Genomic DNA, 121896 nt, shown 5'->3' with positions numbered 1-121896 from the left:
TCTATCAGGTCTTCAGTGATTTTTAACATTCTCACATTCTCTATTTCTTCTGGCTTCGGTATCAGACTGTGTCTGACCCTATGCAAATTCACGTAGGCTTCGTTGAGCTTAGCTAGTTTGGAGCACATCTTCGTAGGAGGATGAGTCGACAATGGATGGTTAGACTGGAAACAACTCCGGTTCTTAAAGTCAAAGCGCGGACGTGAAGGAAAACATCCCCACGGTTTTCGAGTCGCAACGTTCAATGAGTGTCATGAGAGGGATAGTAAGAAATGAAAGAGCATCAATCCAACATTCTTATAGCTAAACAAAAGACAAAGGCATTTTTTCAAAACACAACATTTTTTATTCAAAAATCACTTAACACTAAACAACAACTCTAACATTTTTAACAATAATCCAACAATATAACATCAAACAATTTTTTCAAAACACAACATTTTTTATTCAAAAATCACTTAACACTAAACAACAACAACTCTAACATTTTTTAACAATAATCCAACACTAAAAGTTTCTCCACTAGGTAAAGAGGGATAACAGTCTTCCATGGTTTCTAGTAATCTAGGATGACTTCTCTCAAACTGTTGATTTCTATGGTATTATCGAATTCTGCATACAGGATGACGTTCACCGTTTCATCAGGGTCTCGGACTTTAAACTGAATTTCCACACGAATCTGGCCGGATTTTATAGGGTGGAAATGTCCCTCGTCGCTGCCTTGGTCTGGAGTGAAATCGAAAGCCCACAAAGCGTAGCCTCCTGAATAATCCTCGTACGTAATACCGTGACTGGTATTGGTTCCTAACTGTCCGGTGGCTTCGTACAGGGACATGTACGATCTCAAGTAATTCTTCTTGGTAAAGTCAGGTTCGAAAGGTCGGGTACACAAGGTCTTGCCATCGCGACTGACTTCGATTTTGGACACGCCAAAGTGTTGAAAGTAGAAAGGATTTTTTTCGGCAGCTCCGTTGAAGGCAGTATTCTCGACGATACCAACGATCAAACGTTTGGGTAACTGTCCTTGGAACAGATGATCTTCCATCATGGATCGCTGTCCCTTGGGAATGGTGAAGGTTTTCACTTCCACGCGTCGTATGGGATACTTGGCGGTCGTTCTGCTCAACGTATGACTGATGTCGTTTCCCACTTTAGGTAACACTTCCACAAGGCGTACGTAGAGTCTGGCTTCTAGGATTTTGGTTTTGTAACCGTCACTATCAGCCATCAAATGGAAAGCGGCACTGCTACGATTCAGTCTCAGGCGGACATCCACCCCGTTCAGCAAATACTTTTCTTGCAACCACATGTCCAAATGCAAACGATCCATCAGTTCTAAACTTGTGTCGGCTCCCGTGATTCTCTTTCTTCGTTCTACAAATCCATCATTGTTGTCTTTCTTTTCATCAGTTTCCAATATTTCAAACTTGGTAGGTTCGTCAGCTTCCCATACCACACAGGCATTGAGATGAGTGTTCTTGGCATCTATTCCGTACGTCAAGAGATTTTCCAGGTAGGCACGATAAGGGTAAGTATCCATGCTGCTACTGACCAGTTTGTTATTCAAGTACAAGTCCACTCCACTGAACAAGGAATGCATGAAATTGTTGACGGGAGCTACTGCTTCATCGTCTATAGCACCTCCAGTCTTATCTAGAATTTTGACTTTCAGGTACAAGTAACTGCTATTCAGATCGATGTAATCTTCGGGCTGTCCTTTGATTTCAAACTCGATGGGAGCGGAATCAGTCAGTGAGGAGACGGGGTGAAATTCCACCCACTGGGATTCTTGCATCGTCATCATGGTGGGGGGCATGGCAAACAGATCCAGTTCCGTCTTGGAACAAGCGCAAGATTCTCGGTGCATCATTTTTTTTGGCCTCTTTTCTCAATAATCGAAAACGTCTAAGTCTCGAACGGTTCTTCTTTTCTTGGCCTTTCTCGCTTGAAGTCTGGTGAAAGGGTGTTTTCTTCGTCGTCTCTTTCTGCCTTGTCCTTGCTGAATGCCTGACTCGGTAGCGTGCAGGGCATTTATAGGTGTTTCTCGTTGGCCTAAAATGTCTTTGCCCGTTTGCAGCAAGACATTTTTGCCTGCCCTCATGAAGGCTTCTTTAGGGTTTTGTTTGTCGATGATGACATTTTGGAGAAATTCTTTGCCTTGCGTAAGTGCCGCATCTTTCAAGGCGTGCAATCCGCGTGTCACCATCGGTTTCAACACCGGAGCCACCGAACGAAAGGCCGATTTTAACATATCTCCTAAGCCGTGTCCTCGCTGTCGAGCAACACCTCGGTACACTGGATACATGACTTACTTACGAGTCGTGAGAGAACCGTTTTCGAAAATGGAGTTTCACCGTGACTTTTCCTTTGGTGAATGGAATATTTTGTCCCAAATCTCCTTTTATAGCAATGTTGACCGTGTCCAAATACGACTTACTGACAGGCAAATAGTGAGGATGTACAAATTCGCGGTGGACGTGGTAAGTGTTTCCACCTTCCTCGTCAGTGTTCGTGGCAGAATCCACTTTGAAAGGAATGACACGCAGTAACGGTACGGAGGTGTGTCCCACCACGTTGTACTCCACCACATCGGAGTACACGAACATCAAATTCAGTCTTTGGTTCAGTTCTACCGGGGCACGAAATAACTTGCTAAAAGACTCGTTGTCGTAAACGATGGGTAATTCGTTTTTCTTGAGCATGGTCTTTCTCATGTCCATGTCTCCGCCCAACATGTCAAACAATTCAGGACAAAATAAAATGGACATGATTTTACTTCGTTCAAATTTCATCAAGAAGCGACGAGCTGCTTTGTGGTACTCCATGGTGACACTTTTGTTGACATGCTCCAAAGCTTTCAGAAACACGACATTAAACCTGGAGGCTATGGTGCTGACCAAATGTTGACCACTGAAATAATAGCCTGGGGGAATGAACAAGTGATAGGTGGTGTACTTTTGATTTTGTGTACGGGTTTTCTTGGCATATTTGACATTGCTATCCATCCACTGTTGCATTTGCTCGTCATGAACTTCCACATCAAAAAAATTTTGATTGGGAAGGACATTGAGGACTTGGGTCGGGTGAATCATTTCTACTAAAGCCACTTCCCAATGGGCTTCGTGATCTAACTGGATGGCCTGAGGTAATTTGGCCGTGTAACAGCACAACGTGTTCTTGGGAAACACCTCCATGGAACTGTCACTGGGTAAAGTTAAGTAAAATTGGCTTTGGTGACTCATAATTCCAGAGTTCTGTGGCTGTCCGAGGGGTTAGTGGACGTCAGAGGCGTGTCTCCGTCTAAAATGGGGTTCTGATTGTGGTTGAAGTGGTGACTGGCACTGACACTGGATACAAGGTTCCCGGGGTTCCCGTTCGAGGAGAATTTCAGGGAGGGATTGGGAAGCAGGTAACCGATGCAACTGCTCAATAAAATGGTCCACAATTGTTTGTCTCCTTGTTGCAAACTCAAATTGGCAATGGCTGCCCCGATGACACAATACACCACGAAGATTTGGCAGAAAAAGACGATTTGCGTTTTAGGCACACGTTCTCCACACCACACCCACAAGGGTTGTTTTTGTAAATCTTGCATAGAAGAACTAGGTGAAGAAGGAGTGGTCGACGTAGCTGCGTCTGCTGTGTGAAAGGGCATGATGGTCACTTCTTTTTATAGTCGATGACTTGCGAAGCGTCGATCCAAGAATCAAAACTGGGTGGATATCATTTCCAACGTACTTTGACTTCTTTGACACGTCGTTTGCCCACTTTACGGGTTCTGCGTTCGAGAATGCTTTCGATGTCGTACACGTCGTCTTCTTTTTTGGTGACACGTTGTAACTCGGGCAAATAAAACGTTCCTTTGAGCACTTCTCCGTTCATGTCTTCCAATTTATAGACGGCAGGATGACGGCCATGCACTCGTCCAGTGACGCGAAACAATTCGGTCGTCCAGTTAGGTAAGTAACCTTTGTCGAAAGTGCGTTTGGTTTTGCCAATGCGCACCCAATCTCCTACGGCCAACATTCCACTTTTCTCGGGGACAGCCCTCGTCGGGGACGTACCAAACAGACGCTCAAACACCAACACTTCGTTGTCGGGAGTCACGTCTTGCGGGGCACGTCCGATGCTTCGATGGTAAGATTGGTTGTACGCTTGCACCAGGTGCGGTAAGATGTCGATGTACTTCAGAGTGTGGTGATGCGTAAAATATTTCCACATGCGTTCTTTCAAAGTGCGTTGAAAACGTTCCACGATGCTGGCTTTGGTTTCGGGATTCTCGGTGGTAAAAAAATGAATGTCACGTTTCTTTAATTCTTTTTGGAAAGCTTGGTTCAGAAATTCGGTGCCTTTGTCCGTTTGCCATCGAAGAGGGTGACGACCGCTTTGTTTCAACACCCGTTGCAGGGCTCGCACTAACTCGCTGCTCGATTTGGAAGTCAAGGGCACGACCCAGGCAAATTTGGAAAAGACGTCGATGACACAAAACAAATATTTGTAGCCACGATTGTAGCTGGCCAAATGAGAGACATCGGCTAAATCGGCTTGCCATTGATGATCGATGCCTTCCACTCGGGTGCGACTTCTGGCAAACTTGCGTCGAATGGGTTTGTGTAAAGTATAGGTAGCTTGTTCTTGTAACCATCGTTGCACTTGAGGTAAACGGAGACTTTTCAGTCGCGTTTTGGCAGCACGATACAATTTTTGAACTCCTGCGTAACCTGCAGGATGGGAGGGATCGTAGTAAATGCTGGCTAAGACTTCTTCCATTTTTTTGTGTTGGTTGGTGTGTTAATAAGACACCCACTCTTGGAGGATGCTACTCTTTTTCTCTTGGGGTATTTTCTTGGATTGCAATGCTTTGCGTGTGCGGCCAGCAATAGGTGTCGAAGAGGAGAAGGATGTCTGAGCGGAGGATATCGGTTCTTGTTTCACTTCTGTCTTCACTTCTGTCTTCACTTTCTTTTTCTCTTGTGAGGAAGAAGGGGTGGCCATGATCTTTTTAATCCATCCAATTCTGGAGGTAGGTGGTGTTGTTAACTTGCGTACTTTTTCTGGTGGAGTTTGAAACCCTTCCTCTTCTTCTCCTTTTTCTGTCTTGGTCACGGGTACTGGTAGTACTGGTACTGGTACTGGTACTGGTGCTGGACTTTTCATCAAGGTCTTAAAATCTTTCAGAGTGGGTAGAGCTGTTTCGTCTAAAGCTTTCTGGCGAAAGAGTTGCAATCGTTGCAAGAGTTGACCGTACTTTTGCGATTTTTCTGTTTCGGACAAATCTTGGCGATCCATCAAGGACTGCAATTCGTGTTGTAACTGAGACATCTCGCTCAAATTGGGATTGGGAGGTAAATGCGGGGTGTGTTGTTCTTGCCACCGATGGTATTCCATCCATCGTTTGTAAGGCACTAAAGCTAGTTTTCGTCCTTCCATGGGGTTGTCAGGGGTCGATTCTGAGATCTTGGAACTTCCGTGGCCTTTTTATCTTGCTCCCACCAGTCCTCCCAACATGGTTCCCAAGACTCCTTTCAGTATGGGGCCTAACAAGAGAGGTAAAATACCTTCACGTTGCACTAACATCTTCTTTTTTTGACGAATGGGAATTTTCTTTTGAACCATTTGGCGAAGAACGTGGCGATGTTTGCCTAAGCATTGTTTCTGGTGTTTGGACAAAGGGATCGTGCCTTTCAAAACGTTCAAACAACATTCGCACACGGTATCGATGACCTCTTTGGAGGCTGTTTGAATGAGTTTTTTTCGTAGGGGTGGAGAAGCTTTGGACAGGACAGATAACATGTCCCCATGTTTGGCTAAACGTGGTGGCAGTCCTTTCCTTTTCTTTCCTTGGGGTTTTCTGGAGGGTGACATCTTTGAGTCTTCAGGAGCACCAAAAAACACTGATACCCGACTTGGTCACAGGCCTTTTTTATACTGGAACGCGTCGCCACTGATTGTCTTGACGTCGTATTAGTTTGAGGACAGGCATGACACGTCGTGCAGGGGTACGTAACGGACTAAATCGAGCCAGTTCTTGCTTGGACAAATCCAGTAAACTTTGTAACATGCCCGATCTTTCTTGAACTTTGATTTTGGGAGAAGGTACTTTGTGAGCAGCAGCCACTGCCACTAAATTGGAAGGTCCTGCCACTGGGGAAGTTCTTTTGGGGGTCATCAACGGAGAAGTTCTTGGTGTGATCAACGTCTCCAAGTACTCTTCAGTTCTGGGTGTCATTAACGGAGAAGTGGACAAACGTGAAGCTGCCGGAGACGCAGTCACCGCCGTGGCAGGTCGTGGTTTGCGAGTGTAAGGTTGCGTCCTGGCCGAAGTGCCTCTCTTGCGACTAGTTTTCTGTGGACTTTTCTTTTTCTGGGGGCTTCTTTTCTTTTTCCGGGGTGGTGGTGGTGTCTGGTCAGAGGAGGGTCCTGCCACTGGAGAAGTTCTCCTTGGGGACCTGGTCTTTTTCTTCTTGGGGCTTCGTTCGACTTTTGTCTTGGGTATAACTTTCTGTGCATTAGGATCCCATCTTAAGAGTGAGCGAATGATGACCCCTCCTAGAGTACCGATCCCTCCAGGTTTCAAAATGATTTGTTTTTTGGTTTGAGTGTCGATGCGGGGATCGGCCAGTTGGACCAAAGCGACTTTGTTTCGATCGAAAAAGCGTTTGGTTTGATGAGGAATCTGAATGATTCCTTGGAGTAATTGACGTGCCGTCACCGTGAACCATCGTAAGACTTCTTTGAGACTAGCTTCTAAGACACGAGCTCGTGTTTGTGGATCTTTTTGTCGACTGATGCCATACAAGGCACGAATCAATTTGACGGGAAGATGCGACTGAAGGGACGTCATGTTCGCACTGAGAGTGAGACAGACGAGAAAGGGTCTGAGGTTTTTAAAGATTTTTTTATGGGGAGTGAAATGAAGTCGAGGACGGAGACGTGTACAGGACAGGCCCTCCGTCTTGGCACCAGTGGTGAAACAAGTGGGTACGAAATCGCAAATCCTCGGGAGTCGTAGGTTTCAAATCGACGAGTAAATAGGCGTGTGGCGTTTGAGTGGCATCGTCGTACGCCTGAGTCAGCCAAGGCGTTCCTAACTGTTTGGCTAAGACTTGCACTTGCGATTTATCTCGAGGGCTTTTAAACAAGACCACGTAATGCGCATTGAGACTGATGGTGCGATGGGCTTTACTTTGTTGAAACAAATTTTGAGTGATGTAAACGACACTGGCATTACGGTGATGCCCTTTGCGCGTGAACCACAGTTTAATTTCTTCTTCGTCTTCTCCTAACATGTCGTCGATAATGACCAAATGGGTTAGACGGGAGTCAGAGACGATGCCGTCGTCTTCTTTAGGAATGCCTTCCACAAACACGATGGAATCGCCTTGACTTTCTCGCAAGAGGCTGTACGCCGATTGCCACTCTTTGTAACACCACACGATTCGTTGAGGGGGTCGATCGATCAAATGATGTTTATGTTCGATCAAACGTTTGACGAATTCGGTTTTGCCTGAACCGCTAGGTCCAGCAATGAGCATGTTAAAGGGATGGCGAAGATACAAAGCCTCCCAACTGGCACGATCTAAGTGTTCGTCGATGACTTTGACAGTAGAGGAAGAGGGAGCAGAGACAGCAGAGGTAGCAATAGTGTGAGAAATGTCACTTGTGACACGAAAAACAAACAAGACAAGAGTTTATATACTTTTTCAGAACACGTTTATTGAATGTTTCAAACATGAATACGAAAGACAAAAATGCATAAAAGCCAAAGGCTTAAGTACAAGAATAAAAGGCACATGATAACCATGAACGTGGAATAAACACAAATGTCTGTACAACATGTTTTGGGTAAAGTTCTAACCAGTTCTATAGTAGGGGTAAGGTCACACAAGTGTCCTCCCGAAAGGGTCTTTCAGGCCTGTCCACGACAGTCCTGTCCTGGGTGACGGGTTCTTCTGGCACCGTCACTAACACAGGTTGAAAAGTAACTTTTTTCCTTGAATAACTCTCGTGCACACTGGGCCACCTCTTGTGTCCAAGCCTCAAAACCCTGGTCTCGGTGATGTCCAACATTTGACTCCTAACCAATCTGGTTTCTTCTTCGTCAACGACATGGTAAGTTACTTCAATGAACAATGAACTATCGATCTTGCCTAGGGTTCCTTTTTATATACAGACCAATACCGACGTGACCGTAAGGTAAGGTGAAGTGATTGGGAAGTCGCACTCGCTTCTGGTATACAATTTGATAGACTTTTTCCAAGGGTCGACTGACGATGTGGTGAGTGGGTAAACGTACAATCTTGTTCGGTTGATAGGTGGTCACTTTAAAGTTTCCATCCTCTCCCGATTGCAAGGCTTCTTTCAATACCCCAAAGTTGACCACTCGACTGGTACGATGATTCAGAGTCAGTCCTTTCACTTTGCACGTCGTGTGCACTTCTCCTTGTTTGTCCCGGTATTCGTAGCCGTAATTTTTGGGACCACCACTGACGAAACTTAGAATCTTGTCGTCGGGATGCTCGGCTGTCCAGGCTCCTAAACGGTCTCCTTCGATGTCAGGGTGCTGTTGAATCGGGTGATGGATGTAAATGCAACTGTCCGTGTCAAAGTACAGGACGCGTTCTTCCAACAGTTCTAAAGCTTCGTACAATTTTAAGCGAGCATGAGCTGTCACGTAAGCCGCAATGATGACATTTCCAAAAGGGTCGTCTTGTACAAAGTCCAGATCTTCTTCGTAATTGACCAAGATCAAATCCTCTCGAACGACGTCCACGTGTTTCATGTATTTGGTTTTGTCGTGAATCATCTGGAAGTAGCGGGAAGGTTCTGTCAAATATTCCGTCTTGGGTAAACACGGTCGTTGTGCCATTTTACTCCACAAGCAATTTAACATCACTTTGACAAACGATCGCCTGCCTTCGTTTTTTTCGATGTGGTCTAAAGAGATGCCTTCTTGTGCGTAGTATTTCTCTTTGAATTGTATTTGGTCTTCGGGAGTGTGACACCAGGAAGGATAGCCGCTGGCTTCTTGTTTCAGTTTCAAAAAGCATCCACGTTGTCGGCGAAAATGCCTTTCTGAGTAGGGTCACCCTTGTGGTACTGTTGTGTCTTGGGAAAGTGGCAAATTTCGTACACTTCTAACAGTTGGTATCCCATGTCCAGAGCTTTGAACAATTCCACGCTGACCCAGGTTCCCGTCAAGGCACGTTCTTCCTGGCTGTGATGGCAAGGTTGGTCCTGGTTGCACGTCTCGGCACAAGTACGGCACAAGGGAAACATCAGTTTGCCTTGACAATGGTGAGGTAAGACGGGATGGTATAGGTTCGTGGGAGGCAAAACTTTACACTTGATCAAGCCTTCGTATTGTCGAATGTTTTTCAGGTCGATGTGTTCCGTGAACAATTGCGGGTGCCCTGCAGGAAAGCGACAATATTTCCACACGTAGGGATACAGCGAACACACGTCCAAGTATTTGATTTCTTCTCCTTTCTCTTCGTCGGCTTGGTACAGCAAACAGGTGGCATTGGTCCTTCCTCCGTACAAACTATCCCTCGGGTTCAGCAGGTCCATGAACTGGTAACTTTCCACGAGGCGTTTAAACTCGGGATCGGTTTTCAAACGGTGATCGTACTCGTCTTCCCACATTTCCACCACTTGGTATCCTTCCTGTTCTAACTTTAGGCGTCGCTGACAAGTGTCCTGGTACAAGTCTTCCATGGTTCGTTGCAAAAACTGATTTTTAGTGTCACGGTCAGGGTAACAGACGGGACATCCGTGAAATAAGCAACCGTTAAACTCGTACACGATCTTGGGGTTTTCTAAGTCCCAGCCATCTACCGAATACGTTCCGATGGTCTTTTCGCCTCCTCCGTTGCGGGCATGCTGAATCCATTTGTCTTCCTTGTCGCACAAGTAATGTAACCAAGGTAGGGCTTTGACCGAGTATTGACGCTTGACATAGTGGGTCGTTTGAGGACTGATGACAGCCACGGTGTTTTCAGGCATGAATCGTTGGCGGTACACTAAGGAACACGCTTTGGCAATGGTGCAAGCTTCTTTCAAAGGATCGACCCCTCCGTGTTCCATGAACAGTTCTCGAAATTTTCCACAGCAACGTCGTAAAATGTCCACGTCGGAACGACAATACTTTAACATTTCTTCCTGAAAGTCGAAGGGGTCAGAGGCATGAGCCTGGTACCAAGCGTAGAAAGCTTCTCGTTGTTCGGTACGCATGTTGTCCGGGTCGTAATAGTGAGCCTCAGGTAAATGGGGTAGAACGGCATGTTGATTGGCTTCCGTATTGAAAAAATTTGGAAAGTACCCTTTAGCCATTTCTGTCATTCCAAACGTTTTAGGCATTTGACTCAAAGGCATGGCCAAGTAACTCATCGAATCTTTAAACTGTTATTGTCCCACTTGCATGAAAATGATTTTGGCTCCGTTCAAAGTCACTTTAGGACGCTCGGTGCCTTGTTCCGCATAGTACCTCAAAAGAAACTGTCCATCGTATCCGGAGAAATTGTGAGCCATCACCGTGGCATGACGATGACAATCTCCGTAACGTTCGATGTCCTCTTGGCTCCACGTCTTGTCGATGGGGTCTAAGACCCATTGGGCCAAATCGTCTAACGTGTTTGGTCCCCGAAAGATTTTTTCACGTCCTCCAGGAATCTTGCTGCAGTGAGGGCAATGACTGAAGATAGGTTCTTGAATGCACTTCTCGCACGCTCGATGAGCCACGCAGAAATTAGGGATGTGAATGCCAGTCTCTTGCATGCATTCGAAATCGAAAAAGATGAAATTGCCTTTCTTCTTGTGACCGTCCTCTTTCTCTGGTGGGGGTTGGTATTTTTGCACGTAACATTCGTGTTCCAAGTCCACGATGTGGTGACAAATGTGACATTTTTTCTTTCCTCGACATACGTGTGCCTTGGCAGCATTGGTACATATGACTTGTTCACACGTAGGGCACAATCTCAGGAGTTGACAAGCACATTTCTTCTGTGAACCTTGCGTTTTCAGATGTTGTTGGTAACAGGTAGGGCTGACAAACGTGCGCAGACAAGTTGAACAAGGCACTGGTTCTTCGCTCAGACAGGGTGGAGAGGCCAAACATCCTGGGCATTTCAATCCACAATGCTTGTGTTGCTCTCGATTGTTATAACCATAATCACATTTCTCACAATAATAACTGTATCCCAGGAATCCGGTGATACTGGTAATGGTATCGAAATGGTCATCGTGATAATAAAGGTGAATGTATTTTCCGTCCTTAAAATCCTGCCCTCGAAACAACAGAGACCCGCGCATTTCTTGAGGGTGCACTTTCAAGGTGTAGCGTGGAGCTAGGGCATCTTGCAATTTTTGCATCTCAGGAATGCCACAGGGTGTGTCTTTGGACAGGCCAGCTTGTTGCAACAGGAGTTCTGCTTCGTTTCGTTGTTTGGCTCGATCGGATCGTTGAATAGTGTTCCAGGTTCTTTTCCATTCTGTCGTGTCGTTCTTGTTGGCATAGGTTCGTCCCACCACGATGGCACGGGCTAAACACATCTGGTCATGAGGATTGTGAATTTGGACAAGACTACGCTTAATGCTGCGAAGCTCGTTCACCAATAACATCTTTTTGCATCCTGTCCCTTGAGGAAGAGAGACGTGGGCCATTTTCAGTGTGGCTTTACCATCGGTGATGTCAAACTGGTCATTAGATTGTTGTACGTGTTGAATCTTGTCCATGATTTTGGAAGGGGTTAGTTCTGCAGGTCTGCTAAACTCGATCCAAACAGGGGATTTCAAACCGTCGTGATCTATGGATAGTGTCAAGCGATCGTCTTCTTTGGGTTGACATTGTCGCTTGAGTGCGGTGAGCAAAGAATCCCACATCTCGGTGATGAACCCTTCTGCTTTCTCCAAGGGTACGTCGGCCTTGAAATCTTTAAACTTCACCGTGTAGGTGTAAGCCGTGGTTCTAAATTTTCTAGAGGAGCGCTTTTCCGTCTCTCGAATGGAATAGTATTTTTCAGGGTTGACTAAGGGTGACGAACTTGGTTTAGAGGTTTCAAATTCTGGTTCACTCATGTCCTCTTCAAAATCACTGGCATGAATTTGTGCCAAGATTTCAGCCCTGGTACGAGGCGATAGATCACGTTTCTGCCTCTTACTTTCTTCTTCTTCTTCTTTCTTCTCGAATGAATGGGATCGTTTCATCTTGAGTGCAAAACGTCAAATGACTCAAGTTTAAACACCATAGACTAATTTATAGTTTTGGCAAACCAGCGTATATAAAAAGGGTGTGTGTCTTGTCCTTTCACTATTCATTTCACTCTCAAGCCGAGCACAACGATGGAAGAAACTACCCAGATGGAACGTTTCGTCAGAGCTTTGCGAGGGGTCATTAGAAAATTCTCTTCAGACCAACCGACGGACTACTCTCCTTCCTTTCGAGATAAAAGTCAAGATACTTGCTGTATCTGTCAGAAGAAAGGGCATTGGTCTTCAGAGTGTCCAGACCGTCAAAAAAGAAAAAAAACAGGGGCTAAAAAAGACAAAAGTCAAGATACCTGTTATTATTGTAAAGAAAAAGGACATTGGTCTCCAGATTGCCCAAAAAAGAAACAAGAGGAGTCAGAAGAAAAGAAGGATTCTTCAGAAGAAGAGAGGGATTCTTCAGAGGAAAAAGAGGAAGAAAGAAGACAATTCTATTTAAAAGAGGCAAAGAAACAGGAGAAGAAAAGAAGAAGGGAAGAAAATGAGGAAAAAACGGTGAAGAAATTCAAAAAACAGAGAGACTAAATAATGAGAAAGAAGAAGTGTACGAACTTTTTAAAGTGTTCTGTGGTGAATTGTGAATTGGATTGTAAAAAATGGATAAAAGAATACATGAATGATATAAGGTAAGTGTCTTTGAGTTTTGATTTTAAAATAAGAAGCTAAACTCAAGCACTCATACACAGACACGTACTATAAGGGTAAAATGGGTGGGGTTTATTTTTGAGTTATTGGCAAATTGAAATTGTATTTCTTTTCGAGAAATGTGGGTGGCCCTGAAAAGGGCCTTTTTTCTTTATGGTGTAGGAGGGAGTTTAACCAATCAACTTTAACTGCCTTAAGCCTTTGCCACGGCCAAGGCCTACTTCTGATGATTGGGTTGAAATCACTAAGGGTGGTAGGACAAGCTTAGTCACAGGGTTGGCGTGTTTAGCTCGGGAAGGTCGTATTCTCTTCGGTCGTGATAAAGAAGTCTGATACATTTGTTTCAGACTTCTTAACTCCGCTAAAATGTCCAACAGTACCGTAGCCATTTGATTTTCACCCTCTTGTTTCTTTGCTGCTACTTCTTCTTGCTGTTGTTGCTGTTGTTTTTTTTCTTACCTCTTCTTGTTGCTGTTGCTGTTGCTGTAGGAGAAAAGCTTGTTCCGCTTCCTTTTGTCGTTGCATAAATTTCTCCAATTCTTCTTTCTGTCTCTGTCTAAAATTCTCCACTTGCGGTAATGAAGAAGGTAACGAAGGTTCCGGAACAAATTCTTGCGAGGTAAGAAAATCCACAAAATCCCAATGTACCTCTTCTGAAAGTAAGTCCGGGTTCCCTTGGGCAGTCTCCCCTGCTGGTGCACCCCAATGGATCGTTTTCTGAGTTTCCGTCATGTTGAATCACTGTCGCATAGATTGACTGCTCACAAGCGCTAACGAATCTATATAGACCACGTGACGTCACAGACTGCTCTCTTCGGATTGGATGCGAGCTGACTGAATTTTGTAACGCGTGTTCGGATTGGTGAATGAATTCAATCCGTTTCAATCCTTCCTGTACCTATAAATAAGCGCAGTTCACTGCATTGGTTCACCTATTCTCGTCGCTTCAAGATGTGGACCACAGTTGAGTCATCCACCCTTGTGTCTTCCATGATGTTTAGGACGGACATGCTCATGTATGTTAGGTCCAAGTGGACTGTTGTTGATAGGACAGATACTAGTCAATGGATGAGGAGAGTTTACATAGAAAGACAAGGATGTCTCAAGAGGGTACTTGTGTATGGACCGGCAGTTAGAAGGAGTTTAAGAAGAAGAAGAAGATGTGACAGATGCCATCTATGTTAATATTAATATTAACATAAACCCAAAGGCCCTTTTCAGGGCCAGCCATATTTCTCGAAAAGAGATAGCCTTTCCATTGCCTACCCCTTTTTTTAAAAAAAATTTAAAAAAAAAAAAAATCCCATATTCAATTCCCCTTTGTCCCTAAACAACCCCCAAACTCTATTCCCATGTTAAATTCCCCTTGTACGTATATCGGCCCACAATTTTTTCCCATGTTAATTCCCCTTGTACGTATATTAACCCACGATTTTTCGCCATGTTAAATTTCCATTGTACGTATATTCACCCAGGGGTCTCCGTAATGCTAATTTCCATTGTACGTATAGTGCCCCACCTTCCTACTCAGGTGTCAGGATAAGTCGCTCCATGGTGGTCGGAGAAGTCGCCCCATTTCGCCTGGAGAAGTCGCCCCAAGGATCATATATAGTAATTTTGAGATGTCGCCATATGCTTGTTAAGCCTTTATTTGTTGTTGTTATTCTTCAACTTAATAACTTATTAAATCTATAAAATTTTCAGTTTTTCAACTTTTCCATGTGTAGAATAATTTCTGTTTTGTAAATATGTTTGCAATTTATTCAAAGGATTTTGTAATTGACATTCATCTGAAATAATGCGTCTGTATCTTTTGGACTGGCTATATGGTATACAGTTTTTATATGGGATGACATGAAGAATATTCCATATATTGGTGGATATTAGTTTTCTTGATATGAATATTTATAGAGATAGTCTTATCAATATTTTTATTACATTTACATCTAAAAATGAAGCATGCGTACTAGATGCAATATAAGTAAACTGAATCGTCGGGTGAAAATGATTTAGGCGATCAATAATTTTTTACAGTTCTTCAGTTGAATGCTTCCAGATCATACATATGTCATCTAAAAATCTGAACCAAAGAGATGGGTTAAACTTTTCGTTTTGAAGAAAATCCTTTTCTAATTTACCCATGAAAAGGGAAGAGTATGAAGGAGCCATATTAATACCCACTGACGTAACCATTATTTGTATGTAATTTGTATTAATAAATTGAAAATAATTATTTTCCAAGATATGTTTTATTATTTTACAAATATCTTCACTAAATAGTATGTTATCTGCATGCGGAATGTTGGTATATAGTGATGTTACATTTAATGATACCAGGATTATTTTAATGAAAGTAGTTGTATCTTTAATGTATGAAGGAAGTGATTTCAGTAAAGGTTGTAAAACACTATCAATAAATATGGATAGGTTTTCAGTACATGAATTACAACCTGATATAATGGGTCGTCCTGGAAAATTTAAAGGTCAATTATGGTCAGGAATTTTATGAGTTTTGGGTAATATGTAGAATTGAGATGTATTTATGTTAAGAGGGAAAGTATCAAATTCCTCATATACGGAATTATTATTTTTAGCAATGTCATTAATGCATGTTGATTTTTTTAAATTTAATTTCTATTGACGGGTCTTCGATAATATGTTTGTAGCAATTTTCATCATTTAATTGACGTTTAACTTCTTTAACATAATCTTTTTGATTAATAATAATAATAGTGTTTGATTTGTCATCCTTTTTAATCACTATACTGTCGTCATTCATTAGATAATATAAAGACCTAATTTCGTCCTTAGAAATATTACTATGATATTGCTTTTTATGATTACTAGTTAATATCTCTTTTGTGATCGCGTATATATATATAAATCTAAATATGAATCACGTAAAAGATGATTTAATTCTGTTATAAAAATGTTATCTGGGGTGACAAGTTTTAGGGTGACTTCTCCAACCAATTGGGGCGACTTCTCCAACTACTCTGGGGCTGCTTCTCCAGATACGTTGGGGTGAGTTCTCATAGGGCGAGTTCTCCATGGGGCGAGCTCTCCGCATACCGACATGAATATCAATTACCTATCCAAAGCTTTATCGTTTCCAGAATGAACCGTCCTTTGTTCATTCTACTACCTGAAGTATATTTGCAAGTAACAGTTTTTAATTATACTTATTTTCTTGGTCATTTATTCCATGCATATTTCTTTTCGTGTGCCGTGTACGCTTACAGAATTGTCTTACGACCGGGTTTATATTCCGGTACGGTATTAACTTTATATACAGATGAGATTGTAAACCAGTCTGAAACTGTCACACAAATATGGCGTTAAAAACGACGATGGTTACTCTGCGCTGAGTATTTTGGTTATTCACCAAAATGGTACATTAATTATTCAAGACTTATACACATGCAAACGCTTCATTCATAATGGAAAATTTCTCATTTCAATTTAGCCTTACTGATCGGCTGTGTTAATGCACACCTTTTCTTTTCTGCACTATACTATAGGTATCGGAGTAATATTGAAAGTAGCGACAAGCATTCGTTATGTAAACATTTTGAAGGCACTGCTGTATTGTAATTCATTTATTAGATTTTAAAAAATAATAATAAAGAATATAAACTTTGTAGTGCATATAATCGGATGCCAGCTTGAAATTGCCTATTCCAATCAATGATCTTTTAGCGTATTTATACTGGGAACTGACAATCGATTGTATTTACGTCTACGAGAACTGATATATTGTTTTGCTTCCATTTGGTTCCAGTCTTCATATTATTGGCAGACTCTGCATTATTATTTGTCCATTGGCGTCCACATTTGTTGGCCTCGCAGGAAAGTTAACATGATCATTCAGAATTGGTAACATTCGTTTTTCGAAGTATGTCTAGAAACCCAATGCATTTTCCGAAATGGCACTTGTTGCATGTTTTATTCTTGCTTCTATAACATAAGAATTATCAGTCTGTGAAATTCATTTGTCAATGAAAAGGACGTTTACAAATGACTGTCTGTCTTGAATGTTGAAACCGATATTATTTTTTAAATAATCAGTGACATTTTTCTTCAAGTGAAATGTACAAACAATGTGTCACTCCAGGGAATGATCACTTTAAACTTTTACATATCGCAGTTCATCATTTGAGTCGACAATCAAGTTTTATATTTCTTCATCTGTGAGATGCCAGGCATTTGTGAGAAGAAAGTATTCTAAGTTTCAAAATCAGATTTGCCATATAGAAAAGATGGGCCGAAAAAAATAGGAGACTCTCTGTTGGGGGTATCTAATCTAGGTATATCAAATTGTATTAGATTTGACATAAATAGAAAAAGAAATCATTCAAGTTGGCAATTAAAAGAATTGAGTATGTTGAAAAAAATGTAATGTAGATACACATGAAGAATAAATGAGAAGATGGATAACATTTTCTTGTAATATTTGCAGCCAGTCTTTTTTTGGAGTTTAAATATAAAACAATATAAGATGGATAAAATATGTTTCTTTTAATGCCTAGATTGAAAACAACATTTCAACATTAGTTGTAGGGAACTTATTACCGACATTATAAAAAACAAACACTTGAGTGATTACATGTATGATCTAGAACACGTACAGACACAGCATGATACATTAACCCTTTACCTCATGCAAGCGCCTTTGGACGTCTCTACTCCATTCACATAGAAGCACCTTTGGACGTTTCTTCTCCATTCGCATGGAAGCGCCTTTTGACGTTTCTGCTCCATCCGCATGGAAGCGCATTTTGACATCTGCTGTAAACATTGGCCAATTTTAGCAGGTTTTCGTAGCACCACCTTCAGAGAAAACCCCCTATTAGATACTTCATTCTTTGCTGTGAATGACCATTGCATCAGATCATGTGGTCGCTGTTTATGCTCTGGAAGAAACCTGCCATTTAAAGTAACAGGGTTTTATTCTCCTTTCTCCAAAATGGAGGTTGCCGATTTCATTCAATACTTTTCATGATTAGAATCACAACTATGAAAGCTTCAATAACTTAGGTAATGGCTCTGATATTGATGTAGGTAGCAATTAGTTTTTATAAATTATCAAATTCAGATGACTTAGTGTTATAGACGCAGACTAAGAACTTGTAAATTTCGAGTATGAGAAATGGCAGCTACAGTTGGTCACTCGGATTCACTGACTTGACAGTGAACAAGTTCTCTCAAGATTTTAAAGCACATAAAAATTCGTCCGTGAAAAATAATTACACAGCTATAATGATCAGACTTTACTCTTAAATTTTTCCATACATAATAAATGTGTACCAAGTATGTAAAATGGTTAAAATTGTTGTTAAACATAACATACACTACATTGCTTAACAGTAACCAGGCAGGCCTATGTGGATGGAGTCGAATAGGTAACGTGTTATATTTATAGCGCCCTGTACTGGGTAACTTAGCTACATGTGTATCGGAGGGCTAAAAAGCCATACACTCTGTGATGTAAAGGGTTAATACTTTAAAATACCTAATATATCATTTAATTCTATGCAAATTACGAATCTTCTGACAATCAATTTGCTGAGCTGTATGAATACCATTATGAAAGAGAGAGAGAACTTGTATTATCGAGGTAATGGAATTCATCACCCAAAATGTTATGACATTCGGTACATTTTCTTACTTTTATTTATATTATTACATTACATTGACTATTTTCAATATAGGTACTGGTATGCAATCGGCAATTAATAACTTTGACTTGGTCAAATTTTCTTATCAAAGACTGAATTATAAGATGGAAAGATAAAATGTTAATTTAAATACACCATTTTGCAATTAGTAATATACATTAATCAATCTGATAATAAAACTAATGATAAAATGCAATTTATATTGAAAAATATCGACTTTACCAAGTTTAACTGAATTTAATAAATGTACAGTTAATTATTTTTTACAATTGATAACATTACAAAAACAGGACATATATATGTTTGAATATGTTATTTATTATTTATTTTCTAACTGCTTCTTTCATATTTACTTTTCATATTTGATGGCATATTAAGAAAGCAGTGCGTTTATTTTAAATGGCAAAAATTTATACATTTTTTAAGAAATTTTAAATTTTATATAGATACTGTTTCATGTTAAACTCGTAACATAAGGTTTGCATATTCAGATGAAAGGTTGTACTGACAGCTTAAAGAAATTGCAGGGATAATATAATAATAATGATAAAAATTAAAGATTGTAAAATAGTAACTTAACAATATATAAGCAATCCAAAAGAAGACATACCTCACATAAAAGAGCCAGACTCACAAGCTTTCTTATAGTCACTGCAAAGAAACTTTCTTGCTCTTTCCTTTTACCATTCTGATAATATCCAAGATAACCAAATGAACACAAAATTGAGAATTTTAACACAGTGAATATATATATATATATATATATATATATATATATATATATATATATATATATATTCGAAACTTCTGATTCTTTTCATCTCGAGTCCAATTATTTACATTAAAAATCACTAACATTTTTTTTTTGGGGGGTATTCCCTGTTTGATCTTTTCAGACCAGTTAGGATGCCTGCCCTCCCCTTTTTTATGGTTATACAATTTTGCGATGTCTTTTTTTAAGATTTGTTATTGTTACCCAAAGGTGTTATAGTTTTTAAATTTAAAGTTGGAAGGGGTGTTTTTTCTTTATTAGGAATTTTTGTTGTTGTTATTATTGTAATTTTTGTTTATTTTTTCCATAATTTTTTCATTTTATTACAAATCCAGAAGTGTAGGTGATCTCTTGTCTGTCATAGACTGTCTCTTCTAGGTCTTCATCGTAATGTAGGTGGTAGTAGTTTTTTCTATTTTGTTCTTCCTCTTTCCATTTCTTTTTCTTCTCTCCACTGTCTTCATTCTCCGATCTCTCCATAAATTTGCCTTGTTTTTGTTTTATCTTTGGGTTCCATTTCCCTTTCTTTTCTCTCTCTGTTGTTATTTTTGTTGTTGTTGCTGTAGTTCTTGACCTTTCATTTGTTTAGTGTTTTGTTGTTCTCTTCCTTGATTTTCTTGTTGCTGTTGTTGTAAATGGTGGTGTTGTTAATTCCCATTTTGCTCTAATGACTTGGCTTTAGTTTTTTGAGTTGTTCTTTTTGCTTTTGTTGTTGCTGTTATTGTACTTTTTCCTTTCTTTAGTTTGATAGCTGTATTGGTTTCTCTTTTTCCTCTGTTTGTCTCTTTTGGGTGGGAAAAAATCATCGTTTTTTTGACAGAAGTTTGTTCTTCTTTCTCTGAAGTCATTGGGCATTTTATCTTCATGTGTCCTGTCATTCCGCAAATCCTGCATTTTCGATGGTATATGCATCCCTTATACCAGGATTTTACTGGAAACCCCGGTAAGAAGAAGACTGGCTTCATATTCTTCAGTTCTGCTTTTTCTATTTCCAGAATCCTTATCCCTTTTTTAATTGGATTATAGGGATATGTGTCAATTCAGGCATTTGTGACTTAGTTGGAACTGTTTTCAAACTTTTCAGTAGTTGCCTGCAGGGGTATTTGTAACGGCAAGTCTGATGGGTGTAGTTCTTCAGTCTTTTTTTTTGTTTTGATTTTCCATAATAATTCTAATATTATTGATGGTTCTTTTATCACTGCTTTTTCTCCTCCAATATACATTTCTCCATACAAAATTATCAGCTGGTTTCCCAATGGTCTTAAATTATAGTCTGTTGTTTCCTTTATATTTAGCCCATCAGTTAATTTAGTAAAGTCTTTGTCTGCCCATTTAATAGCGTTCATTACTGATACCAATGTAGGTCTTCTTTCCTAGGAAATTCCTGATAGATCTATTTCTTGGGTGCTCTCTTTATAAATGCATTCCAGGAATGAGCCTTCTATGGTTTCAGCTCTTCTTGTTTTGAAATATTTCTCTAAATCTAAAAGCTCTCTGCATCTTGCACATGCAGCACGATTGTTTCAGTTCAGTTTTAGTCTTGTAGTTTTGTAGTTATATTTTTTCTTTTATGTTTATTCATTAGAGAAAGTTTGTAACAAATGCTATTGTTCATATATCAATTCAAGTCTATAACAAACCATATTGTTCATACCTCTATTCAGAGTCTATTATATTCATTGACCGTTATGTATCAAAGTATGTCATTAAACGATAATTGTGTTTGGTCATACATGACACTGCCTACTCAGCTTACTGGATTCTGTGTGCAGTTAAAGTGGACATCAAACACATGCAACAGGTGTGATTGCTGAATTTCATAAAAGCACATTCTTTTAGTTTTAGCTGGTTATGTAGTTGAAAAGTTTTAGCCATTAGTCTTAAAATAGAAATCAGCTAACTACTTTTGATAAAAATTTTGAAAAATGAACACTTAAATGGAGTCTCTTAAATGGAGACAGAAATACAGTGATAAATATGTTAAGTTCCATAGCAATGCAATTCCATGTTATTATTTGCTAAGGTAGATTAGTAAATACCATTCACAAATGCCAACTTAAATCTTTTGTTTTGTTCTACGTATTTTATTGCCAATAAGATCATGTGTGTATACAAAGCAAAAAGACAGGATATAAGTTTGTCAATTTAAAAGTTTTACTCCTTTTTAATCATAGATAATTAATAGGCACGAGGTCTGGAAAACGTCAAGACAGCTTACATACATACGTATAATTAAGCAAGAGGGATAAAAGAATTATTAATCAGATGGATAGTGAATCATGTGGTCTTTAATGTAAAATTTTAAATCACAGTTGATTGATCAAAGAGTGAACATGTGTCTGAATCTTTTTCTGTTAAATTACTGCATTTCTTTTGTAGTAAATTTTGTAGCAAAATTACTGCATTTCTTTTGTAGCAAATTTTTGTGTGTTTAGGATGCAGTATAAAGTTCACTGCTAAATAAAAGTGTATCAGAATCAGTATTACTGATAATCTGCGATAAAATTCATTTCTTGTTCATTAATTAGTCTGCATTAAAAAACATGATGGCCATTTTCTGTTGGAAATCCATATGAGCAAGATTGATTACCAAATGCAAAATAACTTTGAGCAGAAGTTTTGTTCTTGTCAACTTGTCTTACAGTTCTTTTTTCTACATAAGTTGTTTCCTCTGTATAAAGGCTTCAGACAGCTAGATTTTGAGCTGTTATAAAATGGGGTATAGGTACAAGAAGAAAAGATGATAGCCTGACAAGAGGAAACACTAAAAGATGTAAGAAAGAAAAGATTAAGACAGGGTTCGTAGGGGACCTTGAAAAGCCTTCAAAATTGATTTTGTCCCTCAAGGCCTTGAAAACACCTTGAAAATTCAAAATATTGTCTGGGTACCTTGAAAAGCCTTGACTTGCTTGAAATTGAAAGGAGTTAATAAATAGTTTTTGTTTTACAGATTTAAATAGAAAGAAAGAAAAAAAGATCTCTTGCTAACTTTGTGCCAGCAGGGAAATTTCTGCAACTGGTCACTGCGCAGTTGTACATTTTGGACTAACAATTGCACGAAGCCCAAATGTGGCTGAGGTTTAAATTTGAATAATTTGTGTGCTTCAAAATGGCTGTCTGTCGATTCCAGCCTCGGTGGCTAGAGGAAGAAAAATATAAAGTTTAGAGTACGAGATCTTTCTCAGAGAACTTTGCAAAATGACAATTGTGCCAGAAGGAAATTCATTTGCATGCAATGGGAGAGTGCTCTACGGTCACATGCAGCTGGAAAAAAAACCAATCAATCTCTCATAAAGGCAAAACAAGAAGCCTTCAACATGAACATTTTTGATGAAAGAAGTATATGAACAGAGAGATTCAAGTTTTAAAATAGTAACTGTATATAGTCTTAATTATGAAATTAGTTCGTTCTGATTCTATAATTTGATTGAGTGGATATAGGACAGACAGTAAATGCAATGAAATGAATAAATCTAAAAATATCGACTACAGCTAAGCTGAGAGAAATATTAATATATCTAATATAAAGTAGTTGAAAATATCCATGCACTGTTTTTAAATAAGTGATAATACAAAAAAACAAATCTTTGTTACTTTTTTTGTTTTATGGGGGTGGGTGAAGAAGAAAGGCAGGTACTCAAAAAGACATTGAGACAGTGACAGCTTTTGCTGATTATGTATTGAAAGCAGAGATCCATAGGAAAATTTCCTTTGTCATGACATCAAATAGTTTGAGGGAAAGTGTTACGGACAAAATTGCTGAACTTGGAGCTCTTGTAAAACAGTGTGATGACAAGCTACAGGAACTGAAAAATTCACTCTAAAATATTTTGAACTTTGTAAATAGTTTAGTGTAGACAGAGTAAAATGAACATAGTTCAGTGACTGTACATTATTCTAGTGCCCAGATGTAGGATGTTGAGTATTAATGGGAATGATTTAAAAGTACATAATCTTGACTTCATGTTTTTTTAAAGAAATAAATTTGCAAGAAATGTTCGTTGTATGAAGTAATAGTAAGTATTGTGTTTACATATAGTTCATTTATGTATCCTTTAAAATTAATGTAAGAATGCACCTTGAAAAACATGATTTTGAACTTTGATAAACCTTGAAAATTTTGAAAGAAATATGCTACTAACCCTGTAAAGAAGTGTGGAGCAGAAGAAATTATGAAACGGAGTAATGTAAGAGTATAAATATATAACAGGTTTATATATAAATCTTATAAAACTAGTTCCATTAATTTATTTCATTCCTGGAATTTCTCTTACAGTATCTTCATCTCCATTATGGCCCATTATTGTCCATTACTGCCCATTTCTATACATTACTTTGTTTAGGGAGACCAGCATGGAGCATAAGAAGCCCATGTTAAGCAATTTATTTAAAGCATGAATTGTAATTTTATATCTGGGGTAATAGGCATTTACCAGAATGTCTATAATACAAGTCACACCGGACATGTAGGCATTCAGCACCGACTCTTTCAGTAATGGGTGTCATTTTCTAGAATCTGATTCTATATAACTTTAGTGGCAAGTATTCACTTCATTTGGATTTATATGAATCCATATTCCTTTGGAAGGTCATTATTTTGGCATTCCTGGCATCCACCTCATTCCAGCTAACTGAAATGTAGGTCACCAGAACTTGAAAACATCTCTCTTTGCTTGTGGCTTAATTTGATTCTGTTTGGAATAAGAAATTGATTGAAGCAGTAAGTTGAACACATCAAGTTAATAATTTTGATTTTATAAGTGTCAGAATTCCAGTTGATCTACTTTTGCAGGGTAACAATCCATCTCAGTTGGAGAAAGAGATTGGATCTGTACAGCTGCCAGCAAATGAACATTACTTTGGATTAGTGAATGTAAGACTTACTCTGTCCTTGTCTCTTCATTCTCCATCTTTATGTGCATCACTTTTTCCTCTGTCTGAATCCCAGCTTCATCTAATCTCATTTTTCTTAGTTGGAATGATTAATCATAATAGGGTCCTATATGACTATGACACTACAGTGGCATGGTATAGCAAGATCTTTAGTTTGGTTTACCGTCTTAAGCATGCATGTATACCATACACATTTAAAGAAACTGATAGCCAGACTCAGCTTCTTCATTTGGAACAGTTTGTACACTGCCTGCAAACTTAATCCACAATCAGGATTTTTACACTGCCTGCAAACTTAATCCACAATCAGGATTTGTACACTGCCTGCAAACTTAATCCATAGTCAGGATTACAAAGAATTAAATTTTGCTGTTTATATCAGATGTGTTATATAGTCTATCATGGCAGTGTTGAAGTACATATTTGCCAAAAGGTCCTGGCTGTTGGTTGCATTTAGCATATGGTCATTCACATCGATGCATTAATAATAAACTTTAAATGTGTATGATGATTTTGCAGAGGTTGCTCAAATCATGTTCTACTGCGAATACTGTATTTGTCCAATATGATACATGTAACATTTATATACAGGCTTAACTGTAATAAAATAATAAAAGTTCTTTTTGTTCACTGTTCTTTATGATCGCTGTTTAATTGTTCGTAACTGAATTGTATCTGATTGCCTTGTAATTCTGTTTCAGTTTGGAAACACTTGCTACTGTAATTCAGTCCTTCAGGCACTGTATTTCTGTAGACCATTCCGAGAAAAGGTGTTACAATACAAACAACAACAGAAGAATCAAAAAAAAGAAACACTGCTTACATGTCTAGCAGATCTTTTCTACAGTATCGCTACACAGAAGAAGAAAGTTGGAACATTGGCACCCAAAAGATTTGTTACAAGGCTACGGAAAGAATATGGTGAGCTTTGATATGTAGTAAAGCATAGACTTGACTGATAAAGCAGTAATACCACAAAGTGCTGTTTTAAGTAGCCTTGTTTCATACTTTTATAAAAATAGAATTTTACCATAGATTAAACTTTTAGCATATTGGTCATAGACCAGAAAAGTAGGCCTATAGTCTGATGTTCATAATATTTCTGTTACCACAAGTTTGTTATGGCAAGAAACTTTATACACATGTTCATTCCAATGCCCTGTTTGTCCAGAATAATAAATAAATATGATGCGCATTCAGTATATGATATGGTGATCATCTTGGAAATCTTAATGCAACATTTTTACAATTGATGGACATTTCAGCTTCGGGTTTTCACTGAAAGACTTGTGATTTCCAATGGCAGTAAGTGAAAATGGTGCTGACCTAACATTCAGTATGGTCACTAAAGTGGTGATAATGCAAACTGTACATCCTCCTAAATAGATGGTCATATTGTTTTGGTTTTCACTGAAGTACTTACAATGTCTGGTTGGTATTAAATGAAAACGGTGCCTTGGGACATCCAATATGGCTACCACAGTTACAATTCCCATCTTGAAAATCTTATTATAGCTCCTTCAAAATGGATGGTCATTTTGACATGAGGTTTTCACTGAGATGTCTTATAATGTGTAGTTGATCCTAAGTTAAAATGTTCCAGTCTGACGAATATGGCAGCCATCTTCAATATTTTGTTATCACAACTTTTCCATAATGGATAGTCATATTGGCATAGAACTTTCACTGTAAGTCGTTTTATGATATACAATTTGTTTTAAATGATAATGTCATTTTTTTTAAGCATCCAGTATGGTTGTCGTATTCGCAGTCTGAATAATTGTTCTAATTCCATTTCTCCTAGTTGGATGCTCATATTGATATGGGGTTTTCAACAGTAGACCTCTTACGATGTTTAGTTTGATAATAGATCCAAATGTTGCCAATCTGACATACAAAATTTGGCCATCTTGAAAAATTTGCTATCGTTATTAATTCTGAATGGATTATCATATGGCCGTGTTATTTTCACTGAAATACAAGTATTGAGGTCTTGTTGGTCCGAAATGACTTGGTGCTGATCTGACATCCAATCTTATGGCCATGGTGTTGATCTTGTAAATCTTGTTGGTCCTAAATGACTTGGAGCTGATCTGACATCCAATCTTATGACCATGGGGTTGATCTTGTAAATCTTGTTGGTCCTAAATGACTTTGGTGCTAATCTGACATCCAATCTTATGACCATGGGGTTGATCTTGTAAATCTTGTTGGTCCTAAATGACTTGGTGCTGATCTGACATCCAATCTCATGGCCATTGTGTTGATCTTGTAAATCTTGTTGGTCCTAAATGACTTTGGTGCTAATCTGACATCCAATCTTATGACCATGGGGTTGATCTTGTAAATATTGTTGGTCCTAAATGACTTGGTGCTGATCTGACATCCAATCTCATGGCCATTGTGTTGATCTTGTAAATCTTGTTGGTCCTAAATGACTTTGGTGCTAATCTGACATCCAATCTTATGACCATGGGGTTGATCTTGTAAATCTTGTTGGTCCTAAATGACTTGGTGCTGATCTGACATCCAATCTCATGGCCATTGTGTTGATCTTGTAAATCTTGTTGGTCCTAAATGACTTGTTGCTAATCTGACATCCAATCTCATGACCATGGGGTTGATCTTGTAAATCTTGTTGGTCCTAAATGACTTGGTGCTGATCTGACATCCAATCTCATGGCCATTGTGTTGATCTTGTAAATCTTGTTGGTGTTAATCTGACATCCAATCTCATGACCATGGGGTTGATATTGTAAATCTTGTTGGTCCTAAATGACTTGGTGCTGATCTGACGTCCAGTCTCATGGCCATTGTGTTGATCTTGTAAATCTTGGTGGTCCTAAATGACCTGGTGCTAATCTGACATCCAATTTCATGGCCATGGTGTTGATCTTGTAAATCTTGTTTTCTCTGCTTCATCTGAATTAGTAATCGTAGCAACATGATGCTTTCACTGAAATACTTAAGTCAAAATAATGCCACACAAACTTCCAGTATGGCTGCCTTTGTAGTCAGCATGGAGATTTTGTTATAGCTTCTTCTGATGAACAGATAGTCATGTCAGCATGGAGTTTTCAACAACAAAAAATTTGTATTATACCAGGTTGGTCCTAAATAAAGGTGATGCTGGTTAGTGTTGGCCGTCTTGAAATTTTCTTGAAAGGATGGTCACAGTGACATGGAGTTTTGTCTAAAACATTTTCACTATATATGATTGGTTCTAAATGGAAGTGTTTCCAATGTGACCTCCCAAAATGAAAATAAAACTTGTAACTGCTATGGATGGTCCTTTAGACATTATTTTTATGAAAATCTTTCTTATTTCATATATCTGTTCATATATTAAAATGATTTAAACTACCATTTAGCCACTTGATCTTATTACTGGAAATCTTTGGAAGGCTTCTGGTGAACAGGTGGTTATATAAACATGGGGTTTTTCACTAAAATAGTATTGCAGTTTGTTGCTAGTTCTTAATGAAAATTGTGTCTATTTCACTGCCAGCATGTCACAAAAATGACCATTTAAAAACCTTAATGTCGTTACTCTTACATGATAGGTGGAGTTGGCATGGGGTTTTGACTAAAACATTTCTTGCAGTATTTCATTGGTTTTAGATGAAAATGGTTCAGGCCAGACCATCAACATAACTATACTTTTATGAAGGAGTTTGAAAACCAGACCTAATTGAACTAAACACATAGTTTACTAAACACTATATCATCATTTGCTACAACCTGTTTTGTAGAAAATTTAATTACATCGATGCAATCTTGCAAAAGATGTTTTCTAAATTGACATGTAAATTTAACTAGTTTACTTTTTATATAGATAACTGAACTCAAGTCTACATCACAAGTAAAAATAATTCCTGTAGATTTTTTAAATTGCATAACTGGAGTAAATATTGAATGTCTTCACTCCACACAAACACCATCCAAAAGTGTAACATCCCATGTATCACCCTTGTGTGACAGACATTGGTGAGTTGGAAAATCGAGACAACTTGGATTGTTTGGCCAGCCTATGTATTGCCACTTTGTAAACAACTGATTTCACTCTTGTTGGCATTGCACAGGTAGTTTCAGGTGAAATTAAATAGTTTTTGGAAGTGAACAGGTAAATAATCGAATCTTGATGGGTTGTGTACATTAGGGTTAAAGCCCATGGTTAATCAGCCATTGACAATACAGGATGTTCATCATTTTAGTAAATAATAATTGAATAATAGCTCAAGCTTTACTCCCTGTATCATTAGCAATTCGCCATGAGGTCAGTCCATTCACTTTTATTGAAAGAGAATCTCATTTTCATTAATGCATATGACGAACATTTCTTTTGCAGAATTATTTGACAACTATATGCAACAGGATGCACATGAATTCCTCAACTACCTTCTGAATCGAGTTGCAGAATTATTGCAAGGTAAGCTGTCTTGTTCATATTCATAAAGCAAATCCATATTTATCTCAACTAGTAATCAACCCATTAACCAAATCCATATTTATCTCATCTAGTAACACTGGACAACAAATTTTTACAAAAGTCATGTTACTGAAATAAAATTAGTCAATTCTTATCAATTTTTATGTGCTGAACACGAATATGACAGTCAAATTGCAAAATTGGCTCTAGTTTTTTTGTAATCTGCAAGAAATTAATGTTTACATAACGAAATGCATTCCAATAGTAAAAGGTCAACTGTAATAGCCTACCTATAAAAAATCAAGTCATTGACTACATCTTAGATTTCTTCACCTGTCTCTTGTACAGCTGTTCGGGAGCATCTCTGAGGAGTGTCCAGCAGTAGTCAGCCAGCATTGTAGTGGACCATTTTCCCTGGTATCTTTGTTCCATTGTTGCGATATCTTGATGAAAACGTTCGCCGTGTTCATCACTAACAATACCACAGTTGCTAGGAAAGAAATCCAAATGGGAATGAAGGAAGTGAATCTTTAGAGACATATTGCAGCCAAGTTTCTTATACTTCATCAACATGTCTTCTACTAGTTCCTTATAGTTTTCTGCCCTAACATTTCCGAGGAAGTTTGTAGAAACTAGGCGAAAAGCATTCCATGCTTGTTTCGCGTCACCTTCCAGCAAGTTGTTGAACCGGTCATCTTTGAAAAGCTCTCGAATCTGAGGACCCACAAAAACTCCCTCTTTAATCTTTGCTTCGCTGAGTCGAGGGAATTTTTCATGCAGGTATCGGAATGCTGGCAAAGTCCGGTCAATGGCTTTCACGAAGTTCTTCATCAAACCTAGTTTGATGTGAAGGGGTGGTAGCAAGATTTTCTGAGCCTCAACCAGAGCTGGGTGTTGGATATTCTTCTCTCCAATGGCTACATTCTGCCTGTGAGTCCATTCCTTCCTCATGTAGTGCATTTCCCTTGCTCGGCTATCCCACTCGCATAAGAAACACATGTATTTTGTATATCCTTGCTGCAGTCCCATTAAAAGGGCAACTACCTTCAAATCACCACAGAGGTGCCAGCTGTACTTGTTATACTCAATGGAATTCAGTAGCTGCCTTAAGTTATCGTATGTCTCTTTCATGTGGACAGCATACGCTACTGGAATAGATGGAAGAATGTTTCCATTGTGCAAAAGCACAGCCTTGATACTCAGTTTCGAAGAGTCCACAAATAGTCTCCATTCTTGTGGGTCATGAGTGATTTTTAAAGCATTCATGAGGCCCTCAATATCGGAACAGAATATCAGATTACTTTCCTTTCTGAAGAAAGGCTCCAATTGCTGGTGGCGCTTTCGATATGCAGTAATTGTGACATCTTCTTCTAGAAGATTCCATTGTTGGAGTCTTGATCCTAGCAATTCTGCCTTGTTCTTTGATAAGTCCAAATCACGAATCAGGTCATTTAGTTCTTCCTGTGTTATTCTGTGTGGGGTTGATGATGCACCACAGTGAAAATCTGGATCACTGCATGCTGATGGACCAGGAGAAGAACAGGTCGACTCACCTTTGTCTTCGTCAGATGAATCAAGAGAATATTCTGCTGGAGGTTCTGGAATAGGAAGTCCCTCACCATGTGGAACTGGTCTCAATGCAGACGGAATGTTTGGGTAGACTATTCTCGACTTCTTTCGCTTCGTTATTCCGCCGGAAAGAGGAGGAACCAAGCAGAAGTAACAGTCATTTAGGTGGTTGCTTGGCTCTCTCCACACCATTGGGACTGCAAACGGCATTGATGACCTTTTGCAATTCAACCACTGTGAAAGCTGTGTTGTACATGTAGCACAGCATATATGCGGAGCCCAAGGCTTGTCTTGGTCACCAACCTTGCATCCGAAGTAAAGATGATATGCCTTCTTCACTTGAGAATTGATACTTTTCTTCTGGTTGGCAAATGTCACTTCCCCACAAATATAGCAAACATTGTCCGCGGTATTAACACACTTTCGAGGCATTACTGTTCTTTATTGTACGTAAATGGATAAAATAATAAGTTTTATGTAACAGTAGCTTGAACTGTCTCGCACAACGTCTAAAATATTTCAAATGCTGAACCTATCTGATTGGGCTTTATATAGTACACTGCTTACGTCAGCTTCAGCAGCCGCCTGGCATTAGTATAATAGGCCTACACATGTATAGTACACTGCTGACGTCAACTTACTTCAGCAGCCGCATGGCATTAGTATTGCATTGCATCAGAAAATGATGCAATCAACTGTGGATGATGTGAGCATGATGGTATTATGCAATGTTACATCATTATTCCGGATGTTGCTGCAGTCCTACTGGAGAAATTTACACAGTGAAACATAGAAAATGAGGTATATGAATATCTTCAAAACAAGAGCCAATACAAATTTTTCACGGTTATATTCGTGTTCGGCACACCAAAATACTACAGATTAGGGCCTTTTCAAGTCAGTAATGATTTCACTGTTGACCAGTGTAATCAACCTCATAAAGCAAATCCATATTTATCTCAACTAGTAATAACCTAATAAACCAAATCCATATTTATCTCAACTAGTAATCAACCTCATTAACCAAATCCATATTTGTCTCAACTAGTAATCAACCTCATAAAGCAAATCCATATTTATCTCAACTAGTAATCAACCTCATAAACCAAATCTATATTAATCTCAGCTAGTAATCAACCTCATAAACCAAATCCATATTTATCTCAACTGGTAATCAACCTCATAAACCAAATCTGTATTTTATCTCAACTAGTAATCAACCTCATAAAGCAAATCCATATTTATCTCAACTGGTAATCAACCTCATTAACCAAATCCATATTTGTTTCAACTAGTAATCAACCTCATAAACCAAATCCATATTTATCTCAACTAGTAATCAACCTCATTAACCAAATCCATATTTATCTCAAGTAGTAATCAACCTCATTAACCAAATCCGTTGTTGTTGTCTCAACTAGTAATCAACCTCATAAACCAAATCTATATTTATATCAACTAGTAATCAGCCATAAGAGCTTGTGGGATGGTTTGTCGTCAGTCCATCCTTAGCATAAGTATGTTATTGATACATCTCCCAACTAGATTGCAGTGAAACTGTATGTGCACACACACACACACACATTGATCTAGTTGGTCATAAATGACATTGGTGCCAACCTGATGTATAATATGATCTTGAAAATTGTGTCGCTTCTTTTTCTGAATGAATGGTCATATCACCACAGGGTTTTCGCTGACAGATTAATTATGTCTAGTTGGTCTTAAATGAAAATGGTGCCAATCTGAGACCCAACATGGCCACCATAGGAGCCATCTTAAAAATGTGTTATTGGCACTCCTCCTGAATATAGTCATATTGATGGTTCTTTTCATTTATGCCATTTGCAAATCCAATATGGCTGCCACAGTGGCCATTTTGAGAATCTTGTTTTTACTACACTTCAATAAATGGTGATATCAAGATAGGGTTTTTACTAAAATACTTTATGCTGCTTAGTTGGTCCAAATGAAAATGGTGTTACTCAGACAACCAATATTGCCATCACAGTAGTCATCTAAAAAAAATTTTATGACTACTAAATGAATTGTCATATCAGAAAGGTTTTCACTAAAAGACATTTATGATGTCTAATTGGTCATAAATGAAAATGGTGCCAATCAGACCTCCTAGATGACTGGTTATCTTAACACTGTGCTATCTCCAGAAGACTTCTAATGATGTCTAGTTGGTCCTTAATTTAAATGGTGCCAATTTGACATCCAGTATGGCCACTCTGATGGCCATCTTGAAAATCCCACTGCTGGTCCTCCTACATAGGATGTCATCTTGACATTGTATTTTCATCAGAAGAATTCTTACAGTGTCTGTTTGGTTCCAGTTGAAAATGATGCAAGCTGACTATCAATTAGGCCACTAAGTGGTTAGAGCATACGCCTTGGATTTGGGAGGCCACATCTTTGAACCCCGTTTGAATTATACCAAAGACTTACAAAAATGGTAATTGCAGCTGCTTTGCTTAGCACCCACAAAAACAAAGACATCCTTTATGCAGTGCTCAAAGAAAATATTTTTTAGGCACATGACCAGGGCTGGTGACTTAAATACCACAAACTCTGACTGAAATTCCACAAGCTTAGACTCCACTTTCCACATGCCCAAAATTTCCCCTTTTTCAGTGTTGTCACACAACGTTGCAATAGCTACAGGTCGAATATAAATTCAATAGGGTTCAGAGGGGTTTGAAGGTAATGCAAGTGTCATTAGTGTTCATCACTACATTCAAACTTCTCAGCTGGATTCGCTGAGTGAATCCTAGTCAGAACCAAGTTGACGTTTTTTTTGCTGGCATGCTTCACAAAGTAAAACAACATCAGCCATGAGTTCTGAAATTTATATTTATTGGGCCTTGCTGATACTTCAAAGAAACATTGCCGCTGTTCACAAACTTGTCAAAATATAATACATATGGCTTAAACATTCCTATTGAAGGCAATGATATGTAATAACTTTTTGTTCTTGTGCATCTAGCATCTCTTTGATTTGCCTAAAATGGGTTGTTCCACTTCCTGAACCTCCCTATGCAAATTAGCACAGTGGGCTCACCTGATGCAGCCTTCAAACACATCTACACAGCTATTGACATCCAGTTAAAATGTGCAATGGTGGTTTATACCTAACCTCTTTGCCATTTGATTGCAGCTAATTAAACTGACCAAGGGATAGTTTTACATTTGCTCCGGTCATGGTCGTTTTCGATTTATAAATGCTACATGTAATGGGCATATACTGAAAGTGGTGTTTTTTTTTCTTCTTCTATTTTTTGAAGAATACTGAAATTGTGTGTTCTTGAAACACAACCATGTCATGGGAATTTGGGAGTAAAAAATCGTATTTTTCATATGACACGACATGCTTCAATTTGATTAAAATCAGTTCTCAGTTTCACATTGGACAGTGGTGATCTGATTGAGATTATGCCATGTTATGGCAGGTGTGTCAACATTTTGAAAATGCATTTACACATTTCATCAGCTTTTTCAAAGTTTCCTCTGGCAAATTATAATTTTTTCGACAAACCTGATGGGCAACTTACTTAGAATACAGGACAGGCTTGATCTAAAATTAGAGGGAACCCATGCACAGTGCTGTCAGATTTGTAAGCACTGCATTATGGCTTCCATAATGGCCATCATGAAAATCATACTGCCACTTCTCTTGAGTGGATGGTGATATTGACATAGGGTTTTCACCAAAAGACTTCTGCTGATATCTGATTAATTGTAAATGAAATGGTGCCAATCTGACATCCAGAATGTCCTCCATAGCAATAAATTTTAAAATATTGTATAGCTGAAGAATATCAGAGATGGTTTCAATACTCATCAACAAAAAGGAAGAAATGGTCTTGTCCTGAATTTTGCCCTGTGGAGCATCAGTCTCTTCAAGGGACTCTTGTTGACTTTCCTGCCTCAGCACGTTGTGAGACATGGGTTTCATATTTTGGTAGTGGCAGTGTTAACATTAAGATTCTGTGTTAAAGTTTTGTATGACAGCTTTTGCAAGTCATATTCAGTTGGGGTTACATCATAATAGGATGTACCAGTGAATCACTTTTTTCTAACAGGACTCATTGCAAAAAGACCAAAGTTGCAATATTTCCCTAATGATAGGTCCATTCTTGGCATGTTTAGATAGCATGTTTTTTTCTTCAGGGAGTATGTTCATCCTGTCCTTTCTGAGGCATTAACCATGTTTTTATGATGGGAGTAATACTAAACAAATTTAATAAAGTTACCAATGTTTTTAGGTAGTTAAGTTTATTTAAGACTTGTGTCTTTTATTGAATGCATGTGTCATCTGCTCAGGTGGTTTGCTACATGCCTGCGGTATGATGCCCCACTGATAGACACTACTATAAACTGCCATGCTGCAGACATTGAAGCGATATGACTAAAATTGTTAAGCTACATTAAAAATCTAAATCCCTCCAAGCACATACGATGTTCTTAATGATATTTAAAATGTAAGCCAAAAATCACATTTATTTATATTTTTAAAATAATTTTTCAATATTCATGCAGCTTTGGTTCATTGTAAACATTGGTTTTTCGAGAATAATTTATGAGTAGAGTAATTGCATATTTCACTTGTTATTCCCAAGCATAACATTCATAGGATATTTAGTGTTATCCTTGTCCAGTCATCTTTCAGTTACAAATTAGGTTTTTTTTTCAGGCATTATGGTGGGGCATATAGGCACCATGAACATTCTGTAGAATACTTCTTCCTTTTGTTTTTTTGACAAGAGAGTCATTTTTCTAACTTTATTCACAACATTTACAGACAGTACTTGAACAAATTAAGATCATAGCTGTGAAACTTAATGTTGTATAAGAAACTAAAACTGTGAATGGAGTAGTGGAGGCAGATAGTGTGTAGTGAATTTAATATTATTAATGTTTGATTTGTTTTGCAGTTGACAAAACATTTAATAACAGCAAAATAGTAGTACAGTTTTGTTATTTTTTTCAGCTGAAAAACAAGGGAACAAAGCAAAGAATGGTGAAAATCATTCTAAGCCAGAGCCAACATGGGTGGAAGAATTATTCCAGGGAACTTTCACAAATGAAACACGGTGCCTCAACTGTGAAACTGTAAGTGGTTTTCACTATTTTTAAAATGTACAGAATCAAGGAAAAGTATGGGAATGCGTGATTTGCAGTTTTAACTTGACAGACACATTCTCTCATTTGTTGCATGGATTTAGATTGACTGATGCAATGGTTTCGTTATACTGATTTTTATGGATTTTTATTTAGCTCACATGACCATAAGACTAGGATAGCTTAGGGTATATCTTATTGCCATTGTGAATCATGCAGTGTGAAGTATCATCTATCCACATTTCCTATTTTTAATTCCTTTTCAAAAGTAAATTGTATAACTTACACCATACTATAAGGGAACATTCTTGAATCAAGGCCTATTAGTTTTAAAATACTTGCTGTTGATCTGCAGTCAGATATAGCAACTGGTGTGTGAAATAGAAGACCTTTAAATGACTTCACAACAATTACAACAGAATCCTTGTATTAAGGATTGTGAAGATTATGCAGATGGTGCCTGCTATAATTTTTGTATGTCTTTGGAGTTTCTCCATTGAATACAGTACTCACTAACAATAATACTAGGAAATAAACTCCATTATCTCTTTAATCCAGCCCTTTTGGAAAGAAATTGTCTTTCCTGTCTATTATATCATATAGGCTATGCAGTGTATATATATATATATATATATATATATATATATATATATATATATATATATATATATATATATACAGGGATGGTCCTGGCTTTTAAAAAGCTGTCGCCAAAAAAATCGCCAACCTCAATATTTTGTCGCCAATTTTCAAAAAGTGTCGCCAAAACAAGTAGTGTACATTTTTCCAAGTGTTACTTTAGTCTATTAATGTAACAGGCAATGAAAATTACAAAAGATGGGTTAGTTAATACTTTAATTACAACAAGCATTAACAAAATGTTACAAAGTGTTACATGAAGATCTGTCGCGATTTTAGGACTGCCCACTTGTTGAATGCAGTTTCAAAGTCTAATTTTTCACATCTGTACATGCTGATTCTCATTAAATTCTCGAGAGATGAGATGCAGAGCTTATTTCTGATGTCAGTTTTTATGAGGTTCATCTTACTGAATCCACGTTCACAGTCTACAGTGCTGACAGGTGACACCAGTGGTCTCTCAGCAGCCCCACCCCACCCCCCACCCTTTTATGGCTAGCTTCACAAAGCTTGTAGTGAATTGCTTCCTAAATCCCAAGAATGATCACTGAATGCTGTATAAATTTTCTCGACAAGCAAAATGGGATCTCCATTCCCACGAATGAAACTTACACGAGCCAACACCTGGCAATATTGGACCGTATATATAAGCATAAATTCACACCCAATTTAGGGATTCTCTCACTCCTGTATTTTGCGAAATAAATAATTATTAATTATGCAAAACTGTTTTTTTTTTGGTGCTATTTCTTTTTGCGAAGTTTAAGTCTCTGCAGCCGTAACACGGAATTGATGGCAAAAGGAAAAGATCAATGAGTAAAATGCTGCACTGGTGACAGATATAATTGTGATTGAGATTTTTTCCATTTGCTTTGTATTTATACACAGTAGGTACTTCAGATGTTATCAGTTTTCTATAAAGGTTCAGCAAAACTATTGTATTGGTATATGTAAAAAAAAAAAAAATAACACAGAAGGATTAGCCATACAATTAATTGTATCTGTTCTATTCGCGTCTTAAGGAGTCGGTCAGTTGTAGGTATAGTGCGGTAGCATGATTGACCTTCGCAGCATACAGTACTCAGCCCAGATGTCAGCATTATCAGATTATGATGTAACAATGCACTGTAAAGATGGGGTCGTCAATAAGAACAAAGGATCGTTTGTGTAACAGATTGATTCCAATGCATTGCTTAGTCAAGTTTGTGGCTTCCTTTCGTTCTCCCTTTTAATTTATCCAGTACAAATCCATGATTGTAAGTACAAATTAAATAACCAAAAAGTATGTCGCTAAAAAAATCACCAGATGGGATATTTTTGTCGCCAATAAGGGAAAAAAATCGCAATTTGCGACATTGGCGAAGCCCAGGACGATCCCTGATATATATATATATATATATATATATATATATATATATATATATATATATATATATAGGCTATGCGAATAGCATGTATGGTAAGAAATTCGTCCTGGTACCTATATAACAATCTCCCCAAGCCACTGTTAAGTGATATGTGTATGTAGTGCTTTACGGCACCTTAGCACTTAACACAAAAATGTTAGGTATTATTTATTAGCATTTAACTCGCATCAGCATAACAATGGCTATACGATACCAGTTAAAAGTTATGTTGTGAAAATGAAAAATTGTATTAAACTTTTGGAAGATAAGCCATTCCAAGTAAAAGATAAGATAAAGTACATAAAGATAAAATATATAATGTAAAGATGATAAAGTTCAGTGCTCAAAGAAAAATTGTTTTAGATACATGCCCAGGGCTGGTGACTTAAAAAAATACAAGCCCTGGCTAAAATTCCACAAGTCCAGGCTCAAGGGTCCCTGAGTTGCCGAGTGGTCTAAAGCGCTCACCGTTACGGATCACTGCCATTTCACCTCTGTCTGCATGGTTTGAGTCTCTGGTTTGGCCAATGTGGGTATGTGAGAAAGCTTGCCAGTAGCTTCTCATGGGTCGGTGGTTCTTTCCTGGGTTTTCCTGGGTTCTTCCTCCACCATTAATACTACTCACCATGTATAGCCTATCATGTGCTGAAAAATGGCATTAAACCCTACAGCATCAAGAAGTCTGGGCTCCACTTTCCATATGCTAAAAATTTCCTCTTTTTTAATATTATTTGTCAAACAATATAGCAATTACTGCAGTTAGAATATAAATTAAATAGGGTTCAATAGGGGATTTCTAATTTGAAATGTGTATTCCAATTTACACTCTAGGTCACCTGTATATAGAAAGGTTTTGGAATTTTATGGAAAATTCTGGATCCAACCAGACTTGATTTCATTCATTTCTTTCAGTTCTAGATCTTAATGTTGTTTTTCCTCAATACCTTTACTGACATAAACTAAGAACCCACCACCTGCTGTTTTCCTGTCTTGACAGAAAGGTAGATCATAATTTTTACCAACAAAACATAGTCTAAATGATTCTCCTTTCACAGTTTCAAAAATTCCAAAGACACATACATTTTTTTTCTGGTGATTTAAATATAAGTCTTACTTTTCTATTTTGCCCCTAATTCCTTGTACAGTTTTAAGTCCTATATTAATACCTTTTGTATTTATCCTCAAGTTCAATCTGTTCTTGATTGGGTACACCAGGAGATATCATTACTTTAAAAGTACATGAACATTAGTTACATTTGTATAGTGAAGATTGGATGTTCATGCATTTGGAAAATTAAAATCAAGATTTGTCCTATCATATCTATTTTTAGTTTGGTTGTTTTAGTTGACCTGGATATATAGTCTTGCATCTGTCATGTATTATCTTTCTGTCAGCAATTGATTGTTGTCAGTCATGGGACCATTTTTAAATACAGTGTTGATAAAACTTGGAATATTTGCATATATCACTGGGATCTCAGATAAATTTGGTAAAGAGTGAGATCAGTATATATGAACGTCAGATTGATTTTAAAGCTCTGGAGGCTGTATTTCTAATCCAGTGTTTATCAGACTTTAGCAGATTTATAGCCTTTGATTGTTGGACTCCCTTTATATTCCACACAATAAACTCTTTGATTTTTATTGCACAGCTGCTGATTTACTCCAGTTTCTGATTACATATCTGTCAATTCCAATTTCTACAAAGTCTGATTTGTTGGGTTTCTTAGATCTTTATGCTGATTTCAGGCTTTCATACCACAAATTTTGGATGTTTATGATTTTTGAAAAGATTTAATGGAAAGTACTAAAGCACCCAAATAATGTGCATGCACTTAAGTCAGTCATTAAAAATGGTGTTCAAATTGAATTATTGGCAGATGTTTTCTGTGAAAAACAGTTAAAAAATTTCTGTCATAGTGTCTTCTCCAAATAGTCATTGGGTCCCAAAGTGGTCTAAAGTGCTCACTGTTACGGATCACTGCCATCTCACCTCTGTCTGCATGGGTTTGAGTCTCGGATTATACCAATGTGGGTTTGTGAGAATGCTTGCCAGTAGCTTCTCATGGGTTTGGTGGTTCTTTATGGGGTTTTGCCAGGTTCTTCCTTCACCATTTATACTGGCCACCAAGTTTAGCCTATCTTGTGCTGAAAAATGGCATTAAACCCAACAATATCAACAACAACGACAACCAAATAGTCATTATTACACATAGTGCAAGATTTGCTGCCAAGTCTTTAAAATTAATACAGTGGAAGAGGTGACATTGTCAAGCATGCATCTATGGAGAAACACGAGAAATTTTGAAGCATATAAATATTTGGAATTAGTATTTAGAAACTGTAAATATATGCAGATTCCTCCCAGTTTCTCCCCTGGTTCTTCTTCCACCAAATATACTGTGTGCCATACATAGCCTATCATGTGCTGAAAAATGGCATTAAACTCCACAAATCTAAAAATCAAACCAAACTGAACAAAATTGGGAAGAGAGCATCATGTAAAAAAGTCCTTTCAAAGACAGATGATGTCAAATTGACATAAGATATGACTGCCTTTACTAAAATAGAAAAGTCTTAAAACAACTTGTTGAAAGCTGCTAAATAGAATTTCATTTAATTTGACACAAAGTACCATGCTTGAATGGGCTTTTAAATTCCACAGATGAATCAAATCTGCCATGATATATGGCTGCAATTACTCAAAATTAGAATACCTTTTGGATGACTTCTGCTCAACAACTGCTTGACAGAATTTGACCAAATTTAACAGAAAGGACCTTGACATAAGGGGCTTTCAGGTTTTACAAATGTTGCGGGGCCCGAGTGGTCTAAAGCGCTCACTGTTCCGAATCACTGCCATCTCACCTCTGTCTGCGTGGGTTCGAGTCCAAGGCTCGGTTAGCAGCGTGGGTACGTGGGAAAGCCTGCCAGTAGCTTCTCGTGGGTCGGTTCTTCCCTGGGTTTGCCAGGGTTCTTACTCCACCAGTTATACTACTGGCTGCCATGTATAGCCTATCTTGTGCTGAAAAATAGCGTTAAACCCTAGAACAACAATAACAACAACAACAAATGTTGCTGATCCACTAGCATATGTGGCCAGAACTGCTAAAAATAAAAAATAAAAATAAACCCAACTTCATGATGAAAACTACTTTGCAGAATTCGATCAATTTTGACAAAATCATTCTAGAGAATAATAATTACAAATTTATACAAATTTTGCTGTTCTGTCTTCTGTTCTTCTTAAAAGTAGGCAAAGAGCAGAATTTTAAGAAATTTATACAGAATGCTTCACCCTTACTCGAATTTCTTGGTCAGCCTTTCTTCCAGTTGACTGTTAAGCAGATGATAGTCAGAGGGGCAGTCTCACCTCACTTTGAACTGTTCTTTACAAATTCGACAGCATCTTAGTGTCAAAACCTCCATGTTTATAAAAGTGATGCAAACTACTATCATATATGGCTGCAGGTACTATAAATAGAACAATATTTGTAGAATTTGTCAACAAACATATCTGGACAGAATGTGACTAGGTTCGATAAAAGCTTACTGGCATATGTTTTTCATGTTGTAAAGATGATGTATATTCACGATCAAATATGGCAACATTACTAAAGTATATATAGGTTTTTATGGTTAATGCTTACATGTGTAAAGTCTTAACTATAGTAAAAGTCACACAGGTCATGTAGGCATTCAGAATCGACTATTTCAACAATGAGTGACTTGTTCTAGAATTTGATCACACATACCTTTAAATGGCATTTATTTACTTTATTTGGATCCTCATGCATCCATATTCCTTTAGAAGGTCATTATTTACATGCTCTGAGAAGTTCATATGGCAAAATCAGTGTTAAATTATGCAGACATTTTTTGAGTGAGATCAACGTAAAAGTGTGACCCAGTACAAACCTAAATGAATGCCACATGCTGTAGTGTCACAATGAAAGCAGTGCATGTTGAAATAAATTTGTACTACCCTGGTATTTGTTATGATAGACCTGGCATTCTTTCTTTCTTTTTTTTTAACCCAGTTTAGTACCTGGCCACTATTGTTCAAGTCCATAGTGATCAATAATGTTCATCTGGAAGTCTATTGATGGTATTTAAGGTGCAGAGTATTCAACAGTCAGGATTGAATAAACTTTGGTTAAACTAATTCAGTATTAAATTTTAGAACAACCATTTATATTTATTTTAATTTGAATAAATGTACCTAAATGACCATAATGACATATATACTATAGATATTGTGAGAACTCTTAGTGAAAGAAATAAACATTAAAAATCACTTTTCCTAAAAATTGCTTGACAAGAATTGACCCAATCTGACACAAAGCATCCTTGCACTGAGGCATTTCAAGTTTCTAAAAATAATGCTAATGTACCATCAGGTAAATACTTTCTTCTTGAAAATAGCCCACCCTTTCCCACCCCCAATAATTTAAAATGAAAGATTGTTCTTAAAATCTGCTTAGTTGAATTTGGTGGAAAGAATCATAATAATCCATATATTTTAAGAATTTCTTCTATAGGTCATTGATTCTAAATTGGATTTTTGCAGGGTTTTTCCTTTACCGGTTATACTGATCACCATGTATAGCCTTTTGTGTGCTGCAAAATAGTGTTAATCCCACAACAACAACAATAACAACTAATCTATATAACATAGCCAACTGCTCTTGCATTTGGCAGTTAGACTGATATCAGCTAGATCCCAGGTCTACTTGTGCTTCTTTTCATGCATATTCCTCTTCAAAACTGGTATTCTGGCTGATTAATTTTTGTGGCTTACTATAAAATTACAATTTTCTTATTTTCACAGGTGAGTAGCAAAGATGAAGATTTCTTAGATCTGTCTGTAGATGTAGAGCAGAACACATCAATCACACACTGCCTGCGGGGATTTAGTTGCACTGAAACCCTCTGTGCAGAACACAAATACTACTGTGAAGTCTGCTGTAGCAAGCAGGAGGCTCAGAAAAGGTAGTGTTGTGTATAGTGTGGAGTTCTTGCACAGAGCCTCTGATAAAGATTTATGATGAATAGTGTACTTTATGTGTCTTAATTCACTACTTTATATGTCTTAATTCACTACTTTATGTCTTAATTCACTACTTTGTCTTAATTCGCTACATAATTATAATGAGGCAGTGCTTCATTACAAAATATTATTAAACTGGGCACATTGTTAGACTTCAAGGATCTTCTCATTAGTTTTTGGTTTGCATCATTAAAAATCCTCAAAAATACACTTCTTTGCATTTATTTACTCAACAATTTTAGAAAATAGCTTTTGTCAGCTCAGGTACTATAAGATAGGAACAAGAATAAATCCTCTCATTTTGCACATGTGTCTGATGTAGAGTCAATTAATGAACATTATTTAAATTAGAAGTCATTTCTTTCCATGCAAGAGTTTTGAATTAGTATACGTAAACTTAAATGACACTATAGAAGATGCCTGTAGCATTATAAGTCATGAACATTGATCTTGCAGTAAGATGTTACAGATAAATATGGAAATGGTACCATCTATACTCTTATATAAGACACGGTCAGGTGCAAACAGTATAGACCCTGATCTGCCATAGTATATTGCACCTGAAGATTAGGGTCTATGTTGTTTGTTCTACTGATCACTCCTAACAAACTGCAGAGATGCAGACCTGTCAGGCTTTTATGTGATGGCAGATCTGGGGGTGGTCAATTTGCTGTTGTACTGGACTTATAAGTAAGCATTGATGGTTTGAGTTGCACACTCGATGCATAAGTGTATCCCCAGTTTTCCTAAATCTTCGTCCGAGTTTCAGTTGAAAATTAAAGAAAAACATAAATAAGCAATATAAACAACAGCATTATTCTTCTATCTTGCAGCTTGGCTAAGGAACATATTAACTTTTCCTGTTATCTGCGAAGAAGTCAATTTACTAGCACTATAGATAAAGATAGACTTTATTCACAGGAACATTATATCAGACCTGAAATACATAGATTTTCTTCTGAAATGGACTTTGTTGCGAAGAAAACATTTAAACTGCATTGTGTATTTAATAATTTTAAATTTCTATTGCAGGATGCGGGTAAAAAAACTGCCTCAGATCTTAGCTCTGCATTTAAAGAGGTTTAAGTATACAGAACAGTTAAAGCGGTTCACCAAACTTTCATACAGGGTTGTGTTTCCTTTAGAACTACGACTTTTTAACACAGTGAGTATTATTATAATTATAAAATAATATTGACATATATAATGTTTATTCCAGAACCCAGAAGTCTAGACATGACCAACAAATGAGCTAAAATGACTATTTGCTGACTTGTCATGTTAGACACTGGACATATGGTACCTTTAATTATCTGCTGCAGTTGGTTGATTCTGTCAAAGCTCATCTCAATTTATCAAAAGCTTTTAGTTGAGCTGTTGCAGTTGCCCCAGGGCCTACTATAGACATTATATCAGTCCTTGCAATGTGTGCTTTTTAACTAATTTGTGTGTTGATTGTGTCATCATATAGAAGACCTTTAGAACAAAATATTTGTTGATGAGGCCATTATTAAAATGAAAAAGATACTAGGAACAATGGCTAGCACATTTTATCACCCAGCACATTTTAAAGACCTGATCAAAGAAAACTTTACCATTGGATTTGACTGGAAATGCATATTAATTGTGTGTTATTCATTTTTTGAAGTTTAGGTATCTTTCATATAATTATTGATTAACAAGTATCTATCTCATATTGAACTGCCCAACATTCTAGAGCTTCTTTATAGTTTTTAAGACTTGCGATAAATATAGGTGGTCTTGTAGTATTATGCTATATCAGTCTCTCTGCCCATCTAGATATATGCAGTCCAATCTGTCAACAGCAACCATCCAGGGGCAAAAGTTAAACTGGTTTTTGTAAACAGGTGACCTCTATGCAGGTTCATCTTTAAAACTTGGTTTTTAAAAAAATGCCATGCATTGAATACAAGTATTATTATCATTATTATTATTAGTCATATTAGTATTATTAACAGATTTAATTTTGTGTATAATTCAACACAATTATATAATACATGTATATGTTGTCTAACCAGAAGTTATGTTCTACATGAGATTACTGTCTCGCTCAATTTGATCAGCCCTATAATTTAAATTCTCACTGATGCTTTAAACTAAGATCACTGGTCTTTGTATTATACCAGCCAGCTGAATCTACTGTTTCAAACTGAAACATTGCTCTCAAAGGCCTGACTCGTGGCACCCACTTCAGCCAAGCAGTAAGTACTTGGGGGATGTCTTGCTCTCCTGCTTTACTGGTTGGAAGAGTGTTTGATGGCTGTTAGGGACATTTTCTCTGCACCTTTAATGGCATCTCAGGTGCTGCAGTTTCACTTCTCAACAGCTTGAACAGTTGATCCAAAAATTTGCCATTTTTTTCAAGAAAAGTTTTGTAAATATTGAATGAATCTGGACCCAAACAAAATATGATGAATTTGTTTCTCTTTCAGATACCTCACTTCAAGGTTAGGATTACTCTTTTTCTTCCAAATCCAGCCCTGACACAAAAGGCTATAAAAAAGTCCTTCCTTCTATATTGAATTATGTAGACAAAGGAATGTGGCCCTTGTAGATTTCTCCATTCATTCCACTAGCCGAGCACTGGTACATCTATCATAGATGTAACCAGATTAAACTTCAGCTTACAATTGTGAAAATTTCCTTCAAAGAATCCATATACATTTTTATTTATTTTTGACCATCCAACATTTATTTTCAGTGGCACAGTAAGTTAAGTTGTTGATATACCTTGAGTGTACAACATTTGCATTTTTCCAAGTGACTTTATTCATATTAAACTTTTGGATTTCCTCTTTGAGCATAAGAAGAAGCTAAACCTTGTCACAGTCAACAGATACCATTCCTTGATCTCAGACACATTCAGACATCATGTAAGAGTTGATATTGACTACAAAATGAACCGTGCTGACTTGTCCAGATTTGACATTGACCTTGTTCCCAAAATGGATCCTATTCTGTGTTCCCATAATGGATCCTATTCTGTGTTCCCATAATGGATCTTATTCTGGGTCTTAATGTGGCTCACCTCATCATAAGTTCAAGAATTCCTTGTAGCTGAAGCAGTTATCAAACAAGGTTCGCTGTCTGATAGCACTAGCTTTTCCTTGCAGGGTAAAGTGTGAGCTACATGTACAGTCCTTGGATCCGAAATACATGCAGTTCTGTTGTGACAGCTCAGTCATACTAATACTTCAACTTGGTTTTGTTTTTTAAACAGGCTATTTTAAATAGGCAACCAATAAATAACTCCTCTCTCTCTCTCTCCTTGACTGGGACTCCTCTGGTGGCCTGGTGGTTAGAGCATCCACTTCAAATGCAGGAGGTTGCAGTTTAAAACCCTGTGAAGTCATACCAAAGACTTATAAAAATGGTACAACAGCTGCCTCGCTAAGCTTTCAGCATTAAGAGGTTAGTGTTAGGCTGAACGGCCTGCTGTCAGGATAAAGTGACTAGGTAGGGCATCATGCTACTTATTTGCGGCATGATGCCTTACTGCTAGACAATACTATAAACTGCCACACTGCAGACATTGTAGCAATATGACAAATTGATAAAACTACATTAAAAATCCAAATCGTACACACTCCTTGACTGAGTTGTTGAGAGAGATGAAGTTGCAGGTCCTGGTACACACCCTCACATGCCATCATAGGTGTGTGGAGAATGTTCACAGCAGAATTAAAAAGGCTTTTCCAGCATGTTAAGAAGGAAAGCAAGACATATCACTTTTGAGACCCAGTTGATTCAATAGGCTGAATCACCCAGTCTGCTTTCTTCATGTTATGTTGCATGACATGGTCTTGTAAAGGAAAATTGCTGAATGTTGTTTGGTCCGTTGTAGCTGCTCAGACAGCATCTATGCTCCATTCATGATTGTGCAACCTCAGACCAGGGTATGACATTGCTGGATTTGCCTCGAAAACCTTTTAATGTAAGGCAAATACAAGGTGCTAGATTGCCCTTGCACATGTATAAACATGTAATCATCAGTTGCATTAATCTCACATTAAGATAAGCTCATCATTTAAGTAGAGCAATCATCATGCTCTTACAGGGTGACAGGTAGAGGTTGGATGCTGAAGCATTTCTTCCTCCTTCGCTATTGTCCTAATGTTAATGTGACTGGGTAATGTATCTGACAGAGAAAAGACATTTGTTAGTAATGTATGTTCCCCTGAAAATACTTATCAAATCACATCATTGTCTGTCCTTGCCACCCTTCTCAACAAATGCAAGTGTACTGTAACATGTTTCACTCAAGCTGAAACTGGTTATGTCTGGGTACTGGTTGCCATTTAGCTGGAGCAGGGGAAGTAGTTTTGTAAGAGCTACTTCCCTTTATCCATATGAAAGAGGACATTGGTTGACCGAGTGGTCTAAGGCATTGACATTTATTGATCCTTGCCATCTCTCACCTCTGTTTACATGGTATTTTTGCCTTAGGCTTGGCCAATGTGGGTATGTGGGAAACCTTGCCAGTAGCTTTCTGTGGGTTAGTGGTTCGTCCCATGGTTCTCTCAGGTTATATCATGTGCTGAAAAATGGCAGTAATTTACAACAGCAATAACATTGTCTATATGATATATGGATAGTCATATGCTTGTCATCTGTAGGGAAGGGCTGGATATGGATGTAGCAGAAACTAATTCCAATATTAATATGATTGAATAAGTATTTTCTTAGTAAAATTTACTTAGCTCAACTAATAAACTGTTTTTTTAAAGTTAGATGTCAAAAGTAAAGAATTCAGACATTATCTGCCACCCATCACAAAAGGTAACCCTCATTTCTGCTGTGACTATGCATCTACTGCTGCTACCATTCAATTAATGAATTGTTTCAGTTGTCTTTCTCTTTAATAATGAAAAAGATGGCCATGCATTTGAATTTTACATACTGACACTTTTGGGTGACAGTGTGACTTGAGTCCAGTGAATATCATTATGTAAAAAATGCCTTCCTCATGAAATAAAAATTTAATTTGCATGTATAGGAGAAATTATTATTTGGTTAGGAACCATGTGACTTCCGTCTTACCACAGAGAGCAGGTGGCTTGAATATGTGAAATTCATTGGGAGAAAATTGAAATGGCCAATGTGACCTTAAATTTTTTGTTTATTTCAGTTCCTCATACACTATTGGCCACAGGGTCATATAAAATGTATGTTTATATGCCTCATATAGTTCATTCTCCAGTGATTTTTCATTAACATTTATAAAATGGGAATTGACCAGACATTAGTGCTTTGTAATCATGTTTGTAGCATTTTACTGGAGTATATATGGCAGACATATTTTAACAATTATTTTAGAAAGGTAAATAATATTAGAATCAAGCCCACCGATATATATTCCACAGCCTACTCAATAAATTTGAGACTAGGTCAGAAAACTGGTATAACAAAAAAAAAAATCATACAGTTTTGTAGATCACTCAGGTTGAAAATTGATGGTAGTCTAGTCATTAGCCAGTTACTAATGAGAAAGCAGAGTCTTGATTCATAGGAAACAAAGTAACTACTTTGCCATTACATTACAATATTCAGGCATTAGGACATATTAAACTTTTTATTTCTGGATGATTCTTGGTTAAATATGTGCAATATTGAGAACCTAATGATAAAATAATACCATTTTTATACATAAAATAGAGCTTTAATCAGGTTCAGGGAAGTGTGGAATGATTCTAGACTGTTCTATTGACATATTTGTGAAAGAAAGAAAGTTATTTTACAAATATTGACATTAAGGCCATAAATTATTCTTGATTCTATGGCAACCAAGCTTAGAATTAATTAAAATTTTCGATAGTGACCAAGCTTAAAATTAATTACAATTTGCCATAGTGACCAAGCTTAGAATTCATAGAACCATAAAGACTGTAGACTCTTAACCAGAATTCCACGAAAAAACATTCAAAATTTGCAGTAGTGTTGCATATGTATGGGTAAACAAACCAAAGTAGAACTGTTTATGCAATTATTAACAGCTTCAGGGAGGTTTTGATCTTCAAGTTTTGAGTAAATTCTTTGTCTCAGTCTGATCCTTCTAATATCCAAGCTTTTCTGTTTCAGTCTGATGATGCCTTTAATCCAGACAGAATGTATGACCTTGTGGCTGTGGTTATCCACATAGGGAGCAGCATCAACAGGGGTCACTACATCAGTATTGTTAAAAGTGAAGATATTTGGATTCTCTTTGATGATGATATAGTCGATGTGAGTATATTATTATAATAGAAAGTATTTCCATTCTAGTTTGTATTACGATCATCCAGATTGTGAGAGGTGGTTGAAGGCATTCATCGTATATAATGAGGTGGTTAGGTTGAGCAAGATCTGTTCATAATTGTAATTTGAAGAGAAAATTTGAAAAGTATTTACATCAGCTCATGACACAAAATCACATGCTTCAAATTAGCAGGTGCTTGGCTTTCTTACATTAGAAAATGGTTGTAGTGGAACTGTCATAGTCTTCATTGTCAAGGCTGTTAACATGTCAAATATTGCAGCATTTATCTTTGTGAAAAATTGGTACTTTTATAATAGTCAAGAGTCTAAACAATCCAGAATCTTGTAAAATATATTGGTTAGTGAGCATTTTCTACTGAGAGATATTTATGCACAAGTTTGGGTTCTTATTGGAAAACTATCCTGTCACAGAGACCCGTCAACCCATATAATTTTACAATAAGCCTTACTGAAGCCACCTTAAACTATGGACCTTTGTAACAGTATAAAAAAGAACAAATGAAAACGTGATTGTTGCAGTCAAATCCAGATATTGGCTTGTACGTCCTTGGCAATGTTGGTATAAAGCAATTTGATATATCAAATACATGTTGCTGGTATATAAAATTGTGATTTTTTTCCCCCATGATGTGTGAATACATATATAATTATGGTTTAAACAATAAATATTTGCCTTATATTCTCCAGATTCATTGATAATCCAGTTATTATTCATTAATAAAATGGGAAATAACAAGAAACATATTGTATTCAATATTTAATCAAAATTTCTAAATAAAAAAAAAAACATGTTACACAGTTTCAACAGTATCTCTTCCACTTTCACTGTTCTTTCTTGCTGTCATTGAAGCAAAATATATGTGGAAAATCTGTGGAGTGAGAGGAAAAGACCAATCAAAACATGACAAAAACATGATTGTTAAACAGACCTTTTAAAATTGTTTAAATATCTAAAATTATATGTGTCTGTGTTTGTGATTTGATCAAGAATGACCTGTCAGTTTTACTTTCACACTTCTATGGATCCAGATATTCTCTCTCCCTATCTAGATATGTGATGTTGAAACAGACAGTTCATCTGACCAGCTGAGAGAGGGAGAGCACGAGATTAACGAATAACAAACATAAAAAATTAAATGATTTGGTAGCACTGCTATGTCAAACATAATAATAACTAGGATCATTTGTTAAGAACTTTAATGTTCAAATTACCTCCTGGTTATTAATCATTTTGCTTATCCTGTTCCTCGCTTGATTTGAATGATAAAAAAGTGGGTACACTTTCAAAGTTAGGAATGCTGCTTTAGCAAAACATTGTTTATATTTTTGTGTAAATAAACTTTAATATTTAAATCTCATGTATCACTTTTATTTTAATTACGGCAAGAAACAACTTTCACAAAGAAATACACTTAACACAAAAGCCAAGAGAAAACCTGAACCATTATGTGTTTGAGTGAATGGAGTAATATGCAGAATAGACAAATAATACAAGAAAGACAATAAAACCAGATAAAAATGGTCTTAAGATGAGTACACTATTTTGAGTTATTACCAAAATAGAAAATTTTATTTAAAAACTGATTAAAGATGGTTTTCTCTGTGCAACTGTTTGTTTATCATACAGAGAAGCAAATTATTTTTTTTATTGTATATGTGTATGTATAAAGGTTTTTTTCTAATCCAAAAATAAATTTTAAAATTTATTTATGAATTTATTTGTTTCAGGAAGAAATAATTTGATAGTCGACGTGTTTTTGGATAGTCAAGAAAGAGCCAGTACCTTGTTGTCCTTTTAATTTTAAATGGATCAGAAGCAACAATTATTAACATTTTATTTCATCTTCTTTTCCAGAAAATTGAAGCAAGTGCAATAGAGGACTTTTATGGTCTTACATCTGATTTACAGAAGAACTCAGAAACAGGGTATATACTGTTTTATCAATCAAGAGAGTGATATAAAAATGCAACATGCAGTAGACTATTGTTACTATTCTGGATTCCTGATGGTGTTAAAGTAATGGCACCATCGATATACAGCCATGATCAACGTAGACTAGATGTTGGAGTTGTTCTGAATTGTTGTGGTGTGCAAATCTTACTTGAGAGGCCTTATTGCCGAGCTGCGCTAGTGTATCATGTGTAGATTTGTAAGATTATCTCAGTTATGGTGAATTTTGCTGTGAAACATTATGATCTATTCAATAAGTCCTACACATTTTTTAATCCTTTTTTGAAGTTGCAAAAGGACAAAACTGGAAAGAAATTGTACTTATGTTATTTATATTATGTATTTATCTTGTGTAACACTGATTTCCATCTGACCATTCTGTGGCACGGGAAATACACTGAGGACCTTTTGGTAGTAATATTTTGTTTGAGCCATGAAAAGTTGCAATAATTGGTCAGGGTGATGAAAAAAATAACAGCCAGTCAGACAAGAAAGTCAGTGAAAGTAAAGCTACTGCTTCATTGTCTTTTTGTGAATTACATTGTTTTCATCAAGTTTTGCTTTTAGTCCTATCAAGTTAAAAGACATTTTCAAAATGGACGCCACCATCTTGGAAAATCATAATGTCACTGTTGCCTCAGTTTTGTTATGATTAAATTTGTGACAACAACATAGTGCACCAATGACACCAAAGTATGTGCTTCTTATCTTGGCTGATTTTCTGCATATATTTTTGAAACACATTGTATTAATGGCTTGGAATATAAAGCAATCCCAGAGTGATCCAGATGTATGTGACATGATGGTGAGATTTAATCTGGTCATCGTACAACTGGGGTACTGTAGTCAACATATACAATTACTCTGGGCATCGTACAACTGGGGTACTGTAGTCAACATATACAATTACTCTGGTCATCGTACAGCTGGGGTTGGAATATAAAGCAATGCAGCAATCCCAGAGTGATCCAGATGTATGTGACATGATGGTGAGATTTAATCTGGTCATCGTACAACTGGGGTACTGTAGTCAAGATATACAATTACTCTGGTCATCGTACAACTGGGGTTGGAATATAAAGCAATGCAGCAATCTCAGAGTGATCCAGATGTATGTGACATGATCGTGAGATTTAATCTGGTCATTGTACAACTGGGGTACTGTAGTCAACATATACAATTACTCTGGTCATCGTACAACTAGGGTACTGTAGTCAGCATATACAATTAATCTGGTCATTGTACAACTGGGGTACTGTAGTCAACATATACAATTACTTTAGTCATGCACTAAAGAATTTAATACAGGGTTTGCAGATTAATTTTGAGCCTCAAATTTCCTCTCTATGTTTATATCAATCTCTTTTCCCCATTGTTTTATAACAGATCTTAACTTTTCTTTGGGAATAAGAGTGCCTAATGTCAGATGACCTTTCAGAATGAAACTTTGGTTCAAATGTAAAAATTTTTTAATCAAAATAATGATATATAGCTGTATGATCAATTACACACACACACACATACATACATATACATACACATTGATACACACACATACATGCACACACTCATGAAACACGCATATATATATATATATATATATCTTTTTCTCGTGTTTCAGTTCAGACCTAAAAATAGCATAGATGCCTAACAGTTTGTAAAAACATGAAGTTTAGAAAATGAACATTTATGACGTCTTTACTTTCTTGTAAGCCAGTTGGCACTTGCATTTATGTTTAAATATTGATTTGGAAAAATTTGGACATAACCTGATCACAAAAACATTAGTTAATGCTTAAATTCAATTTTCATGAAACACCACATTTGCAATATGAACACTTCATTTCTGTGCATGATTCTTCAAACATGCAAATAATAACAAATGGCAATTCATGATGCCTACTCATTATTGGTTGTTGGTTCAGTTTTAAAATTAGTAAAATATACAGGAGCACTCATTTATTTTGCTTGAATTATACTGAGATGAGTTTCTTGAAGCTAACAGTAAGAAGGCAGTGAGGAGGGAATTCTAATTACATTTTAATACAAAAGAAGAATAACAGAAATCAACAGCATGCATATGATTTCAAATGTTACAGAAAAATAGAAATGAAGGTGAACTCGTGTGCAGGTGATGAGTCGGATAACCTATAGAATTGGAAGATTTAGCATGTACAATCTGGATTCTTAAATCAAATGTCATAAATAGATATGATCTATTTACAAGCTGCAAAATCTCGTTATATGTAGTGGAATATTAAATACTCTGCTGATGAGAACAAAGGTTATTAATTTGCTGAAAATAATTACCATAATTAGAAAAGTTTTAAATGAATTTTTTTAAGAACAAGCCTGTAAATTGTATATAATAGTAGGATTGAACCTGAAAGTCTATGCATATTTTTTGCTGATGAAGCACAGATGATTTTGGATGTAAATGGGAAGATGTAAGTAGGCTGGGTTTGGATGGTAGGCATCTGCAAGCACATCTTTCCCTAAATTTGAGCTGTACATCATGCTATTTTTATCATATTAAAATTTACTGTTGGATACATCATGCATAGAATATAAATGTGTTTTGTCAATCTTTCCACAGAAGTGTAGTAAATTTTGTAAAATACTTACTGACATTATCATTTGTGGGAATTGTAGTAGTTATTTGTGTCTAAATGAGAACAGCTTTTCAGAGTTTTGGGGGGCCCTGAGTGGCTGAGTGGTCTAAAGTGCTCTCCGTTATGGATCACTGCCATCTCACCTCTGTCTGCGTGTGTTCGAGTCTCGGATTCAGCTAATGCGGGTATGTGAGAAAGGTTGCCAGTAGCTTCTCATGGGTTGGTGGTTCTTTCCGGGGTTTTCCTGGGTTCTTCCTCCACCATTAAACTGGCCGCCATGTATAGCATATTGTGTGCTGAAAAATGGAGTTAAACCCTAAAACAACAATGAAAAAAATCAAAGTTTTGGAAAAACTAAACCCATGGTTTGGATATATGTATTTACCAAAGTTTATAATTACATCTGATGTTTTAATTTTGGCACTTTTCTTCAACTTGATCAGAATAACACATTTGCTGTTATATATTGCTCACAAAACTGAGCAGCATAGATCCTGATTTTGTTTTGTCTTATTATATTGTTTAAACCAGGTCCAATTCCTTTTACAGTAATACAGCTATTCAGAACGTTCCAATATTGAACATGTAAGTGGCTATATTATAGCCAAACTTATGCATGCACCATTGCTAATTTTGTATCATAAGACTGCCTTCATTTGTAGAAGACTTTGCATCCAAAGATGCTCATGGTAGGACATTCATAGTATTTGAGGTTTTCAAAAGCAGTTATCAGTGTAATGCCAATTTCAGAGGTTTAGTGATCCATGCAGATAGATGGGATGAAGTGTTTATTAACTTAACTGAGTAATTGTCTCAGTTGCAAAGTCACAGAAAATGAAAACGCAAAGCATTGGTAGAACTGCCACTTCAGGTCTGCTACTTGAAGGCAAAAGTATATGTTTTGGTAATAATTGTGCAGAATTACCTACAGAAATGTAGATGTTTTATTCATAAAGTTAGAAAGAGTGCTATTATTTCCTTATTTCCACCAGCATGAAAACTTTCTAATCAAAGCAGCATAACAGCACCAGTTTCATCAAAACTGTTAATTAACATAATGAAGTCAGCATGCATTTAATTTATTTATTGAGTATTTATGATGGGAGAGATCTTTTAAATTCATTTGCATGAAGATAAAAATTGAATGTTTTAATTATAACATGTTTCAGTTTTTATTTGAGTGTAGTTATACAGAATAAAGGTTATTTCTTTATTTTATTAATGTACACAATAATAGATTATTGAATTTTGTACTTGAAAATATCTCTGCGGACTCTTTATGGAAAATATTCATGTGGACTCATTCATCCACATAAATATTTTAGTAGAAATGCATTTACTCATAAATGAAAACACTATCCGAGTTTGGCCTGTACATTCATCTAGTGACTTCAGGAGATTGGTATCCTAAATATGTTGTGAAATTAAATACAGAAGTACATCAGCTAATTGGGGTCAAGGTTACTCATTATTCTTATAACTCTGGATCACCATATAACCTGGCCCATGTATGTTCTCCTGTTAAAAATCTTGATATGCCAGTTAATGAAGGTTACAACTGTTCATTCTGTTCAGGACGTGAGGGGAACACAGTAGACCATAATAACGATATGTGGTTATATCAGTGCCAAACTATACAAGCTAAAGAGGGTTGGAACCTTTAATTCTAGTTATGACCTCATGGAAATAACACTTTTAATCCAAGATTTGTTGTCATACTGAATACCAGAATACACCAGCTAATGAAGGGCATTGCTTTTTTATTTTGTTTTAACATTAGTTGAACACCATAGACCAAGATCTGTTGTTATATTAAATGCCACACTACGCTAGGGTCATTGATGTTCATTCATTCTACTTACGAGTTCATGGTGTCACCCTAGAGTCAGATCTGTCAGATTAAATACCATATTACACTAGCTAATGAGAGTCATTTATGTTCATTTTACTTGTGACCTTTTTACAGCCATATACACTGGTTTTTTTGTCGGGTTAAATGCCATTTTACACTAGCTAATGAAGATCAAGGCTGTTCATTCAACTCATGACATCAAGTGAACATATTATTATTTATTAATTTACATTTTGTCACAAAATATCCCCCCATCTGCAGTGAATTCCTGAGCAGGTTTATAGGTTATATCATAGTAGTAATATCAGGTAAACACACATGCACTCTCATTTAGAATAGACTTTTTAATTTACTATATATAAGAATCTTGGTTACAAGGTGCACAAATACTGGGAACAACAATGCCAATATAAAGTAACAAATTATCCCAGCTGTAACATAAATAGATATTATCCCACTCACGGAAAAGGAGTCCTAGCTTTCAGTCATGTGGTAGATAAAATTGTTTGTTTTTTTATGACTTTCATATGATGCACATGTATTAACTGTGCAGTTTACACATAGACTTATTGTTTGCAATTATTTCATAGAAATATGATGCAAATGATGAACAACAAAAAGAATCTCTATTATGTATGTGGACAGCATTTGGAGATTTAAGATCTTGGGGAGTAAAATTGGGAATCATATCCTTCAGAGTTAGAACTTCCTGTGCTCACCACATGGGCAAGATTCTTTTTTTCTCATATTTGTATAACAGTGTGATACAGTATTCCATTGTGGAAATGTCATGGGAAGTATGCATATCAAACACAAGTGTCTCGGTGATGCAGTAGGCTACATCTTGAGGCATAAAACATTATGAATGTCAACAATGTTTTTTGTGGTTCTAGTATTTAAATGTCAAATTTTGTCAACTCCAAAACAAGGCTCTTTGTTCACACTGAATTCTTTGATGTAAACTAAATCTTAATTAGGGAACCACATAGCTCATTTGGTATATGCATATTCCAAGGTTCACATGTATGATACCAACTTGGGCCAGTGTCATTGTGTCATTGAAAAAGGCATTTAGGTCCACTTTCTTTGGCATGATATAGCCAACAATGTGTTAAAACCACCATTAAAATCCACACAAAAATACTGTATTGAAAAATGTAAATCCCTTTTGAATATAAACTAATTTTCTAATGCCCTATTGATACCAAGGATTAAACCAATTTTAAAGAGTTTCCTATTTAGAATTGGGAATTTGTAAAAATATTTTATTTAATATATTTTTCCACTGCTGCATCAATGATGCTGTGACTAGAATGGTTGAAATATTTTTAGATGCTTAGATGGTCTAATTTTTAGTATGGCATCTTTATATGCAGATGATCTAGTTTCAAATGCCACAATGTGGATATACCATCTACTTCAGTTTTTGTATGTACTGTTTTACCTTGCATTTGGACAGCAGAGAAATATGGTACTACTGATATTTTCGGTGTGAATGAGCATCTAATAGAGCAGAGCATAAATGATTAACTGCTGACACCATGTGCAAGGCACAGTAAGATAGCTGATGCATCACTCTGTTAGTTGTTTGAGAATAATGTGAAAGGAAATATTTGATTGCTCAGAATGATTAATGGATGTTTTTCATCCACTCAGTGAAATAAATCATTATTCACTCATTTCAAGCAAATATATTTATATGTTGTGTCGGATAATACATTTGGTATCCTTAGAAACTCCCCCAGTAAATTTCCATACCACGTCAGTAATGAACAGTGTAACTAACACTACACCATTGCATTGGAAGGATTCTGTTAATCCCACGTTTTTCTCATGACTAGTCTGTATCACACATACAAAGAAAAATTGATCCTTTTTCTTGGGTGGCTGATGTGAATCGATGACCAGGAATCTATTTTAAATGCTTTTATTAGTCTGTGCATATTACATATTTAAAATTCATATTGAATGACTTGTGTGTTGCAAATGGGGAAGATTTTATTAATGAATGACTTATGAAATGGATACCATTATGGCATCATAGGAGAGAAATATATGGATAAATAAAAGTCGGAAAAACCAGACTAAACTTGACCATACCATTTTGATTGCACATTCACAGGCAAAGATGGAGGGTTAAACCACTTTTATGCAGCACCTGCATTTTTCCATTGATGGAACTTAATATCAGCTTTACATTAATTATGGCTACAGTGTAGTTTTCATGATTATCTCAAATATGTTAGCTACAGTGAACTACAGCAAAGTGGAATTTACTATAAAGAAACATACATCACAAGACTGTCAGGTGACAGACAGTTCTTCCAACAGTCTGTGTAAACTGTAGTCTTTGTTCTGAATCCCAGTATATAGTTATGACACTTTTAATCAGCATTCCTGCAGATTTAGAAAAACAGAATTTATATTTCTACAAACCCAATCTTTTTCTATATTTAATCATCAAGATCATGAACAGAATGTAAAGCGAGGCATTTTAAGATCAAAAGTTGGCTATAGTAATGGTTTAATGAGATTGTATTGGGACTACACTGAGTAATTATGTCAGACCTATACTGAGACATTTTATCTGGCCTATATGAGTAAATGGTGCTCCCTTGCTGTCGCCTGAAGCACCAGATGGCTTAGAGAGGATTGATTGATTGATGATTGATATGAGTAAATGGACTTTGTTCAGTAGTGTCTAAATACCCTGATTGCATATTATGTTGGCTGCTAGAAATAAATTGTTGTATAAAGTATATTGTGCATCTTTGACTTGAATGTCTCCAAACATATCAGTGAGGGACAGATAATGTACACAAGACTGGTAGTCACACAGGTACATGATGTACATTGCATTTTGCACCTTCAATACGAATGATATAAATATTCATTATCTTCCTGGTTGATTTTGTTTTATATATTGTTCTAATGAAAGCAAGTATATTAGGAATAAGAAAAATACTTTATATCTAATAACTATCCTTTTCCATGTATGCAAAAATATATTCATAGTGTAATGAAATAAGTTCATTATGTAGATATAATGTACACAGAAAGTATTTTTAAATTATTGATTATGTATATAGTGTATAGAATATCCTGTTCCTGTTACATTTCTTTTTTATTATTTTAGGTTGTTGTTACAATGCCTTCTCTTTTCATAGTTGATATAAGTTGATAAACCTCCATGTTTTCATGTAATATCATTTGTCTGCTTGTTGATGTTGATAAATGGAATGTTGAAAGCAATGCAGTGTGATGGGGCCATCTGCTTGCAGAAAGATCATTGGTTTCATGAATCTTGATTTGTTTTAATAAAACATAGGTACAAGATGTTCATTACCTCTTGTGTACCTTTGGTACAAAAAAAAGTCATCAAATGAAAGCCAACTATAATTCACTATGTAGGTACAGCATGTTGACTGCACCTCTCCCACACTGTATTCCAGCTAGGAATAGCGGAGGCTGGGGAGAGACTGATTTGCCTACAGAAAGGCATTACGCCCGATAAGGGAGACCCTCACATGTCATATTTAATGATTTTCCAATAGAGGCTGAAAAATATTATGAGATGTTACCTTTATGCACATTATATATCAATCAGACTACTTGCTAATTTATGGCACTACATATTTTACTATATATATAGCAATGGAAATGGTATATAGCTTAGTGAGGGAACAGTGGTCAGAGATCTCATGACAGCTGGTGGAAACGTGGCCAGTGTAGCTTATGATATGCATTTAAAACATGCAGTTAATTTGTTTGCAGTCTGTATCTTAATTTGCTTTGTACAAGTATTGGAAAGGTGCAGACTAAAACATCATCATATGTTTGAAAGAGTTTATAAGCATGAGTAATTTAATGTTTTAAAATCTTGAAGTTTTTAAATGTTGAAATGCTCTTAGATTTGATTTTTTTTTTATATTATGGAAAAATGATGCTTTGACCTGAGTTATGTATGTTGCCACATTGTGCCATGAGTGATTTAAAAATGACAAGAATTCTTCCTAAAATATTTTGCAAATCACTTTTTAAAAAAATAAGGTGTAACATTATTCCATAGAGGTAACTCCAGCAAATGTCAAAATCTGTAACGCTCTGTTTTTAAAAATGGCTTGTATAAGTAACATGCTGCCTTGCATCTTGATGAATTTTTGTTGCAACTCTGTCAAGGCATGAAAGTACTTGATTTTATATCATTTATTAGAATAAGTCAAAACCAAACTGAAACAAAACTATTTGAAGAAGTTTATTCATTCAGTTGATGTTCCAACATTTTTACACAAAACATCTCTTCTGAATAAATGGCTCAGAGTATCAACAGTTTCTGGAATGTTTCAGGACTATTAACAAAGATCACTTTCATGAAATAATTGTTCTGCAATTATTTTGAAGCATTTTTTAGCATTTATTTTATTTACGGGTTCCAATTGTTCTTTACATATATTGCCTTTCCCTATTATAAGGAACCATGAATATTACTGTCCTTACAAAAAATATAGCTGATATAACAATAGTTTCTATTGCACTTGATATTTCTGGAATTGCCAGCCATTTATCTTAAGATTCCTCAGGATTGATTAATAAGGCACATAAAACGCCTTGTTGCAATGTTGTTTTGCATATAACATGCACATTGTAATATAACCTTCTTTTCAATATGCTGTGTACCATTTGTATTTGCTTATAAGTCGAGTCAACCTGCATGCAGCAAAGGTCCTCCTCTGCAGTTGCATAAGCACCTGCAGACCAGGGTATTTGTTGTTTGTTCTACAAATACTCTTAACAAACTGCACAGACTCAGATCTGTTGGCACATTATGTGATGGCAGATCCAGGTCTATAGAGTTTGACTTGACGTATAAGTGAGTATATACAGTACTTCATATGTAAACTGATACACATTATGACCCCTGAATCAGTGCCTGTATGAGTTTCTTCCTGTTTTTAAAAATGTGTATTCAGTAAATATTATATATGATCCCAGGAATTTATTTTATAATGATCTTAACTTCATTAAACAACAAAATGTACAAGTATTTCTTTGTGCATGGCAGTTGTAAGTTATTTTTGTTAGATGTTTTTTGTGTGTGTTGAAATTCACATTGAATTTTTTATTTTAAGCTGCTGTCGTTTGGATTTTATATCCTGTGTTGAATTTTTAATGAGAATTACTTTTCAGGCAAGTTCCAGTTACGTTGATTGATTACTCTGGTATTGACAAAATAACGCACTCTACAGTGTCAGGACCTGACAGTCATAGTTTGGTCTTTGCATGCAATGCTGATAGTCCTATAGATGGTTTTTATACACAAAATTGAGTTTATTACCATCAGAAGCATTGGGAAACTTTTGAAATGTCTTTATATATTTTAATGTGTATAAAAGTATGTTCTAGTAGTGCTTAACAATAGAATATATTGAAATCCCATTTGGTACATGTCGGGTGTTTAGTGTACTTATTTTCAATCCTGCGATTAACAAATGCCCTTGTTACACTTGCATATGGTTCAGAGTTGTCCTGACTTTGAAGTGAAAATATTTCTCATGTTTGCTTTCATATGGATGAATATCATATTCCCATTCTGCCCCAAAGGTGATCACATTATAGCAGTTTATGTTTTTAAGGGTGACCCACATCCCATAGCAAGATTCAAAACACCTAGCATGTTGAAAGTTTATTTTAATTTCCTGAACTTTGTGAATTGGTCCACTTTGCATACTTGCCAGAGAGGCTCATCCTAGACCATCGTAGGATCCTGGACTGACTTTGGACGTACTCAAGAGGTGCCCAGATTTTTTTCCTCAGGTCATTCCAAAGTCGGCCAAACATGGAGGTTGAAAAGCAACAGGTCAGTAGTCACCCAGAGCTTCTCATAGGATGCCCTCAAGTGCTATTATGAAAATGGCCAGTCTCTTTGTCTCGTGTCAGAAAGTTATTGAATTAAACTAGTTAGTACAAAGGTTGTTTTTTTCCATTTACTTTTCTGAATTGCTTAAATTCATCTGATATGTTCAGATGTATCAGAAACAAAACTTAATTTTTAAAATTTAAAAAATAGCATGAATGCATTGTTTTGTGGGCTATCACTTCTTGTTCATTACGTGTTGAGAAGAGTTTAAGTACAGAAAAAGTGTTATTATGCAAGTTCATAAAATGAATGAATTATTATTTATGTGTGGTTATTTGTTGCATTGTTTAATTTTATAATTCAGTACGTTACAGACTTCACATATAAACAGAAAGTAAAATTTCAATCCACATATATGCATGAAATGCTTTAGTAAAATGTTCTTATGTATAGGGATGTAGTGCATGTTCAGACAAGTTCAGACGTGTTAAAATATGTAAAACATTTCTGATCAGAATTGTCTAATCACATTGCCAAAGTCTATTGTTCAGATCTGTGATGGTATTTGGTTGAGTTCAGTATTAACTTGTGTAATCTTTTTTTATTTTTTTACTGGGTTATTGACTCTAAGGTCTAGCTGTGTGCAGTAAAATCTGTACCAAACTTTCAGAATGCCTCATGAAGAGTTTTTATTTTATTTTTAATAGAAAATGTTGATGCTTACATCAGTGATTCCTCATTAATTATTGTAAAATGTCTCTAACACTGACTAGCTGAGTTCTGATTCTGTGATTTCTAATGTCTGTTCTATATCATCAGAGGAGGATGTGATGTGCAATAAAAGTGACCAATGACAATGTGTAGGGGTTATCAGCAGATGGCTTGTTATATGGATCTTGTATAAAAAGATGTAAATAAGTTTTGGTTTTTCACAGTAATGAAAACGTGCTCATTATAAATGGTTTCTTGATATATTAGCTCTCACTATGTAATAACTGTATAAAGTTTAAAGTATTTTGAAATTAAATATCAAACAAATATAATCAGTCATTGACAGTGGCATGGAATACAACAAATATATAAAGTACAGTATGTTTGAACATGTAATTAGCCTTGAAGTTTGCACGACTGGTGATATTAAAACCCTAATTAGAATCTCATAATTACGAGACTGATGAGTAATGTCATAGATCTTGTTGGATGAAATTACATTAAGACATAATGTCTTTTAAAAAAATGACCATTACATTTGCTGTTAAGAGCAATAACAAGGGCAACAATAATATCAACAATAATATAAATATGTTTGATTTATTCGTGATGCTGTGAAGCCTTGTGACCTTACATTGCAACTTATGGCTAGTTTACACGAAATATCAACACAACAATTAAATGCACAGTATAGCATACATTCTTACATAATGTGCAAGTAGTATTGTTGGACAAGGTGTATCATTGTGGTCGTGTGCATGTTATCACTATTGGATTTCACACGCCATTGATAGGTAGGTGTGTTGTTTTAATTTTCCTATTTTTTCTGGGCCACACCTGAAACAAAAATGGTTAGCATTCATATCTTGTACATATTGAGTAAAATAAAAAACATGCAATCCTACCAGGATTTCAGGTTCAGAGAAATTGAGTAGGGCAGTTAGGTGTGCTGTCATTTTATAATTTATTGTATTTATTCAGAGCGATTGAAATAATGACGCATACAAAGTATATTTTTATGTTCATCTGTGAAAAGTAATCAGTGTGTATTCTCATTTGCTTTTCAATTAAAATATGTAATATACGATATGAGCTACTAGGATACCAGATACAGAGAAATCTTGGGCGCTTAAGCACCTGATCGAGTCCCGCATCTTATTATATGATATGCATCGCATTAGAGATTTATTGTATGACATTGGCTTTCTTTCGACTTTTATAAAATAAACTTTTCATCTGGGTTACGTATATTTCCCTTTTTATCCTGTTTCCCTGGCCTCTATATTTCATTTTTTTAAAAAAAATTGCATCATCTATCAAACAGTAATTTCCGACTGCTTATATAATCCTATGTCTGTCTCTTCCAAATCCCTAATTAAAACATAAATTGTCAATATACATTTTACGACATTTTGTAACCATGGGGAATTTGACTGCTTCATAACATGACAGAAAACTGGTTGCCATTATTTCATCTCCAGAAGTGAAAAAATAATAAAAGTGCAAATGTTTCTGACAGACCTACCTAAATTTACCTGGAAATATAGCATTGCTTTATTTTCTGGAACAAACTTGTGTTATAATGAGTTTGCAGAATATGTACTCACAGAATGTGAAAGATGAACATTAATACTGTGCTATATTTCTGGATTTAATTTGTTGAGCAATCAATAAGATTTTCTTTTATATAGGGGTTTAACTTGATTAATTTTATGGTCTTTGTTTTTTCAATTCCGAGTGTTATTTCGTTGCTCATTTTTAGGATGGCACGATAAATACTAATTTTCATGGCCTATGGTCTTGTTGTATTTGCTTAATTTTCAAAATCTATTCTCTGTTTCTCATTGTAATCAAGAAATTTCCTTGCGTTGATTCATTTTTATTTACAATATATTTTCATTGTTCATACATAGGATAAAAACACGTTAATAATGAGCAGCTATTAATGTTTGCCTTTTATCTTGCTAAATTATTTGATTTAAAAACATTTACCTTTGTCTTTCATCTTGGGATCGATCTATTCGACCAGAGACGAGAGACAGTGTCTGACATAATTGTCAACATTCCAGTTGGCAACGTCCATACGTGGAACACCAGATTTTGTTATTAATATAATTGAAGATTTTGTTATTAATATAATTGAAAACACGGGAATGACCTGACGTGAAAGCCGCTGTCCTGCAATACTGTCCTGAATCTCTGTAATATCACGTTTTTACTTGCCAAACATCCGATAGTTGCTGTATTTCATGGAAATAGCATATTCAACAGTATAGAAGAACATGCATTCAGCGATATAGAAGAATATGCTGAAGTGTTTATTTCTCAACATGTCGCAATAGATCTTAAAAATTAGCCCTCGGGAGACACACAGTTGTTCTACACCAGCTAATTGGAAACGCGAAACTTTAAATTACATCTAAAAATTTACTTTTTTCTGTGTGCATACGCGTGTTTGTGTGTATGTATGTGTTCATTCTGAATATTTGACTAATATTGCCACTAATGACACTATACTTTATATTTGCTGAACCAGATTTCAACATATGTGAATTGGTATGAATCATTGATCGTAAACTAAGTAACAGAAAAGAATGAAACTACGAAAGTTTCTAAAATTCAACAGATAATTTATGTCCCTAGAATAGAGTGAACATTTTGTTATAAATATACAGTATTGGGTATTAAATATAAAATTTTCACAAGTCCAAATTAGTATTGATCCCAATGAATTCTAGTAGTGTTTCGAATAAAATTAAATCTTGAATGTGTTGACGTATCTATAACCTGGAATGCGTCGATGTGCTAAGTCTTGATGTATCACAGTGATATAACCCAGAATATCTTTAAATGAACTCAGAATAATCCTAAAATAGCGATTTAGTCCGAAAAGTTGATGAGTTCTTTGTAATTACATTGAATAATTTAAATACATTCAAACTATCACTGAGCGCAAATTAAACAACCGATTCCACAACAGATATTAAGATAGGAATGCATAATTATGAAGTAAACAACCTTGATATAGAATATACGTTACAATAAGAGGACCAGGATGAGGACCAGTTGTTCATTTCCCTAATTTTCTAAGTTGTAAACAAGCTCAGGTATTGTTCTTAAATTTCCAAGGGGAAATTAATGTTCTGAAATCAGATACAGGTAAGCATGGTTACTTACAAGTGCCAGTTCTCTTAAAATATAATCTACAATCATAGAAAAAAATTAGCTCAGTAATATGTTGTTTACAAAATGACCATTTCAATGAATAATCGTGGACTAAAGTTAGTCACACAATATTGATATACATAATATAAAGAGAAGCCATTTTGATAATTAAAGTTAGATGTTTAAAGTTTTAATTCAAGTTCATGAAAAAGCGAACGAGAAAGGTGTTTGTCGCAAAATTTATCGTGTATCTATATGCGATATTCCAATCACTTTTAATCTAACCATGTGTCTAGATAAGGGGTGAAAACATCTTGAATTCGAGACATGAATAGAAAGTGTACTTTAAAAAAAATCACAAGAGAGGACGTGTGTGAAATATTGCAGAACATGTAAATTCAAACCAAAGGAAACGTTTAAGTTCTCTGCAGAAAATGAACCAACAGTAAATTATGTTGAATGATGTCGTTTCTTCTTCGCCTGTAATCCAAAAACTAGACATAACCAAGTTTAGCAGAACAATTAAGTTATTACAGTCACAAATTTACTTGTTATGGCAATTAAGGTAGGTGTTGAATGTTAATAAAGACATCAAATTGTATTACCATATATACAACTGTATCTAGGAAACTGGACAACGAGTGATAAAGAGTGTATGGCGTACTTTGTTGAAACAATTATAATCGGTGTATATATCTAAGTAGAAGCCGCGTAAATCAGTTGGTAAAGTGTCCGACTCGTAATCCAAAGGTCGCGGGTGTAATATATGCTGAAGGGAATCCTAGTGGCAGAATGGTATAAAGCGATCACTGCCATCTTCCCTCAGTCCGCGTGGGTTTGATTGTTGGGCTCGGCCAATGTGAGAATGTTGCTTCCCATGCGTCTTTATTTGTTTATCGGGGTTTTCTCAGATTGTTCCTCCGTTAGTTATACTGGCCGAAATGTATAGCCTAACTAGCGCTAAGAAATGGCATCAACACCCCCAAACCGCCACAAATATCCACCGAGACAAGGCAGGGTCTTATGTCACGGTGTAGCCATGGGAAAGGCACTTCACTTCCATATCTATGGCATATGGCCAATAATATTAAAAGTGACTTACACCCACAATTATATATATATATATATATATATATATATATATATATATATATATATATATATATATGAACTCTTGGTACAGGATTTTATCTGATCTCTGGTTAGTTTGTCAGTTGTGATGACAATATTTTGTTTGGATAAGAGCGTTTTGAGCTCTGCTTAAGTTATCTAGCAATTTAAGCTCATCAAATTTGTTTTAAGATTGTTTAAAAAGAAAATGTTACTACCGTGCACGTTTAAAGTCTTACCTTACTTACATTTTTCACAGCAATTAGAAGAATTATTGCATTAGCTGCTTGCACTGTTTATATAGGATCTCGGGTGGCACTGCTATGAAAGAAATGCAAAAAGAGTCATGTGAGGTGACGTAAGTCGTCCAGTGCGCAATAGTGCATTTGAATAACTGCCTGGTACAGATAGGATGGTCATGTGCCAGGACAGAGATCGCAGCTAATCAGTTATACAAAAATATAAATCACATGTCTGGAGAAAGTTAATATATAGTGATAACATTTTGGAAATTTAAGGGTCATGTGCACATGTAACAATATATTCGTTGTTACTGTATGTACTCTTAATATTTAAAACGAGTTACAGTGTATACGTTATGATATCTGTACTCGATGTACATGACACAGAGGCAAAGATTGGTACATTACCCTTACAATCATTTCGTAGCAACAGTTAATATTTGCAGCATTAGGAAAAGGAATATCAGAAGTAAGATCATTAGAATTTATTCATAATTTAAATGTTTATGCTTCGTCTCTTAAAAGCATTTGGAAAGGAAAAAATAAACATCAACAACACGGTAATACTTTTCAACAACATCGTAATGTAATAAGAAAAATATACCATTCGACCGCCTTTTTCGGAAAAAAACAATTCAGAAAGGCAAACTTGTAATTATTCACCTACATATATAACACGAATAATAATGAATACGCTTAAAAGAAAATTAAATATACAATGATAATTACAAATATGGAGCTATATAGTTAGCCAAATCAGACTGAGGGTAAGAGAAGTTCACTAACATGGTATTCATTTTGTTTATTTCTTTTTTATTAGCTGAGTTCTAATTATTTATCACTAACAAAAGAGGACGTAACAATCTGGACAGGGTACACAAACTTACATTACAATGGGCTTTCTATGTGAGTGATCAATTAAATATTGCTGAGATTCTAGACAAAATGTATAGAAGTCATTCTTTCGTGGCACTAGGCTTTTCAAACCTTTAAGGCAATAATAGGTATCAACATTTCAGTACCGATATATGATATTGATATTCTACAACTGCGACAAGAATACAGCTATAGATTGTTCCAAAGTGCGAACTCGAAGGATAGTATGGATCAGTGACAGTGCTAGTAATATCTGCTTAAGTCTTGTCAATGGAAATTTGTTAATTTTTGTATTGTGTAATTCGTTGTCGGCACAATCATTATTAACGTAAATAACCTCGTTGGATTTAAATCTGAAAGATGGCAATTAACCGTCAAAGCGATGTCTGCGACCGTTTCCGTGAAACCTAATTAAACATTGGCTGTCTTGTGATCTGCTATTTGCATAAGTGTTGCTATGTTACCTTGTTACATTCAGTTGAAAGTAGACATGTTTTGTATCATCGCATTAACTAGATGATTTACATGAAAGCAAGTACATGGGGGAGAATAAAGACAGTAAATACGCATTCAAAACCTACTTCATAAGAGTTACCGGTCACATTCGTGTGTCAGGTCAACAAAGCACAGTTGATGAATGAAACACTGAATTAATAGTAAGGAGGAACTGGTACTAATAATTCGCAGACGCGATATAGACGAAATTTGCACTCGTTTCATCAGCACGAAAAGCGTAGGTTCACAATAAGGAAAGGAAATTAATCATTTTTAGGGAAGTATTGGTCCAAGCTCTAGCACTGGGCATGATGTCCTAGGTAGGAGGCTATGACTCGTGGTCCGCCCCATATCTGGCACGAAAGTCGTCGAGGAGGAATAGAGTATCGTCTTTAGTGCAGCCAGGATGGTGTTTTTGATGGCTAAGCCCACTCCGTGCTGGCGGGTCTCATCAGCTTCTCCAGGGAGCCGCTGAAGGCGAGTCTGGTTTCCTGGAGGATATCTATGCTGACATTTAGTCTTGTGAGCTGTCTCGATGAAGGTCATCTTTCTGGTGTCGACCATCTTCCTGAGTTCGTCAGAGATGCCTGTGCACATGGCGCGCATGTTTCAGCATGCTAATGGACGGGATGGAGCGTGTTTTGTTCGTTTCTTGTTTCTTTTTTCTGGTGCGAAATTTCCGTCTGCTTGCTATGCTGACTAACACACTGAGCTCTAAGCACCCACTGGAGCAGGCAGACGTTGGCGGGCCAACACCTTACTAACTGGGAGATGTTCGGCTTGAGACAGGCTGTAGTCGGCCAGTGGGACGCGATGATCCCTCTCACTGACAAAGCTAACCAGTGGCGCCCCTTGCATACTCCAATTGGGTGGGACGTATAACCCATATACTGCCTGCTTCTGTTTTGTGTTCGCACTCAGGAGCGAAACTTGAGTGGCCTCTCCAGGGTACAAGCCTGGGCGTGGAATATGGAGATCATGGGCTGAAAAGATGTCAGGATACCTCTCTCGTCTTTGTTGGTGGGGTCCAAAGGAATGTTATCAATGACATTTTACACCACTTTGGATGCACGAGCTGCCGAAAAGAAGTCGCAGTTGACATCCAGCCGCCTTAGGGGCTCAACTCCGGATTTTATGTCTGGGTTTACTCCTGTGGCCTTTCTTTCTCCCGAAGATACCCACAAGGCGGTGGAGCTATCATCCAATGGCTGAGACTTGGGGCGTTCGGAATCAGAGTTTCCTACTCCTAGACGAACTGCCTGACAAGGCTAACAAGCTTCATCTGCCCGGGTTTGGAGTCAGAGTTTTCCTTTTTCTTAGACTGGCTTCCTGCCAAGGCTAACGAACCCAGTCTGCCCATCCAGATATACCGCCGGACACTCGGTTGTACCACCCAGCAGGCTCAAGAAGGTGGTGTTGTGGACACAGTATTGCAGGAGAATCCATATTCAATCACTATACCTGAAAATGAGAGACCGTGAGAGACGATTTACTTTCCTTTGGCGAGCGGGATGTCAGGCCCAGACCTCACACACCCAGTAATAATGATGATGACAATAATAATAATGATAATAATAATAATAATAATAATAATAATAACAATAATAATGATAATAATAATAATAATAATAATAATAATATTATCATGACAAGGGTGGTGCTCGTATGAATCATACGGTGGGAGGCTAATAATAAATAGTGTTGGTATTTTGCTAAAACGTTTTTTTTTTGTGCAGATAAAGAAAATATTCTTTTTGAAACACAATAAAATAATTTTATTTTGTACTATGATTCGTATGAAGGTCATATTTCCATCCGTATATAATTGCAGGTAGTTTTGAGATATTGCCTCCTCATCTTTTGTTGTTGATGTTGCATGCTGATTTTCTGGGTTTTAAAAACACCATCAGCACGTTGTTGGCTATATTATGCAGTGAAAATAGGAGCTAAATTCCCACTCTGATTCCGATGGCACGTCGAAACAGCGGATGCAGGAATGTCTAGGTAGGTATCGAGCATGCGATCCATGACAATTACCGATCCTCTGCCATCTGAGCTTCCGTGGCTCCTGTGTTCATCGTATGATTGTGATTCTTCTATTACCCTGACTTTTTCCACCCCTTAGGAAAGGAATTACTCATTTGATTGTTCGACGTCATTCAATGTGCAGAGATGGCTTTTCAAGGCGTATAATGAATAGTTATTAATTATTGACGATTAGCCTTCATATTCCGTGCATGAAATTAACACTTGCTGTCAAATAATGTTTATGTTGGTGGGATAATATCATCTTAATAAATAACTATTTGTCTCGGAAAATATTCCTGACAGGAAATCAGTCCTTTTTATTCATATTTCCTAAATCAAGCTACCATACGACCATAACCATTTTAAAATGATTGTTAGGTATTTTGAATAAAAACTATTTCACTGAAATGTATACGTTACCAATATGTCAAACAAGTCTTTTGCAAGATAATTAGCTTACATAATACATGCGATCAAAGACCAACAGTATAGGTTTATTATCACATAACGCGTCATATCAGCGACCAGATATTTTCCGAAAGGACGTTCTATACACGAGTTAACACAATACCCTTGATGTTCTGTAGAATATATGTTGCTACACATCTGAAAACAGTAGCATAGGGAGGATGTACCATTTCTACAAGAAATTATTAAAGAAATGACAGAAACTAGATTTAAGAGAAGAATTCACTCCACCGGCCTCTTTATTTAAATCACCCATTGCCCAGTTCTAGCATAGTTTGAACAATTCTATCAATTTCTTGTGGGAGAAACACTCTCCCCTTGGATATGTTTAACAAGTTGCGTTACTTTTTCTCACCTTCGTTAAAAAATATGGTAACGAATAGACAAGCGGATCAACAGAGATAGTAATGTAACTGCTTTCCGGACGTTAGGGCTTTGAACCAGTGAAGTATTTCTTTGTAATTTCACAATATTACAGGCATTACAGGGCCAATGGTTATAGTGTAAGCTCAATGGCTCAGTGGCTAAAGTGTTGGACTCATATCCAGCATAGTGCGGGTTCAATTACCACTATCAGGTCTTCCCGGAACGGCTGTGGAGGTGCGTGTTTTCGCAAAGCACTCTTCTTTACTTAATTTGGCACGATCTAACCTTCAATGTCACGATGTGCCGTAAAACACCAGACGTAATTTCTCCAAACCTAGAAGGAAATAGTCAAGGTAATAAATTCAAAGTGGTGAAACATGCTGACTATTTTAATGATTTCGCCAGCGATAACTGCATAGACAATTAGATAGCCCTATAAGCATTGGATATTTATGTGGCTTTATTTCACTTTCATCAAAACTGTATGAAACACACTTTGAGTTTTCTTATTATCCACTGTTGCCGATGACAACTGCCGACTTTTACAAATAAAATATCAAGGCAAAGCAAAACAAAAAAATAAAATAAACAAGATACAAATAAGTCTGTACTTTAGACTAATGCATTATTAAACGGTAAATGCGGCGGCTCATTTGTTAGTATGTCGCATTGCCAATCCAGCCAGGTATGATCAGCACTAATTATGAGGTGTTTCAGTGGAAAAACCAATTTACTTTAATCGCCACAATAATTGTGCCTCTAATTATGAATAAATAACACCGTCTAATTAATTAATCCAACGGCCGGATCGACCTAGGGCGAACGCAAGAATGGACAATACTTGATGGACAGATCAGCTTATGGATGCTTAAACCAAAGGAAGTACGTACAGGGAATTCAGTAAACCGTTAACTCTCTGCCCATACCCTGACAAACATGTGGCAGTATTGACAGATTAATCGTATTGAACGGGATGATGAGTGAACGACATCTTTTGGACTTTCAAATAGCATTCATGCAAACAAGTGAGACAAATTCAATGGACAACCAGAAACACTAGAATTGGATGGACGAGGTTGATACTAGGTACGAGACCAGTCTTTTGTTTCCAAAATATAGAAGTTTAGCAATAGTTGGTGTTCGAACACAGCGTACCAGAAATACTGTACCGAGGCTCAATTTCATAATAGTTCCACATTTAACAACTTGTAATGGCCTTCAGCATTTAAATGTTCATTCCTCCTACTCGCTCCCCGCCACTCTCACAAAGCAAGCCGCAGATAAAACTAGTCCTTATTTTCTCAACAGCGATTGATACAAGTAGAAAATATTAAGTTCTTTTCGGCATCATCATTAACACGATAATGGCTGCACGAGGACAACATTTGATTCATAGTTTGTGTTATACTCGTTCAAGTATTTGCTTTCGATAGGTTACAAAAAGCAGCTAAGAGTAGCAATGTTTATCTGTTTGGACTTCCATATCCATAACATATATTATTTTAACCCATAATTGCCGACGGGATAATGAGATTCCTTAGTTGTACATTAATTGCTACCTGGTGGTATTATACAAGTGCTAGTTTTACCACACTCCCACTCTCTTTGGATATAATAATATACTTTTAAACAATGTTTGAGTCTTCTCTTAATGTAATATATAATATGTCTGTCCTCAAGTTAGGATAAAACAACTCCATATAATATACGCACACAAAACGACAATTATCGGAGGTGTCATTGGAGCGACAAATTCAAATTCCCCCTAGTTTGCCGTGTAACCCGCTATTAAGGGAAAGTATTTTTATATTCTGGACCACATATTGTGCCCATCCAATTGCAACGCTTTCCTGCTAGGTGAGAGCTGATGGATTCTTTTCACTAAAAACTTTGGCGTCAGTAGAGCCAATTTCCTTCCGGGGTCGAGACGTTGTCTGTGCTCAATTTCGGATTAAACAACTCCACACGAAGCATTGTTTCGCGCATGGCGTACATAAAGTATCTGAAAGGAGTCTGCTTCACATACCACAAGGATGGTCGTACGAGATTTTCTGACACGTTTTAGTACAAGTAATTCAATAGTGTAGGAGGTCGCTCACTAATCCACTGTCCAAAGCCAGTTGCCCAGCCTTTAAGATACTATCAACATACAGACTACAACCCCAGCGACCTAACAACCAGATTTGTCGTTTCTAACGATTCGAACCAGCCCGGAACACAAGCCCAAACAACAAGAAACCAACCAGTAGATGATACTGATCTCGTGCCTTCTCCAATATTGGCTCGTATATTTTGGTCCTGCCTCAAATCAATGCTTCCGAGCTTCCGAGCTCTCAAAATGGTTTCGATGTGGGGTTTAAGGGACAAAAGCACGTATGGAATAATTTGAAAACTGCTCAAATAAATAACGAAATTACTGAAGAAATAGGAGAAATAACGGTGCAGAAAACTGCACAGGAAAATGATAATTTGATACAATTATTTCAAGTAACTTTACCTAAGAAGGATCTCTCTCACATTACTTTTCCAACACTTAAGCCACTGCTCTGGCATACATTGGATGTTGCTATCGAATACAATTCTGCCACATGTTCCATAGCTCCTTTATAAGCGTACCTACCCCTTCTGTATGTACCTCAGCAGGCAACCTGTTTTCAGAGTAGAATTTAATACAAAACTTAAAAGAGCGATTTGTTTTTTAAGTCCCTTAGCTTCACAATTGGAGCTGCGTCTGATGCAGCCAGATACGTTTCAATGACAACAAAATAAGAAAATTAGGCTACTGGAATTCAGACGCATTTTACGTCGTACATAAGGTGATGCAAATGGGTCTCAGGTTTGTAATACTTCCCTCCACTACCATAAAGATTGTCATTCTGCCCTTTGTGCTACATTCTCTTTCAGGTCTCGTGGGTTACACCGACCTGAATGCCTGAGCATAGACTGTGCTTTGCTGGAATAGCATAGAGTTCCATCCGGGTTCATCTGCACCTAACTGCCATTTGGACCGCCAGTTGAGTATGACTGGGTACCCTACCAGCTCCTGGAGACCAACAGTGAAGACAGGAAGAATGCGAATCTGTTAAAAAGTTTTCTTTTCCACCTGAAGTACATACAGATACAGTTACCTTTAGTACCGGAACATATTATGGCGCTCTATTGCCCCTATTCTACAAGGTTCCATTTGGAAGCCATCTGGTCTCTATTATATTCCTTGTTGTCATCTGGAGATAAGATGCCATTTGACTCTTCATCGTGATACAAAATCATTTGTTAAACTCTTATCATATAGGCGACTTCTTGTTCCTCTATTCATTGCTTCGTCCAGTTGTCCATTTTGCCAATTATGTATTGTTGGTCAAAATATGACTGAAAAATAGCAATGGAACCTCAAAACCCATTCACTTTACCCTTGCTCACCCTGATCAGCATTTGTTAATTTCTCCTTTTCTGATGTTGGCTATTTGTCAATTTTATGCACAAATTCTTCCCCTTTCGGGGGAAACCAAGAATACAACAACATCTATTACTGGATTTCTGCTTATGGCGGTTGCAGCCTTTGAAAGGTTTTTTATTATGCGGTATGTTTAATTGTTACATTTGCTTGCACGTTTACTTGATAGACGTTGTCCTTATAGTTATGTTACCCTTAAATACATTGTTCATTTTTCATTCACTTCATTCCATACACGTACAGTATAAAGCCACGTAGATGAACAGCATCAAATACAACTACGGGCTATGTCTTTGCATACTTTGGACTCTATAGCCTTCCATGACTGATCTAGTGAGTGATTGCTATATTTGCTGTATCTGTCTTCCTTTTCAAACTATAGCTGTCATAATCAGTATGCGTATGTACGTATTTCACTTTTCACCATGTCATCACAAATATGAATACTACAGAACTGAACTGTAGTTACACTTAATTTTTTTCTCCTTGACATAATGTACTGTGTGCGTAAGAACACATCACATAAAATTATTTATGCTTTAATAAGGATATTTATGGGAGGCGTTACTGGTTCCACATTTCCCGCCAGCTTTGGAGTGTAAACCACTGTTAATACCCACTTTATTTAAGTTTTGGATTAAGTATTAAGCCCATCCAATCACAATGCTTCATCATAGTCTGCGCGCGGAGGGATTCTCTCTGCTAAAAATTTAGGCGTTAGTAGGGTCAATTTCCTTTTAGGGTTGAGACGTATTGTCTTTTCCCTGTAGGAATTGTCCCACCTGAACCTTATCACACCTCCCTATACAGAAACTTGTTATATGCTATCGTGTATTAGTGTGAGTATTTTCATATTAGCTCAGAAATGAGGCCGTTACATATGGCCATTGCAGGATCAATGCTTTGTATATTGCTCTATGTTTTCATTCTTCCATGTCTTACATCGTTTACTTGATAGTCAAAATAGTTTTGTTGTGCTGCGAATACATATATATTTTTGGTTCATTAAAAACCATTGGTGTTCGGGCGGTTGCAGTCTCAACCACTTTCTTTATAATGCGGTATATTTAATTATTCCATTTGTTCCTTACGCAATCGTCTTTGTCCAGATAGTTACGTTGTGCTGTAAATACGTACGTACGTTTTGGTTCATTACGTATAAATCATGTTCAATACAAAGTTACGAAAATGCCCAGCATGAAACACAAAGTCGGTCTCTGTCGTATTTATGTACTTCTATAGTTTAGACTTTATATTCTTGCCTGCCGATCCAGTGAGTGATATCTAACTTTGCTATATGTGTCTTCATTTCGAAACTTTTGCTTTGGTAAAGCGTATGCTTGTGGATGTATATTTTCATCATCTTATCAAACATAATACTACTATACAACCCAGCCGTTCATTTACTTTCTTTCTGTCAAATTCAAAGCTGAATGAAAGTGATAGTATAATTGTATCCATAATACATCAAAAAAAAAAAAAAAAAAAAAAAAAAGAATACGTTAAAAATTTTAATTCCATGCACTATAGTAAACACAGGAAGCATAATTTAAGTTTGGATATCATAATAAATGTTTGTGAACATTAAATGTGACACAAGCTATTCTCTATATGCTAGCTGTATACTGTGATTGTTGCTGAGCCACTGATCTAATTGGAAATGGCAGTCTATATAACAAATCTAAAAGATTTAAGAATTTTATTCATTGGAACGAGTTGCGTATTTAATTTAAAGTACGTGAATAAATGTTTGCCAATATAATTACTACTTTATGCTCGTGTCTACCGTCTGTAAAATCCTGTCACATCACAAAAAGTTCTAATACAATTACCTGATAAGGTAGACATTAATACATTATTACTAATAATAATAACAATCATAATAGTAATGGAAATAACAATATTAATAACGATTATTATTATTATTACTAATTTGTAAAAGCACTAATTTGAAAAGACACTACCGCGAAGTGATGGAAGTGATGTAACTTCTACATTTATGAAGGTATACTAATATTACACACATCAATACATAAATATACATTCATATATGTTTAACAGCATCACAGTAAATCGCACGTGTCTTTTAAATATGTTTTGTACCATCTACAACATCTGAAGCTCTGTCACACCTTTAAATCGTTACACCGGGAAGGAATTCACATAAGTTTCAAATATATAGTGCATTTATATATATATATATATATATATATATATATATATATATATATATATATATATATATATATATATATATATATACTTCAAACGCATTCGGATTTCTAATTACAGATGCTTTTTATAAGTAGTTTGACATTTTCTTAAAGGTGGTAAACTTTAGTAATCTTTACCATTTTTCGTCTCTCCCAATAATATTTATCAATATATACTATTCTTTCATTAGAATATAAATAAATTCGCAAACAAAATGTTATTCATCTTCTTTAGTGTTCAAAAGTCTGTTTTCTCTCACTTATTCGTACATTATATGGTTTCAGTTTTTAATAGGAAGATACATTGAATTGTTCCCAAGGATGTAAACCATTGTTTACAGTACTATATTACAGTACTTCAGTACCGCAGTACCGCTCCGGTGGCCTAGTGGTTAGAGAGTACGCCTCGAATGCGGGAGGTCGTGGGTTTGATCCCCGGCCGAGTCATACCAAAGACATAAAAATGGTACTAACAGCTGCCTCGCAAGGCGCTTAGCATTAAGAGGTTAGTGTTAGGACTGGTCGGCTTGGTGTTAGGATAATGTGACTGGGTGGGACATTATACTACAAGTCTGCGGCATGATGCCCCAGTGCTTGACATCAGTATAAACTGCCACACAGCAGACATCGTAGCGATATGACTGAAACATTGTTAAAGCTACGTTAAAAATCCAAATCACACACACACACACACACACACACACAAACACACACACACACTATATTATACGCTCAAAATCTAAATCGCACACAAAATGTTACAGTACGACTGAAATTAAGAAATTCAAATACGTTGAAATCATAATACTCTACTGTCATTTTGAAACCTATCAGATCAATTATGAATAAAGTGTTTGTTCAGTCTTTGTTTCAAAGTTATACAAACACATTATGTTGACCAATAGTGTGTTATAGCTAAACCTTGTAACAGTGAAGAAAAACTTCAAGATCCCTTATTAAAATTAATCATCTTACTTTATTTGGGGACAGAGGTAAATCATTTAGTAGCAATTTATATGCAAGTTTTCATTGATCCGTAATATTTTGAAATTAGAACAAAGATCATTCATATCATAAAAGTGATGCCCAAATTGTCATAGACAAAGTAGAATCGTGTAGTCTTTTTGACTCACACGAATTGTTCCATAACTGTCAATGAATTAATTGAACATATTTTGCATGGTAAATAACCCTTAACATGACTACAATAATCAAAGATAGTAACTGTACATATGTCAAACAAATCTATTCCATGTTTTGATGCAACGAAAGTAAATGTGCATAGGTAGTTATTTCTTTTTAAAAGTATCATCGAAAAAATTAAACATTTGTAAAATTGATTCATATATAATAAAATGTATTTATTATCTTCGAACTTCGCCATTATTTATAAAATCCAAACTTTTATATGCAGTCTAAACCTCAACCCACCCATCCTAAAGCTAATATCTTTTGGATTCACGATATTTATCCACATTTTCAAAGTAATACAGTAACCGAACATAATACGTAAAACTATTAGTAATTCCTCGGGTGACTAAACCAAGATAACAAAATTGTCCATTTTCAGCAACATCAACTTTTCAATAAATTTACATGTAAGCCACTAAAATCATTGCGTACTAATACCTCTGAAAGGTCATTTAAGAAAGGTAAAAGTAAAAATATCAGTGGAGATAGTCATTCAACTTATTTCACACAAAACATATTATACAGAAGCATTATTAAGTTGATTAAAATATTTCAAGCAAGATTTAGCAAGTGAGGGCATTGATTTTTAATATATTCAGAATTTTACCATGAAATTAGCTCTTATTAACTTTTTGTACACATTCTCTCCTACAATATAATAAAACCTCCATTATTAGTAAATGTCTTGCTACAAGAATCAAAGATGAATGGTTTGTTTTGATTTTTGCCCATATAAGTTCGTAATAGACACAGGCAAGTTAATTGTCGTAATGTATTGCTTTCCAAGATCTCTGCATATATCTAAAACTAAGTAGAGGGAAGATGGGGTGAAGAGAGAGAGAGAGAGAGAGAGAGAGAGAGAGTACGTTATGGCATAAAGTTTGACTCGGTAACATATCCATTACACAATCGAGTCCATAAATAAAAAATATCTTATTTCATCTATTGCTGTACAGGCTGCTGATTAAAACTGTCCAATTCCTTGAGGAATATATCACTCTGCATTCTGCATTAAAATGATTTCATCCTATCTTTTATATGATTAAATATTATTATATCAGCACAACACGTTTACATGAAAGTAATATATCTGCAATTTGCATCTGCGACTACACACTGAGGCGTTCTATACTCATATTACTCTTACTCATGATCAATGTTAAACGGAGAAACCACCGCGTGTGTGTAAACTTGACCTACCTCAATGCGATTTGTTCCTTTTTTAAATTCGACACATTCTTAGTTTCACGATTTTTGAAATTTAGAAACTTACAGTAAGGTAAAATTTTAGGTAAGCTTTATTAAAATTATAACACAATCCTCCCTGAATGGGTGTCCCTAATTTTAAACCGATAATATTAAAAATGAAAATTTTCACAAATCATTTTTGAGCCGACGTTATAAAGTGTCCGATGTATTTGCGCTGAGACAATGAACTCCGTGTTTGACTCAGACATTGTCTTTGGAGCAAATAAGATAAATATTTTTGAAGCAAACTATTGTTGGTTTCCGTTAGAGTATGGATTTGCCTTAAAATTACTGCTTGCTACTGTTCTGTCAATTCCAGACTAGTTAATTTATGATCAGAGTATTGCGAATGCCACGTTAAACTCCGCGCTTGCGTTGACGACAACTTCTTCGACGTTGGCGGCGTTTACTCCGCCGTGCTTTTTATGCCTTCAACGAAGACAAGTTCTTTTGTCTGCTTTAGCCACAACATCTTACGCAAGGATCATTGATGGACCACCACTAGGTGCATAATGATAGCAATATCTTGCTAATGCGAGTATCGCTGTCGCAACATTGTTCCATTGTTTTCAAAATTAACTGGTTTGCCTGCCGCGTTTAGATTATCAACTACTTTTACGTGTATATTCAAATTCAACTTTAATTCCACCCCCACCCCCCGGCCAGAAATATTTATTGTATCTTTGAATTCTAACTGTATTTAAGCCCACATACGTTGGTTGATGTACATAATAAGAATAATATTTATAATTGCGCACGAATTCATCTTTTAGCAGTCCATGATAAATGGGACGTCTGACATCGGTTTGGACGGTTTATTGTATTTGTTGTTGTTTAAAACTACGATCGCCTGCCTGCTATTATATTTGCAGCAATACTTACACCCTCCCCTTCACCTCCGTGAAAATTGTTTCTTCATCAGCGGGAAAGTAAATGGCTGTTTAGTTTGACTTGATTGAATCTGTGTTGTATGACCTACCAATTCTCTTACACGAAATTCTTTATATACCATGTCAATCCATTGATCCTCGGTAGCCCTAATATTTTTCGGTAAAGGGAATTCACGTCTTTTTGTATACTCGAATGGCAAATGTAACTGGACTATCTTTATCCATTTCATAACCTTCCTCAATGTTTCCGATAGCCTTTACCCTAACGACAAGCTTGATCAACTGACTCAGGAACTTCAATGGTTTGCATTGACAATTGTTGTGTAATTGCTCTGATATTTGCCTTGTCTGTCGCTAGCGTTGCAAGAGTTTCTTGTGTTGCCTAGGTTTTACAGCCGCGATTTGTTTGGTTAGTTGATAAGGGATCAAACACCTGTCTGACCCTGACAGCAATAACTCCTATTTCTGACGTTCTTATAATTATTGTTTGAAGATATCTCTGAGAGTTATATACCGTTATCTTTCGATTAATTCTCTAGTCAATTCATCCGTACTGGAATGGACAGGTAACGTTTAATTAGTCATTATTAATTTACATGCAAATTAATTGTCAAAACCAATCGTGCGAAGACCTCAGCCATCACAATGTTTACATTTACGGGTAGGGGGTGATTAAGCCTTTTGCCTTTGTTGCGCCAAAATACTGAATATACCAAACTCGTGAAAATGTTTTTACTCACAGATTGTGTATTGTCCATTATTTTACTCCTGTGCAAATAAACAGCAGTGTGGGTGGTACCAACTGCTCTTCTATGGGTCGCACTCCCCCCCCCCCCCGCAATTGCCACGAAAGATACCTCAGTCGTAACAAAACGGTGGAATCACCCTCACTGCAACTATATTGATACAAACACGTTCTGTTGAACTACACTTTGTTCAAGTTCTACCAAGTAAACACCAAGGGAAACAATCAGATTTCTTAGAATGTTACATAACTAGCTTTATTTGGGAATATTATTTCACAAGTTGGTAATAATTTAGATTCAAGTTTTTATATTGTTTTTAATAACCTGTATATTTTTGAAACGTGAACAATGCTCATTGATATTACATACGGGGTGCTCATGTTTCCATACTCCAAGCATTTTTGTGCTTTGGCTCACAGGAACTTTTTATACACCTGTAAATCAATTCGCTCAACAAATTTTATATGACAAGCAACCATAAACTTCACTACAATAAACTGAAAGAGGAACTATCAATTTGCCACATTAAACTATAATTGTTTAGGTGCAAGATAACTACATTTATGACATTATTCATTTTAAAGTCACTTTTCTGAGCTTTCCCCTGTAGAAATAATTGATTCATTGAAAACGATTCCCCATATGTAAAACTGATTGCTAAATAAGAATGCTTACTTACCATCTACTCAGTTTCTTCATTGTTTTATATCTTAAAAATGCGAGAGTTCTATGTAAGATAACCACCAACCTTTCATAATGCTAAAATGTATGACCTAGATGCATTTATCTTCATTTTGAAAGTAACACAGTACTCGAATCGAAAAAAATAAACCTTCGTATAATTCAAGTGGGCAATTCTGCACAAATAATAATACCATCCACATACAACATCACAACTTTAAATAAATTTACATTTAAGCCACCTCGATTATTGTGCATTAATTCTCTTTCAATGTCATTTACGAAAGGAGAAAAATATCAAGGGACAGACATTCAGCAGTTTTATAAAAGGTATACTTCTATAAGCATTAATAAGTTGATTTTAATATTTTGCGCACGATTGGACAGACGATAACACTGATTATAATATCTGCGGAATTTCATCGACAATCAAATTTTCGCTAACTTGATGCGCAATTTTTTTCTCACAATATAATTAAAAGCCTTTGTAAAATCAATTAAAGTCGAGGACTTGTTTCTTTTTTAGGTTTTGTACACGGGTATTAAAGCCAAAACGTTTATAATCAAGAAACCTTGCTTTAAATAAAAGCGAAACTACATAATTTTCTAAATAACCAAATTGAAGAGTTAAATGAATTAGACAATGATCATACAAGATAGTTGGTTCATGAATATAAAAATTATTTTCTGTAATAAACAATGTTTAAAACGCAAAAGCATAGCATACAAAAATCTTATCTTCTATAAAATAATAATGTATGCATGCCTAAACTTTGATCACGCCCAATACGCCAGTTTATGATATGAAAGCCTGTCTGTTTACGTGATTCTAACATTATGGTAAGGCGATCATTGGTGTTCTCTACAGCTGCACAATTCTGCATGAAGCTCGTAATAGTTAGTACATCTGTGTGCACAATTCTGCATCTGGTACATACTCGTTTGTAACAGCCAATTACAGAATTGTTTCATGTAAAATCAGTTTTATTCTCTTTCTATGCAATTCAATACATCATCGTCTTTACTATAAAACATACCTGTAACATACAAATTGTACATGAACAAAGCAATGCCGATTGATTACGTTTATTTACTGCTCAATACAAATTTAAATGTTAAAAATGTTCTGCCCAAAAATCGGAAAATGTATCAGGATATGTTTACATAAGGCGTAAAATCTCAAGCGTTTCGAATATATGTTTAAGTTGAATACATTTAGGACAATTTGTCCTTCATGTAATTAACGCTTGTACATTTAGTCATGCGCATCACAGTCTCACCTTCTCTGAGCACTCTAATCACCATATAAGCAAGAATAGATTTGGTACCAAAACGGTATCGAGTAACATTCTACATGCAACATCAAAACTCTATGTAGAAACTGTCCCAACGACATTCTTCCATGGGATCAATTTTATATACAGAAAACTAGTTCGGCTGAAGACATGTTTCAGCAGTCTCATTTGATGGTGGAGAAATGATTTCTTTATTTTTACAGTTGTTTACATTTTTGATATAATGAAACACCTGTAGTTGATCAAATTTCAACTACTTGTTCCTTTCTGGAATTCGCCAACTACCATGTTTCCATCCATAATTAGTCTGACAAAGGAAACTATTTGTACATTCGCTCAGGGCTTTTGAGTTTATATTGTGCCATAATCCTTCTTGCATCACGAATTTCCATGGGCATGTCATAATTGTAAGATAAAAGCATCACTTTCAAAATACAAACTCGACTCATAATCTTCGCAGCTGAAATGACGACAATTAATTATAATGAATCTAGTCCGGGTAAGATGACCAAAACTTGTGGTTTCTTGTAGAATACGTGCCAGTCTAATCCAGATAGGACCTACATGTATATTTGATACAATCATGTGCAGTATTGCAAAATATCAGGCTCTTACGCCAACAACAAGCCCGCACGTCAAAAAATATATAACAGTGCCCGATATGACAGCGTTTTCATATAAGAAATTTTGAAATCATTATTACACAATTAACCTTCCGAACCATTCTGTATATTTTACATGGCTAGTTTGGATTTTTTTGTCTTGATGTCAATATTTGTACTCAATGAAAAGCTTATAACTTTTACTGATACAGTAAACCATTGTTATATTCAAACTTTTCTTGACCTATCTGACCTCCAATGGTTTTCCTCTTAACATTTCAAGCTAACAATGCTGCCCAATATGTCGCAATTTTACTGAATGTACGAACGTAATTTTCAAAACTGGGATCGTCGATACAAAAATACAAATATATATATATATATATATATATATATATATATATATATATATATATATATATATATATATATATATACAAAGTACCATAACAAAACAATTTAACATAGCAATGAAAATAATTTACCATTAAGATATTGCATATTAATTTATGAACTTTCACGATTAATAGCAGATCACAAAACTGAGTTCTAATGTATTATTGAACAGAGCAAGAAATACAATTTATGTCAGCAATGCATATCAACATAAACATTTATCTTCGCAATGAAGAATGCATTTTATCAAAGCAACTGCACGTCCTTATTGAAATAAAATATGCAGAAATATTAATTATATTTCTTACCACCTCAAGATCTAAGACTGATGTCGTAAGTCATGGCTGACTAAATCTTGGTCTAGCATTAAACGTGAATAAATCCAACCGTTCTTTTATCAAAAGGTTTATGAAAAAAGGATTATTTAAAGAATGCAATACAAATATGAGTATAACTGTGTTGGCTTTGAATAGTTGAAATCAAAATCAAAATTGATTTATAATATCCAGTTAGGTACAGTATATTTAAACACTGAAATAGGGATAGATTAAAATATGAAACAACATTGTGACTATGGAGTTATGCACACAAATACACATGAATACTTAGTAGCTAATGTTTAAATTAAGTGAATTCTGTATTTCAAGAGAAATTCATTCTTTCTTTCATTATCTCCTTTGTATTGTCAAAATGTAAATTGCCGATTCAAGCAATCTAAGTAGGCAAAATATATTTATCCTAAACTTCAGAGAAGATGAATTTAAAGACTACATAATACACGTAATTTAAATAGATGTTTTTTAAATTTATCAAATAGAAATAGAAAAAGCCGAGTTCACACATGTTTCCTAAGAATTATATGCACGATGTGATATTGCGCTTTCATTTTGTACTTAGATTTATAATATATATCAAAATTCCTGCTTGAATATAAAATAAAGATATTTTAACTGTTTTAAAATAATAAAATCTAGTAAATACTGAAACTTTGTTAATAAATAAATATACATATATCAAGAATTTTAAATAAAGATAAACATAAACGATAGCTCAGTATAAATTAAGAACAATTTAAAGCATCATAGCAACCAGATTAGTACATATTTCATCGGTCTTCTGACATTGATGGGATTATAACATAGCTTTCGAAATAGTGTGAAAAATCTCCAAAAGGTTGCTAGATATCTGCGCTTAAATTAAGATTGATCGATTTAATTCATTGAACTATTTCTCAATTTGCGAGGACGACATTTCGTAATAAAGTCTCTAGCAGAATCTTTTAGGAATAGTATTTTCTTAATTATACATCTTTAAAATTAAGAACTGAGTAATTGGTTTTTAAATGCGCTTTTATGAAATTATTTCATATAAATTGCTTACCAAGGAAGTCACGTTTTAAAGCTTTAATAATGTAAGTAAAATTGTGAGATTATTGCTTAAGCATATTGTTATGAGATTATGCTCTTGAAATAAGTCTAACAGGAAAGTGAGAAAACCAACAAGTTTTGTAAAATTTAACAAATATATTTATCTCCCTAAAATACAAATTAAAACCGAGAAAAACAGCTTACGAGTTTGCGAATTAAATCCCAAAATATTCCAAGAATCAAAGACACAAAGTCCTGAATAAAATTCAATAAAGGTCCAGAGACAATATCCATTCTGAAGTATAAGACGTGTCTGTGGTACCTATGGAAGTGTTGATGTGTCAACAGTCTTTTGTCGAATCACAGAAATATAATTGCAGGTTTGAGTATACTATACATTCCAGTGACTGTCACTATCCATGAATTTTATCAAAGCACTCTTGTGCTTTCAGAGACAATAATCACTTCAATTCATTAATTTGTAGAAAATAAAATTCAGCCCAAACTGGTCACAATATAATACAACTTGAAAGTACTAGATGTTAAAGCACTTATGACCAAGTCCTCACAATCACAAGATTAAATAGGTCTCTACTTGATCTCAGGTTATAATTAGCATTTCTAAAAACAAAATTACCTAATGGAAAGTAACCTTCCATAATGATCTTGATGTTTACAAAATCAAAACGACAACCTGTCAAACTCCACTTCCAAAAGTCCAAAAATCCTGACCCAAATAAATGTACTTACTTCTTCTGTTTATAAAGTTCTTGATATTAAGCCAATACACATAGAGAATAATTTAGCTATGTATTAGTTGTTGATATAAAATTAAATAAAAAATATAAAAACGTCAATCAGGTCAAGCAGAGATGTATTCAGTTTTGGAGAAGGTCAAGTCCAGCATGCAATGTTACGATAGCATGTAATGAAATAATTTTTTGTAAAGCTAACAAACACATTCTTGAATATAAATAACAATACCATGATGTGTGATACTAGACAAAGACCATTGCTGTTGTGATCGTTTTTGTGAATAATAGGTGAATATAAATTGTACTCTCTACCACGCCAAAAAAAAAAAAAAAACGTCTATAGTTAAATGTGAACTGAATAGGTTAAGTTCTATTCTTCTGATTTCCGTGATCATTGTTTATGGAGAATCTTGATTTAATAAAGCCCGCTGAAAGAATTTATGCAACCACTTTTTCTTGTCCTCTTGAAATAGTTTGCCTAACGGGAGATGAGGTACATAACTCAAACGATCTGGAATTACACTCAGATCAGACGCAGTGATAACCATCAAAGACTTCTCTGTCTTATGCTTTATTTGTACTAACTGAGCTATTTCCATAGAGACTTGAAAAACTCGGGATTCGAAATCATCGTTCTTCAGATCATTTTCATCAAAGAGAATGGCAAGTACAGAACTTTGAAGCATATTCTCCTCCAGGCTGCTGAATCTTAATCTTCCAGGCATTGCATCAAAACAGGTGGTAGTATCCAGGCTACTCCAATTAGTAATACATTCTTGTACACTCTGTGCTAATTCTTGATTGTGTTCATTGGCAAGGAGGAATACGTGCAACCGCTCTTGCGGAATGGATCTGTTATCGTTCGGAAAACGGATGTCAAATGCGAACATAGATCTTCTTCTAGCTAAAAGAACATCGCCTTTCTCCAGAGCATATGTTGCTCCATCTATATTTGCTTCGATGGCAAACTTTTTCATTTCTTCCGGCAAAGTATTAGATACCAACATTTCGTTCAATAGGAAAAGACCTTCATTGAACTGACGCATTTTGATCAGTCTTCGAGCCATTTCTGGCTGTTGTACTGAACTCATTTCCGTTTTCTCAATTTCTCTACGTAACTTGTCTGCTCTGTCCTTCTTGCCCACCAAGTCATTCATAATTATTTCTTCAAGTATGGACTCTGGAGTCTTACGTTCTTTTGATAACAGTTCCAGCATTGCATATACAGCATGTTTCAGTTGTTCATTTCGTTTATGACTCTCCGTTCTTACATCAAAACTCAGTTCAATTGCCGACCAAAGTAATTTCTTAGCTTGTGTAATAGATTCAGCATCGGTTGACGAACGATAAAGGCACTTTGCATGACATGTTTCGCACACAATTTTTGTTTTCCAGTCCAATTCTTCTTGTTGTGGATCGGTTAGTTCAAGCGATCTGTATACTTTTTTAAATTCTTCTATTGCTTCCGTATATTTCCGCATTTGCATTAGAAGCTTACCCTTGTCCCCCATTGCTGAAATACAGCCAGCTGCAATAGCAGAATCGAACAATTGTAAGATTTCTTGACTCTCATTATTATCGGGAATGGGTTTTCCTTTTAGGTTTTTCTTCATTTGATTGTGCAGTATCCTAGCAAGTAAAGTGAAAGCCCTTGGCGATTCTTTAACTTTTATCGTCTGGAATAGTATGTTTTTGCTCAAGTCAGTTTGGTTTTGTATATTGCAATGGTTTGCATATTGCTCTAGCACGGGGATGTCCAAAATATTATTATCCTGTAATAATTTCATTGCCTTGGAAAACATCTCAGTCGCTTCTTCTATTAGGCCACACTTGGCCATATGTTTTCCGGCATCCTTCGTCAAAGTAGCTAGGTTACCTAACTCAGCCCAGGCTCTAGCTTTGAATCGAATATTCTCATCTTGTTTTGCTACCTGAGACAATAATGAAGCTGCACATTTAATGGTATCCTCATATCTTGTATCATCAGGAATTACATCTCTGTGCAACAATCGATTTTTTATTAATCCACAACCGTACTGCCACAGAAACAGTGGTAATTTATCTGAACATTCGACATCATTTAGAACGTTTTCGTAGATAGATTCTGCCCTTGCGTAATACAACAAGCCAAATCTAGCATACGAATATGCCATTTCTGACTTTGCTACAGCAAGCTTTACTTGATCTGTAAAAAGTACATCAACATGTTGAAGTATTTGCTCAACGCTCTTCAAATCTTCAGAATTACCATCCTCCCGATATAATATCCATGCCTGATTTCCAAGAGCGACAATGCTTTCGGGATCAATTTTCAAAGCCATTTCGTTACATTGTTTTGCTTCTTCTACATTTCTAAGACGGTAATGCAGATACGTCATCAAATTGTAGTATCTTTTCTTCTCCTCCGGATGATCGTATTCATCACATTCATATTCACATTTAAACTTTATCACAAATATTTTCGCTTTTCTTTGCGTTAAGTTGTTTATTTGTAAATTGAACGAGCATTGTAGGTTTCGTAACTTTTGCAGTAGAGTATATTTATTATTTGCTGTCATCTTCAGTACCGATCTGTAAAAGAAAAATTAATAAACAGTTTCAACAACAATTATGACAGAATATTAAGTTTTGCATCGATTAGTGTCATAATATCATCTTCATTATAATGGTTATAAAGGAGATAAGTTCGTTATTTATGGAGCCCATGGCTGTAGTGTAAAGAGAAACCGTGCACAAATGTCTCACGTATATAAAATGGGATTTAACACCAATTTATTTGTCTTCGATATTCATTAAAATAATTCAGAAATATTTAACTTTCTGTCACTTGAATTTATTAAGCAAACATTGGGTTTTTTAAAACCATGTTTAACATTTAAACAATCGGTTTATCCCTTTAATACACCAGCTATTCGAGTTGTATGATTGTTTACTACGGGGAGGCGGGGGACATTAAAATCATATGTAATCAGTGGGCATGGGGTGAACAATAAAGGTATCTGTGACGTGGAAATATTTTACATCAATCTTTGTGCTGTATAAACACTTATTTAAGCATTTCATCTAATAATATTTATTATTAGCAATGATATCGGTCACCCAGTTTAGGATCGTCGGAATTACCTCCCGTTTTCTTGGTTGTTCCTGATAGCAGCGAATTATCACAAATGTCGATTCAGTTCTTACTATTTGAATACAACACTAAATGGCAGTCTCTTTTTAAAATGCGACACAGCGACCAATAAAAGTACGTATACTCTCATGCTTAGTCTTGATACTGTTGGAAATGAACATGAAAGTTTGTGATTTACTAAGGATAATTATGTTCTATTTATGACGTGTGTGTCTATGATGGGAAGGTCCATATGCCACCATAGCAACCAAAAGAATGCTGTCAATTAAATAAATCCAGCTTTCTTGTAAAACTGACATATATTATTCGATCTAATACAAAGACAAGATATAACTCGATACAAAATACTTTTGTGTTTTATAGATGTCCTTGAATACACTTTGTTAGATTTCTGTAGTAGTTATTTTATTTTGTTTATTATTTAATTAGTATATATTACAAATTATATACAGTGAAACATAGTGTTTCTTATTATTGAACATTGCCTCTAAATACTTTCACATGATGTGATAAGATATTATTTATGCTAGAAAATGAATTACTGGAATTTCCAAGAGAAATAATAATAATTCACTTGAGTGGAACAACGAAAATACTTTTCACTGTCCCTGCAAAAGACATCTATAACACAATGACCAATAAAGAAATGTACGATAATTTAGACGCTTGGGGGTTATTGGATAATATGGTCGTCTCGCATGCAGGCAAATATATATATATATATATATATATATATATATCCACAGGTTACTGCTTTTGTATGGGAAAATAAGATAGAGTTTTTTTCCTCGGATGGATGGTGCACGAACTGTAGGAGTGAAGTATTCATCCGAGAAAAAGAGTTCATATTTTCCAATAGAAAATGCGGTAATCATTATATTACATACGCATTTATTAATCTACATAAATCTTTATCATAAACAATACACTACAAGAAACAAAGTGATTTAATTAATGCTTTTCAAAAATTAAATACACAACCGTAGATTCATCAGCACACAAAGTCAATATTCATGCGCTCATAACATCAACCAGCGACCTTTAAACTTCGTCGCGCGCTAGATAGTAGCTTAAATAATAATGGTCGTTTGGGTTTATTTAAAACTGAAATAAAAAGTAATATTGTGGATGAATGCGCATTGCAACAACTTTTCCATTTGGTTTGAATGGATTCTTTTTATGTTGATAAAACTCACTTTTACTTGTCTGGCCATGATGGACTGGATTATTGAGTCAGTTCAGTTCAGGTTTCAGTTGGAAATGCACTCGAAAGTCCAGTATAGTTTCATTGTGTATCAGGATTTGCTGGACGTGTCATTGGGAACTAATAAAGTACATTCAAGATGACTAAATGTAAGTATATTTATTACCATTCTTATTACAAACTAAAGATAACATATACATATGCCCTGTCACTTGCTTCTCGCTCTTTTAAGGACCCCAGCTATGAACTGTATCATACACTGTGTCTTCTATCGCTAGCCTACCATTGTATCAAAATAATTACACGGGGAAATTTGGATAGCAGCTGTTGTGTGACAGTCCATTTAGCCAGCAGAAATAATACTTTTTCGTTGTCTTGGCTTATAAGCTCTGATGCTCTTAGTCTCCTACCAAAAACCTCATCTGCATTTTTCCTCGAATCTAGAATATTGACAGACGTGTAAAATTGTACGTCTATGATAGATGTGCGATATCTTTTGGCCTCAATATTCGTTTATATCCTATATTTTATAGACCATAGAGAGTAGTGGACATAGTCTGAACCATTCTATTTGCGCACAGATACGAATATGTTTTCTAAATAACTGTTTAAATGATCAAAACGGTCTTTACAATTACTGCGACTCTCATATTTGATGCTGACATTGCGAATATCACATTCATTTTTATGATTGTTTGAAAACTTTATTTTTGAATCAGTAAAATCGCCTACAGCGTTAACTTTATCAATATGCTTTCAAATGGATGAACCATCATATTTAATTCATTCACAAACAAATTTAGTGAATCAAAACCTACAGCTTTTACTCCACATGTGTACATTGTTTGCAATGTAGTTCCTAAGATACTATACTATCTTTAGGCGCACGTGTCGTACACGTGCATGAAATATGAAGGTGTTCAGTGTCGAAAGATACAGACGATTCAAACGATGTAATGTTAACGGAGACTAAACTGAATATATATATATATATATATATATATATATATATATATATATATATATATAAAATTGTGTGTGTGTTTGTGTATATGTGTGTGTTGTTTTACATTGAATTGGGAACTATATATATATATATATATATATATATATATATATATATATATGTACAGAGTAGAATATATATAGATACATTGATAGATAGAGAGGTACATAGATTGATACATATACAGATTCATAGACAGATTCTAGGTGGAACAGGGTTTACAAATTCAGAGTGGTGTAATGACCTCGCTTTTACAGATTACGGACACTTGGCCTCTGTCCGAGGGGACTCGAGTTTTGGTTCGGCAACGTTGCTTGTAGGAAAGCTTGCCAGTAGCTTTCTGTGTGTCGCTTGGTCTTCTCGGGTTCGTCATCCACAAAATATACTAGTCATCATTTAGAATCTACCCTATTCTGAAACTGGAGTTAAGCCCACATTATCAACCAACCAACCAACCAGCTGGAACACCGAAATCCTTATCCTGTATTACGTGACAGTAATCCCATCTCAGAATAGACGATATGCAATATTAATAATACAAAACACATTTATGTTAAATGGTTATTGACAACGAATAAGTAAAGAGAAATATATAAATATAAATGTCTGTTTGCCAGATGATATCACAAAAAAGCAGGTGGCAATAAATGTTTAATCTATTGCATGACGTCAGAAGAGTTGTCATTGTTAATGTGACATGTTATATCACTTCATAACTTATACTGAATCTATCAGATGGGTAAATGATTTAATAACAACTTTCTTCAACGCAGTGAATCATTTCCAGCTTTTGCGAACCTTGTCGTGAAAATATAGTAGCAGACTCAAGCTGAAGCAAAATTGTACAATTCAATAACCAGTTGCATTCACAAATATATTTGCTATAGAGTCGATAACCTAAAAAGCAACTCTCCTTCCAAACTAACATAAACTTTAACAATAACAACATCATGTCCCAGTAATGGAGCTCCGATGGAAATCCATTGTGATATCATATAGTTTACTCTGGTCCGGTCAGCTCGATTTGTTTAAGCGCCATATGCATTGATCTTAAAGAGAGTGCTTACGATGTTTTCACCAAAAATTGTGTCGATTCACTATGCATATTCACTACTGATGTAGAATGGATAAGGCAGAAGAAATATCATTCCACTTCTTGGATATTCGTATGAAGGGATGCTTTCTGGACGCAGAAATTGTACTAAATCTAGAGATGTTGCTAATTGTGAATGTAATATTCCGTCGCTGATATGCATTCATACAGCTCTGTTGATTCCCATATGAAGTGTTTTACGACCGGGTATTTGTACTATTTGATTTGGATGAATGCTGCGATTGGATAACTCTCTGTCAGTCAGGAGACAAACAGCTGTCGACATTACCCCTATGGGTTAACATTTAGACCATTCATGTCATGTGTGTGGGGGTGCAAGTCCATACAGTGTAGTAACATCAATGACAATGCTATGTCTGCATTACAATAAGTGTTCGGACGCTGATTAGACTCAGTAAGACACATTTTTACAAGAGGAAGGTTAATTGTCTCCTAATGAAACATTTTAAGAAAGGCAAAAGAGTATCTATAGTTAAGGCTGGTTAAACTTTAAGACTAGAATGTAGAAGTATTCAATAATTCAACGTTTAATCTAAAAGAACGATTATACACACATAGATAACCGCCTACTGCGATTTACGGTTTAAACGTTAAAATGACATATCGAAATTTAGAAGCAATATTTGTAATTTAACTAAGCAAGAAACAGTTTATTATAAGCTTAAATGACAACGGTTCAATATGTATCAAAATGTATAATTTTACGAAGTAAAGTCGAAGGAACTATAGGTCATTTTTCTGAGTTATTAAATCAGAGTTACTCTGCGACAAAAATCGAGACATTATAATTCCACTTGTTCCCATGTATGTTATCATATCAATGTTTTATATCACAACACATATATTTTTAACAGCAAATAAGTTTTTATTTCATTACCATCTTCACGTGGTACTAGATTATTTACCCACAGCCCACACCTTTCCTCGCTTACCAGGGTCATCAACTTACTTTGGGCATTGTCTAACATTTATCGTATTCGCTTTCTACAACTTTCTGTTTTCCATGACAAAAATAGTGCACATGTTTGTGCGATCCACTGCTTCATACATCACAAGATTATGATATTGTACAAAGATCCCCGTACAATTGAACTTGGCAGACAACTTGAAAAAAGTTGACATGAATTTAAAGAGTCAATAGTAAAGGTTTGGAAGAAAAAGAAAAGGATGAAAAATGAAACAAGAGTAATCGAAAAAGATCGACTGATGCAGACTGCAACAAACATTCTTTGCACACTATATCTGTGTTATGGTAATTTCTTTGGTGCTTGTAATTAATAAAGGCGTTTGTTTTCCAACGATATATGCTCAGGACATCGGTTTGTCTGTGATGAAAACCATACTTTTTACTTCTTTAATTATAAACTAATGTTATTTTCCGTCTTTTAATCGTCAATATCACGTCAGTGAAATATGAGTCATATTAAACGATATCTAAAACAAACCAACATTTTTAAGTGTCCTGATGGTTTATTTTACTAGACACCTATCAAATGAAAGTGTTTATGAAAACGGTATTTTAACGGTCTATTTTCTTGATCTCCTGCGGGATTTTGCGCGGATCCCACAACAGAAAAAATAAACCTGAACGATCTTTATTTTGCACACTAATCAATCTTTGACCCAGTTTGGCAACTCTAGGTATATACTTACTTGCCTGAGCAGCCAATATGATTATGCGGTATTAAATTTTAATTTTTCTCAAACACCCATATTGTACTTCCCTTTATTTCCTGTCTAAATTTGGTAAGCAAACTGACAACGACAGTATCACCTACATGTCTGCTTAGTATATTTAGTGATCTTGGTCTAATATAAATTAATTTAAACTCAGTTTGCCTTCACTCATAGACGATTCTCTACAAAAGTCTGAGAGCCATGTCTACCTGTGCTTTAGCAGAAACAAATCGTCAAAATTCTTTTACTGAAGATCTTCATCCAATATGTCTTGATGCCACCGAATACTTTATAGAGATCTTGTAATGCACTGTCGACAGATTTGTACTGATTTAAGTTTCTCTTTCAGAAATACTATCTGTCTTAATGTTTTATACAGACGATATATTCAAAATCAGGCTTGCAATATTAGGTGATCCATTTGTTTAGTAACTTAAACTTATGGAGGGAGAGTAACTATAGGGAATGTTATATATTCTATATGAACAAAAATATACAAATTAAATATGAAAAAAATATTAATTTAAATAGATATAAATGAATGTTAAAGCGATATGTACTCACACAATGAAATATATGATGAATATTTTAACAGTTAGGAAACAGGGAAACACTCCATGTGTCTAATACACACCTTTTCTTCGGAAACGTTATAACTCTGTCAGATGCAGCCTATGGAGAGGACGTCTCAAACGCAAATATGTCAGCTATCGTGATTGGCTAAGAACGGTTAGACCTTTATAATCTATATGTGCAAACTGCTTCCTTTATAGTGTTCAATTTGAAATCAAAATCAGATAATTGTATTAGTGAAGGAAACATTGTTTGATTGCCCAATAAACAGTAAATGTTCCAATTGGGATATTGAAATAAACACTAATAGGTCTGGACAAATGTACCTAAACAAGCCAATGCGAATTTGGTAGTTGTGGGGTCGGAATTTGCAACTAATGTATCGCTTGTTTCTGTAAGTTGAAAACACTGTACATGCTTGCCCGCTGTACTGTGGCAATTACTATGTTGCAAGTTACACTATTAATCAGTATTGCAGTCTCTTTTATACAAGCTTACTATTAAGCATCAACACATAAATACACATTACATGCTTATCTTCTTTGCATTTATTTCACTCGTAACATAGCTGGTCATAGGAATGCCACTGATGATTTTGTGACAATCTTTCCATATTTAGCTCTGTTCTCCAGTGCTCTTTGGGACTTTCCATGGTAGATGCCTGTACACTCTTTGATGTTATCCTCTCATCTCTTGTCATGCCTGCCTTGTTTTCTCTTTCCTTTCATTGTGTCATGTATGATTGTTTTTGATTAGCCAGATGTGCGTGATACGTGATAATACAATCCCAGTTTGCGTTTTGTTACGGTGATGAACATATCTTCATATGCTCCGTCTGCAGCTTGGATTCTAATGCACATCACTTCCTTTTAGATGTGGTCTTAGTATGCGATTTCCATGGTCCCTCGATAACATCTCCTCTTATTTCACGTATACCTCTCTCTATTTCTGCTGTATACGTCCAAGTCAAACATGTATTCAGCAATATGGACACATCAAGGGAGAGCGTAGGCATGATCTTTGACCCAAGCGTAATATTGCTGTCCTTCCTAATAGGCTTCAGTCAAGCCAGTGCAGTTGTTGTCTGCGCAATACTGGTAAGAACCACTGGTATTCAGCCTTCATCAGCCTTCATCACAGGAGATATGATCTAGGTATTTGAAGCTTGTCACTGTGCCCAGATTCAGCTTGGTTATTATTTTGCTCCCAACACTGGCGCTGCCTTCATTGTTTTCCAACTCATCGGACATCCCTTCCAGCTATATGTTGAAAATAGTTGGTGAGAGAGGGAACCCTTGATTGACTCCGACTGTGGTTCTGAACCAGTCTCTTATGCTGCAATTAACCAGAACTGCACTAATCGCCTTGCTATGTAGGTCTTCTGTGGTGCTGATTAGTTTTGCGTTTCAGTTGTTGAGGATGCTCTTAAGCATAACCTTGCTTGGGTGCCTGTCAAGTTGATTGCTTGGTAGTTCTGGCACAACTGCAAAACCCCTTCTTAGAAAAAGTGCTGATTAAATATTGGTTCTATGGGTGGGCCATTCTCCTGTTTGCCAGATTTTTTGAAGATGGTTGTGAGGACATCTGTCATGGAGGTTCCTCCTGTTTGAACAAATGCAGCTGGCATATTATATACCAATTGACTTCTCTTTCTTAAATGCCTTTATTGCAGCCTATGCATCTTTCCTAAGGATCGTGTGGTCAGCCTCTGTTTTGGTCATTTGTAATTTTTGTGCATCTTGGTCTCCATGATTCTCTCTGTAATAAAGCTCTGAACAGTATTCCGTCGACCTGTTATGCACATCTTGATCGTTTATGAAACTCTTACCAGTCTTGTCGTTGTATCTGTGGTCAAGTCTTTCACTACCAGGTATGCCTTTTTCCTGTTAATCTGGTTCAGGTGCTTCTCGACTTCCATGCATTGGTCCTCTTAACTTTTTTTTAAGCGCTTCTAAATCATGTTGTTAATTTTTGCTTCTCCTTCAAGGTATTCTCGCTTCCTCCACTGTTTTCTATTCACATATCTAAGGTCGATGATATCTATTGTGACCTTTGGGTTCTTTCCCTTTGATGCCAGCTAAGGATCTTGCTGGTTGTGTCTATTGCTAGCGTGAATGAATCTAGGTTTATTTTTCGTACAAACAAATTGTGAGTGTTGAAAGTTTGCCGCCTACTGATACTTCCGATACTTCTGTTACGCATGGATATTTAAGTTTGTTTAAGTTCAAATCTGATCCTTGTCTGTCTTGACCTCTTGCTCTTCCAAAGTTTGATAGTCATCATCAGCAAGTCACAGTCGCTTCCTATATCAGAAAAAAAGGGAAAGTAATTTCAGGGTGGTAAGGAGAACACTTCAGCAAATCTCTCACGTCCTCCTTGAAATACTTCAACGCTGCACCTGAGTCCTGGAGATATCTCGGACACAATTGTTCTACCTAGCAGTGCCTCATCTATGACATAGGTATATATTTTGAACTGAGGATAATCGCAGAGGCAGTGCAGTAGCGAGACCAGCGTATATATCAGAACTGCGACACTTCGTCTATTGATCAAGCAACCTCAAGCGATCTCCTATCAAGTGAACCACAGACAGTTCACGGCACAGAGGAGTCTGATTACCCACACACGTACTCACAGAAACCACGTAAGATAGTAATTACAGATTCAACGTCGAACTCGAATGACGAACAACATGTATTTACTGATATATTCATTGATGGATAGATGGATGTGTGTATGTTACCTCAGTCTTTCATTTATTTACTTTCGCATTGTAGACGTAGGTATTATTTAAACACTTCAGCCAAAATTTAATCGAAAAATATTTTGAACCATGTTCCATATTTTCCACACCTTTCAAAAAATCTGCAGCGGTTTTCAAACTAATTTTGTTTCCTATTTTCTTCCTTTTTAAGTTTGTTATTAATTTTGTTTAAAATTGGAAACTAATGTATGTCGGTCTTAAACCATATTAAACTGGTATAATTTGGGAGAGTGGTACATCGTTTATTTTATCGGCCCTATCGCTTGCCATAAATCTCACCATGTTTTGAGTGCATAACGGATGATTGGACTTGGCCAGTCTACCTCAAAAGCTGAGTGGGTTTCCTAAAGCTAACGGACGGATATGTCAGACTCAATCCAGCCATAGCATACATACATACACTTCCAATGTTTTTTTTAGGTCTAAATATAACTAAATTTTTTAGTTAGTTGCTCATTTTATCCAAGAGACCGTATCGGTGGCCTAAGTAGTTAAAACATCCACACCGGATGCGGAAGTTAGCCGGTTCGAACCCTGGCCGAGTCATTCTAAAGACATATAAAAATGGTATTAACAGCTGCCTTGCATGGCTCTGAGCATTAAGAGGTTAGCGTTAGGACTGGTTGGCCTGGTGTTAAGATAATGTGATTGGGTGGGACATGACGCTACATGTCTGCGGCATTATGCCCCAGAGCTAGACATCACTTAAAACTGCCACACGCAAAATATCGTACCGATATGTCTTGAAAACCTTTGAAGCTGCGTTAAAAATCCAAATCGCACACACGTTACTTTATCCAAGAGAAATAATTTATGACTGTAATATCTGATGTTATGCGATTATTCTCTCAACGTATGGCTATCTTGACTGGCAAATAAAGTTCGCTTTCATTCTACTCTGTTTTTAAGATTTGAAAATTAAAATGATCCTTAAACTTTTATTGCGTTGATAGGTGTTACGAAATACCTGATATGGCTTATTTAGACCAACATAAATTCTAGTATTTGACATGTTTCGCGCGCCATAGTTTCTTGTAAATATACTTTTTCTTTGCATCGCGTGACGCCTTCATTGCTTGCGCGGCACGTGTGTAATATATGTTAACACGCGCGACTATATATATATTACTTAGGGATCTTGACTGACACAGCCATTAGAGGGAAGCTCTTTATGTATTTAGCTGTCGGGTCGGGATCAACATATATCTTAGTTTGAGCCAACGAGTTGGGTGAGTTATATTTTTAATCAACGTTCTTTTTAATTTATGTTCAGTTTCGCAAAACACGTTCAATGTTGTATTATACGTTTGCGTTGTTTTATCGTACTTATAGTTTTAATTCATCAAGAGTGTATGGCTTGTGTAATTTGGTAGCGAGAGATAGTACGATTCGGGTTATTAACAGGGATTTGAACATATATTCAATACTCCTGTTGGTAGGTCATCTTGTCGCTATTATAACTAATATTGAAGACGTATTACGTATGTATTAGAGTTTTAGTATATCATATTTCTATTTTTTTGTATGCCATTCGTACGTCATAGTCGTACATAAGGAATATTTCAGGTGTGTTAGTGCTAATCCATTTGAAATGCACAGATATTTTAATCTAGATACACACAAAGCAGACTATTTGGAAAGTTGTTTCTTTTCATATTCAGCCAACTAGGTGTGGACAACTAGGTGCGGATTACTAGTTGTGGATAACTAGGTATGAGTATCTAGGTGTGGATAACTGTGTGCGGACTGACTAGGTGTAGCCAGAGGCCGTAGCAATAGGGATGCAAAACCTCCAGGAAAGTGCCAACGTACATGTGCATGAGAAGTCTGGATGGTTGAAGTGACCGAGCCGGGGAGCGGGTCAAAGGGCATGTGAAATGTCAAGTAAACAGTGGACATATATAAGAATTTCATTATAGTGTTTGATTATAAGAATTTCATTATAGTGTTTGACTATAAGATCATAGTGTTTTGACTATGAGAATTTCATTATAGTGTTTGACTAGGAATGCCATTAGTGATTAATTATCTGAGACAATTTTATAATTATTGAATATTTCAAATAAGTATATCTGTTCTTCATCATAGTTTTCCATTGGATCCATATTATATACCTTTTTATTTATTTTGATGTCATGTTACTTCATCATTAATACATCTTTTTTACTGTCACTTGCATACGTGTTTTTTCTTAAATACTAATTCCGTCTCAAAGGGAGTTAGCTCGATTACGTTACATACGTGATATACGACGTCCCTGATGAAAAATACCGTCACACCCTATTAATCCAGACACGTCTGACGCAATCGTTTTCTTCCGAGCAATTAAGAAATCTATAGTATTTAGTCACTTTAAAGAATAAAAAAGGGAAATATATTAGACAATTTTTACTTTGTTATCTAGACAGTTGGATTAGCATAGTCCAATATAAAAGTTTTCAATTCCAATTACCTAGATACATCTACGTTTTTGTTTAGTTTGTTTTATGTTTAGAAGTAAAACCACATATTATGCATAATAATTGTTGGTTGTACACAAGTGACGTGAAAACTGATCCATCTCATTTTATTTTTAGTGTAGTTTCTTTGATATGTGCAAATATTTTTACAACTCGGTAGCCTAACTCATATAGAGATTGTTTGTTTCTCAAAGGGAATCCTTATGATACACCTTTTCTCTGAAAGATTTTCATTTCCTGAAGTTCTACATTCACTCCTTAACATATCCTCATATCAGTAAAATCGATCAGTATGCAAGCACATATGATAGTCCTGGCACTCCTAGGTCCTGCCGAGTGGCATAATATAAACTGCCTTTGAACCCCAAGCTCACCTAACCTCCCACCATTGACATAACACCCTCGGTAATTGATTGAGAACTATTGAGATCCACACATATGTAATCATGCCTGGTACACTTGGATTAGAAGTCATATGTTATGGGAGACAACAACAAACGTCTTAAAAATCAGAATCGAAACTGATAAAGATTTATTTTAGGTACAATGATAAACTCTTGTCGTGTTGTAGCACGTTTACTGACATACCGTTTTTTTTCTAGTCAGGCATGGGTGTCTTCTATAACAAATGTATTCGTATACTTCTGGACATGATAAAGAATGTATTAAACTTTCATTGGCCCTGCGGGATCTATATTTCACCCCACACGGACCCCAATAACGTACCCCTGGCTCAGAACAATGCGTTTATTAAGCTACCACAAATAAAATTAAATTATGTAGCTGACATTATTACCTTGATTCCAATTACATATGAATTTCCCTTTTTGGGACTGTTTGACTGTAAAACAAGAACAAAATTAATCAAATATAGACAATTTCTTATAACACAAGGAATGCTGTTGAAACTGAACGCCATGGCTTAGTTATTCGTGAAAACATTGTGGTTAGTTTTCCACTAGAAATAAATAATTCAGTGCTTTTGTGGGTAATATGTTATGACATTGTGATGCGAAACAATGTACCACACGATCATTCGCTATAATCTAAATAAGTCTTTTTATGGCAACTTATGAACAGTAGCAACAGGCATGTATCGGTGTTCAGTGTTGACTGTGTTTCTCTAAGACTATGTAGAATTTGTCCGAAAGTTCATCATAAAGAACTTAAACAGTGTAAGACATATGCATCATTGACATATACAAATATCGGAAATATAGATTCACGTGATGGAAGATAATTCTTCATTTACAATGCAAAACTACTATAAATTTATATATACAATGAGAAATAAAGCAATGCTGCGTACAGGAAAAAGCCCAGTTAATTACACGAGGGGTGCGTTTGGCGGTATTCACAATTTTTGCATCAGAGATTGATACCCATTAAGAGCAATGCACATATTTGTAAGAGACTTCTTTAATATGGTTGGGAATCCTAAGCATCAATTTACTAAATCGTAGTAATCTTTAATTTTTGTCAATATTTGCCATTGCACGCTTTTAATATGGCATTTGTGTGGTTTCTTTATTCTAAAAAATGCAAGACATTGATACAAACGTTATTAGAGGCATCCGCATTAGCTTGATAAGTGTTAATTCCTTGAGTAGAGCTAAGCTGTGAACACCATAATCTAATGAAACTTGCTGGTATGCGGAAAAGCCCCAGTTTTCCTCAGTAAAAGATTTGGGGTGAGGGAAATCTAATCACACACTATCGTTTGTCCTCTGGGTTTGATGGAATTCAACCTAAACACTTAATACCCTGACGTTTCAAACGATGTGACCGATCATTCCCCAATTCTTCATAAATAATTGATCATTTATTTGTATCTTTGACATCACGGCTTGTTATGAAATTCACTGTACACAATTTGCTAAGCGAGATCAATTGAAATAATCAATGCCAGGTTTATCGCCTTACCATCTTAAACAAAGCAGAGTAGATACCAATGCTGACGTATCTAATCCAGACGTTGTTAGTTACGTGGATTAAAAACACATGTAAGTTTGGAATGCATGCATTACAACAACCAGCATAACAATGCTGTAAGCAAACCTTGTTATTTGGGTCTGTACCTATATGGATAATAGATTGAAACACACGAACAGACGCAAAAGACAAGAGTACATCACATAACAAGCATTATTGAATTAACATGTCAAATTATCACATAAATAATACTTTACATTATGAACTATAAAGGCCGTACAGAAGATGAACTCATTTTCAAGTTCATAACATATCAATTGCAAGCAAATGTGCGTTTACAATGGAGAGGATACAATTTGCTTCTCTAAGAATAATTAATCAGTACTTAAATGTATGTTCCTGTTTAGATTGGTTCAGTAGTAACGTCATCGCAGAAATTATCACTTTACCACATCTAGTACAATGCTAGTACCTGTAACGTTCACATAGCGAAAGCTTGTTAGTTCGATCGTTATTTGCGTTTGTTTGCAACGGTGCAAACATTTGAGTGTCATGTTTAAAGAATCGGATAGTGATTTGTTACCACCTATAAATTATTTGATTTTTAAAAAATGTTACATCCATAAGGCTTGAGGGTTGGACTCTTCTGTTTACTTTTGTTCTGTTTTTGTCCAGGAAAAATTATTTATATAGGTTAACTATGGAAAACGTCATCAGTACTAAAATAGAGGCTTGTTCATAAATAAAATATATTTTGGAGAGTTCATATATGACATACAGTGACAAAAGCTAGAATATGTACCCAAGACCTGAATATCTGATAAACTATGTAGTGTACATTCAAAAGGTATTGCTTTATTCACATGACATTTGGTCGATTCTCTCATATCCGATGGAGGTGGTGATTTTGGTTGTGAGATATGGAATACTGTTGATATCCCTTGTGTAAGAATAAGCTTATGCCATCTACCTGGATGGTCGGTGAGTGAATGGGTTAGAAAGTTAGCCAGCTAGTTTGATAATCATTAGAAGCCTTGGCCTTACACTAATTATTGTGTACCTAATACCACCACACGATTTCTATCCGTATAATCAGTATGGTCGCTCGGAAGAGTGTGGACCCTGGATATTCCTCGATGTATTATTGAAATTAATGCACCTTTAGTACACTGCTTCATCTATCAGCTGTATTCGTATTAATACGTAATATTGCAGGAGCAAATTATGGGACAAATAAATAGTAATTACAAACAAATATATATGTTTCGTTTTTAAAGTTTTCTAATTTCCTATTTCTTTATTTGTCCCTAATTTATTTTAAAACGCATAAGAAGCACGCTATCCGTGTATACATTAAACCATCATAAAACATATTATACCTATTTTGGCTGCAAATACAAATAATAGGTGCGAACTGCATTGGTCCTAGAGACTATAATTTCTCCTTCTGCTCCCATGGACGCATAACTGGATCGTTACTTCGAAATTATTGCGAAACGACGGGTTGAAAAGCGCAGCTAGCCTTTGGCGCCAAAGTCTATCCCAGTCTGAGACTTTTCTCCTGCATCATAAGTTGGAAAATATTGAGATCTACACCTTACCTCTATATACACTATATTCAAAAATTCAAATAGCATTAGACTTTGTTTATATTCTTACTTAATGTTTGATTTCTGTGGGACTTTGGAGACTATTAACCAACCATGTAGATCTTGCTGCTTAAACTGGCTCAAATGGCAGTCATTAACGACCACCTCAGCCGACAATCAAAGACACACATAAACACAGACCCTGTTTCCATTTCTCTTTCTCTCTGGACGTACCCCCTGAGTCACAAACAGGTTTTTTTTTTCGAATTTGTAATGTAAAGAAGAATAAAAAATAACATCTTGGAACATATCTCTTAAATCAACTACATTAACAACGATACTTGTTGCCATAGCTGAATTATCCACGGTGTGCCATTTTTCTAATGTAAAAATGAAATTTCCTGCTGCTGGATTGACGTAACAATGTTACAAAATTGCAATGGAAGATAATATATTTTTAGCATCACTCTCTACAATATCCTGTATGTCTTTTCTTTCAACCCATTAGCAGTAAAAGTGTATCGATATAATTATTTCTTATTAATGCTTGAGTACTAGTCATAGGAAAGATCCTTTCAAAGAGTTAACTCAGTACAAGATATGTACAGCAATGACAGTTAGACAAAGTTAAGTTGTAGAAGTGCAGGTTTAGAAGAATAAGAGTGTTCCTTCGTTTTCTACTACGCAAACACACACAGCAAGAAGAATACAAAAGGATGGATACGGTAAAATCAAACACTCTTGCCTTGCATAATATGGTAGTGTCAAATGCAAAATTATCTTTAAAGTCCAAAATCTGCGAAAAATCATTTTATATGGTTGCATATTTCTATTTTCATAGCAATTACCTAATTATACCCTGACTGAACACAGAAAAGGACATATTGCTTTGATTCTGTCCATCTCTCTCTAAGTCTATATGTTTAAACGACGATCCCGGAACTAGTGTTGGACACTAGTGAAAAACAAATTGTATATGCATATTTTATCATGGCCAGGCATAGATAACCCAATTTAACAAGACATTAAAGCAGTTTATTAATCCTGGGACACATTGTCTAGCATTTGGAAGACATAGTCTTTATAAAAATGTAAATTCTGGCTAGATTAGACTAAATTTACTTCAGATAGACATAAGAAATGTAATATTCACACTTAGATTCAAATGTGGATGACCTATACAATTTACATACATTTTTTTTGTATTATTTTTTCAATTGCTGTTACAAAATTTAAGATAGAGGTCTAGTTAGCAGCATTATTCGAAAATCGTTTGAGTCAGACTTGAAATTATATATGCTTTTTTTTAGGAATATGTAGATGACCTGATTATATTTTCATGACATAAGAGCAAGGCTTCAAAAATCTCTGTATTATTAATTTTCGTTATTTTACTGGCCAAAACGTGCATATATGATTGTCATACACAAATCGGAATTCCATTTCCAAACTTGAACAAAATTTAACTTACTAACGCTCTCCCAATATGAAGAACCAAATACGACAACAGTTAATATGTTCAATGTTATATTGAGGCAAAAAGAGCGAGATTCCCTTGTATTCCTTTAAAACCATGTCGATTGAATGATTGGATGTACACACATGAAGTTTCTAACTATCATGCAAACATATTTAGTTTATATGTTTTATGTTTAGAAGTAAAGCCACATGTTATGCATAATAATAATTGGTTGTACATACGTGACGAGTCGACAACTTATCAATCTCATTTTATTTTTAGTGTAGTTTCTTTGATATGTGCAAACCTTTTTACAACTCTGTAGCCTAACGCATATAGAGATTATGTTTGTTTCTCAAAGGTAATCCTCATGATACACCTTTTCTCTGAACGATTTTCATTTTCTGAAGTTCTACATTCACTCCTTAACATATCCTCATATCAGTGAAATCGATGATGTGCAAGCACATACGATATACAGTCCTGGCACTCCTAGGTCCTGCCGAGTGGCATAATATAAACTGCCAATAACCTCCAAGCTCACCTACCCTCCCTCCATTTACATAACCCCCTCGGTCATTGACTGAGAACGATTGAGATCCACGCATATTTAATCATACCTGATACACTTGGATTAGAAGTCATATGTTATGGGAGACAACAACAAACGTATTAAAAATCCGATTCGAAATTGATAGATTTATTTTAGATACTATGATATCCTCTTGTGTTGTAGCACGTTTACTGACAGACCATTGTTTTAGTCAGGCATGGGTGTCTTCTATAACAAATGTACTCATATACTTCTGGACATGATAAAGAATATATTCAACTTTCATTGGTCCTGCGGACGCTCTATTCCTCCCCACCCACGGACCCCAAAAACGTATCTCTGGCTCAGAACAATGCATTTATTAAGTAACCACAAATCAAATTAAATTATGTAGCTGACATTATTCCTTTGATTACAATTACATATTTATTTCTCTTTTTGGGAACTTTTGGCCGTAAAACAAGAAGAAAATATATCAAAAGTAGACCATTTCTTGTAACTCAAGGAATGATATTGAAACTGAAGCCAAGGCTTAATTATTCGTGAAAACATTTTGCGATTAGTTTTCCACTAGAAATAATAATTCACTGTTTGTGTGGGGAAATTGTTATACCATTGTGATGTGAAACAATGTACTACACGATCATTCGCTATACTAAATCTAAATAAGTCTTTTTATGGTAACTTATGAACAGTAGATATACTCGTAGCACCAGGAATATATCAGTGCTCGGTGTTGACAGTGATTCACTTGACTATGTAGAATTTATCCGAAAGTCCATCATAAAGAACTAACACAGTTTAAGACAATTTGATAATTGAAAGATACAAAAACCCTAAATATAGATTCACATGATGGAAGATAATTCTTCACTTACAATGCAAAACTACTATAAATGTATATATACAATGAGAAATAAAGCAATGCTTCCTATACCGCCTTCCTCTATAGCAGAAAAACAAGCTGGCTGACTCTCTTTTTGGAGCAGTTTCCGAGTCTCCTGGTCTATGGAAATTCGGTTGGTGGCAACCTGATTATTCTTGGAGATTTCAACTTTCACTTTGACTGTCTCGGAAACCCAAATACATCAAAACTCATAGATTCCATTAATGTTTTCAACCTCAAACAGTCAATTAACCAACCGACCCATTAACATTGTCACATTTTAGACTGGATTCTTCATAGACCTGATGATAGCAATCTACGGTCCTCCCGGGTATCCCATGACCTTGCATCAGATCACCTCTGCATTATATGCCATCTTGACGTATTAGTCCCTAACCCTCCACCTTTATCTGCTACTAAGAAAAACCTCCGTATGATAAATAGAACCAAACTAATGCACGACATCCAAGCTAACCTAACAACTTGCTTACCCCCTACCACAGAACAACTCGCCAACTGCCTGCCTTCATTGCTTGACAAACATGCCCGAGCTACCAAGTGCAGAGTATCAATTCAAAAGTGTTCTCCATGGCATAGCAGTGTTAGGGACCAGCTTCACATTGCTAAAAGAGACAGCCGTAAAGTTGAGAGGCTTTGGCTTTCCACCAGACTCACTATTCATAAGCAAATCTATGACGCCGCTAAGAACAATGGCACAAATATAGTCCATACAGCAAAATCAGACTACTATACTAATAAGAACATGGAAAGTTCCAGCTGCAAAGAACTCTTCGAGATTACTAACGAGCTAATGTCAAGGAACAAATCTAAACCACTTCCAACTATTTTCTCTCCAGTCGACCTTCCGGACATGTTTGCAAATTTCTTCCGTGACAAAGTACAAACAGTTAGAGATCAGCTTGACACCACAATTTCAATTGACTCGTCGTCACCATACAGTTGGGATACAGAATTTGAGCGGCAACCATTAGCAGCATTTGAACCTGTCTCTATGGATTCCGTACGTACAATCCTGATGAAAGTCATGTGAACTTGATCCAATTCCAACAACACTGCTGCTTGAGTGCTTAGACCCAGTATTGCCTTCACTAACTGATGTTATTAATACCTCTCTCTTATCAGGGGAATTCCCATCATTTTTCAAAACTGCTATTGTAAAACCTCTGCTAAAGAAACCAACACTAGACCATAACGATTTGAAAAACTACCGCCCAGTTTCTAATCTCCCATTCATATCAAACATCTTAGAAAAGGTTGTTCTATCCCAGCTTGTATGTCATCTGAATTCAAACAGTCTTTTTAGCAATGTACAAGCTGCATATCGCCCTTGCCACAGCACTGAAACTACTCTTCTAAAAGTACTTAATGGCATTCTCTCTGCGTTGGATAGCGGAAAGATTCTAGTCCTCACCCTGATTGATTTGTCTGCAGCATTTGACACAATAGACCATGATATATTACTTCATCGTCTCCAGCATGTATTTGGCTTTCATGATACAGCCATACTGTGGTTCAAGTCCTACTTGGTCAACAGGACACAAATTGTATCTGCAAATGGAATACACTCCAGCCCAGTTGATCTATGTTGTGGTGTTCCACAGGGGTCTGTTCTTGGACCTGTGCTCTTCATTCTGTACACTCAGTCGCTCTCAAGTGTCATCGATCATCATCCAGTATCTCACCAATTGTACGCTGATGACACCCAAATATACATATCTAGCCAGCCAACTGAAGTTGATACTACCATCCAAGGTGTAGTAGTTGTGCATTTCTGATGTGAAATCATGGATGACATGTAACAAGCTGCACATGAATGATGATAAAACTGAGGCCATTCTGATCACAACACAAAGACATTCTCATTCACATCCTTTACCTTAAAGAATAAATACCAGAAACACCAACATTAAATTTACACAATCAGTACGAAACCTAGGTGTTACTCTGGACAGTACTTTCACATTGCACCATCATGTCATGAACATATGCAAGGCAGCATATCTTGAGCTGAGACGCATCAGCTAAATTCGCAAATATCCTTCAGTTGATGCCACTAAAACACTTGTGTATTCATTAGTACTTTCAAGACTGGACTATTGTAACTCAATCCAGTCTGGTTCATCTCAATATCTGTTCCAGAAACTTCAAAAGTTCAAAACACAGCTGCTCGGATCATACGTAGAGTACCACGATGAGAGCACACCTCCTCGCTGCTCTGTACCCTACACTGGATATCCATTCGATCCAGAATCAAAAACAAAATTTGTTCTCTGTGCTACTTTTCACAGTCGGACTCTAGTCCAACATACGTATCCGACCTCACCCATGTGTACACACCAGGAAATACTTACGATACTTACTCTCCTATTCTGACAATCGTATACTCATGGAATCAATTGCCCACTAAACTTAGGCAAAAGACACAGTGATCACATTCAAGAGGGCTCTCGAAACTCACTTATGTCGACTGCAAGAACAAACTTAACGACCTAATTATGTTTCCTACCTTAAATATTCTCAGCATGTTTGTTTAAAAATGTTTTCTAATTTCATGGTGTTTGGTTTTGTAATCGTATCATTATATGTTTTTTATCTTATAGGTGTTGTCTAATGCTGTAAAGCACTCAGAGCTTCTAAAGATTAGGCGCTATACAAAGTTCTCACTATTATTATTATTATTATACAGGAAAAAGCCCAGTTCAGTATATGAAGGTTGTGTGGCGGTCTTCACAATCTTTGCATTAGAGATTGATGCCCATTAAGAGCAATGCACATATTTGTAAGAGACTTATTTAATATGGTGGTAAATCCTAAGCACCAATTTACTAAATCGTAGTAATCATTATTTTTTGTCAATATTCGCCATTGCACGCTCCTGATGTGGCATTTGTGTCTTTTCTTTCTTCTATAAAAATGCAAGACATTCTGACACAAACTTTACTGGTGGCATCCGCATTAGCTTGATCAGTGTTAAATTTCTTTAGTAGAGCTATAGCTGTGAACACTGCGCATATAATTTAATGAAACTTGCTGATATGCGCAAAAGCCCCAGTATTCCATAGTAAAAGATTTGGGGTGAGGGAAATCTAATCTCACACCATCGTTGTTCCTCTGGCTATGATGGAATTCAATCCTAACACTTAATTCTCTGAAATTTGAAACGATGTGAGCGATCACTCACTCATTCTTCATGAATAATGAATAATTTATTTGTATCTTTGACATCACGGCTAGTTATGAAAATCACTCTGCATAATTTGCTAAGCGAGATCAATTGAAATAATCAATACCAGGTTTACCGCCGTACCAACTTAAACAAAGCAGAGTAGATAACAATGTTGACGTATCTAATCCAGACGTTGTTAGTCACGTGGATTAAAAACACATGCAAGTTTGGAATGCATGCATTACACCAACCAGCATAAGCCTGATGTAAGTAAACCTTCTTGTTATTTGGGTTTGTACTTAAATGGATAATAGATTCGAACACACGAGCGGACGCAAAAGACATGAATACATCACATAACAAGCATTATTGAATTAACATGTCAAATTATCACATAAATAATACTTTACATTATGAACTATAAAGGCCGTACAGAAGATGACCTCATTTTCAAATTCAGAACATCTCATTTTCAAGCAATGTGCGCTTATAATGGAGATGATACGCTTTGTGTCTCCAAGAATAATTAATCACTATTTTCTGAAGCTTGGGAAGCATACATTTTGTTTGTTAAACGTAAGTTCTTGTTTAGATTGGTTCAGTACGTAACTTAATCGCAGAAATTATCACTTTATCACTGTAACTTTCATATATACATATATGCAGTTAGGACACATCCATGGGATAGCTAAGCTATCAATTAATCGATAAGCATACAACAAGCAACCTGTCTAATGACTACACAATTACGGATTGACTTTATAAGAGTCAGTGGGCCCCGGAGAAGCTGACTGAAAATGTAATTTACCCTTGGAAAGTGTTAGTTTGAACCAAGCGTAAATATCCCAATATGAATAAAACAATAAGACACAATATGGTATATTTTTAAGCAAATCCAATTATATTTATTGAAACTTGTTTCCTGTGTATCTCACCTCATAATCATATCCCGAGAGCTAAAATTAACTCTCTCTCTCTCTCTCTCTCTCTCTCTCTCTCTATATATATATATATATATAATCCCGCTCTTAATTTTGTGGATGTGTCCGCTTTCTTTTTGTTTGCAAATCTGAGCTTATCACGGTAGTCGGGCAAGTGACTTTTTTAAAAACCCTGACAGCCGTCTGGTCCAACGTAATAATCAAATAGGACAATTTATTTAGGGATAAGGTCTAAATGTAATGGAGAAATATAAAAAACATATATTTGTAAATAGCTTGTATTTTAAAACATATACATAATACTTACCTTGGTGTATCTACGCTTTTGATCTATCATTGAGCTTGTTCACTGTCCCATCTGTGAGGCACCATCTGTGCCATTATCTCCAATCCTCCTTCTTCGCACAATACGAGTCTAGCGAAAGCTTGTTAGTTCAATCGATATTTGCGTTTGTTTGCAACGGAGCAAACATTTGAGTGTCACGTTTAAATAATCAGGCTATTTGTCACCACCTATAAATTATTCGATTTTTTTTATCTGTTACCTGCATAAGGCTTGAGGGTTAGACGAAAAAAATGCATGTGCTCTGTTTACTTTTGTTCTTCTGTTTTTATCTGAGGAAAGAATATTCATCTAGGTTAGCTATAGTAACATAATTGGTATTTCAATTTTAAAAACGAGGGTTGTTCATAATTATAATATATTCTGGAGCGGTTCTATATGTTATACAGTGACATAAAGCTAGAGAATGGACGCTAGATCTGAATATCTGATAAACTATGTGGTGTACATTCAAAAGGTAATGTTTCATTGACATGAGAATTGGTCAATTCTCTAATATCCGATGGAGGTTGTGTTTTGTGTGGCGAAATATGGGAGACTGTTGATATCTCTTGTGTAAGAATAAGCTTATGCCATCTACCTGGATGGTCGGTGAGTGAATCGGTTAGATAGTTAGCCAGCTAGATAGATAATCATAAGATGCCTTGGCCTTATCCTTTTTATCGTGTACCTAATACTATCACACCATTTTTACCGCTGTAATCTGTATCATCGTTTGAAAGTCTGTGGTGCCTGGATATGATGTAGAGTACTTTAGAAAGATTTATTAAATCAATCAAAGTTAGGAATGCAATGCTTGCCTTTATAATTTATGTATTCGTGAAATGAATACACCATTAATACAATGCTTCATCAATCTGCTGTATACGTATTAATACGTAATATTGCAGGAGCAAAGTATAGGTCAAATAAATAGCAATTACAACTAAATAAATAGGTTTAGTTTTGAAAGTTTTCTAATTTCCTATATGTTTATTTATCCTTTATTTGTTTTAATACACATAAAAAAGCACGCTATCCGTGTATACATTAATCCATATTAAAACATATTATGCTTATTTAGGCCGCAAATACAAATAATATGTGCTATCTGCATTGGTCCTAGAGACTATCGTTTCTCCCTCTTCTCCCATGGACGCATAACTGGATCATTACTTCGAAATTATTGCGAAATGATGGGTTCAATAGCGCAGTTCCCGGCCGGAGACTTTGCTGCTACATAATAAGTTGGAAAATATTGAGTTATACACCTTTAATTCTATATATAGTTTATTCGAAATTCAAATAGATTGGTCTTTGTTTCTGTTCTTACTCAATGCCTGCCTTATGTAGGACTTTTGAAACTATTAACCATACCTGTAGAATTTGCTGCTAAAACTGGCCCAAATTGCAGCCATTGCCCTCAGCATGAACAAACTCTCAAACACACACATAAACACAGACCCTGTTTCATTTTCTCCCTCTCTTTCTCTCTGGACGTACCCCCTGAGACACAAAATGGCATCTTCTTTTTTCCGAATTTGTAATGTAAAGTAGAACAAAAATAACTCTTGGGGCATATCTCTTAAATCAACTACTTTAGCAACAAAACTTGGTGCTATAGCTAAATTTTCCCAATGTAATAATGAAAATTCCAGCCGGTGGATTGACTCATCTATGTTACAAAATTACAATGCAAAGTAATGCATGTTTCGCATCGCTCTCTAAAATATTCTGTATGTCTTTTCTTTCAACCCATTAGCAGTAAAATGTATCAGTACAATTATTTCTTATTCGTGTTTGAGTACTAGTTAGGAAAGATCCTTTCAAAGAGTTAACACAGTACAAAATATGTGCAATGCCAGTTCGACAATGTTAAGTTGTAGAAGGTGCACATTAAAGAAGAATAATCATGTTCTTTAATTTTCTGCAAAGCAAACACACACATCAAGAAGAGTAGGAAAGGATGGATACGGTAAAAGCAAACACTCTTGCCTTGCATAATATGGTAGTTCCAAATGCAAAATTATCTTTAAAGTCCAAAATCTGCTAAAATTCATTTTATATGGTTACATATTTCTATTTTCATAGCAATTACCTAATTATACCCTGACTGACCACAGAAAAGGACATACTGCTTTGATTCTGTCCATCTCTCTCTAAGTCTATATGTCTAAACGACGATTCCGGAACTATTGTTGCACACTAGTGAAAAACGAATTGTATATGCATATTTTATCATAGCCATACATAGATCCCCTAATTGTACAATATATTAAAGCAGTTTCTCAATCCAGGGACACATTGACTAGCGTTTGGATGACATAGTCATTATAAAAATGTAAATCCTAGCAAGATTATAATAACATTACTTCAGATAGACATATGAAATGTAATATTCACACTTATATTCAAATGTATATGACCTATTCAATTTTTATATATGTTTTGTATTATTTGTTCAATTGCTGTTACACGATTTAAAATAAAGAAGTCTAGTTAGAAAATCCAGTTTCAAACTTGAACAAAATTTAACTTAGTAACCCTCTCCCAATATGAAGAACCATACACGACAACAGTTAATAGGTTCAATGTTATATCGAGGCAAAAAAAGCAATATTCCCTCGCATTCCTTTAAATCCATGTCGACTGAAAGTTTGAATGTACATACATGACGTTTCTAAATCTCAGGCAAACAACTTTTGGGCTTCCTCAAGGCTTAATGATATACAAGTGTATTTACTTGCATTGTTGTCTTGACTATACTTGAAAAGTTTATTTACTTAGGCAGGCTTTAGCTATATAACAATCAAATCATAAGTTCATATGCTTCTTGAGTGCAATCTATTTCCAGGCTATAATACTCCTTTATCTACATACTTGGCATTTGTCTGCATTGCAATTGATCACGTAAGAATATGCAAACATTGAGAAGTCCTTTCATTTTTCATCGTACTCCAATTTTCGTTGATTCAATAGACTCAGAGACTGAAACCACCAATGTAAAGATCCAACGAGCTGGAGCTTTTGAAGCAACCAGAAACTTTCCATTAAATGTACCCATATAAGTACAACAAATGGTCATTTTCTTCTACAACCGCACCCATATAACATGTATGTATGTATATATGTATGTATGTATGTATGTATGTATGTATGTATGTATGTATGTATGTATGTATGTATGCATGTATGTATGTATGTCTGTATGTATGTATATATGTATGCATGTATGTATATGCATGTATGTAGGTACGTACGTCCGTAGGTACGTACATATGCAAGCATGCATGTATTCTTCTCTCGCTCTTTTCGTTGTGTACTTCCACATCATTGGGGTATATATTATGACATTTTTTGAAATAGTCTACTTTGACCTTTTTCACAATTCCCACCTGTTTCAGAGACTGAAAAGGTGTTTGCGTCCCTTGCCCGTTATTTCATATTTTGACACCTCTTAGTCCTAGTTATGGAATTCAAAATACTAACTTATAAATTGCAAAGTGAAGTGGAAGATACATTCCTCTTATTTAACTAAGATTATAATATTATAATATGTGCCTTAATACGCCATATATATATATATATATATATATATATATATATATATATATATATATATATATAATATATAAAGAGAGAGAGAGAGTGAGAGAGAGATAGAGAAAGAGAAGATAATTTGTCTTGACACGTTCATTCGCAAGCTATGTTAGGGCATCTAAGTATACTTAGTACATGCTTAATGAATTCATTATATAGGCATGACACAGTCTGCTGTGTAAAGTTCTATTCTTCCCTTTTTAGCTGGACATTTGTATTGAGTCCTACGTTTATAATGTCCTCCTCTTATAAAGTGTCGTTTCTGTTTATCTCCATATCGATTCGGACAAGGAAGCTCATTAAGAGCGGGTCATAAACTACGGATAAGTTGTTATAGGGCCGTTCTTGAATTGGTATGAGAATAATATACTACATAACTGTTTCATATGACGTCTATCTCCTATATCTCACACTAGATATGGAAGCTTCTAGTACCTGTGAATATGTGGAGTGGGATGGGAGGTCGGGTAAGGAAGGTCTGCATTGGATATTTGAAAATATCCAATTTTGAATCTGTACATGTAAGCTGCAGTTCTCTTATAGATGTTTAATATATTTGACGTAGCAATTTATTTACAAATTAAATTTTTTTCTCGGTTACCCTTTCTTAAGCAACTAGCATTGCGAATTAGATGATACAATTGTAAAAGGATAAAAAGGTGGATGGTTCATCCATATCCTACAATGTACTATGGTAGGGTAACGGAAAATAGAGACTCAATATGCATAATTGTCTTTATGCTGTACAACAATAGTCTGTCGTTTTGTCAAGAAGATGCGAGTACATATGTGTCAACACCAAATCACCTTATCTGTATAATAGGTTCTCTCAAGGAGTGCAAGTTTAAACCCTCGCGTTGTTTCACGCTTCAGAATCGCAAGAAGATTAAAAATGCTACGCATATGCATTCAACAGGATACCAACGAAGATGGATGGTAGACCCGGTAGATTTAGAAATGCATTTGACAGCCTTTACGGAGGCTGCTACTGGATATATCTTGTGTTTGTGCTAAGAATTTTCAATAACAGAAGAAACAGAATGATGATGGAGAAAACATGATACTGGTACGAGAGATGTCCTACTTATAATGTTGTTGATAGAAACAAAAACGGAAATGAGAATGGCTGAAACTTTATACCATTGACTTACTGATGATGATGTTGATGATGGCGATGTGAGAGAGATAAAGAGTGAGAATAAGTGGCTGTACAATACTATATGCGATACATTACAAGTGATAATAAAAACCGCTCCGGTGGCTTAGTGGTTAGAGGTCCCTGCTCGTTTGCGGGAGGTCGCTGTTTAATTATGAATTTGTATTTATTATTCCTATATTGTAACTGTATATCGCGAGACACTAGTTTTGTTTTAGTTTTGTCATTGCTAATAAAACATACTATGGTATTGGCTACATTACTATATTTGCAAGTCTATTTAATTGTGCAAACCATGTCTATTATGTATGTTACTTTTAAACTTAACTAATTTATCTGCAGATGTTACTGGTCAAAGTGTCTACTGTGAATGGTATATTATTCTGGTCGACTGATGTATTGACACCTAGATACTAAAGAACTAGACTGTTCAGACATACATATACAGATCTATTATGTACACACCTAGACTGGTCTCTGATATGGTAGAACGGTCCTAACATACCCTCATTTATATATGTTGGGGACTCAAATTCGTATATTTTGCTGAGTTCATTAGGCAAATACGTTAGTTAAATTAAGGTTTTGCTTTAAGTTTCAGGTTTTCAACCTAAAATTTAAATTGTGTGATATGGGTACAACAAATCTATAGGGTACAGATTTATTCTTTATTTGTTTTATATTGATTTCCCAACAACTTATATTATGCATTCTCGATGCCTCAGATGTTGGAGTATTTTCTATTTTTTGTGAAGGAAACCGGAAATAAGGCAAAACCACTGGCCTTAGATAGGAGATCATGTTACTCTTGCACATTCCGAGGTCGGGAATAGAATCTCCCGACAAGTTATGCCGTTCATGACTGGTAGGTTTCTGTCGTAGCACTGCCGTTGTGGATGATAAAGTATGTAGACCTCATAAAAAATGCTGTTGTGGGTGGCAAAATACAAAGCCACGGAAAGTGGTTTAAAATCATACCGATGGAGATGGTAAAATACAAAGAAGCAAAGTCGAGTGTTATAAAATTATCCTGTTATCGATGGTAAAATACGAAGGCGCTATAACGAATTCTGTACAATCATACCTATGAAATGGAAATTGAGTACAGTAGGGGTGGGAGGGCAGGGGCACATTTTTTCACAGAAGTTATGCATTTATAATAAAAATGTGACATACATTAACATTGCAATTATTTTTGGTGGTAATCAAAACTATACAGTATCTTATGAAAAATGATTCGAAATGTTTGCATTTACAAATATCATTCCTTTGCTTGTCCTGTGGGCAAGGTCGAGAATTATAAATGAAATGAAACCTAAATGTCTTGAAGGTCTTTGATTTAATGCACACGAGATTTAACCGGTTTAAAACGAAGAGTTACCTGCAACTTACAAAAATATATTGCAAATATTGTGATATAAATTTCAAATCATCTTCAAGAAGATATATGTACCTCGTGCGCTCTACTGCATCAGTGGCGAAACAATGCACAAGTTCCTGCACATTTGTTCGAATGCACTCTCATGAAAGTCTTACGACGGTTTACTTTGAGAATAAGTCATTGATTTCAAGGCATCATACACGTCCATCATCAAAGTAAACGCTTTTATGTAAACATAACATGATCTTACCACAACAGGGATATTCAAAAATCGATACTCAAAGAAGAAAACAAACTTACCAAAACACCCCAAAACAACAAAACAAAGCAAACAAACCAAAACATTTTGAAACTTGGGGGTACTGGTTACACACGTGGTATGATCATTCGTTCCCTCTTAACATAAGGATCTTTATGCCCATGTTGCCAAAAACGTTCTCCCCAAAAGACATAAAAAGGAGTAGAGTGGTCTTGCTACAGCCAGTATACACACCAAGAAAAAGAAATGCCTCAAGGAAAACTGTCCCAAGGAAACAGCTTCTTCCAGATAGAGGCACTGCAACTCTAATCGGAAAAAGCCAAATCCCTTGGTGACCGTACCGTCTATAGGACTCACGGTACTAATTCAGTTCCTTTAGTAAACCTATGCAAACACCATGATATTAAAAATTCAATAACATAAAAAAGTTTGAGTGATTATGATCAAACCTATATTTATCAGTATAGATGAATCCTGGATGTCAGCTTCTGTTTAGATTAAAGGACATGAGCCGCGGTATTTTCTGAACCTGCATGTGTTTGAATCATGTGCTTTCAATTCCGCACCAAAGAGTCAGGTGCTTATATTAGTAATGAGTGTTCCAAACTCAAGACGGTTAAAGGACTGAAATTCCATCAATAATACAGTGTCATATTTTTTCACTTACAACTAGGATAAGCTCTTTAAAGATTCTTTTTACTACAAAATAACTTACATTAGTAACCAATCTTGGTCAGCCTAACCCATATATACTCTATTTTAGGTTCACCCATTTCCAGGCTGGTTCCCATTTTTCCATACCATTATTACCGTGTGTCCTATATTCACCCTTGATTTTCTTGACAGCCATTGGAATAGTAGTTCAATTCATAAGTAAGCAATGTGCATAGTCCTGCTTATCAAAGATTACATTTGTGAATATTACATTATATTGCAAGTTCATCTTCACGTAAAGACCAATGATGCATTTCAGGCAACATTTAAATATTTGAGCTTTATTTAAGAAAGTAAAAAATATTAAAATAAAGCTGTCTTATAAGAATCATCGTTTTTAATATCATCATTTATCGCTCTTCAATTAAATGCTGAAATATAGTATCAGCCTTGTCATATTATGTAATTAATGAGTAAAAGGTCAAGGTGACCATCTATATGTACATGTATTGTTACAGAGAAAGAGATCTAAATGACAAAAATTACCTAACATCCCCCAAGATATATAATTTAAAACTAAAGTAAGGTAGACATAAGTCCATTAAAATGCAAAATATGAACTTTCAAGTATTCACTGAAAGAACGTAGAGGAATACAAAGTCATGAGAGGTCTTTACCATTAAGCATGGAGGAAACGAACACTGTGATCATATCTGAAGCATTATGTTTCAAAACACAACAATGAAATTTCATATTCTTACTGTAATTACTCTACACATTTTTAAATTGTATCAATTTTATATATGCATCACTTAGATATATACCAAAGTGCTAAACACTCCACCAAACATGGTCAAATCTACACAACAGTTGAGATATCTGAATACGCATTTAATATCCAACCTAAAGTCACTCTGTGGTTTACAAAATGTATTAAGTTTGCTTGTTATCCACAAATAGAACCATGTGATTGCATTTATAGCAAAGTAGATTGCACTTGCATATGTGGAGACACTGTATATTGCTATGGCTGACTATAGGACTCACGGTACTAATTCAGTTCCTATAGTAAACATATGCAAACACCATGATATTAAAAATTCAATAACTTAAAAATTTTGAGTGATCATGATCAAACCTATATTTATCAGTATAGATGAATCCTGGACGTCAGCTTCTGTGTAGAGGAAAGGATATTGTCCGCTGCATTTTCTGGATCTGCATGTGTTTAAAACATGTGCTTTCAATTCCGCTGCAAAGGGTCAGGTACTAATTTTAGTAATGAGTACTCCAAACTCAAGACTGTTAAAGGACTGAAATTCCATCAATAAAACAATGTCTCTACTTTTTACACTTACAACTAAGATAAGCTCTCTAAAGATTCCTTTTCCTATAACATAACTTACATTATTAACCAATCATGGTCAGCCTAACCCATATATATTCTATTTTAGGTTCACCCATTTCCAGGCTGGTTCCCATTTTTCCATACCACTAGTACCGTTTGTCCTAAAGCTTCCTAAAAACATTAGGTAATGGTTAAATTCTATTTCGACGTTGACCTTTATGCACGCCAAAACCAGATTTAATGCGCTCCTTTCATGTTTTGATGAACAATGATATACCCAAAACATTAGGTAATGTTTAAATTAAATTTTCATGAAAAACCGCGTTTGCAATATGAACAATTCATGTATGTGCATGAGTCTTCAAACATGTAATTAATAACAAATGACCATTCATAGTAGAGGAAACTATAGTAATGATACCTACTCATTATTGGCTGTTGGTTCAGTTTAAAAGTTAGTGAAATATACAGGGACACTCATTAATGTGCTTGAATTATACTGAGATGGGTTCCTTGAAGCTAACACCGAGAAGGCAACAGATGAGGTGGGAATTATAATTACATTTTAAAACAAAAGCATAATAACAGAAATCAACATTACGCATAGGATTTAAAGTGTTACAGAAAAATATAAATAAAGGTGAGGTCATGTGCAGGTGATGAGTCGGATAACCTATATAATTGGAATATTTAGCATGTACGATCTGGATTCTTAAATCGAATGTCCTAAGTACATATGACCTACTTACAAGCTGCAAAATCTCATTATATGTAGTGGAATATTAAGTACTCTTTCGACGTGAACAAGGGTTATTGATTTGCTGAAAATAATTACCATAATTACAACAATTTCAAATGAAAGTTTTAAGAGCAAGCCTGTAAATGATATATAATAGTATGATTTAATCGGAAAGTCTAAGCATATTTTTTTCTGATGAAACACAGCTAATTTTGGATGCAAATGGGAAGATATAAGTAGGCTGGGTTAGGATAAGAGGCATCTGCTAGCAAATGTTTCCCGCAATATGAGTTATACATCATGTTGTTTTTTATCATATTCAAATTTACTGTTGGATACATCATGCATGTAATATAAATGTGTTGTGTCAATCTTACCACAGAATTAAAGTAAATTTTGCAAAATACTGATTAACATTATGATTTGTGGGAATTGTACTAGTTGTTTGTGTTCAAATGGGAACAGTTTTTCAAAGTTTTGGAAAAACAAACCTGTGGTTTTGATATATATATTTACCAAAGTTTACGATTGCATCTGATGTTTTAATTTTGGCACTTCTCTTCACCTTGATAAGAATAATATATTTGCTGTTATATATTGCTCACAAAACTGTGAACAGCATAGATCCTGACTTTGTTTTTCTTATTATATTGTTTAAACCAGGTCCAATTCTTTTACAATAATGCATCTATTCAGAACTGTCCAATATTCAACATTTAAGTGGTCATATTATAACCAATTTTTTGCATGCACCATTTCTAATATTGTATCATAAGACTATCTTCAAAGATGCTAATGGTACGGCAGTCAAAGCATCTGAGTTAGAAGCAGTGGTAAATGTAATGCCAATTGCAGAGGTTTAGGGATCCATGCAGATGGATGGGATGAAGTGTTTATTAACTGAGTAATTGACTCAGTTTCAAAGTCACTGAAAATGAAAATGCAACGCATTGGTCGAAATGCCACTTCAGATATGCTATTTGAAGGCAAACGTATATGTTTAGGTAATAACGGTGCGTAATTACCTACAGAAATGTAGATGTTGTATTCTAAAATATTTTAAAGAGTGCTGTTATTTCCACCAACATGAAAACCGTCTCATCAAAGCAGCATAACAGCACTAGTTTCATCATTACTGTTAATCAATATAATGAAGTAAACATGATTTTAATTCATTCATTGTTTATTTATGATTGGAAAGATCTTTTAAATTCATTTGTATGAAGATAAAAATTGAATGTTTTAATTATAACATGTTTCAGTTTTTATTTGAGTGTAGTTATACAGAATAAAAGTTATTTCTTTATTTTATTAATGTACACGATAATAGGTTATTTAATTTTACCTGAAAATATTTATGTGGACTCTATGGGAAAAAATGATGTGGACTTATTCTCTTACATAAATATTTTTAGCAGAAATGCATTTACTTCTAAACGAAAACATTATCCAAAATTGGCCTGTAAATTCATCTTGTGACTTCTAGAAATTGGTATCCTAAATATGTTGTGAAATTAAATACAGAATTACATCAGCTATTTGGAGTCAAGGTTAACTCATTATGCTTATAACTTGAAGGAATCAGCATAGAACGTGACCTAGGTATGTTTTCCTATTAGAAATCATAATATGCCTGTTTGTGATGTTTAGGACTGTTCATTCTATTTAGGACGGGAAGGGAACACTGTAGACCATATAATGATATGTAGTTATATCAATAACAAACTATACAAGCAAAAGAGGGTTGGATCCTTTAATTCTAGTTATAACCATATGGGAATAACACTTTTAATCCAAAATTTGATGTCATACTGCATACCCAAATACACCAACTAATAAAGGGCATTGCTTTTTATCTTGTTTAGTTGAACACCATATGCGAAGATCTTTTGTTATTTTATTGCCACACTCACTAGGGTCATTGATGTTCATTCATTCTACTTATGACTTCATTGTGTGCCATTTTACACTGGTTAATGAAGGTCAATGCTGTTTATTATATGAATTGTTTTGATAGCCATATATCCAGATCTGTTGTCATATTAAATGCCATTTTAAACTATCTAATTAAGGTCAAGGCTGTTTATTCTATTATCAGTGTTGTTTTAGCTATATGCCCAGATTTGTGGTCAGATTAAATGCCGTCTTACACCAGCTAATGAAGGTCAAGGCTGTTTATTCTATGACTTTTGTTTTTATAGCGATATTCCCAGATCTTTTGTCAGTAAAAATGCCATTTTGCACAACAAATGCATGTCAAGGCTGTATATTCAACTTCAATTGAACATATTAATATTTATTAACTCATTTTTTGTCACAAAATAATACCCCATATGGTATGTATTCCTTAGCAGGTTTACAGGTTATGTTAAAACAGTAACATCACGGACACATAATCAGGTAAACACACACATGCTGTCTTATTTTTAGAATAGACGTTTTAATTTACAGTATATAAGAATATTGGTTACAAAGTGCGTACGTACTGGGAACAACAATGCCAATAAAAGTATCAAACTATCCCGACTGTAACATGAATAGATGATATTATCCAACTCACAGAAAAAGTGCATTAGCTTTTTGCCATGTGGTAATTACAATTGGTTGTTTCTGATGGCTTTCATATGACGCACAGGTATTA

General features: G+C 35.7%; 2 protein-coding genes across 3 annotated transcripts; one reads left to right on the top strand and one right to left on the bottom strand.

Moving 5' to 3' along the window:
* The first annotated feature begins 16224 nt into the window (after nt 1-16224).
* On the top strand, nt 16225-63521 carry LOC149798493 (ubiquitin carboxyl-terminal hydrolase 46-like). Its single transcript, XM_089963693.1, has 9 exons — nt 16225-16301; nt 24152-24232; nt 24954-25173; nt 28601-28681; nt 35247-35368; nt 42254-42414; nt 43505-43637; nt 48572-48715; nt 50604-63521. Exons 1-9 carry the CDS (start codon nt 16299-16301, stop codon nt 50703-50705), a joined length of 1047 nt encoding a protein of 348 aa, XP_089819819.1. The 5' UTR covers nt 16225-16298; the 3' UTR covers nt 50706-63521.
* Nucleotides 63522-81974: 18453 nt separating this feature from the next.
* Nucleotides 81975-110242, bottom strand: LOC149798492 (uncharacterized). 2 transcript variants are annotated; one of them, XM_089963690.1, is made up of 3 exons: nt 90907-91088; nt 89649-89776; nt 81975-87890 (listed from the first exon to the last, which is right to left on the bottom strand). In XM_089963690.1, the coding sequence occupies exon 3, from the start codon at nt 87875-87877 to the stop codon at nt 85718-85720; it is 2160 nt and encodes a 719-aa protein (XP_089819816.1). In that variant the 5' UTR covers nt 87878-87890; nt 89649-89776; nt 90907-91088; the 3' UTR covers nt 81975-85717. The 2 variants fall into 2 exon arrangements, with proteins under 2 accessions (XP_089819816.1, XP_089819818.1); XM_089963692.1 differs by lacking the exons at nt 89649-89776; nt 90907-91088 and adding an exon at nt 110104-110242.
* Between the last annotated feature and the right edge of the window lie 11654 nt (nt 110243-121896).

This window comes from Sinohyriopsis cumingii, chromosome 6 (genome assembly GCF_028554795.1).
Source record: "Sinohyriopsis cumingii isolate HCF-2022 chromosome 6, ASM2855479v2, whole genome shotgun sequence".
NCBI lineage: Eukaryota > Metazoa > Mollusca > Bivalvia > Unionida > Unionidae > Sinohyriopsis > Sinohyriopsis cumingii.
The sequence above is the reverse complement of the archived record's forward strand: the minus strand, read 5'-3'. Positions and strand labels throughout refer to the sequence as shown.

Excerpts from the sequence above, each read along its gene's own strand:
- LOC149798493 (XM_089963693.1), top strand. Across the intron at positions 25,174-28,600 it reads AAGGCTACGGAAAGAATATG|AATTATTTGACAACTATATG; the intron begins GTGAGCTTTGAT and ends TTTCTTTTGCAG. Across the intron at positions 48,716-50,603 it reads TTGATGATGATATAGTCGAT|AAAATTGAAGCAAGTGCAAT; the intron begins GTGAGTATATTA and ends CTTCTTTTCCAG.
- LOC149798492 (XM_089963692.1), bottom strand. The coding sequence starts at position 87,877 with ATGACAGCAAATAATAAATATACTCTACTGCAAAAGTTACGAAACCTA.